Genomic DNA, 144,179 nt, shown 5'->3' with positions numbered 1-144,179 from the left:
TGAGTCTGATACTGCTTCATAGGGCTTTGATTATGAGGCGTGTCTTAACCGAACCAGGAAAAAAAAACTCTGCACTCAATTGGATAGACCTACAACCAGAGGCGGACAGAGTACAGAGCTTTGTTACTTGAGTAAAAGTACAGATACCCCTTGCTAAATTTTACTCAAGTACAAGTAAAAGTACTACATTCAGATGTCTACTTAAGTAAAAGTACTAAAGTACTTGTTTTTAAAAGTACTTGAGTATCAAGAGTACAAGAGTAGATTTTCTAAATATTGCATTACTAATCTACTGCCACAGTGCTTACATTTATGCACAGAAACGTCCTACATGGAGTTATGAAAAATGTTAATGTTAATACATTGGAGAATGTAAAAGGAATTGAAAGTAAAATCAAGTCATTTTCATCTTTTTACCATGTTGCTTTATTTAATTTAATTACATTTTTGGGGGGTCCCATCTTTAAATGCGGGGACAACACACACACACACACACACACACACCACATGTAAGGGTGGCGCTGCCAATAAAGCACCTAAAAGCTGTCACAAAGAACCGGCAAAAGGAATGATTATGAATATGTAAAATATAGCAAGGAGATATTTTAATTGTTTATTAATAAACACTTGTTAATAAACAAGTGTTTTCTTTGTCAGTGTCGGCTAGATGAAGTTGACGATGCTGACTTGCGATCTTCAGTAGTGAACGCGTCAGAGAGAAATGCACATTTCATACGGATTACATAAGCAGTCTGTAGTCTGTTTTCTTTCGTTTTGATTTTTTCTGTTTAAAAGTAGACATGTCTGTGAGAGGCAAGTAGGCTACCTTATACACTCAGTTTTGGTTCATTTATGAGACGAGATCCAGTTCACAGGCCGGCGCCTCCGTTTCTTATCTATCGTCTGCTATTTACTTCTTATTTATTAAACCCAGGAAATTGGTTGATGAAACATTGATTAAAATTAAGATACAATTAATGCAAAACGAAATTCAGGTTAAAGAAAGGTTTTGTGTTTTCTGTTTGAGGTCTCTGTGAAAGTTTTAAAGCATTTTTTATGCCGCTTTCAGAGCGCTCACGTCCGTAACGGAGAACACGTCCATAACATTGTTTTTTCCTCATAAATGCAAACCGGAAAAATAAAATAAAACAAAAGGAATATTTTATGTACTGTGGAGACTGAGCGCCAACCCTTCTTCATTCGCTGGGTAGTAGCCTACTTTGGTTTGCGCAGTGTAATTCACATAATCAGTAAAAATATATTTTGCCTCCTAAAGTTTTTTTTTTAAGAAATCAGAAATCCCTCGTGGCTACGCCACTGCCACATTTGAACCTGACTGTGTTTAACACACCACATACTCAAGAACATCAAACCAAATGCTTGGCTTACCTTAATGTGTAATATAAAATCTGACCATGGAGTTGACTTTGGCGGAAAGCTGAAAGTGATTGCTGATAGGCTGTCCCAATCAGTGGCGCCTGCACAATCCAATCACGTTTGAGAGGGAAACAACAAATTGAGGGTTTCCGAGATTTTTTTTATTTTTATTTTACTCGTGTACTCACGGTTATGGATAGAAATGTATTGGAGTAAAGAGTACAATATTTGCCTCTCAAATGTACTTGAGTAAAGTCATGAGTACTCCCCAAAAATGATACTTGAGTAAAGTACAGATCCCTCAAAATTGTACTTAAGTACTGTACTCAAGTAAATGTACTCCGTTACTGTCCGGCTCTGCCTACAACCAATGAGAGCAACGCAGTAAGTCAACTACTTTGCATAGCACAGTTGTCAACTACAGAACTCAAATGCACGCACGCTGGAAGAAGTAAAATAAGAGTGTTGCTTCTTTTACTTGGCCCCTGAGTGCGACCAAAGGAGAAACCACAACGACCACAGGGTTTTCATTGCGTCCCATCTTCTTAGTTACCATCGGAGCCAGCTGATAAATCAAACTTTTGCCGAATCCCATAGGAAGGACGGCAAACACATCTTTCCGATCGACAAATGCCTTGATTGCAGTTCTATGTTCGTCTTTTAAAATGAATGCGCTGTCGATTTCTTTTACAACGGACGCGATAGCGGAATCTCTACATCTCAGTTCTCCAGCGGCAGTCATCTCTGAGGGAAACCAGTTCAACCCAAGCGCTCTTTGATAACGTGAGGATTACGTCCCTGCAGATCATCTGTCCATCATCGTATAAAGCCCGCCCTGGCAATTTGATTGGCCCGACGATTTCTGAACCGATCATAATAACTCCTCAATAGAGCGAGTCCAGACCGAACTTCCCGATCAAAAAATGTTGTGGGCGGGGTTCGGGCTGGCATCCAGGCTAACAGCCAGGAGCAATACAGTATGAACCCCCCCTAGACCTGTTGGTTTCTGTTTCCCCAGCCATGTCAGCTAGCCTAAACTATTTACATGCTATGGCTGCTCTGCTGGTGTTGGTTGGCAACGGAGTAGCCTACCATGCCAGTGACGTAGCCGAATGTTGAAATCCAACATGGCGGCACCCGTGTAACAAAAACAACATTTTCAATGTACAGTTTTATCCCTTTTAACAAATTCTGCCATTTTAATAATTGTACCAATGATAATAAATAAAATAGATCTGTTATATCACCGTTTTTCAAATTTCAGTTCAGTTCATCTTTAAAGAGTTTATTTCTTTGACGATTGATGTTCCCTGCTCAATCGCTCGATTATTTGATTGCTTTTCCCTTTGCTGCTCAATCGCTCGATTATTTGATTGCTTTTCCCTTTGGGAGTGTTCGCCTACTGGGGGAGGGGGCGTGCGCCGCCGCTGCTCAAACACAGACTCTCATGATTGATGCAGCAGCAGCTCTGTGTCCTGTGTGTATTTAATACAGATTTCTCCTAGTGTGACCCCCTGTCCCGCATTTTGCGGGACAGTCCCGAAATTCGAAGCTTTGTCCCGCGTCCCGCAAGTCATAAGCAGTGTCCCACATTTGAATTTTGTCTGCATAATTTGATTTCATCGTCCTTTAAATTAAAATTCTACAATAAAAAAAAATGTTAATAAGAAAACACTGAACATACGCGGCGCAGCCATTATTATTGGTTCTAACCAGAGCGGGAAAACAAACACTGAGAAAAAAACACACACACACACACACACACACACAAACTCCCTATGGAGGATCCCTTTCCCACTCTACAGATAAGCGTTGTTGAAAACCCGGTTTGCGTACCTCGAAGTGATAAAATAAAATTCTGTATCAAATTTATAGGCAAGACAAGTAGTTTGTTTAGGCATGGTTTGTTGGGAAATTACAAACCTGCGCACACATATTCAAACGAATATAACTATAGAATCAATTTTTAATGCGCATGTGAACGCCATCACAGGTTCGCGTTTAAAGTCTGTTTAGACTTTACGCCGCCGTCGTCTTAGTGGCCCCTAATGTAATAACAAATGATAATTTTGCTGGAAGTGAATCAATCAAAACCAACTTTAGCTGGAAATAACAGAGAGAGGTATAAGGGCACAAGCCATCACTTTGAGTGATTTATTGCCCAATAAAATGTTTCCCACGCTCAAGCCACGCCCCCTTCTACCCCACCCACCCACTTCCGGTCTGAACACCTGGACCGTGGGAATTTTCCCACGGCCCCCCCTCCTCTTTCCACCTCCCTCACCCCCTCCGGCCACCCCTCCCCTCAGGGTTGTGAGGATTTGAAGTGTGTCAGTGAGAGTTTTATGATTTAAAAATGTAAAACGTTAAAAAATGTTGAAAAACATTAAAACAATGTTGAAAAACATTAAAACAATGTGTTTTCAAATCTTTTTTTATTTTATTTTTTATTTATTTTTAAGAAGGTTGACCGTAAGGTTGACGAGGTAAGTTCAGTGTTTTATCAAAGTCTGTTGTACATTCAAAACCAGTTTTAAAACAGTGTATAAATGTTAAAAGTATAAATTGTATTTCTTATAAGTGTTAGTGTTAAAATGTCATCAGACAAATAATCGTTTGTGCAAAACGTTGAAAGAGGAAGATAAGTTTAACCAGTTTTGTGTTTAAACATGTGTGAAAGAGCACAGAGTGTAATCTCCGGGATGCACGATAAAAAAAACACATCTGATCGTACAGGAGGTCTGACAGCAATGATGACAGCAAAGTCTGTACACCACCCTACACCCTGACTCCTCCCACGGCACACCCCACACGTGACGTGTGTGGGAAAACACCGCACAGGGAGGACCCTAGCGTCATACACAAACCACACCCTCATGGTGTGATGTCACATGAGATTTAAAAACGAGCGCGAGCTCAGAGCGTAATACTTGTGATTTTTTTTTTTATTCAAGTAGAAAACTATGGCCACTGCAGCCCCCAAGACTCCTGAAAGAAGGATTGATGAGGTTATGGAGGATCTGACTTTGGCACCGCGGAAAAAACACGGTCCTTCATTAACGAGGTTTCTCCACGAGCCAGCGGAGCGTGTGGAATATGTATTCCACCTGTCAGGTGGCCGTGCGTGCATGTACAATTTTGATAAAAACAATCGAGAAGTTAGACTGAGCAACGTGGACGGTGATGAGAAATTTACAACGAATATGACGGAAGACCCCGATTTGATGTTCACGGAGCGAGATTGGATTTTATTTTATACAAAAGTCTGGAGAGACTTGAAAGACGGAGGAGACGAGCCTCTTTTCATTGCTGAGTGGAGCGGGTTAACAATGGGGACACGATACAGACTACTCGCTGATCATGTCCACAAATATGCAGAGGATTACATATACATACTCTGCAGTGATTTCGGAAAGGATGCATCCGTGTGTTCATGGCCCATTACCGAGAGTGAGCATTTAGAATACTACGATTTAAAATTTATGTTTCAATGGAAGGATTTACCCGTACTGGAAGACATTTTTTCTAAAATACATAAGCTTTTTCAATGGTCCGATGCTTATGAGAGGTACAAAAACATCAAAGTCAAACTGTTTCACCCTGAATGGTGCACGCCCAGCAGGAGGGGTGTTCATATAGCTCCTCCCACACTCTACAAACATTAAATACCTCCCCATACTGACAGTCTGGCTCACACTCACAACAATGTCTCAGGAAGATGTCACCTCATCATACTCACCTCTTGGAACTATTGATGGATACCCACCAATAGGATTATCACCGGTTTTGGGGGTGTCAGATGCATCGAATGGATGTACACAGAGAAACATCGACTGGCTGAATAAATTTTGTACAGATTTTGGATACCACAACCTTGCATTCCTCACAAGTCATGGTTCTGGTGCATCCTCTGCGGCTCCACCCCCAGCAGTCTACGAGAGCCCTGGCGTCACGACCGGTGACGAACCGGATGCGTGTATAGGGGATGCCGGTCATAGGATTATTAAGGCGGTTGTAGCCATCATTTTGGAATTTTTAATAGACAAGCGGATGAAGCAAACATGCGACGGTTGCACTGTGGATCATCCGTCCCAGACAAGACATTCCTGTTTATTTGAGCCGTGTCCCTATTACTTCTATGGATGTTTTGACGAGATCAGACAGGAGGTCCTCAGCCATGGGTTAAAAAATATCCTGGCGCATGCTCTGACTCTGTATGGAACTACTCCGCACCTGCAAAGAATCCAGGGGTCTATCGAGACGATTTTGTTCGAACTCCGGGATGAGATGTACATCGTGGAACACCTAGGATCTATCAGACAGAAACTTGTGGATGAAAGTTGCGAGGAGATTATCTACTCTGCTGTCGATAAGTGGAAACTCGTCGCAGTCGAAAAACCTGAGTCTACCGCTGTGTGAAAATGTGGAATCTCTGCACATTCTGGATCACCAAGTATTTCTTTAAATCGCATGTTAAACACGGGGTATCAAGTCTGCTCTACAAGATTATCGATGATAATCATGCAACAAATACCCACGCGACTATGGATGATACAGGTCTAGCGAAGTTAATGAGTCATATGAACACTGCACGCGAGTCATCGAGCGACTGGAATAACATGGTGAACATATCCGTCAGCCATAACCCCGATCCGTACACGACTGTCAAAAACATCCTCGAACTAATGCCTGAATGTCAGAACTCTCTTAGAATAGGAAACATTGTATGTCTTTGTACGTATGTAACTGATGTCTGCAGATTGTTAAGAAAGAGGGGGGCGGATGCCCCCCAAATTATTGACCTGTTACTTGAACACATTCTGGAGAGAAATTTTGAAATGTGTGTGAGGTTTATTTTACTGTTTGGATGATCGACATTTAATTCATTATGTATGCTTGTAAATCCTGAAAAAAAAAAAAAAAAAAAAATGTGTGTTTTTGTAAAAAATTAATTGATATTCCTGAAATAAATAAATGTACACGGAAAAATAAATGTACATGAAAAAAAAAAAAAAAAAAAAAAAGCCTTTGTTGTTTGATGATATCGTCGCTGTCGGGCGGAAACCTCGTATGTCCAAATTTGGTCAATTTAATATTTTTTCACAAATCGATGCTATTGGTCAGTCTCCACGTGGGTCTGTTATTTTTACAAATTATTAACCAATCGAAAGTGTTGAAAATAGCTTGTGAGCAAACCTCTTAACTCCATTGGACACTTCAACTGTCTGAGAAACCTCGTAACTCCACCCCTTCTTCACTTGGCGCCGCCGCGCTGGAGCTTCGCGGCATTTTTTCTCCTCAAGATTGGAAGTCGCAATCCTCGTTGAGCAACACGTCCTCTGAGGTAAATGTCCTTATTCATGATTTAGTTATATAAATTATATAATAATAACAGTTTATATATTATATATAACAGTTTTATCTCGATCGAAGTAATGGTAGTGCTAGTTTAGTGTAATGTATCATTTCTGAGGATGCTAGATTTTTCTTTCTGCTATGTCTTGCATTGGACGGTAAGTTAGCTAAGTTAACTTATCATGTTGATTGAAATCTTCCATGGTTTTGTTTCTGACGAGGACATTTTATTTAAACCGCAAAAATTGCCTGTCGTTGACTTAGTTAGCCGCTATGTAACGTTATTGGTTTTGTCATCATGTTAGGTGAGATAGGTAGCTAACGTGATTTTCGTGGGGCTTAAATAAAAACCTCTCGACCCCCGCTAACGCTAGTTCTGGCACTCATCTGAGGAACAACATAATAATTTAATGTACTATGTCAGTATTGTAGCTTACAATGTCAAGGCATTCCGTCATGTTCAACAAGTAGCTACCTTTTACGTCATGTTCATCACTTTAAGCAAGCTAGCTGGCTTCTTGCCTTGTTATCATACGTAAACATGTCGTATAACTTAGTGAAACGATCATTTGACCTTTATTTATTTTATTTTTTGCAGCAACCATGTCTGTGTCCTTAAAGGAACTCTGTCAGATGGTCAATGTGCCATATGATCAGGCAAGGGCCCTATTAGACAGTGAGAGCTCTGATGGAGAGAGTGTAACGTTAGAGAGAGAGGAAGCAACAGTGGTGGAGGATACAGTGGTGGAGGATACAGTGGTGCATGCTGGTAGAGTGAATTTCTGAGAGATAATCATGATTTCACATGCCAAAATGAATGAGTTTTAATGCAGATGTATTTCACAACAATAGAAATAATAAAAAAATCACACTATTTGTATGATGTGTTTGAAAAGATTTCTCTGGTGGTCTGGAGGAAGAGGAGGCCTCACTGCTGGCTCCAGAGCAGGTGCAGTTTGACACGGGTAAGTTTGATGCTTTTCTACATTTTCTCATTAAATTGGATAAGGTCCTTCAACTATAGCCCTCACTGTTGACAGTTTATAAAGATGTAACTCATTCATGCACGTTTGGTTTGTGTGTGTATTTTGAAGTTTTCCATGGTGGAGGCGATGAGGACTCGGATGCAGAGCATTCATGCTCAGATGCTGAGGAAGACGCACCTCCAAGGAAAAGACTGAGAGCTGAGAACACCTGGAAGAAAGTCATCAACAAGAAAAGAAGAATGGTTGGAAAGTCATACATTGGAAAACAGAAGCAGAAGGAAACAATGAGGGAGCCACGGGCTATGGGGCCTAGATGTTCATCAGCAGCATGTGCCAGGTCAGGTAAACATCACTGCAGTGCAATCGGCGAGCCTGAGAGGAATACGATTTTCAATTACTTTTGGCAACATGTGACCTGGGAGGAGAAGAGAGTGTATGTGCGTGGTCTAATTGATGTGGTCCCCGTGCAAAGGAGAAGGGGGGCTGAAAATTCCCGAAGATCAAATTCGCTGTTGTTTTTTTTACGGGTCAGCGGGCAGAGAAGACGCGTCTGCAAAAGTATGTTTTTGTCTACCCTAGGAATAGGCGAGTGGTCTGCTCTTAACTGGGCAAAGGAGGGACACACGCAAGCAGAGACAGAGGGACAAACACACAGCAATGCACGTCGTTCAGTGGCAGGCCATGAATTCATTTGCAGTTTTTTGCACGACCTCCCAAAGGTGCCCTCACACTATTGCAGATCCACAACATCCAAACAGTATCTGGAACCTGTGTTTCAATCGATGGCTGATCTGTATGCAGTGTATTGTCGTGCTGCTGCAGAGAAGAATGTAACACCTTTGTCAAGGCAAGTGTTCACAAATGAGTTCAAGCGTCTCAACCTAGGCCTTTACCACCCAAAAAAGGACCAGTGCAACATCTGTTGTGCTTTCAAGACCGGCAACTTACCTGATGACGAGTGGCAGCACCATCTCCTTCAAAAAGAAGAGGCCCGCGCCGAAAAGTTGTCCGACAAAAGCAAGGCCAGCAACAACACTATGGTCTTATGTATGGACTTACAAGCCCTCCTTTTGTGCCCAAAGCTAAAAGCCTCTGCCTTGTATTACAAAACAAAGCTTGCTGTTCACAATTTTACCATGTACAACATGCTGACACACAGTGCCACATGTTATGTCTGGCATGAAGGCGAGGGATCCCTGTCTGCCAGTGAGTTTGTTTCATGCATTGTCGACTACCTCTCTGCACACACTGAGCCTGACACATTTATTCTGTGGAGTGACGGCTGCGGGTATCAGAACCGGAATGCAGTTCTAAGCAATGCACTTCTTCTGTTCTCCATGAAGAATAACAAAGTCGTCATTCAGAAGTACCTTGAGAAAGGGCATACTCAGATGGAATGCGACTCCGTTCACAGCGTCATCGAGAGGCGTCTGAGGGACCAGGATGTTTATCTCCCAGCAGAGTATGTTAACCTGATGAAGAGGGCCCGTGTAAAGCCTCATCCATATGAAGTCAAGTACATCGACCACACCTTCTTCCAGGACTTCACCAAGCTGAGGCTCTGCAAGTCTCTGCGCCCTGGAGAAAGACCTGGTGACCCAACTGTCCATGATATCAGAGCCATCAGGTAATTACCAATGCAAATCTTATGTCTTACCAATATACTCATGACATTATGATGTTGCATATTGTTTTATGAAATCTTACAGTGATTATGTTGTTGTGTTATATTTTGTGCTATTAGGTACAACAACAATGGAACGATGGACTTCAAAATCAACCACTCTGATGACTGGCATTCACATCCAAGTCACCAACTCCGAAACTCCACCTCAGACAGCCACACAGTCACCCCACTCTATTCAGACCGCCTGAAGATCAAAGAGCTGAAATTCAAACACCTCCAAGACCTGAAGGAAGTCATCCCAAAGGACTTTCACAGCTTTTACGACAATTTACTTCACTAGCTTAATATAGGATGCAGTATTAAAGGAGAACTCCTGCACAAAATGAACCTGGGGTGTAATAACACATTGGTACCGAGTCGACCGTTCTCTGGGATTTGTTTTCATGATAATCGAATGTAAAGAGTTCTATCTCTAAAAACGGTTTAGATTATAATGCTAGTATATGTTGGCATATAATAAGTAAAAAGAAATTGCTAGTTAATACCACTAACAATGCTCAAAATAGCCCCACACTAACACGGTAGCATAATGAGGGTCCAAACCGAAGCACTGAGAACTTTGTAAGTGTACAGACAGTATAAAGTATACAGACTTTATAAAGACAGTACCATCGCGGAGCCATCTTTGGGAAACAGCCTCGACCAGTCGAACCACTAACGCCATGCTAAGTGAGCTGAACTTTGAGATTCCAAGTCACAGTTCAGCTTGTAGCACGGCGTTCGTGGTTCGACTGGTCGAGACTGTTTTCCAAAGATGACTCCGGGATGGTACTGTCTTTATAAAGTATATTATTATTAAACTGTCTGTACACTTAAAAAGTTCTCAGTGCTTCGGTTTGTATGTAGGGACCCTCATTAAGCTACCGTGTTAGTGTGGGGCTATTTTGAGCATTGTTAGTGGTATTAACTAGCGATTTCTTTTTACTTATTAAATTATTTTACTCTTTACACTCGATTATCATGAAAACAAATCCCAGAGAACAGTCGACTCGGTACCAATGTGTTATTGGTGTGTTAATGAACCCCAGGTTCATTTTGCGCCGGAGTTCTCCTGTAAAGGAGAACTCCGGCGCAAAATGAACCTTTGGTCTAATTACACATTGTTACCTAGTCAACCGTTATCTGAGATTTGTTTTCATGATTATCGAATGTAAATAGTTTTATCTCTAAAAACAGTTTAGCCTATAAAGCTAGTATAACGCTAGTATATTGGGCATAGATCAATGACAAATAAAAATCGCTTGTTAATACCACTAACAAGGCTGAAAATAGACCCACACTAACACGGTAGCATAATGAGGGTCCCTACCTTCAAACCGAAGCATTGAGAACTTTGTCAGTGTCCAGACAGTTTAATAAGAAGATATTTTAAACATACAGTCAACTTCGCGTATACAGGCAGAATCCATCTTTGAAATACAGTCTTTACCAGTCGATCTACGAACGCCGATCCAAGCCTGCTGTTCGCGCTCACCTTATCACAACTTATAGCTCGTTCACATCTCACCAGCGCACTTGGATCGGCGTTCGTAGATCGACTGGTAAAGGCTGTATTTCAAAGATGGATTCTGCCTGTATACGCGAAGTTGACTGTATGTTTAAAATATCTTCTTATTAAACTGTCTGGACACTGACAAAGTTCTCAATGCTTCGGTTTGAAGGTAGGGACCCTCATTATGCTACCGTGTTAGTGTGGGGCTATTTTCAGCCTTGTTAGTGGTATTAACAAGCGATTTTTATTTGTCATTACACTATGCCCAATATACTAGCGTTATACTAGCTTTATAGGCTAAACTGTTTTTAGAGATAAAACTATTTACATTCGATAATCATGAAAACAAATCTCAGATAACGGTTGACTAGGTAACAATGTGTAATTAGACCAAAGGTTCATTTTGCGCCGGAGTTCTCCTTTAATACTGGTATGGCAGTAAAATATGATGGCAATGTAACAACACACACAGAGCCTCACAGATACATGCACACAGACAAGGGCTAACCATACTCACAAACACAAATACACAAGCCTTAACTGTGATTTTATTATATTATAAATATTATTTTATATTAATATTATATTTTTTTTATTGTTAAACTATGATATTAGTTATTGATGTATTTTAAATGTCTACTTATTACTAGGCTTATTATAAATGTGCATTGAAGTTTTAAAATGTATATAATATAATACTTGAATTGAATGTTTTGGATACCACCATTAAATTATTGTTTTTATTATCATTTTACTGACTCAAAGTTCCCTCTCTTGGCACTGTGCATGTAAAATACCCCAATTAGTGTTTTTATGGGAGAAAAAAACGGCTGTCTACTGGCGTCGAGTAAGCCTATCTTTGGATAACTCTGTCTGTTTTTTAGGTTATAACGAGTGAAAATAGTTAGGTTAGATACATTTGAGTAGGCCTGTTTTGTTAAAGATCGAAAGCTGTAATCGAAAGCAGAAGGAAGCCCGTGAGCCACAAAGGTAAGTTTGCGTGCAGATTAGGCTAATTTCCGCCTATTAGACAGCCTAGTCAGCTCGTTTTTTTTGTTGTTGTATTGCATCACTTATAGCTCATAAACTTTTAAAATAGAGTTTAGGAAGATATATGTAACCACAACCATAAGCTTTGATTAGCTCTTAAAGCCTTGTCTCGTCAAAAGGCTCAACGCGACCGCGGACTTTAATGAACAATGCTGGCAGCAGCGAAGTCTGCGTCCGTTCCATTCTTATCAATGACAGCGTAAACTCGTATCTCCCTGCTCCCAAGTCATAAACCTCGTATCTCCGATTAAACATGATTTTGGGGAAATGTTGTGTTAATGTTGGTGCACAACAGTATATAATTGCAATATAATGTATAATACCAACTTTAACGATACAATGTTTAATAACTAAAAAAATATGCAGTTTTTTTTATTTCCTGAAAAATAATGGTTTTGGAGATACGAGGATTCCGCCCGACAGCGACGATATATACGTGTGATTGCAAAAAAAAAAAAAAAAAAAAAAATCTTGACAACTTTCGCCATCTGACTCATTATTCTCTGAAAACCCACAGTGACGACATGGCTAATCAGGATCTTATGAAAAAGATTTACTATGACCCTGCAAATTCCGGTGCTTTGGGGGGTAAAAACAGATTAAAACAGGCTGTTTTACAGGAATACGGTGTAAAATTATCTGATAAAGAGGTGACCGAATGGCTTTCAAGTCAGGACACATACACGCTCCATCGAACTGCACCAATAAAATATAAACGGAACCGTGTAGTGGTGTATGGGAAAAGCCAACAGTTTCAGATGGATTTAGTCGATATGTCTTCTTTTTCTAAACACAATCAGGGTATTAAATATATAATTACGGTTATAGATGTTTTCAGTAAATACAGTTGGACCAGACCTTTGAAAAATAAGACCGGACCGGAAGTGGTTAAAGCTTTTACGTCTATTTTGAGAGAGGGGCAGATACCTGTCAAGTTACAGACAGATAAGGGTACAGAATTTTTCAATAAACATTTTCAGCAATTGATGAAAAAATATAACATACATCATTTTGCAACAGCCAGCGATTTAAAAGCGAGTGTGGTCGAAAGATTTAATAGAACTTTAAAAGGACGAATGTGGCGTTATTTGACAGCTATAAATTCCAAACGCTACTGTGACATATTGCAAGACCTGACAGATGGGTATAATTCAAGCTACCACAAGTCAATTAAAATGAGACCAGTGGATGTGGATAAGGAAAATGAAAATGTGGTGTTTAATAATTTATATGGGGAAAAACGTAAAGAGACACCCAAGTTTAAATTCTCGATTGGAGACGTTGTACGAGTATCTAAAACCCGTAATATTTTTGCAAAGGGGTACGAACAGAATTATACTGAAGAATACTTCACCATAACGGCGTGTATACCCCGAAATCCGGTCGTGTATCGGATACAGGACTATGACGGGGACTTGATTGAAGGTTGTTTTTATGAACAAGAATTACAGAGGATTATAGTTAGTAATAATTCGGCTTTCAAAGTTGAAAAAATACTGGACAAGCAACGTCGTGTACGTTCTCGTCAAGTGGCTTGGCTGGCCTACAAAATTCAACAGCTGGGTCCCCGAAAAGCAGGTGATGGATCTACAAACCGTCTTAAAGCCGTAGTGAATTCGTGACAGGTGTCATTTATGTGAATTATGTCTGAGGAGGGGTTCTATGTCACGCTCCCGTGCAATGCCTCGAGTGGCATCTATCCTGAGAATTGTATATCCAATTACAGAACTAGACTGGCCAGAAGTATAATTTTAAAAGGCCTGTGGGAGGTGGCATTGGTCGAATTTGAATACCCGTTGACGTGGTATGCATTTAATGAGGATGACGCATTTTTTGTTATTGTTTGTGATCAATGTCTGCTGCAGGATAACCACGAGCTCCCTGTTAGGGGTGATGCGTTTCAGAAACCTCTAAAATTATCAACAAATCGGTATACGTTGAAATGTGGGTATTTTGAGGATGTACCTATCTTACTCAGGGATATAAACATCTTTCTCCCCCCGGCGGTACGACTCGTCTACGACCGTATAAAGAATAAGGTATTTCTGAAAGCACCTCACGGGACGTCGCTGACATTTTATGGCAAGCTGGCTATCATCCTGGGTTTAAAACCAGGGGTTTCTATAGAAACTGTAAACAGTTCGGATGAACATCGAGACACACACATCGCATATGCTCCGTTCCAGGCTGATATAAGCGGGGGTTTTTACACATTGTATGTATACACTGATATAATCGAGTGCCAGACAGTTGGAGATGTCCATGTACCTTTACTAGGCACAGTACACATCGAAGGTGAGACTAACAAAGTTGTCAGTGTCAGGTACGACAAGTCACACTACGTGCGCCTTAATAAAAACAGTATTAACGAGATTACTATAGAGATTAAAGACGACTTAAACAGAGACGTCCCATTCACCTACGGGAAGGTTGTATCTAAACTACACTTTAGACCCGTGAAGCAACACCTGTTTTAAAAAATGGCTTATCTAGCACCATACCAGCCGGATCCCGAGCGTTACGTCTCGTACTACCAAGCGCAAACCGGAAATGGTATCCCCGGATACACCGGCGGCGGTGTTATGTACGGCGGGGGTTTTTTATCAGGTATCGGTGGTTTGTTTAGAGGGTTGTATAGATTGGCTGTGCCGCTTATTAGGAGAGGGTTCAGTATAGCAAAACCACACATGAAAACCGCAGCAAAAAATATAGTGAGTGACGTCGTTAGCACAGCCCTAGCAAAGTCATATAACAACGATGACGGTCAGAGCGGGCATGGTCTGATGGTGATGGGGCGTAGACGATTAAAGCCGCCTGGGGCCCGTATGAGAAAGGGGCGTGGTCATGGCATAAAGAAAAGCAGGAGCGTCACCAAAAAACGCTCAGTCGCAAAAATCAAAAGAAGAACTCGTGTGAAGCGTGTGAAAAGAACCACAAAATTAAAAAGACGAGTCAATACTATATTCTAAAAAATAAAAATAAAAATAAAAAACATGTCTCTGCTACATTGCATGTCTGACGAATGTGTTAAATCCGAGCTGGACCTGTTTACCGTCCCTTTGACACAAACAGCTATTGAGAAGAACACCTACATCGAATACCCACCGATTTCGGCTATTTCTGATTTATCTCCGATTGAATTCTTCATAGCGGGGACGGGTGAAGATTACACAGATTTGAATAACACATTATTATTTACCCGTGTCAAAATAACTATGCCGGACGGGTCCGATTGTCCTGAGGGAGCTCCAGTGACGGTTCTCAATTACCCGGCGGCGACAATCTTCTCACAGGTTGATGTGTCTTTGGGGGACCGTCTAGTTTCACAACCGTCCAGCACTTACCCTTATAGATGTATTATCGAAACGCTCATTAATTATGGGAGAGACACGTTAGAAAGCAACTTTTCAGCAGGTCTTTTTTTTAAGGATACGGCCGGGAGTATGGATTCGACTATCCCTGGAGCCGGCAACGAAGGTTTGACAAAAAGAGCAGCGTTCACCAATCCCAGTAATGTGGTGGAGTTATTAGCACCGATACACTGTGATATGTTCTTTCAACCGAAACTATTATTGAACGGGGTTGATATCCGTATTCGCCTAACCAGAGCAAAAGACGCATTCTGCTTGATGAGTGGCGACGCCATCGATTACAAGCTAAAAATTCTCTCAGCTTCACTCTTTGTCAAGAGAGTGAGCGTGTCACCGGCTGTGCGTTTGGGGCACGCACAAGCGCTTCTCTCGGCGACAGCCAAATACCCCATAGACCGTGTCTGTGTGAAAAATTTCTCCATACCAGCAGGGGCGCGCGTCTCAAACCACGAGAATCTCTTCCTCGGCACTCTTCCAAAATCTATCATTTTAGCTATGACTGATAACTCGGCGTTCACAGGGGCTTATGACAAAAACCCTTTTGCTTTTAAGCACTTTAATTTAGAGTATCTCAATCTCACCGCAGATGGAGTCTCGAATCCTAATAGGCCTCTTCAACCCCAATATAATTTAGGTAACGCCGTTAGGGAATTTTACCAGCTGGTGTCTGCGACCGGTAGACATTTGAAGAATCAGCCGCTGGCCATAGACAGGGAGGATTTTCTAAATGGATACACACTCTACGCTTTCAATCTCACGCCCGATGACGAATGTGGGCAACACATGTCACTAATTAGATCGGGAAATATTAGATTAGAAGTGCGTTTTAGAGAGCCGCTTGAACACACCGTCAATCTTTTAATTTATGCAACCTACGATTCTCTTCTCGAAATATCAAACCGGAGACAGGTGCTCGCTGAACACCACTGACGTGGGGGCTTGAAATGAATACTGTACAGTTGACGGAAATCATGGATAACTTCTGTGACATCAATTTTCTAGGTGTGTTTCCTAGCGATTACCTCCCCAAAGCACCATTGGTAGATACACCGGCCCTGTTAATCTCTAATACAGACGCATCGGGTGATCCGGGGCAACATTGGGTGGCGATGCACGTAGGTCGAAATGGTGTCGCGTGTTTCTTTGACAGCTTCGGCAACCCTCCGAATGCAGACTGTTTTCCTAGGTCTATTCAAGATTTTCTAAAAAATAATTCTACACAAGTTCATTATTCTACCAGACAAGTGCAAGATTATACTTCTGTTACCTGTGGACAGCATTGTGTTTTTTTTCTGTATCATATTTCTCGAGGTTTTGAGTATGAGGATATAATGAAATTTTACCATAATGATAATCTGTTAAAAAATGACTCTATGGTATCTCTTTTTGTAAAAAAATTTAAACCCCGTGTCTGTGATAGGAAATCATTCAAGTGTATACAGTTTGTACAGACTGGTAACACATATCAGACGTATTAACTCATGGTGTATGTGCATATGTATCGAATAAAATGACACGTAAACGAATGATGTGTTTCTCCCCTTTTATTTGACATCACAAAAGCAACAACACAATATACATCTTTTAAAAATAAAAAATATGAAATTCATAGACTTATGAAATAGGATAAGTCACACACATTGGGTAAAATAGATAAAATCATTTGTTAAAAATCCAACCATTGTTTACTGTCTAATTTAGAAGAATTAAATACAGCTGCATCAGGGGTGTGCGGTGGTGTTTTACGATGTCCTCGTTTTTTCAATGATTTCGACGGTACATCTCCAAAGCTATCATCTGTTGTTTTTCTTTTAAGCGATTCGATCATGTGCCTAACATGATGGTTGGCTACAGTCGAATAAGGTATGTGCAGATTGGCAAAAGCCTCCAGAAACGCATGCCACCCCACTGGGCGCCTGTTATCGCGTATCATCTGTGGTGACGTCACACTTTTCACCAGATCAAACACATGGGATCCGGGGATGATTGCCCCTTTATAAACAAATTCCCCGTTATCTGTCCATGAAGACAAGTGTTTGGCTTTGGACATTTTATCCATAATATATTTCACATTTTTTAAACTTCTCTGTGGTACATTGTTTAATACTTCAGATACGATTACATCATCAGGGGCTTCCTCAGATCTATCTGATGCATGAGCGATCTCACTGGTCTCGGTCTCAACGGGTGGGTGTGTGAAGGTCAGTGTGCTACTTTCCATATCGTTGTGTTTCACCACACTAAGATATCGCTGTAAAGCATTGGTGTAAAGTTTTGCCTTCTCGTACGTGTTCAAATCATGTTTCTGCAATATCTTTCTAATAGCTGAATCCAGATGGTCCTCCACAAAAGTGTGTATGTTTTCGCGAGGTGTTTGTGCAGACCTTAGTCTGTCCAATTGATGCTTTGGCACTAGATACATTTTATCAGTATGATCCATTCTCTTCAGATTTAGCTTCTAGTTATCAGACTAGATATGAAAGGCAGAGCTACTGATAATAAAGGCAAGATAAACCCTCCTTTTTGATTAATCATGCGCCTCTTTCTGGTTATGTTGATCTTTTTATTAGCGACGTACTTTATTTCAGTCTTTCTCCTTTTTAAAGATCCGTGTTGTTTCGCTGTTAGAGGGATCTTACCATGAAGAATATTGAGTGCGACTTCGCAGAGAGCCAGTATAAGCTCGTCAGGTGCTGAATGGAGAATAGCGTTTCGTTGTCTGGGTGAGCTCTTGTATAATAACTTCAAAAGGTACAGATTTCTGGAAAGTCTCGAACTCATGTTAAACACCCTTTCTGGACGTAGACCGCCGGATAGTCTGACAGTAAATCTGTTCTGAGACGAAATCTTTCAGGTGTTTGCGGTTTATAATCTATCAGTAAATAGCTGTAAGGCCTCTCGGTTGCATCCTGGTACGCTTCGATGAAAAATTTTGTATTACCAGGAAACATCTGACGACCCAAAACACCTATCTGTTGCTTATCTCGGGGGTTTTTAAATATTATTAAATAATTTGCGTTAAGCCCTATAGTTCTGGTAGATTTACCCTGGAAAAAAAGATTCTGCACCAATAATAAGCAACTAATCCCATTGTGATGGGTGTACTGTGTAAAAACCCTCTCGACTTCAGAACTGCATGCTGCTTGAGACATGACATCATCTAAAATTAAAAGGGATCTTTTATCGCGAGGAAATAAAGATTCATCATCCAGTTTCTTGGGGATATTCTCAATGAATTTAATATCAAAAGCATGCAACAGTTCGTCGTATAAAGGTTGCCAGGATGTATATATGTAAACAAAATTATCAAACTTCACAGAACACATTCTGTCTGAGTTATACATTAGAGTCTTCACAAAAAAAGTCTTCCCGCTATTGCTTGGACCGCTAACAACCCCGGAAAAAGGATGTCTGAGTCTATAGTCAAAAACATCTGTTTCACACATATTCACAGATATTGTTAAAACCCGTAAGGTAATGTTGTGTAGTCAGGTAGAAGGACACGCTTGTCATACACGATTCTGAACGTCTTCACAACTGTTTTATTATGCAGCGTGAAGCGCGACTTATTGCGTGTGATGGTGTCCGTGCTAGCGAGCAGGTGCGTACTGACACCTGTCTCAACATATGAGCGCACAAGACCTATCAGACTCTGCAGCGTGACTATTTGTGCGTTCTTAGCGTGAAGCGTTATCCCTTTAGCTTTGAGACACGTATGCCCATTTTTAGTGGCAAAACCATAAGATTTAGGCCCTGATGCTGAAAATAAAACCAGATAGTCTGACGGTTCTAATTCGCTCGTGAGCTGACCGAGATAAGGTCCTGTCTCAGGAATCCAATCGCCGTTTTTCGATACAAAGTTAACAGAATCTGTATCGGCATAAAGGACTCTCTTATCTAATTTATCCAAAAGATTATAGAGCTCGAGTCGCGCGTAAGCAGTGGTGAAAGCCCCAATAAACACGTTAACATCACGAGTCGGAGAGGGGTCTTGTTGCGCGTAAGACCATTGGATTAAAGCCACGGAGTCAGATACAAAAGAGAAATGTTTGATCACATACGCATTGCTAAAAAGACGCTGTGTGAACTCTTCAGGTTCTGTCAGAAGCTCGGCGCTGGGGAGATGACTGCGAAGAGAGAAGCGACCCCAAAGCGTATTCATGATTAGCTTCGTTATGGATCTTTTTGCCGGATTGTGTGAAATATTAGAAATGTCCAGTTGAACCCCTTGGTTTTCAAGATAATCGTCGACATAAGACTGCTTATCTGCGTCTGTCACCACGTGTGAGGGAAAGCCAGAGGCTTCCTGCTTGAATTTTAGAAATGTATTTACATAATCACTGAACAAGCTGTCAGATGTTTGTTCAAAATGCCAGATTTCATCTATTTTCAACACCTCATATCCGTGTTGAATAGCTCGCTGTAATTCGATGGAAACCCACGAGCCTGTCATACACCTGTCCTCATCCGGGTGACAGCATTGAGGGGTCTGAATCCGGCTCTCAGCACAAGTCCTACACAAAGGAAATAATAGCTTGCCACCGCTTCTGTAAGGCAGAACAGGGTGATAGAGCTTGCGAGGGGGGAGGACGGTGGCTTTGACAAGCCCAAAATAATTCTCTATAGGTTCGAAATCCTTAAAAATTATTTTAGGGTGGCCAATAGGATAAGTTTTACATGATTGTACGTACGGATACAAGGATGTAAAATCATAATAATCCACCCTCTCATCCTCGGCTGTTTCGTGGTATAGTTTGTACGAATTTGTACGTCCTCCATAAAGTGCTTCACGAGGCGTCATTCTCTCGGGCGCTTCGTAAGATTTCATAAATTGTATCACTGTCGGATCTGTTTGTTTCGCATCCTCCCACTCACACCCCCACATAGAAATAACGCGCAAGGAATACACTTTACGAAGGGCTTCTAGTTTATCATCCGATTGTCTCCTGAGTGCCCCGAAAGACACTCTTGATAAGGGATTAATTTCTTCATCCTTAAATCTGCAACAATGTCCGTGAAAAAAGCACCCTAAATACTCTAAAGCTGTCTTGACACCCTCTTCACTCACGTAATACCCGTCAACATGATAGGGTCCGAAGCTGGCTTCGCCGCTGTTCAATGCGTGTTGGACATCCACGTTCTGTTTCTTCGCGTAAAACTCCAGCCATTGTATAGACACGTTTGAGAAAGCTTTATACTGATTAATGTATGCGTGACTGTGTGTGAGAGCCAGGGTGTCACGCGCAAGGAAATTAGTTTTGAACACCTTCATACACGTTCCAGCAAGTGTCACTGATTTAAACGGATCAATGTTTGTACATTCGATGAATTCTTCGCGATATTTTATACACGCTAGGCGTAAAATAATCACGTCATTCCGACAGTAAAAAGCGAGCTCCTTTTTGAAGTCAAAGACCCCTGATACACCTGTGTACCATTGATCAAATCTAGAGCGCTCGGTTTGACTGAGAGTGTCATAACCGTAAAACTCTTTTGCCGGGTAGGGCCCCACGTAATTTGCATTCTCCAGTCTATTGAAGTGGTGGGGGAAAAAACCCTTAACACACACACCCAGGTTTAACGCCGAGGGTATTTTTCCCAGAGACATTGGGATAAACTGGAAAGAATCGACAAAACGTTGTCTAAACACAGTATCGTACATGTATAATATACGACATCCTTGCATAATAATTTTTGGTGTTAACCCCTCCTTTGCAAGGTGTTCCGCCAGTATAAAATTGTCAAAGCCCGATGAATTATGTCCTATGAATGTAAAGCCTGCGTATTTCGTACGTCTAAAGTGTTTAACCAGAAGCTCTACACATTCTGTACCACCTGCTTCAAACGTCTCGCCGTCGTGTGTCGCTGCACATACATAATTAGCTGTATGCCTGCCATTTTCAAACATAGTTTCAAAATCGTAATAAATGTATTTTTTGTCATGTGTTTCAGGCTTAAGAGGTTGAATATAGCACTCGTGGCTGCCATCATCTGGCAAGACCTCTTTGCAATGTACGCAACGCTTTGGAGAACAGGTGTGGGGTTTCAACTTATCGCCGTTTCTCGCAACCCTATAAATAGAGTGACATTTCGGGCAGAAACGCAGGGTATCACACTGCGATCTTTCACCAGGTACTCGTGATTTTTTATGCGTATTGTAGCAGAAGGTATTGCTACAATATCTGAGGCAATCTGGACATTGTCTAGAGTTTGTAGCATGTGATCGGCATTCGGCCGTATTGCACACTTTACATACATATTTACATCTATGCGTGCGTATATCGTTGTGCCCTCTGTTGCAGAATTGGCAGACATAGCTATTCCCTATAAAACCTTTCAAATTTTTTATTAGATGATAATGCCCCTCGTGATTATACAAATGCACAGTCTTTGGATGAATTTCATCCATGTTCTTGTACACTTGTAGCCTCCCTGAGCAGTCTCGATGAAATACCACAATTTTTAGATCATATTTTCTCTCGAAAACAGCCAAATTGTGATACCCTATTTTATCATGTGGTGTAAAACCACAACTTGTATGGATTTCGTACGCCGGTCTATGTAACTGCTGATCAGTAAGCGACGGGTTAAGGAAATAGGCTAGACAAAAACTCAAACACATATTATTTTCGAAATTTGTAGGGCTGAACAAATGCATTTTATTCCTCTCTACACTCTCGCTGATCGCATGACTTGTAATTCTTCTGCGACCCCCTCCAGGCCTGTCCATAGCTACTGAAATCTGTAACGATAGTGATGTATCAGTGCAAATCTCACTGTTGCTCTGTGTTGCTTGTTCAAGCTGTTCGATAAATAATGAGGGATCATGATTATTCTCGGGTGTTAAAACGGTGTTTATGGACGTGGGTAAACTTTCTCCAGACAACGCAATGTTGATATATCCCGTTTCACCGGCCATCAGTTGAGAAAAATCTACAATCTCATTTAAAATGTTATGCAGATGAATATTAAAAGCGGCTAAATCGTTCGTGTCTATTTCTCTGAGATTAAGCGTTCTATTAATTTCTACTCCGTTGAAACGCGGTCTTGGAATAATTGTGAAATCACCCACGCGACCACCCTCGGTAGCAAGACTGCGTATTTCTGCCTGGCTCAAACTCATCTCAGGGGGCTGGGGGTTCGTTCGATCAGGCACCCCCGTGCCTGTCTGTGTGCTTTCATTATCGTCATGTACGGGTATTTCCCCCAAATTTTCTTGCTCTGCTATTATATTTCGCAATAGCTCGGTTGCGGTTAGACCATTTGTGTTTATCATTCGTAACTGCTCATTTATTAAAAGACGTAAACTGTTAGTGTGACGTCTAGATCTTTCGGCTTCTTCGGCTTCAGAGTCTGAGTCTGTGCGCGCTCTTTTAGAAAGCATTTTGATATGTTTTATTTAAATCGTGTAAAACAAAAGCATGTGTAGGACTACCACATAAACAATAATACCACATCAATAACTAGTCACTACTAGTTTTTTAAAACAGATACAAATAATAACCACCAAATTAAACAAAATAACATCACTCGTTTGAAATAAAAAAATAAGGAAATGATCACCTTCTCATGAAGACCTCATGTAATTCCCGCAATAGTCTTTGAAGAATATTTAGTCTCTCTGAGAATAGCGACAATGCAATTGTCTGTAGCTGCAGGTCTTCCCGTGCCTGCGTAATTTCCCCGAGCACTGCCAAAACCTCACTACGTAATTGCCTGTTTTCGTTCAAAGTTTGCTCATGACAAACTCCAAAAAAATCAACAGCGCTCCTTAAATCAGTCGTATGGCGATTCTGCTGGTCTATCACTCTGTGTAGAAGTGTGACAACATCGCTTTGGGACTCGTACACAATGGCCTCGGTTTGTTGAAACGATAAAGGTTGGTTAGCAACTTCTAAAATCCGTAAAAAATTCCGGTTGGTGCTGCGAAGCATGTCATGGCTCAGGTTCTGGACATCACAACATCTGTATGGGGGCCTGAAACATCCTGCAGAGTCCTCAGAACTGCCGTCATCTGATGAATCCTGGTCAGAATCGAAGGCGTCCAACACCGCTTCCTGGGATTGTAAGAAAAACTCTAAACCCCTCTCGTCGTATTCATGTGCTAGATGAAACATAATAATAGGTTATTATATGAAATATTTGTTAGATGAAATATGTAAAAAAAAAAAAAATGCAACTCACAATTGTCATTTGGAGAGTTCACAGTCGATTCGGTTCCGTGATATACCTCATCGTAAAATTGTGCTAGATGAAAACATAATAATAGGTTATTATATGAAATATTTGTTAGAAGAAAATATGTAAAAATTTGCAACTCACAATTGTCATTTGGAGAGTTCACAGCCGATTCGGTTCCGTGATATACCTCATCGTAAAATTGTGCTAGATGAAAACATAATAATAGGTTATTATATGAAATATTTGTTAGAAGAAAATATGTAAAAATTTGCAACTCACAATTGTCATTTGGAGAGTTCACAGCCGATTCGGTTCCGTGATATAAGTCTGAAAACCGTTTCCTACACGGTGTTGAAGTGGACGTGCATTGTGCCTCAAAGTTTTGCTCTGGAGAATAAAAAAAAAAAAAAAAAAAAAAAAATTCAATTATTATTTTAGAAATCTAGGAAAATATAAAATATGATAAGGTAAAAAAAAAAAAAAACATCGTCGCTCACCTTCGCATGGATATTCTAACTCTTCCCCGTTGTCAGAATTATAGTCCCCATAAACCTCCCGAAGACGCTTAATCCCACGTCCGGAGCCTCTGAGACCGCCCGGAGCAATAGGTTGTGTTGCCCCGTCGCTGGATGAAGGCTCCTGATGCGTATCCTCGTCCGAAGTCGTATCGCTTTCGTGGGATCTGTGTGATGACCCGTAGCTCGACGACCCTGGCGTCCCCCAAGGTGTGACGTTGTCGTACGACCTACTGGTCTCATCCAATGGATCGGTCGCTACACTCGCCAATACATCCCCTGAGCATCCTAGCACGTGACTGGGGGAGCGTGATAATATGTTTTCGAAGTTATTCACTTCTGACGAATTTTCATTATAAACATGTAAAAAATCATCAGGTGAAACACCGTCTGGAAAGGACTCCACATCTAAAATCAGACAGATGTATATTAACAACAGTAATATTTTCAATGAAATGTATAACGGTTGGAAAATTTACTCACAAAGCTCGTTCAAAATTTCCATCAAATCTTCGTCAAAATATACACCCTCGGCTCCCTCTGCTGTTTCATGTTTAAAAATGAGAGAAGAAAATTAAACACTCATTTGTTATAATATTTTTGTAAAAAAAAAAAATAAGAAATAGACTACACCCTACCGTATTGATCTTCGGCCATGTTTTGTAGGATATCGAATCTGTAGACGATCTCGCTCAGTGTATATCGATCGAATGAGCTGGTCTCTTGTCTTCGTAAGACCCCCCCCAAATTCAAAAAACACATTTTTCCTCTCAACCCCTAAGTAAAACGATCCTCCGTCGGAAAACACATCTTTCTCGAAGAATAGTTCTTTCAACTCCGCATGGGATCTGATAGCTGACTTTACAACTAGAAAAACATATGGTGAATCTCCCGATAGAACCGGGCCAAACATCGCTGATAAAAACCATGCAATAAAATAAAATAACCCATGCAATAAAATAAAATCACGCTTCACCAAAACTTCACAACTCCGCATGGGATCTGATAGTTGATTTTACAACTAGAAAAAAGACACGTGGTGAATCTCACGATAGAACCGGCCAAACATCACTGATAAGCCATGCAATAAAATAAAACCACTCTTCACCAAAACTTCAAAAGAGAAAAAATAAAAACAGACCCCCTCATGTTTTCAAACACATCAAGGGGGGTCAGACATTACGGAGCCAATAGTATGTGATAGTGTGTGTGTGTGTGTGTGTGTGTGTGTGTGCGTGTGTGTGTGTGTGTGTGTGTGTGTGTGCGTGTGTGTGTGTGTGTGTGTGTGTGTGTGTGTGTGTGTGTGTGTGTGTGTGTGTGTGTGTGTGTGTGTGTGTGTGTGTGTGTGTGTGTGTGTGTGTGTGTGTGTGTGTGTGTGTTGGTGTCTAGCGGTGAGACTTAAATTCTTTGGTCTAAACATTTAATTATGCATTCATCTGTAGGGTAGTCATTGTTATGCTTAACAACTTATAGGCTCCTACAAGGAGTATCCATGTACGGAGTATCCAAAACCTATTTGCATAGAGAGATATACAAATAATTATAGAATAAAAACCCCGTATTAAACAAATATAAAAGATTAATAAAAAAAAAAAAGTGTTTTCCCACACACGTCACGTGTGGGGTGTGCCGTGGGAGGAGTCAGGGTGTGGGGTGGTGTACAGACTTTGCTGTCATCATTGCTGTCAGACCTCCTGTACGATCAGATGTGTTTTTTTTTTTTATCGTGCATCCCGGAGATTACACTCTGTGCTCTTTCACACATGTTTAAACACAAAACTGGTTAAACTTATCTTCCTCTTTCAACGTTTTGCACAAACGATTATTTGTCTGATGACATTTTAACACTAACACTTATAAGAAATACAATTTATACTTTTAACATTTATACACTGTTTTAAAACTGGTTTTGAATGTACAACAGACTTTGATAAAACACTGAACTTACCTCGTCAACCTTACGGTCAACCTTCTTAAAAATAAATAAAAAATAAAATAAAAAAAGATTTGAAAACACATTGTTTTAATGTTTTTCAACATTGTTTTAATGTTTTTCAACATTTTTTAACGTTTTACATTTTTAAATCATAAAACTCTCACTGACACACTTCAAATCCTCACAACCCTGAGGGGAGGGGTGGCCGGAGGGGGTGAGGGAGGTGGAAAGAGGAGGGGGGGCCGTGGGAAAATTCCCACGGTCCAGGTGTTCAGACCGGAAGTGGGTGGGTGGGGTAGAAGGGGGCGTGGCTTGAGCGTGGGAAACATTTTATTGGGCAATAAATCACTCAAAGTGATGGCTTGTGCCCTTATACCTCTCTCTAATAACACTATTCAAAAATCGCTATAAAGCCAAAACAATCTATGTTACCGTAAATTGTATGTTTATCTCTGTAAAGCTGCTTTGAAACAATCTCCATTGTTAAAAGCGCTATATAAATGAAGATGACTTGACTTGACAAACGAGAAAAAAAAACCCGGAAAAGACGGCAACAGAAAAATTGATCTATCCGGAGCTCCCGAGAAGAAAAAGCGTCTTTGTTCGTATAATAAGGAATGGGAGAAAAAATATACATGGTTAAAACCAGTTACAGGTGACCCTAAAAAAGGAGATTGCAGTGTATGCCACCGAAGCTGCCAGATCAGACAAAAAATATAAATTCAAGATGCACTCAATCCGGTAAGAACGCATTTAATCTTTACTCTTTCCTAAAGGAATTTATGTATTTAGAAATTTTGTTTTTAGCGATTGGATTATTATTGTCACTTAATTATTTAGATTGAATGATAGACAGTCAGTCAGTCAGTCAGTTTAGTCAGTCGTGCTGTTAAAATTTGTTTTATATTATTAGTGACGTTCACAGCGCCGGTCAGCGTCGTAATATTAGCAATTTAAAGCATGTTAGTGCAAAAATACATCTAATATAAAATCAATATTTATTAATAGTAGGCTAAGTTCTCTCCCTCGTGTCCCGCATTGTCCCGCAAAATCAGGTCTGCTGACCTGCAACAGAGCAATAACCAGGTGGTCACCCTAATTTCTCCCCTCATCAGGTATGGAACACATTGATGCAATGAGAGTATGTTTTTGACATGTCAAAAGTTTGAGTTTTGATAAATGTAAACTACATTGTTTAAAGTGTTTAATAAGCAGTGTTGGGGAAGTTACTTTTAAAAAGTAGTGTAACTCGTTACTCGTTACTTCTTTAAAAAAGTAATCCGTTACTTTACTTAGTTACCCCATATGGAAAGTAACTTTTTACGTTACTCGTTACTTTTACGTTACTTTTATGTTACTTGACTTTGGGCAAAACCCAATATCTGTTCCTAAATGTGTAGGCCTACATAAAGTTCTACTATGCATAATGCCATATATAATGCCATAAATGCATAATGCATTTATCAACATTTTTAATATTTATGAAGAAATGCCCGTTAATGGATAGGCATATGCATGGGCGGCACTAGGGAGGGGCTAGAAAGAAAGCCCCCAAGAAAGACCAAAGCACCCCCAAAAATAATTTCTGGAAGCAATTATATTCAGGCTGTATTCTATGGAAGTCCTGAACCGCATGGTGAAGAAGAAAAAAATGAAAACTTATCTTGTTATTTCGACATAATAAGGGGACATTCTAATCTGCATTAAGACAAATTAAGCATTCTTCTTATAATGGTTTTCTATGGGAGGAAAATGCTTAACGTGTAATTAAATGCGTTGCGTTCATATTCTGGGCTCATCTGATTTTTTTTGTACATAGTATAGCCTATACTTTATTATGATTTTAGTATCATAATGATTAATAAATGCACGCACAATTATCCGTGAACTTGATAAATGTTGCAGATATGTTTTACTATGCACGTAAACAAATGCCTTTCAACTTATGTGTGCAAAATTCTGAATTAAAAGAATGTGCAGCAATTTGTACAAGAGAGTCTAGGCCTAGGCCTACTGTGTTGTAGCCATTAAATAAGCGCATTTAGTTTCATATTTGTTAAAATATTATAATGTTATTTTTTTTCCATCTATGTTGATTATGAAAAGTGAACAGCATGAGTAAGATAGATGCGCAATATATCGGGAGACGTTGAGTGGGTCAGACATGATTTGACCACTTCATTAAGTTTTGTTTTGAAGAAAGCATTTCTTTAAAGTGAATTTCGTTTTAAATTGAATCTTAAAGTAACAACAGGTAACTTTTCAACCTTCATAATATATTTCCAAGTCTCTTGTGATGGTACATCGACTTACAATAGGTTGAATGACACGTCTGCCATAGCCTGACGGGGTCTGTAGCGTTTTTAATCGTACTTTTAAACTTCGGGTTTCGGGTAGTAACCGGCAAACAGTGAGAACTACAAAATTCGACTGCTTTACGGCATATATGTCACTTCCACCACCACCCCCACTTCCTTAAAATCGGACTTGCGAGCCAAATGTTATAGTCATGGCCGAAGCAGCACAGAAAAACAAGAAAGCAAAGGTTTTATCGGAGCAAAGCAAAAAGAGAAAAAGAGAAAGTGATCGCGTTAAAGGCAGAACGAGGATCAACATTGCAGAGCTGCCAACTCTCACGCATTGGCCGTGAGACACCCGCATTTGATTGGTTTTACACGCTCACACGTACGCCACACCCCCGGTTTCTCACGCTAAATTGTCAACCCGGTCGGTCAAATCCCTGAAAGATGAGTTTATCTATAGATCTACCTGTTGAGCCACTAGTGATCGACAAGTTATACCGCAAATTAGTTCAAATCTCCCGGAATCTAGAGCGAGCGCGCACGCGAGACAGAGACTGTGCTCCAACGCGCGCGGACGGCAGAGAGAGAAAGCGAGCGAGAGACCTTGCGTGTGCAGGGAGCATCGAACCCCCCATCGAAAAAAGAATGCCTCTCTCTAACCTCTCTAATTCGCTAGAGTAGTAGCGAATTATCAATCTGGTAGCTAGTAAACGATATTCTAGTTTTTGATGGTTAGCTATCGCTAGTATTCTCGTTATTATTAATAAATATTATTATAATATAATATTATTAATAAAATCATATTTTAGGATACCTAACATGTCTGTGATATTTGTTTATTTGTCTTGCCTCAAGCTATAATGCAAATCGATTTGTAAAATTTGCAGATTCATTTATGGTAGCTTGATATTATAATATTGACGATATATGGTTATTATCAACCACTCAAACATTGCATTGAAGTATCATATAGATCCAGTAAAACGGTAACCAATAGACTAGGCTACTATAATGACGCTGGCTTGTAAACGTGAGCATCGCGATCATTTGTCGTTAGAAAAAAAATAAAACCCATGAAATTATATTCATATGACATGCTGAAATATATGCCACTGTACCTGGGATGAAGACATTTCACAAGCGACGCAAGCAGAACACCTGCATGTGACCTCCTCTTACAGTGTTCAGGGCTATCCTGGTTGTCAACAATTGCACGTGCATGTAGGATGACAGAGTTTACGACAGTAGTAGAGGACAATACTGTTTCCCAATTGTAGGGGGAGCCCGAGAGCAAAAAACTACCTGTTGTTACTTTAAAGGGGTCATATAATGGTACATGCACTTTTTCAAGTTGATTGTACTGAAATGTGTGTTGGCAGTGCCTGTACACAACCATCATATAATGATAAAAATCCATCCAGTGTAGGGTTGGGTATCGTTTGGGTTTTATCCGATTCCAGTACCTACTCGGTATTTTTTAAACGGTTCCGGTGCTTAAACGGTTCTTAAATCGGTACTTAAGAAAATGAAACCGCACACACTTTATCAAAAAATAATACCCTTTAATTTACAGGGCCAAACTGGACACAATATTAACTTAAATCTTTAAACAATATAAATACAAGTAACATATGGTAATAATAAAACCAATATAAAATAAAAATTCATATTTACATAATATCAAATGAAACAATATTGTATCAAACAATGTAATAATACTGGAGATTAATAGAGATTACTAGCAGGCAGAGCTGCCAACTCTCACGCATTGACCGTGAGACTCACGCAAATGACCCTTTTCACACAGAAAAATCGCGGACAAAGAGGACACTGACAGACAAGACAGAGAAGGTTACTTTTGATATGGAACAAATCCACAGCTGTCAGATTCTGTCAATATTTTTACGAGATTCACACAACAAATAACGTTTTGGCTCTTTGAAATGTGACAGATCGCTGTAGCGCGTCAGTTCAAACGGCACGTGATACAGCAGCCTACAAATCCACTGCTTCTAAGCTACGCAGCGTTGAGTGAACCTATGAAAGAGAACATCTCTGGTTGGTGTAACATATCTCTCAATAGGGAACGGGACGCTGCCAAGCTCCTCGCGCTGCCGACCAGCTTCCTTTTTCGGCAGAGAAATCTGAGGAGCAGATGGCGCCCGCGCGCCAACATAGTATGACGACGTAAGTGCGTCGATGCGGCGCCCGCGCCATCAGCCAATGAATTGGCTTGATTCTATATGGGATTCAGACTATCGGCACACCCAGAGGGCGTTCTGACACGTAATTTTACACGTGAAATGCAGCCAAACCTTGCGAGAAACAGCGCGCATCCGAGACAGAAGAAACTGTGCTCCAAACTGTGTAGCACACGCACGGCGGAGAGAGAGAGAGCGAGAGACCTTGTGTGTGTGTGTGTGTGTGTGTGTGTGTGCGCGTGTGTGCCTAATGAAGTTAGGCACCGAAATCAGGCACCGAAATTTTCGTTCTTATTCGGTCTGGTTACTACCGTTTACGTCGGAACCGGTTCCCTATTGGCACCGAGTTTCGGTACCCAACCCTAATCCAGTGTTTTTGTTTTAATCTCCTTATATGTTTTCCCCTGCCTCAAATCGAGCCGTTCGACCGTGTGACGTCACACGGTCGGACGCCCCTCCCGCGATTGTTGATTGACAGGCGCGTTTCAACACAGACCCGCCCTCGCTCGTGAGCCAGCTGTCAATCATAGTCTGCGCGGACCGGCGCGGTCATTGTTGATATGCTGGAGCACTGTCTATGAGCAGAATGGCGTCTAAGCGATTGTGGTGTTCTGTTCTTGGGTGCAATAAGGAACCCAGCAGTCATTTTGATGTTCCTAAATCCGAACCGCTGAAGACGCAGTGGCTGAGTTTTGTTTTCGAAGGGAATATTCCCCACGAGCAACGTCAATGCTTTCATGTTTGCGCGAATCATTTCTCACCAGACTGCTTTATAAACGAGGGTCAGTATAAAGCTGGTTTTGCTAAGCAGCTGCTCCTGAATAAAGGATCGGTACCAGCTATTTGTGTTCCTGCTGAACCTCTAGAACAACTGAAGTGAGTGTAACGTTTTATTAACCTTTATATTAATATTTATCTCTTTGCAAATCGCTTCACGATGAATGAGTCTAAGGTTTACACTCAGAGTACATTACTGCATGTTTTCTATGTACGACGTTCTCCATATAATTCATAATCCCACGTTTATAATGAACAATGCGTTATGGTTATTGTGTTACAAACGTGTACGCACAGAACAGAGGGGCGGAGTGAGCAAAGCTCATGATCATTTAAAGGCATATGCACTGAAACGGCGTGCTGAAAACAGAGCTGTTTTTGACCAGGTAAAATAAGTGTTTTCTTACAATACTAATGAGAATTTTTAATTAAAGTATTTTACAAACTTTTAATTTAGACCCTAAAGAATCATATTAGCTTGTACAAAAATGGCATTATATGACCCCTTTAATTTTAATAAAAAAATGTATCAACCAATAGCCTGGATTTAATAAATAAGAAGCAAATATAGCAGACAATATAATCATGACATGGAGGCGCCGGCGCGGTCACTTGTTGCGCGTGAACTGGAGTGCACCTCATCATAAATTAACCGAAACTCAGCGTATGCCTTACAGGAATGAATAAATATATCTATATATAGAAAGCTTGAAATGTCTTTAAACGAAACAATTCAAAACGAAAAGAAATAGGCTACTCTCTGATTATGTAATCCATTATGTGCACTTCTCTCTGTAGGCGTTCACGGAGATGGCGATCGCTGTCAAATCTGTCAAATGACGGAGATCGCTGTCAAATCTGTCCCTGGGAAAAGTAACGTTTCGCCGAATTGAAAAAGGAACTACGTTTCGTTACCAAATTTTCAGTAGTAGCGCGTTACACTACTTTTTACAAGAAAAAGTAGTTACGATACTGTAACGCGTTACACACAACACTGTTAATAAGTTAGTTATTACTGAAATGTAAAAGTTCGCTTCAAGTTCACGTCTGTGTGTCGTGTGTGCTAGTTGCGCATTTCATGCTAGTGATGGAGACCATGCGGTCTCAGAGAGATGGCGCAAGATTAGAGTAAATCCACAAATATAGTGTATTTTGGTTGGATTATGCAATGATTGCAGGTTGTGAGTTTGCATGTGACTGAACATGACGTGTGAGTATATGTATATTATATGTTATAATTGGATATTATTTTATAGTATATGTTTAATTTGTGGATACAGTAGTCAGTGAAAGACTGTATGTATGTACTTTTTGTTTTGTGACTTCCCTTGAAGGGATGCTTTGTCATTTATTGACGTGTGAAATTGAGTTTAAACCGTTTTGAATGGTTGTAAAAAAAAAACAAAAAAAAAAACACACTCTCATGATTGATGCAGCAGCAGCTCCGTGTCCTGTGTGTATTTAATACAGATTTCTCCCCTCATCAGGCGGTGAGGGTACTACACATACAGATCATATTCTAACATTTCATCATATTGAACTAAATAACATTGATTAGTTTTATAATAATAATAATAATAATTGAATAGCTCACCTGTCTAATAAAGTACATGCAACACTCGAGTCTCTGTCAAGTCGAAGTTAGTCGTGGACGTGGAGCTCTCAGCATCTCGAAAGATGTTGATCTTCGTTCTACTCCTCTTTTTGTCTCAAAGTCTGCTTGCCATGTTCCAAAATGTTTAAACAAAACAACAACAGCGTGAGCGTCCTGCTAAGCATAACCCAGTTGTCCACGTCTGTCGCCATGGTTACTATGGCAGTACGAGCGGAAACCAAGGGTAACGCGGATATGACGCCATTGACTAGCGACTCCTCACCCCTGCTGACACGTCCCGTTTCCTTGGTTAAAATAGCAATTTTCTCACGATTTACAAATAGTTGGAAACATTGGGGATATTGTAAGTAATCAACTAAACAAAATATATAACATTGCAGACTGATCTCATGAAATGGCGTATGTATGACACGCCAATTCGTATTTCCATTTTTGGCATGCTATCAACACGCATAATCGCTTTTCAGCGTGTTTATCAACGCCTTTGACTTAACGTTACATTACTGTATATATGACCTACCCCAAACCCGTCCCTAAACCTACCCGTCACTGGGGTTAATACCATTTATGAGTCTTCCCCAACCATCCGAGGAAAAAAAATATCGCTCCCCAGATGTAGATCTACATTTTGCTTCGTTTCGCTCGGACAGTTAACGGCGTGTACATAAACGCGGAATCACTCGGACATTTAACGGCGTAGACAATACATACACGCAAAAGATGACGGTTCGTTTCGGCGTGGACATACACGCGGATAGCTCAAAATGCGTATAAATAACACTCCACTTGACTTGAAAGTGGCGTGTATGTTTACGCAAAGTCATGATGCCATGTTGAACATTGGCCTAGTGGTTTTTGGATATTTTACTGCAAAAAATCCTACATATTTTACCTTTAAGTTCCATTGTAAAGTGTTCATTTCAGAAAATGTGTTCATTTCATAAAGCAGTTCTGCAGAAAACAGTGATGTCATAGTCCAGCTCAGTTCAGTTTTCATCCAATAGTGTTAGTGCAGTCAAATCAATAATATTGTTGATTATTAGGTGTCCCCAACTAAGCCAGAGGCAAAAGTGACAAGGAACCCAAACTCCATCAGGTGAAAGTCTCAGACTCAGCCTGGGGGCCAGTTCTCCTCTGGCCAACAAACGAACAGTTTCAGTTTAGTTCCTGTCTCCTTGGTTACTAATTCCTCCCTGTTTTTAGGGGTTCAAGTGTGTAGCACTGAAACCCTATTGTAATTGTTAAAAGTTCCAAAGATCAGCATTCTCACCTAAAACGTATCGGGCAGACCAAACCGTAAGTCGTAGGGACTTGAAACTTTGAGGGCTGGTACCGTCTACAACGTCACCAACATGATAATTTCTAAACCATTAGGCGTATGCTCAAGTGTCTTATATCGTTGGAATCCTTGGCTTAAGATGCCACAGATTTGATCGTTGCCCAATTATCTGTTATTTTTGATTTTTTGTTGTTGTTTGTTTGGATTTTTTGACAAACCTACTTTTGTGAACTAGTCGGTTTTTGGGCCGATTAGAACCAAACCAGTGCAGCAAGATTCTCTGGAGTCTGATTGTCAATAATTATCAAAAAAAGTTTACATTTTTTCCCACCAAAACGTTCAAAGTGGGAGGAACCACTTTTACTAAAATGTCTATAACTCGTTAACAGAATGAGATATTTTCACCAAACTCGACACACCTATGTAAGAGCTCATTCTGTGGTCGTGTGAAAAAGCACGAGGCGACTGGCCACTTGGTGGCACTATAACATGGATAAAACTTAAAAATGGCTATAACTCTGCAACCAGTGCCAAGCAAGTGTGTGTTGCTAGTTTCAGCCCGACGCAATGCATAATTTTCACGTCCTGCGCCACGTTGTTTAAATAGCAAATGCATTTGCGCCCATTTGTGCGCCCTTGGTGGTCTGGTGCTGGTCTGAAAACGAGGTGTGTTAAGGCGCATTGTTGGTGCGTTGCTATTTTGAGGCAACTGAAATAGACTGCACCATGGACCAACAAAAACCTGGTCTAAAGTCAATTTCACAATATTTTTTTTGTTATTTAAAGAGCGCGTTTGTAATGTGTGCCTATAGGCGGGTCCACAACACGTGTACACTCTGTTTATTACACACACAGGGTCGTGCAGCAGCATACAAACTAGCCAAATATTAAAAATAAAAGGATTACATTGTAAAAGATTAATATTGTGTACATAAAGATATGGTTGAATCCGGCTTGTCCCTAAAGTGCGCAAGCAGATCCGTTTGCGCTCTGGAGATGCGTTCAGTCTTTCCGCTTGCAAATTCCGTCATGTAAATAGCAATCCGCCATGTCGCGAGCGCAACTGGCTTTTAAAGGGAATGGGAGATGAGACTCTGGTTGGTTTATTTCACATTATGCCCCAAAACACACCCATTACTCATTAAGAGAATAGGGCAACCCTTTTAGACCATGCGGTGGGGCACCGACCATTTTTCCCGTTGTTAAACTAGCAAAAGTGGATTCGGACATGCCCTAAGTGCACTTGCGCCCTGCGCTTTAGACCATGCGCTTAGATCAGTAAAATAGGGCCAATTGTCTGATTGACTTGAAAATTGGCATGCAGTGCATGGCAATGCGTTTTAATGTGCGTAAAGGATTGTATACCCCGTGATTTTTGACACACGCCCACGACATTCATACCGCATGATAGAACTCCTCATTCTGAGCAACTTTGCCTCTAGGACCGCCACTGTCAATCAAATTGTTCGTTAAATATTGGAGATTATTTAAAAAAAACAACTTTCACATACTAGTCCTAGGTTTTTGGCTCAACCTCAATAAAAGACATTATTCTCGGGACTCTCAAGGTCAATAATTATCAAACATTTTTTGAACTTTGGCCTTTGGATAACTATAGCTGGGTCATTTAGAAAATAGGCGTGGCCAAGTCCAGCCAAATGCCTATTATTCCTAAACGAAAACTTAACGAAAATAGGTGAGAACATGCAACATGATTCTGAACAAGCATGCAAACTTTTATGGAGATCGGCCCATAGGTGGGGCTATAACTGTTAAAAAGGTGTAAAAATGCTGCATTTCTATGGCAAATCCCATGAAATAGTTGAAAATGGCCCTCTTCCTGCCTGATTTGCGTAGAACTGCACGCACATTATTCTAATGAAGCATGGAAACTTTTATGGACATCGGGCCATAGGTGGCACTTTAATTGTTACAAATGTGAAAAAAGTTTTAAAAACCATTATGTCCTTACTAAACTGCCTGTAAACGGTCTTTTCCATCTATGATCTAAGTGATTATACGTGCTTGCTAATAATACCTTTTTACACATGTTCTTAAAGGCCTTAAAATGATTGAACCCCGTTAATTGCTGCTCGCAGCAATATTAAACCAAGATCACCGATTACCCCCCCTCAGCGTCGCCTGCATCGTTAGCCGCTTTTCCACTGTCGGGCTGACGGTTTTCATTGCGTAACCGTTCCATTCTGTGCCGATCCAGGCCAGCTGGCACTGTTACGATTTCATTTTCCACCTCTGTCTCTGTCTTAGAAAACCATGCGGAGAATTCCGTGCCGAAAACAGTTTGTAATAATGCCGTGCCGTGCCAGGCTCAAGTTGGAACACAACTGGAACTTTTACTTGACATTCTACGAACCATTCGGCCCGACGGTGGAAAAGCAGCTGTTGACTCCATCCAGCTCATCGGCTCCAACTTGGGCCTTCAGGCCCATTGCTCCACCACGGCCTGTCAGCCCTTCGGCCCCACCGGGCTCCCTGCAGGACTGGGCCGTTCTATGAAGTATGAAGCTGGTCTGTCAAGGAGCCCCTATGGAACAAAAATATATGGGAATTAACTGCAAAATATTATGCGATATATTACATAATACATTTCAATATATGGTTAACTAGTGTTTATATTTTTCAATATACTGCAATATATGCATTGACCATGTATGGCTATATATTAATACATATCAAATATTTATAAATGAAGAAAAAAAATTGCATTACATGTAATATTCACAAAGGTTTATCCTTTATTGTGTTGCTACAGATTTCTAGTTCCCAGCATGCTTTGCTTCTGACTGTTAAAGTAGAGCAAATGTTAAATGTGTTATTTGATGTGTTTTGCTATTAATATAGGCCAATCTGTTAGTGTTTAATGTTCTATTTATTTTCTATGTTCTATTGGAAATTCTATTATTTTTAAAAGGTGTTCTGGTATGTCTTGAGTTTTTGGGGTTACCATTGTGCTGAAGAATAGAGCCTGTGGTTCGGTTGACGTTTGGCCAAACATCATTATGACTATATTTACTATAATTAAAAGTAGTGACTGTGCACTCCTCAACACAGTGATAGTCTCTTGGCTAAGTACTTTAGTTCATGCAGGTGTGCTTGTGCTTTTGTGGATTAGCTTGAAAATATGGAACATATATAATGTATATAATTATAAAATATAAGAACTATATTACATTACACATTTTTCTACATAAGTGTTTATAATGCATGAGTAAATACATTGCAATACATTACACATGCAATACCATATCTGATCACATATACTGTAAACCCGGATTTCATATCTAATCAAACATTTAAAGTATAATGTACTTACATGACTCAAATCGATTAAGTTTTGATTGCATTACTAGCAAATATAAGTATGTTAAACTAATTTCTAGACCTAGTTGAGTTTGTGAATAACTTTAAGTGAAATAGCTTAAAATTCCCAAGTTTTAGTCATGCAATGCACGATGGGAACGTGAAAGCCGTCACTTTGCCGCCGTGTCTATGCTTTTTTCTGAGAAGACGACGTCATTTTCCTGCCGCACACCGGACAGTCCAGTTGCTGCTAAAACTCGCCAGAGACGGTAAGTAGCTTTGGTCTCGTCCTCCCGATGTCCATTGTTTAGCTAACGTTACTGCTGAGGAGTCAGTCAACTTAATGGCTGCGTCCGAAATCGCGTACTTCCATACTATATAGTATGCGAAAAACAGTACGCGAGCAGAGTAGTATGTCCGAAATCATAGAATTCGAAAAACAGTATGCGAAAAGTACCCGGATGACCTACTACTTCCGGCGAGATTCTGAAGTGCGCATACGATGGACACTTTGCTATCCCATGATGCCACGGGAGAGGAGTTGTCGCCGTTATATTTGAAAATGCCGGAAACCGGAGACGCGGGAGTTTTCAAGTGTAAGTACTATATAAAACACTTTTTGTTTATTTGTGGTTAAATTGTGTTTGTTTAACATCATATAAGTAAACGATTGACGTGTTAAACGTTTAAATAATGTAAATCGCGGGTACAATTTTCTGAATTGGCTGCAAAATGACACTTTTTATCATTATCATTATTACCGAACAGAACGAGCTAATGCCTGTCAGCTAGCTAACTCTGTTTTCTTTAAACAAAGACGTTCGTTGTTTCGCAGTTTAATGAGATCGTTACACAACTTTTATTTTTTTTATTTTAAAACGATTTTACTTCTCCTTTACCAGTGTTGTTATTATGAAATATGTGTTGGCTACATAGCAAACTACTGTTAACAAGTGTAACTTACCTCAACTTGTCAATGTAACATTATAGATTGACCATAGTTCATCACATGTTAAATCCTGTGTTGATTTTGCAGGGGCAAAATGGTAAGATTAAGAATATGTAGATTGATCAATGGTAAGTTATTTGTAACTTAGATGTAAACATTTCTACTCAAGCTCTTACTGCATTTCTTTTATGCTTGATTTCTGTGAATTTATTGCAGAGGGTTTATCACAGAGCAGAGCCAAGAGGGCAAAACCATAAACAAAAATATAAAGTAAGTTATTTTGGTAACACTTTACTTGAAGGGGTGTGCATAAGACTGACATGACACCTTTATAATCATGACATGACACATGTCATTAATATTAAGGTGGTTTTATGCATGTTTATGACAACTGTCACTAAGTGTCATTCGCTCAATTTTGACATTTTTTAATGCAAATATGACAGTTTGAAATGTCTTTGTCATGACAACTTGACAAACCAATAGGCCTACATCATAACCTGTCAGTGTCAAGTTTGTCTCAAAAAATGTCATATTTATTTGCATTAAAAATTTAATAATTGAGCAAATGACACTTAATGAGTTGTCATGTCATTATTATGAAGGTGTCATGCCAGTCTTATGCACACCCCTTCAAGTAAAGTGTTACCATTATTTTTTATTATTTTTATAGTTCACCCCAAAATAAGAATTCTGTCATGGTTGAATCATGCTCATGTTTGGCCCTGTAATGCAATCTTTTAACGAATTATATGTTTTACAAGCAAATTCCAGGTATATCTGAAAAATATATTGTCTGACTATGAATGCCGCTCTGTAGAGAAATACCCACACACTTCAGACACCTTTAAAATGTATTTGCTTTATTTTTGTGTATTAACTTTTAAATGGATACAGAATACAAAGCTTAAAACAAAATCACATAACTTAGGCATAAAGTAGTATAATAGAGCTTAAAGCACCACCAAAAGGAAAAGTATTAAAACATTTTTATTATTGCCATCATGAGGAAAGACAATTAACTTTAGCAGCTTCAGTAAGGTAACTTTCACAGGTTTCTAAAAAGATCTAAAGGGACTTTGATAATAGCAATCTCATTTGTAGGGCATCACTTTAAAATGATTCAATATGTTTTTTTTTCAACGCATGTGTACAAGACGAGGCAAGGATACCCACCATCTCCAAGGATGCACTTTTTCTGCAGGTGGAAACAGCCGGCCAGTGTACACAGGGCTGTTCTTTAGCACCCTGGCATCGTGCACCGACCCAGGATACCCAACAAAAATGTCGAGGAACTTCCCCTGGTGGTCAGTGATGGCCTGCAGCTGGATAGAATTAAACAGCTTTCCGGTTGAAGTAGCACTGGACGTCACTTTCTAGTGGTTTGATGCGGATGTGATACACCAGCTACTACACTGAAAGCTGGAGACCCTGCCAGCTGGGTAAAACCTGCTCCCACTGCCTCCAGGTCATCTACGCTGGGGAAAGTGATAACCTGTCTCAAAATGCTGATGACCACCTTGCTCATTCTGTGCACAATGTCGTGCACAGTAGACTTCGGGATGTCAAAGGCGAGTGGCACGACCCGGTACGATGCTGCATGGGCCAGCCAGTAAAGGAACGCCAGCACCTCAACGTCCTTTTCCCACCCATGGTCGCAATCTGGTTTCACTGCAGCAATCAGGGACTGGATGGACTGCCGTGAAAGTCGGAGGCTGCTGTGCCAATTCTTTGGCTGTATTTTGAAGATGGAGCTGACCTCCGCCCCGGTCAGCTCCATCTTCAAAATACAGCCAAAGAATTGGCACAGCAGCATTCAGGTGGCAGTAGGTTGTAGGGCTCACAATCTGTAAACATTTATATAGTTTTAATATAAAATACAATTTGAATCAACAAGACACTTGTTTCCTGTGTTGGCTTATTTATAAATATAATATGTATGTATTTATATGTATATGATCCATTTCTTATGCATGATGTATTTGAATATATTTCTGTGTGTGTGTATATATATATATATATATATAGATAGATAGATAGATATCATAATATACAAGCTTGATAAAAACTATAATTCTAGAAGAAATTTTAAGATGTCACTTTACATCTGAAGTCAAATGTGTGTGTATATATATATATATAACATTATATATTTGACTTCAGATGTAGTAGTTTAAATGAATTATAATTTTTAACAACCTTGTATATTTGTGTTCAGTAATTTCACTGTAATGGCAATGAAAAGAACCTATTGCCATAAAATCTAACATACATACACATATATATATATATATATATATATATATATATATATATACACACACATACATACACAAGCAAACAGGCACACTGCTTGTGCTATTAGCCTACCATCAATGAATGAATCGATAGAGGTAACAGGTACACACAGACACACATGCATGTATCTATTGATTCATTCATGTTTATTCATCGATGGTAATATCACAAGCAAATAAATTTGGTTTTTCCTTGCCAAAAATCAACATCTGTCAATGTTCATAGGTTTGTGTGTGTGTGTTTTCTGAAGTAAAATTTATTGGGTAAATAAATGTTACTTACGTTATTTGAGAAACTCCGCAAAAGCTCTCGATGAAGGCGTGATCTGCGAGCAGCTGACCGACGCCGATGAAAACAGAAAGCAGAACTAAAAACAGCGCGAAGTTGGTGCAGTCAGTGGAATGGGCTCTTTAAATACACGCGCTGTTATGACAGCGTATGTCACGTGACAATTCCAACATGGCGCATGTAGTACGTCCGGACTCCATTCATACTACCCGCATTCATACTATATAGAACGTACTTTTTTAACGGTCGCGAAGTACGTTCTTATTTAAATGTAGTACCTACTCGCATAGTACGCGATTTCGGACGCAGCCAATGTGTTTGCGTGTGGATATAAGGGGATGTTGGTGACTTTAACTAACGTTAGGTCGGCAGCCATTTTCACCTGCTAGCTAACGTTACAGTTTGAAAGTTTTCTTTCACTTGGTGCGCCGTTTGTGAGAAGTCCAAGTGAAGCAGTTTGACGTCGATGGACATTAACGTTATCACCCGTTAAGGTACCTATCTTGCTAGCTAAAAGTTAATTAAGTTACTTTTATCACTGGAGGGACTTTTTGTGACGGTCCTTGACCGGACAGACGTTTTCAACGTCAAGGTCAACGGACATCACCTGTAGCCACTGGTTTGATGGCTTAGCTAGCCAAATTGCCTTTCTCGCTTGACGCGCTGTTTGTTGAACTTGGAAAACTGTCGTTTTAACCAGTTCAACGGGACATTTTTCACCTGTAAGGGTATTGGCGGGCGCCGCCCCGCTTTGAACCGCCTCTCGGCAGATTAACGCGCATTCATGGCGGGGAAGGGAGCGCAACGACGTTGTAACGTTGCTAACTTTTTTCCTTACTGGAGGGGCTTTTTTGAGCAGTGTAAAACCGTTGTTGTAACCAGTTGAACTGGACGTTTTTAACCTGTAACTTTAGCGTCTTGATGACACCGCCCGATCCACGCTGAACGAGGGATACGCACTCTTTTTGCCCTAGTATTAAATGTGAATGACAACTTTGACCATTCATTTAATTATTGTCTTATGCATGACATAGGCTCCGCTTTAGTGATTATTTTACCTTCAAGCACTTAAAGCTCCAGTCCGTAACTTTTTTAAGTTAAAAATAATCCAAAATAATTATATTTAAAAAAACTTATTCTGCCAGTGGTCAAAACTATCTGCTTGCCATAGCTAGATTCAAAACGGTTAGCTTGTAATAATGATTTTAATTCCAGTGGTACTGGTGGGTTTCCGCGGGAAATTCGAGCATGTCTTTGCGTCATGACGTCACACCCGTACACATAAAGAAGGAGTTTCGGCTAGCCGGCTATACTGCGCGTGACGAGATGTTTAGATGTATAGGCTTTTCTCGCAGCACTTTACATGATTTAACTCAAAAGACTTCGTACTTCGGATTTAAGGTGGCTAGAGAAGAGAAAGAAACCGTCTCATGCGAACACAAGGATTTAAACATCGGCGGGGCTTTTGAAAAGTGCGTGAACTCCGTGTTTTGAAGGGGTTCGAAACGGAAGAAGAGACGGCTTTTTTCTGCTGAACAAGTAAGACATTTCAATAGTTCAATCGTGTAACAGTACGTTTTCTTAATTCACACAGTTATGGAGTTTCCTTTGTTGTGCCTTTCTCGTTTTGCTATTATGGAGAATATGAATTCTGAACTACACAGGTAACCATAAAACACATTAAATTTAACATTAGTCACGCTATGCTGATGTGATGTTGTTAACATGAATTTGAGAACAAAGTAGGCTATAATTTGCACGGTTGCTGTAAATCGCGTTGATTAAATCTAACGAAGCTTATCATGTCGAATGCTTTTTCCCCCTTAGTTGGTCAGAACAAAAATGGATGTTACTTACTTGTTCAGAAGACATTTTCTTATGAAAATTCTTATGTTGGTCAAACTTTCAAAAAGTGAATCTGTGATTCTGTATGACAGTATCCACACAGCGCGGTGACTGACAGCAGCACTCGCCTCAAAGCACTGTGTTCATCCGCGCTGTTTCATGCCGATTTACAACCCACGTATAGATAATAATTCCGCGAATCACTGCAGTTACAGATTTCGAACAGAGAGATGGCGACAAAGAGGAAAAGTTACGGACTGGAGCTTTAAGTGAAAGTGAATTGCAACCGGTTTATGCAAACTAAACTGAGTATATTAGCAATACACACCCCTAATAATGACATTATGGCTTTAATGTTAGCTTATTTTAAAAAAATACAGGTATATTGTTTCAATAGAATAACGTTACTGTAGCTTATAAGTTCCCTTGTCTCTTATTTTCTTTGTTTTATTGTGTTGCAGGTCATGGGAAGAGATTCTTTTGAACCCAATATCCTGAGATTAGCAACAAACTGAATATCAATCTCTGAAAAATATGCTTTGGAAGTGTAAGTATTGCGCTCTTAGCTGTGAAAAGAGAGCACAGCTATTTAAGCATTATAGGCTAAAACATGGAAGTTATGCAAGAACAGAGCCTTTTCCTATGATAAATACATGTGCAGTGTTTCCCACAGAATTAGATTCTATTTGCGGTGGTGTGGTGTTTGATTAAGGCACAACAAAAGGGTTAAATATATCATATATTACACATTTCCATTGCCAACACTTAGTGTCAGATAACTTAAAGACATTGCTATTGCTACATTGCTATTCCATTGCTACACTTTCTATGACTGCTCCACAGACTTCTTGTTGCAAATTTTGCTCATACACACACACCAACCTGGAGGTGGACACAGACACAGACACAGACACACACACACACACACACACACACACACACACACACACACACACACACACACACACACACACACACACACACACACACACAAACAAACCTGGAGATGGAGGTGGACACACTCACACCAAAAAGGACATGGAGGTGGACACACACACACACTAAAACTTACTGACACACTCAAACACAGGCTCACACACACTCACACATTCAAAAAGACTCGCGTACACAGATTCAAACACTGACTCAGACTCACACAGGCTCTCTCACACACACACACACACACACACACACACCGACCTGGAGGTGGACACACACACACACACACACACACACACACTGATATTGATATTGTGGCGGGCCACCACAAATTAATGATTGTATGGGAAATCCTGATGTGATTATCCTTAGCAAGATATGTTTTAACTCTTGTGTCATCTATCTTGCAGACCACTGAGCCAACAGACATCAGGTGCCTATGTCTTCGGGGACTGCCTGTCATCTTGGCGGATGATTCTTCTGCCTTCTTCAAGACATGCTCTGTAAGTTAATTTGTTTTGTAAATGTTGGAGGTGCATGCTCCTTTGGTCTAATTTTTAGCTGTTAATGAACACTTCCATTCATTTTCAGAATTATTTGATCAGCATCAGTGTCTCCATTAATTCTCTATTTAATGGCCGAACAAAGATAGTTTACCCACTTTCAGTCCCAGTCCTATTGAAAAAGTAGAAAATTTCTCCCAATAACTAAGGTTGTATGAATCCTTTTACAATTGCCCAATTAGTTTTTGACTTTACTGTCACCGGTTGGAACTTGTGAAATTGTTTTTGGGTCTAAAACTCAAATGGGAAGTTCTGATTGCACTTGTTAGATTCTGGTTGCTCCAGTCATCAAATATCTTATTTGTGTTTTTAAAGTAAAAAAAAAAAGCAATTAAGGTGAAAGGTACTGAGAGTCATAAAAAAATGTTTCAGCACGACTGTGACTGAAAGTGGGTAAACTCCATATGTTGGGCAAAGTGTTGCAAACTCTACAGATCCGAATATGGCATTTGATAAAAATTCAAGACTGGTATCGTCCTTTTAATATAAATTACTTTCAGTGTGGTTCATATTGTACAATGCTTTTCATTATAAACAGTCACAGGTTATTTTTGGTGGACAAAACACCATGGTCTAACTGGCATGTTTATGTTCTCTCCTTGTCTGAACGTTTGTTTCACTGTTAGGATGTAACTGACAAGGACTCGTACATTGAAACTCCAGTGGGTATTCTCTGCCTTGGTCAAGAAAATACCCAGCTCAACCCATCCAGAGTAGGGATCATCTTGGAAGGGTCTGTGGTAATGGATGAACTGGCCAACCTGCCTCAGGCCTTCTGTGTCCTTTTTGGACTGATCTATGCCCTGCACCTGGACTACCCCAAATGCATGAAAAACACTTTCAACTTTATTCAGCAAGTAATGCTCAAACTGGGTAGAAGTGAGCTGGTACCCAAAATTCAAACTTTGAAAAATCAGCTGGAAGCATAAAACGGGGTTCGAAGTGGCTCTACTACTGTTCCAGATTTGTTTGCCACAGTTTGTGATGTTGGAATTTTATGAAAATATGTTTACCGTTGTGTATGGTTTGAGGTACATGTGTCCTGTGGTATTTGCACTGATTTTTTGCACAAGATTCCATGACACAGGCTTTGATAAAATTTAATTTCAAATTAGTTGGGTATTTTAGTTACATTACCAACTAAAAGGCAGATGTCTTGGTGCATTTTGGATTTTCAAGATATATAGTGTAGATATTTTAGTCATGTTTAGTCATATAAATGAGAATGTTATATAAATTACATATATATATATATATATATATATATATATATATATATATATATATATATATATATATATATATATATATATATATATATAGTAACTATATAAAAAAATTCCCTTACAGGAGTGTAAGCTATAATACAGTTTTAATGTGATTTGTTGTGATGATGTACACATGCTTGAGCACGATAAGTGTTTTTGTTGGCATGATGGTGCTTTGTTTTATGCAATGTTCATGGCATGAATGACACATTTTGCCACTGTTTCAGTCTTATGATTCAAGGTTGTTCAGGGGGCAACAACCTGTAAGTTAATGCTGTTTTCTAATAAAACGGTAAAAGAAATTACTTTTGTATTGCGTATTTGTCTTAATTTAAATGTTCTAGTTTAGTAAATTCAATGAATACAAAGGTCTAGTTATTTTAACTTAAAATAGTAAGTGGAGTTCATGTGACAAGACAATTAATATTACAAGAGATTGTAAGTTAAATCAACTTGGCATTCAGTGTTTTGAACTTAAAATAATAAGTCCACCCTTTCATTCATTTAAGTTAAATGCACTCAAGTTTTCATAACCCATTACTTAAAGTTTTTAAGGCAACCGGTTTCCTCAAATTTTTTAAGTGAATTCAACTTATCCGGGCTTACAGTACATCTATATATATTATGAAGTGTATTACTGAATCTAAAATTACATTATGCTATATTAGTAAATATTTTGTCACATATTTCAATATATGAAAAGCAAAAATTCCTTATGTATTATTCAACATATTGTAATATATTAACACGATACATTATTCTGTATATTTTCAATATGTTATATCATTTAATATATTGATCATTCACATATCGGGAAATGTATTTTCTTTTCGTAAGGGTTAACTGATCATCAATCACAACTCCGAGGTTCCTGGCTGATGGTGAACCTGAATGGAGAAGTGTTGGGTTGGTTGAGATCATAAGCAGTTCTGTCTTTGCAAGGTTGAGTTGAAGGTGGTGGTCATTCATCAAGTCTGAAATGTCTGTCAGGCAGCCAGAGGCTGAGATGCAAGCAGCTACATTTGGATCATCTAGCTGAAATGAGAGGTAGAGTTGTGTGTCATCAGCAAATCAGTGATAGGAAAAACAATGCTTCTGAATGGCAGATCATAGTATTGACATAAACTTTTTGTTGGGGAAGTCAGGGGACCAGAGAGGAATGGTGGCATGTGGGAATTACATTAGCAAAAAGCCTCTAAAGGAAATTGTAAGTCCAATCATGAGTCAGCTGCAAAATTCACATATAGAAAAATATAGAAAAAGAAAGGTCCAAGTGTGAGAATATTATTGTTTTAAACAATCTCTAAGTATAACTGGGCGGCCCTTTTGCAACCTGTTGATGTTCAGTTCAAAGGTTCTGGAGGTGTCCTCTAGAAACTGTGCTCACTTGAGTATTATACATTAGATCTGTCTTTAGAAGAACAACAACAACAACACGAGATAGTAGCATACTTCAGCCTTGTGTCAAATACATTTTAGAGTCCAGAGTTGGGTCATAATTCATTCAAATAATGAATGAATGGAATAATTCAAATAAATAGGTACCTGGCTGTAAATGTACATTGTAAATAGGCTATGCCAATCTGTAACCAGATGAGAAATTCATAAATAGCATATAAAATAAATATCTGAAAACTAAATACAGATTAATTATTTTAAGTAGCCTAGGTTATTTAAATATTTAAAGACCTGTCAATTGTTTATTCTAAACAAGTTTCTTTTAAACTTAGATAAACTCCGTAATAAAGTATAATTGTTCACAAATGTCTCCTGCTCTGTTCGAGATCACAGATTCAGAAAAAGATTTGTCCATTAATGCAATTTGCTGAGGGGGACTTAGCCTACTGGGACTTAAAAATGGCACTTCATGACAGAAAGGTTGCCGACCCCTGGTTTATTTAAATAACGGTAAAATGATTCTTTAAAAAGTATAAAACACATCGATTTTACTAGCAAACAGTGTCCTCTTGTGTACATTTGAAGAACATGATAGCTGTACCTTCACGCAAAATATGTATTAATAATAAATAAATAAACAAACATTCTGCACAGAGACAGCATTAAAACAAATGTTCATGCTATCCCCCAAATCGTATTAGAACAACATCTGAATGTAGCAGTCTGGTAATGGCATAATTTATCGTGATGGATGTCCGCTTCTTAAACGAATCGTTCTTTTGAACCGGTTCTTTTTAGTGAACTGGTCGAAACAGTTCGTCGAATCTGAATCGTCGAGTCAGCGCTGATCCTCAACTCAAAAGTTACTCACTTTCGGACGTGCCCGACAGAATAGCGCCTCCAACTCGAACTAAATCAATATCCCGGAGTATATGTTACTCTAACATGACATTCTACTCTATACACTGACATTTTGTGCTGAGAGAACTGATGAGCACGAACTGATACTGAGCATGCGTGTATGCTTTGCACTGACAACAAGGCACATAAGTTTCGTTTCTCCGCTGCCACCGCCCACTAAGTCAGTTGTTTGTCGTCAGTGATCGCGGCTCCCTCGACGTCTCACAATGGCGGAAAATATGTCTCTACTTGGTCTCGAAGACGAGTTGACATGCAGCATTTGTTTATGTCTTTTCGAGAACCCGGTGAGTTTAATTTGTGGACACAGTTTCTGCGCCAGCTGTCTCGAAGCGACATGGAAAGACAGGATATCACCACTGTCCTGCCCTCATTGCCGAATGGCTTTCAGCAGTAAACCAGAACTCAAGAAGAACACCGTCCTCAGCGCGGTGCTGGATGCCTATAGAATAAAAGCGGGCGTCCCTGAACCTCTTAAGGAACCATTTGAGGTGAAAAAGAACGATCCAGATGAAATAAAATGTGACAGCTGCATGGAAGCCAAAGCGGTCAAAACTTGTTTGACTTGTATGGCGTCGTATTGTGAGGATCATGTCAGGCCTCACCGGGAGAATGCTATTTTCCGGGCGCATCAGCTGTCTGACCCGCTGCCGGATCTGATGGAGCGTCTCTGTTCCGATCATGGCAAACTGATGGAGTTCTACTGCGTTCAGCACCAGAGCTGCATCTGCAGCAACTGTCTGCAGTGCGTTCATAAAGGCTGTGAGTTCATCACCGCAGATGACCGGCGCTTTAAACAAAAGGTTGGGTCTATATATTTATTTGGAAAGTATAAATGTGAAGAGAAAAAAATATGATAGATAAACATGAAAAGTGACCTTACAGAGTAATCTATTAAAGTAATGTTAGAGCTGTTGTAACTACGTTTACATGGATACCTTTGGTTTCATTCTATATGAAATCATAACGATTGATGAATCCGAACCTAGTGTTTGTGTCAAGTCAAGTCAAGTCACCTTTATTTATATAGCGCTTTTTACAATACAAATTGTATCAAAGCAGCTTCACAGTGATAACATGAAAATAATACAACAAAGTTTGAGTAAGGCAGATCAATAATATTGTTGAACATTAAATGTCCCCAACTAAGCAAGCCAAAAGCCAAGGCAACAGTGGCAAGGAATCAAAACTCGATCAGGTCTCTGCATCAGGTGACAGAATGGAGAAAAAAACCTTGTGAGAAACCAGGCTCCGTAGGGGGCCAGTTCTCCTCTGGCCAAGGAACGAACAGTGTATGTTTATGATTCAGCCAACATTACTGGTCAAAAGTTAGATTGGATCAGAACATTCACAATATTTATCCAGTTCCATCTTGTTGGAGGTCGGAGTCTTCACGTCGGTATGGAGACGAGTTTGTTGAGGTGTCGTTGAGGTGTCCATGAGGCCTTCACAGGGCTGATGAGGCTGGCACTTCAGGGATGCGTTGTGGTTGTGTCCAGGTGCAGGTCCACCATCTGATTTGGATCCGGCCCAGATCCGGCTGACTTCAGTAAACCTAAACGGAAAGACTAACATTAGCGTAGATGCCATTCTTCTTCTTATGATGTAACGAGTACATCAGGTGTTATAGGAAGTGTCCTTGGTTCCGGCTGACCTAATCTATGCAGCCTAATAATCATTTAACTGATTTGAATAATAGAAATGTACAATGTTCTATGTGAATGCCAGGGTAAAAGAGATGTGTTTGTTTATGTCACAAGCATCTGTAAGGCCTGCCTAATCGGTCCATCGATAAGCAGGTGAAGGCCTCTGCGTGTTACTCTTTTCCGCGTGGCAAAGTAATTTGATTCCATTTAAACTTTTATCACGACCTCGAATTTAGGTTGGAATGCCAATTTGTTATTGGTCATTTATATAATAGTTTAGCAATACATTTGATTGTTCTTTTTAACTCTTTACTCTTATTAATCGTTCATTCTGGTGCCAAAGTCGCACATGGTCCTCGCACCGACCGTTAATATATTATGCGGGCCCACGATAACAAACTCGCCAGCTTCGGCTCACTAAACAGAGGTATTTGACTAATACCTAGATGGTCGCATTCAAACTATCAAACCGAGTTCACTTGAATTAGTGCCAAATATTAGCCGGAACTCTAAAATCGCAGTTGGTGTGCCCCATGCTCCTCTCAAAACTGGAATATAGTCCATTACTAATCTGATGCAGATTTGCGGTAACAATGGATACAACGTAATCTACTAAAGTAAATAATTTCAGAGTAGCCTAATTCAGAACAAATTCAAACTTAACAATTTATTATGTCAGGTAAATGTATCATGCTAATTTTATAATCAGTTCAAAGATAATCAATACAATAACATCAAATGCTCAGAGATAAAGAGTAAAAGATGTACCTGACTCTAGAAATACATATTGCTGAGTGTCTGGAAGACACTCCGCATTATGGGTCGATCTCATTACTTATCGCCCTGAGCCTCTTGATGCATTTCTTTAAATACCCAGACCGAGACAGAAACTTCTTTCACATGGAAACATTTGTTAACAATGGGAATTTGCATTCAGAGTTTACACCTTTTGAGAGCAGGATGCAATTTGCCTGGAAAACACACCCTCCTCTGTGTGCAAGTTATCTCTGAACTCTTAAAAACTTTATTACCTTTTGGTTTACTTCTGTGGAGAATGAGACATCTGTACCAGTCGCACTACAATAGAGACATTACAAATGATACCAAACATGTATAATATATGATAAATTATTATCCACATTAAACCATATAGATTTTTGGGTGAATTTCAGGTGATCTCAGCATGAGAGAGAGAAGAAACGGGGGAATGGGGGGTCAAGGGAAAGAGATGTAGATTAGGATGACTTGCGTCTCAAATGGTGATGCTAATTTCACAAGAGAGAGTTCAAATGTTAATTTCCAAAAAGGTCCTTTGTCTTCTCAGGGAGTGGTTGTTCCTCTACTAGTCCGGCATTTTCTAATTTCTCAAGTCTTACACTTCAAATCGGAATTGTTTTTTTTTTTTTTTTACATGCTGCACGCATATACAAAGTTCACCGCTCTTTTCGTATATATCTATCTCCTAAATTAATATTTATCTATTAAATTACTCCTTAGCAGACTTAATATTTATCTATTTCTGGTCCTAATTAGGAGACGACGTGCACATGAACCTTGTGTCGTGCTGTTTATTTATCAAGCAGTAAAAACGCCCCACCCCGCAAGCAGTGTCTGCCTGCAGGCACTTGCACGCTCACCTGCGCGCACTTCCTCTGCAAGTGAGGTCACTTGCAATTTCTTTATATTGTGTATTTACTTTACTCAGTAATAAAAAAATTATAATAAATGTAATTGACATATTTGCAATAAAACAAAAAAATCTGCATCAGCTTAATTGTTTTTTAAATTGTGTAAACCTTATAATTCCCTTGATGAACAGCTTTGCTGTTATATTAAAAGTCTTTGCCTACTTGAATGCTAAATAAATATAGCATAATATTTCGATGAACACAAGCTGCAAAAATAACTTTGGGGAAACTTTTCGGTGGCGTTATAGCACGCAAGTACACAAATACTTGTGTACACAAATACGTGTACTTGCGTTATAGCATGCAAGTACACGATTGCAAGTACATCACTTGCAATCGACACAAATAAACCGGAAATACGTTTCCAGCAGTTAATTTGCATTATTGACGCTGTCGCGTTTAACAGCGCCAATAATGCGAATTAACTGCTGGAAACGTATTTCCGGTTTATTTGTGTCGATTGCAAGTGATGTCACTTGCAAGAGGACGCTATTGGACACCGCACCCAAAACAAGGTGTCTGTGTGGATGAAAGTCCGAAACAGGGACTGGACGTTGTGTGGCTCCACTTCACAGACGATGAGTGGAAGGAGAATTACTAGAATGACATGACACTTCATTCAGCAGCAACAACAGATCACTTCACACGTCATTGCGCCATTGTCATCGCACATGCGCAGTACTACTTTCCAATTTTGGTTTTCAATTCGATCAAATGTTTACATGTCCTCTCGAAATTTAGAAAAGGCTTAAACTTTTCCCTTACACTGCGTTTACATGGACTCTAATAATCCAATTGTGATCAGACTACTAGCACAGTCGGAATAAAAAAGTCACATGTAACCACGTCAATTGGAATGAATTGCCCAAATCCAATTCATATTTTATTCTGATTATCTACGTTTACATGGACACTTTTTGTTTCAGTTGGAATGAAATCATTCCGATTGATGAATCTGAACGTAGGGTTACATGAACGCTAAATAAAGTTTTCGGGTTGATGTGCGGTAAATATGACAAGCTTCAAATTGGAATTGATTTTTAGACATGCACACAGTGCATGAATATAGGCTACAGAGTTTCCCGCTGTTTGTGCATAGTATTCTCCTAAATTGCTTATTTTCTTTGTTTTAAAGGGCAGACTGGTTACCTGGTTTCTGGTCGACGATTTCCAGCCCAAAAGCTCACTAAAACCCGCCCACTCAAAGAAAAACCCGCCCAAAACTTTAACTGCCAAATAATGTGATAGGATTAATGCCATTTCAATCATGTCACCATTATGTTCTGTTTGTTTTCGTTAGTCACGTGTTCCTTTGTTCTAGTTTCCCGCCACTCATCAGTTACCATGGACACTTATAATGTTGTGTATATGACAGTTCCAATCATAGTTATTAATGTTTTGCATTGCTGCGTGCGAGCTGAAGCTATCACCGGTACAATAAAGCACTTAACTGCATTGTTAATTACCTCAACCAAATACATACTATATGAGATTAATCAGATATTTATACTACATAAACTTAATATTACGACTATATCTGCACAAAATTACGCAAATGCACAAGCGAACTAGGCTGTGCTGCATGGACATCATGTGTAACTCCTGTTGTGGATGTGCTGTCCCTGCAACAATGTGCTGAAACACAACGACAAAACCCAGAGAAGTCACAACGTTTTATTACAATAGTGTTCTCATTATAATGTTATGTATATAGTCCCAGTAGTTATTAATGTTGTGCATTGCTGTTTGAATTGCGCTCGCTGAAGCTTAAGATGATCACTGGTACAATAAAGCGCTTCACTGCATTGATAATTAACTCAACCAAACGCATCCTATATGAGATAAATCATATATATATATATATATATATATACACAAAATAAACATAATATTACAACTCACAATGGCACAAAAGGCTGCGAATACACAAGCGAACTTGTCATGAGGGCTTAACTCAGTGGACGTGCTCTTTCCGCAACAAGTGCTGCAACGGAACGGAAATACTCAATATAATTCATAATCCCACGTTTATACTGAACAACGCGTTATGGTTATTGTGTTATTGTGTTACAAACGGTGTACGCACAGAACAGAGAGGCGGAGTGAGCAAAGCTCATTATCATTTAAAGTCATATGCACTGAAACGGCGTGCTGAAAACAGCTGTTTTTGACCAAGTAAAATAAGTGTTTTCTTACAACACTAATGAGAATTTTTAATTAAAGTATATTACAAACTTTTAATTTAGACCCTAAAGAATCATACTAGCTTGTACAAAAATGCCATTATATGACCCCTTTAACAAAAATGTTATTTGTACCACGGGGGTAAAATGCCCTCAATTTGACAAAGCAATTTGCTTGATACATTTTCAGCAAAATCAGAGTACAAGCAGTTTTAGCTTAAAATTAAAAAGACAAGCCAAAATAACAGTAGATAAATATGAATATTTATTAATGAACCTGTCATGCACGGTTGTAGAACAGATTATGAAGAAGAACAATAAGTTCAGAAAGTAGGGATGCACCGATCCACATTTTTTCACTTCCGATCCGATTCCGATACCTGAATTTGGATATCGGCCGATACCGATACTTTTCCGATACCAGAGCTGTGTTTGCTTTAATATTATTATTATCATTATTGTTGATTTTATATGATGCTGAAATAAACTCCTCTCTACAGGCAAGTATGATATGTACGTATGTATGCATGTATGTCAATATATATATATACACTCACCGGCCACTTTATTAGGTACCCCATGCTAGTAACGGGTTGGACCCCCTTTTGCCTTCAGAACTGCCTCAATTCTTCGTGGCATAGATTCAACAAGGTGCTGGAAGCATTCCTCAGGGAGTTTGGTCCATATTGACATGATGGCATCACACAGTTGCCGCAGATTTGTCGGCTGCACATCCATGATGCGAATCTCCCGTTCCACCACATCCCAAAGATGTTCTATTGGGTTGAGATCTGGTGACTGTGGAGGCCATTTTAGTACAGTGAACTCATTGTCATGTTCAAGAAACCAATTTGAAATGATTAGAGCTTTGTGACATGGTGGAAGTAGCCATCAGAGGATGGGTACATGGTGGCCATAAAGGGATGGACATGGTCAGAAACAATGCTCAGGTAGGCCGTGGCATTTAAACGATGCCCAATTGGCACTAAGGGGCCTAAAGTGTGCCAGGAAAACATCCCCCACACCATTACACCACCACCACCAGCCTGCACAGTGGTAACAAGGCATGATGGTTCCATGTTCTCATTCTGTTTACGCCAAATTCTGACTCTACCATCTGAATGTCTCAACAGAAATCGAGACTCATCAGACCAGGCAACATTTTTCCAGTCTTCAACTGTTCAATTTTGGTGAGCTCTTGCAAATTGTAGCCTCTTTTTCCTATTTGTAGTGGAGATGAGTGGTACCCGGTGGAGTCTTCTGCTGTTGTAGCCCATCCGCCTCAAGGTTGTGCGTGTTGTGGCTTCACAAATGCTTTGCTGCATACCTCGGTTGTAACGAGTGGTTATTTCAGTCACTGTTGCCCTTCTATCAGCTCGAACCAGTCTGGCCATTCTCCTCTGACCTCTGGCATCAACAAGGCATTTCCGCCCACAGAACTGCCGCTCACTGGATGTTTTTTCTTTTTCGGACCATTCTCTGTAAACCCTAGAGATGGTTGTGCGTGAAAATCCCAGTAGATTAGCAGTTTCTGAAATACTCAGACCAGCCCTTCTGGCACCAACAATCATGCCACGTTCAAAGTCACTCAAATCAACTTTCTTCCCCATACTGATGCTCGGTTTGAACTGCAGGAGATTGTCTTGACCATGTCTACATGCCTAAATGCACTGAGTTGCCGCCATGTAATTGGCTGCTTAGAAATTAAGTGTTAACGAGCAGTTGGACAGGTGTACCTAATAAAGTGGCCGGTGAGTGTATATATATATATATATATATATATTAAACAATAGATAAACAAAAGATAGACAATTAAACAAAGATACACATTATACAGGCCTACACAGTGCTTTAATTTCAGGAAGGTCTACTAACATTATTCAGGTATGGTCTAAAAATAATTATAATAAAGTAATCAAAAGTAAAATAGCACTGCAAAGTTTATCATAGATAGATTTATGCTTATTAAAGCTAAAGTTATTCATTCAAGAGCTGTGAGTGATTTTCTCTTTGCCTTTTGTTGTTTGATTCTCAGTAATGGAGCAATCGTCAGCATGTTTATTAGACTGCTTCCCCTTTAAGAACGAGTGCACCATATTTTCTCCCAACTATTTCCATAACTACGTCCATTTTAGACAAACTGTTTAAGTGAATCTCCAAGCCGGTCATTTTGACATTTTTGTGTAGGCTACATTTGATCGTTTAGACGTGCATATGAAACCCAGAGTATAATGTGCTTGTCTCGTTGCGGTCTGTTTCGGAGCGCGCGGCGCGGGAACAGCTTCTCTTGCGCAGATTTTTGTGCTTTTAATAGCTTTTTTTATTATTAAAAGCGTCCCGCAATTTAGCAACAGTAGAGACTGCATTTTACAACAATCACCGATCATGCTGATGGGCTGTCGTGTTGTGCGCGCTGTGGCACCGCGTGAGAGATCTCTCTCTTTCTCTTCTGGACTGCGAATAGCAAACATGCATCACAGACAAATGGTTTAATTAATACGGCTTTGCAAACATTGCATTTTGCTGTCTTGCTCTGCTGTGGTGTTTCCAGTGTGAAGTATTTCCACCATAGGATTTCCACACAGCGAACATGTTGGCAGCTCAATGCTATCCTGCTAGCTGGCTGCAAACTGCGGAATGGATTTCCTGAGGGGGGGTCTCTGTCTCATTGAGCCGCACCTTCGTTCAGGATATCCATTCCACAGTTTGCAGCCAGCTAGCAGACTAGCCGGCGGGCCGCGGGAATCACTTTTGGAGTCGTTTCAGCAGACTACGTTAAAGCGCAGACATGGCTCATGGATATCGGATATCTCCGCAGGTTGGATCGGGAAAATCCGATACGTGAATTACGCTGTTATCGGTGGTCCCGATACCGATACTGGATCGGATTGGCCCCATCCCTATCAGAAAGTCTTTAATGATCCACACGAGTCAACTCAAATACAGGCAGGCAAACAAATACAACAAGACCGGACAAAGAACACTGAAAACTCAGGAATTTACTGGTGATGATAAGGATTAACTAAGATTAATAAATCCTGTTGAAATTATTGTTCGTTCATTGTTAGTTCATGTTAACTAATGCTGACAAAATGAAACCTTATTGTAAAATGTTACACCTTTTTTTTGTTTGGGACATGGCTTTTAATGGTGAGCCTTTTGATTTTGTAATCAGGCTCTCAAAGTATATCAAAATTTGGATTTAGGGTGCTTTCACACCTAGATCGATTTGTTTTGTTCCGGAACAGATCCGAAACAGAATACTTTGTTCCGAATCAATTTAATAGTCACTCTGTTCACACCACACTGTTGTAAAGCGGTCCAAATCGCGCACCCTTCCAGGGCTTTCCTTACGCCATTACGTCACTACCTCATGCGTGCAGGTCGCGCATTCCATTGTGGGACATCGCCATGACAACAATAGCCTAACACAAAACGAATCGCGGGTTGACTTGGTGCTACGAATAGGTGAAATGCCTCATAGATATTTGGTCGGAAGAACACATCTCCCGGATGTTGGACACTACACACAAGAACACCGAAGTGTACAAGAAGATCAGCTATAAAATGAAAGAGAGGGGCTATGAACGGTCCTTCGAGCAGTGCCGCGCAAAGGCGAAAAAACTCCGACAGCAGTACATAAAGGTATGAGACCACCTTGCCAAAAGTTGATTTGTTCCGGTTCGTGGGTCGGTTGTGTTCTCACTACAAACGAACCGCTCCAGGGTTCGTATGGAATCGAGCCGAGACCACCTCTTCTAGGCGGTCTCGGCTCGGTTGTTTTGTTCCGATTCAGAGTGCGATTGTTGTGTTCACATATGACCAAACGAACCGGGCCAAAAGGGAAACGCCCCTTTGTTTCGGAACAACGTCTCCAATCGATCCAGGTGTGAAAGCACCCTTAGATTTATCGGCCGATATATCGGTTATCAAATTTTCATATCGGTGCATTCCTAAAACTTATTTCAAAGTTTGTGTTCTTAGGCCATCAAAACACCGGTGTTGTGTAAATGAACGGTCAGAATGCATAAAAAGCTTTCTGTTTTCAGTTGAAAACGATGTTGTGTAAACAGCCCCTAAATTAATAATTAATAATTTTTACAACAGAAATGAATCAATGCTGAACTTCCTTAAAAAGGACAATGACTTGCTTCTAGATCTGCTGTACAGACAAAACAATCTTTGTTACATTAATTTCCTGTTATCACTGTAAAGCTGCTTTGAAACAATCTGTATTCTAAAAAGCACTTTATAAATAAAGGTGACTTGACATCAACCCGATAACTTTATTTGGCATTCATGTAAACACTACATTCGGATTCATCAATCGGAATGATTTCATTGCGATTGAAACAAAAGTGTCCATGTAAACGTAGCTTTTGGCCAGTTCATTCCGATTGACGTGGTTGCATGTGACTTTTTTATTCAGACAGTGCTAGTAGTCGGATTATAATCGGATTATTAGGGTCCATGCAAGCACAGTTGGCGCACCTGCGTACACTGACATAAGCATTTCAATATGAATTCTGTAACTTCATTTCTAAGTCATGTCACTAATCATGTATGTAAGTAATTGCAGCGCTGTAAAACAATGTATGTCATTGCAGTGGTGTTAAAGGCTACTAAATAATAGGAATTAGAAAATAGAAATAGAATATATAAATAGAAAAACTTGGAATGCTGCTCAGGCAATTTAATTTGATGACCAAAAAAACTTTTGTAAAGCTTTTTATGTAAACTTCACAATAACTGATTTTGACAGTGTTTTTTTTTAATCGTTGTAATACTGAAATAAATTGACCCTAAGCAAAATACAGAATCAATGAACTATCTAGTCACAACAAATATGTTGTGACGTCAAACGCAGGTGGTGTAATAGCATCTGTTAATTAATCAGTTCAAGAAAGCAATTAATGTCAAATTAATATAGTTAATTTGCACGAACAACAGAAATACATTTTTGATCATGTTTATCATGTTACACTTTTACACCTGTATATGCAGTTAATTTAGTCAGCAGCTTTTTTCACAACGTAATTTCTCTGTAATGAACATAGCTTTTTAGGTCTAGTTCACCATCACAGGTCGGGAGCTATAGTTCCAACCACACAAGTTTTCCACACATTGTTCGTTGAAAACCAGGTTTCAGGAAATGCCAAATCATTGAACTATGGTACAGGGGAAAATTGCAATCATATTTAGGCTAATAATGCTGTTGGGAAATGCATTAAGGATTGGTTGGATTTGTTACATTAATGCAAGAATAAAATGAGCAAACCTTTAATGCCCCTTGGAGTCGATTAGTTATAGGGATTCTCTAAAATACTTTGTGTCCTTTTTATTCTTGAAAATATTTTAGACTGACCTGACTGACAAGCTCAACATCCTTGAAGACAAAACTGACAAGAATCAGCAGGTTATCACACAGATGAAGGAGCAACAAACCAAATTAAAAGTTAGTAAATGTTCATTTTTATTTGGGTATTAGCAGAATCAGACAGATTGATTCTGATGTAAGATGATAGGATTCAAGATGTGCATGTCCCTTTACCTGCCTTCATGAATTACACTCCATCCATGCATCTCAAAATGTCAGGAGCTCCATAAGATGGAGTTTTAGACTTTGGGCTTACCTTTTCTTTGGTGTTGCTTTCCCAGGAATTAGCTACAACCCGCAAACGTATTCTTGAGGTAGAATACAGGCAGATCAGAGAAGCGATCGACCGTGATGAGAAAGAGGCAATGTTTGCTATTGATAAGGAACAGGAGAAAGGTCAGAGCAAACTGGTCTCCTTGATGAAGAAATTTAATGAGAACATCGAGAAGATGAATAGGACCAAATCTGAGATCAACATACTGTTGGACCAGTCGCAATCCCTCACATTCTTAAAGGTGATCCATAGTATGATTTTAAATGAAAACTTGTCTGCTTTATAACTCTTATTTGTACCTTAGATATACATTTGCAATCGAAATTATTCAACCCCTGCAAATCAGTTTTATTGGCAAAATTGTACAGACTTTCAGCTGTTTGCAATGAACAAATCAAACAAAAGTAATTGAAATAGCTCAACACAACAAATGCTTGGTTTCCAAATTCAACTGAAAATGCAACTTCAGGGAACTACACTAACATTTTCCACTGGTGGCACTTGCGCTACTAACTTTTTCAGTTACTAGCGCAAAACATGATTTGGTCGCACAAATTATTTATATAGTAAGCCGCTCTGGATAATAATGACCAATAGTGAAACTGTATTGCATACAGATGTGCTTTTTATTTTACTCTCCATCTTTTAAAACACATGCCTTCTTGTTTTCTTTAAAAATGGTTGGGATAGATTTACTGCAATAGAAAATACAGTAGCCTACACAATAAAGTGCTAAATTAATTTCTTTTGGATTTCACCATGCTATGGTTGGCACAGATGGGCAGACTTCTGAACTCTTAAGGAAAAGTAAAATAAATATAATATGTCATTGTGAAGCTTCAATGATTCGTGTTTGAATTGTTTTGACGCAGTTACAAATTTGGACAGTCCTGCAATTGAAGGTCCACAGAATTTACAGTAGGGCTGCACGATATTGGTAAAAAAAATGACATTGCGATATTTGATTTTTCTGCGATATATATTGCGATATAAAAACAATTTCACCAGATGACTTGAATAGCTCTACTTGGAAAGAATGAATCATTCTAGAATGACTCTTGAGTTCAGTGTTGGACAGATCAGTTGTTATTTTAACCATTCATTAAAGTGAATCGGTTCAAAGGAGTCAGTTCGCGAATCGGACGTGTCATTAACGGACCACGGCACACGTTGTGTGATTATCCAGGCAGTTTAGGACATCGCACAAGATTTGTCTCAACACAGAAAACATTTCATCACCAGATAGATTTTTTGTTTTGTTTATTGAAAGAGTGGTTTATGCCATCTGAATGTGTGGAAAGCTTTTCAGAGAAGATGAGGCAACGTTATTTTAGCACAATTCACAACCAGTGGTAGTTCAGAAAAAAAAAAACTTCGGTCTTCCGACCTTTTACCATCGTGTATTCTCAAAGATATTCAGTCAACTCAATTCATTATTATGAGCGAGGGAGGGAGAGAGAGCGCGCGCGCGACTGGGGCTTTCACTCTCTCTGCTCGTTCTCTCAGTTAAACAAGCGCGAATCCGCGAAGCCAACTTGATGTGTTGAATGCTCAGAGCGCGTTATAAAACGTAGGCCTATTCTTAAAATACACATTTCTGTTTTAATAAATGCTCATAGTAAATCATAGCATATTGCCTAAAACATTAGGTAGGTACAAAAATAATCAAACGGTGATACATTTGCGACCCATTAAAAATTAGGGTCGCAATGGCATTTCAAAAGGTCGCATATGCGACCATTTTGGTCGCAGTGTAGTTCCCTGAACTTTTAATAACTTCAGCAATCTCAAAATTATTCAACCTCTTCATGGCAAGCATCTTTAGTACTTAGTAGAACACCCTTTTGCTGTTATGACCTGCTGCAAATGAGATGTATAACCAGACACTAGCTTCTGGCAGCATTTCTGAGGAATCTTAGCCTATTCCTCATGAGCAATGGCCTCCAGTTCAGTAATATTCTTGGGTTTGCGTGCTACAACTGCCTTCTTCAAATCCCACCAGAGATTTTATATGGAGTTCAAGTCAGTGATGGCCACTGTAGAATCTTCCAGGACTTCTTCTGCAACCAAGCCTTGGTGGAATTTGAGGTGTGCTTGGGATCATTGTCCTGTTGGAAGGTCCATAGATGCCCAAGCTTTAGCTTCCTCACTGACGGCATGGCGTTTTCTCCTAGGATTTCCTGATACTTCAATGAATCCATCTTGCTTTCCACACTCTGCAGGTTTCCAGTGCCAGAGGATGCAAAGCAGCCCCAGAGCATCACCGAGCCATCACCATGCTTAACTGTAGGCAGAGTGTTCTTTTCAGCATATGCTTCATTCCTCTTTTTCTAGACATACCACTGATCCATAGGGCTGAAAGGTTCCGGTTTCTGTTTCATCGCTTCACAGAATCTCAAAACTTCTATGGCTTATTTATATGATTTTGAGAAAGTTGGAGCTGACTTTTGTTGTGCTTTTGGTGTACGTCTTGGAGTTCTGAAATGGAAACCACATGCGTTTAGTACGCGCCTTACTGTGCAAGCTGAAACCTCAGTGCCTGTTGCAACTAAGTGTTGCTGCAGGTCTTTTGCAGTCACTTGAGGGTTTTTCTGAACCTGCCTTCTCAGAAATCTGGTTGCAGCAGTTGATCCTTTTTCTGCCCCGGAACTTCCAGGTTAGTGTAATCACTGTTCCTTGTAACTTTGAACTCGCAAACTATGCTTCTAACGGTGTCTCCAGGAACATACATATTTTTACATGCAGTCAAACGTGACACTCAACAAACCTAGCCTGTTCAGATATTTAATGTGTTCTAGTTTAAGCACAGTTATTGCAACTAATGAAGCCCTTGATTAGTTGCATCAGCTGTGCTTGAGACAACCCCTGTTTTGCAGATTTGTGTTGTTGTGATGGATTCAATTCACGGGGTTGAATCATTTTGAGACTGCAGAAGTCATTAAAAGTTGCATTTTCAGTTGAATTTGGGGAAAACACTTGAAATGTTTGTTGTGTTGAGCTATTTCAATTATTTTTGTTTGATTTGTTCATCGCAAACCGCTGAAAGTAAAACATTGTTTCCAATAAACCTGATTTGCAATGGGGATTTAATCATTTCAATTACAACTGTATATAATCAAATTTTGGGTGGTGGGGCATATGTGTGAAGCCCAGTGTAAGACCCTACTTGTTAATTCAAGAAAATTAAGCATGAGCTCTCACACTTGATCAGTTTTATACCTAACCTGAATGTTGTTCGATGCCGCTTGTATATTTGGATTCTTGAATTTTCCATTCTCTGTCACAGGCCTCTGTGGATTTGCCCTCAGTGGTAAATTTTGAGCCCTATAACCCTCGCATGACTGTGGAAAGTAAAGAGGTGATAGCTTACCATTCCTCTGCAGTTGCACTGAAGGAATGGATCACCAAATTAATGGAGCAGCCAACAGAGAACAGAATCTTTGTACTTAAACCAGGTGTGTTAGTGTGGGAGCTTGTATAAAATGTGCAGCTTGTTTTAATGTCTGCAGTAAGTTCAAGAATACAGCAACATCATAGTGCATGCTTAGAGTTCTGACATACATATTTTTACAGAGTTTGAAAAATCTGTTCTTGGTTCAGGTGAGATTGTCTTTTGAAATGATTGGTGTGGAAATCTGGGACATAATCACATAAAAACATGTTTATACAAATTATTATGTTGCCTGATTGTATGTTGTTGAGGTTATCCTTAGTAAAGCTGCTGGCAGAAGATGTGAACTAGTCCTCTAATCCTCTAGGTCTAGGAAACCAATTCCCTCCACTCCTGCAAAATCCACTCCTGCCACATCCAAGAGAGTATCCAAGAGATCTTGCTGTGAGCCAAGAGATGTGTAAGTTGTTACTCCTTTACAAGTGAATGGGCTGTTTTTCCTGATTCAGTACATCCATCCATCACTATTCTTTCATTATTCTCTTGATATATTTCAGCACGTATGAGTTCTCCCAGCCCAGCCTGCACTCCCAAAACCAAGGCTCTAGGAGCTAAACAGAAAAGTAAGTCAAGTGCATATATATATATATATATATATATATATATATATACACATATATATAGTATATATATATTTACACCTTTCTCTCATTGTTCCTTTTTCCTAATAGACAAGATTCCTAATAAAGAGCTTAAAGATCACAAAGAACGTAAAGACCAGAAGTCAAACAGTAAGCTCTGACCTCCATATGTTCATTGTTTTACAACTGTCTATTACTGTTCGTCTGATTAGCGTTATGTGTGTAGAACATATTCATACCTAGTGATTGGACTGGAAAAGGAGTGGCCTTTGTTAGTATCTTATAGTTCACAGAGATATTCTCATATTTTTTTCTGAAAAGGAATGTGGATCAAATTATTATTTCTTTGAAATGTTTCTAACATTACATATATCTTCTTTGCCAGGATCCAGGAATCCCCCTAAAGGAATAAATCCTGGTTTCTCCAAAAGCATGGAGAACTTGCTTGACTTCACACCTAAAACTGTAGACATACTTGACATATGTATGTGGGAAAAGTTCATGTTAAATTTTCCCCTTCTAAATGTAATCTTTTCTCTAAGGAGTCTGTGCTCCTCATTTTAATTCTGGAATAGACTTTAGATTCTACTCTAAAAGCAATCAATCAATCAATCAATTAATTAATCAATAGAAATATATCAGACCATTATTCAATTTATATGTATTATTTTATTGAATCTCCCAGGGGTTCGTTTCCTGTACAAAGACATAACTCACTATTAGGAATGCATTATTGGAGAAATGAATTAGCTAGTCACAAAAAAACTGTGGTAACTTGATCACACCTCCATCATTTAAACCAAAAATATAGGACTGTCGTTGATGATGTCAAGCGCAGGTGGTGTAATAAGTTAACTTCTGCTAACTAATCAGTTTGAGAAAGCAATTAGTCAAATTAATTTAGTTAATTTGCCTGAACAATATTTTTTTTTATATATATATGCAGTTTATTTAATCAGCAGCTTTTTCCACAATGTAATTTCTCTATAACGAACATGGCTCCTTAGGACTACTTCACTATCACAGGTCGAGAGCTGTAGCTCTAACTGCACAAGTTTGCAATGCTGTTTTCAAATGTTCATTGAAAATCTGGTTTCAGGAAATTGAAACCGAAAATTACAATCATATTTGGCTAAAAATGCTTGGTTTGTTATACTAATGCATGTATAAAATGAGCAAACCTTTTATTTTGGAGTCAATTCTTTAGTTGTTGCTGAAAGGTTTTTATTTCTTCTTTCTCTCTTTACAGCTCAACCTCTTAGTTCACCAGCTGCGCAAAACTTTGTTAAAAGGAGTGAACTTCTGAAATGTGAGTAGATAGTTTCTCCCTGTTTCACAGACAAGACTTAAGCCTAGTCCCAGACTAAAATGCATGTTTGAACTGAAAGCAACTTTCCCTGACATATCTTAAAATATATTAGTGCCATTGTTTTGGCTCAAGATGCACACCAGTAATGTTTTTTTTTTCTAAGGCATAGATATTTATAAAATCTACTTTAATGCCCTAATTGAACTAAGGCATAATCATGGCTTAATCTAAGCCCTGTCTGTGAAACCAGGCCTTAATATTTTATCCAATTGTCCATCTTCATCACCTTATGTGATAATCACATTTATGTGCTTGTGTGTTTCTCTTGTCTAGATGGCACTATCCTCAATTTTGATGTCAGAACAGCTCACAAGCGAATTTCCCTGTCTGAAAACAACACCAAAGCGACAGTCTCGGATGACCCTGCTAACTATCCAGATATTCCCCTTCGCTTTTCTGTCTGTTCCCAGGTGCTCTGCACAAAGGGTTTCTCTCAGGGCCGTCATTACTGGGAGATCAAAATGAGCAGTAACAACTTCTGTGGATTGGGCCTTGCATACGGAAGAATTGACCGCAAGGGTCCTGCTAGCCGCCTGGGGCGTAATGCAGAATCCTGGTGTGTGGAGTGGTTTAACGTGAAGCTTTCCGCATGGCACAACAGCATCGAGACGGTGTTGGCAAATCCCAACCCAAGCCGTGTGGGTGTCCTGCTGGACTGCGATCAGGGAAGCGCAACTCTCTATAATGTGCAGGACCGGTCCTTCCCCTTCCACACCTTCGTCTTCCCTTTCACTGAGGCTGTTTATCCAGCTTTCTGGATCTTCTCAAATGGTTCTTCTGTGTCTCTGTGCAAGCTCAGCAACTGAAACTGTATGAGGTGAACTGTTATACATTGTTATTAATTGATGTTTCGTCCATCTTTGGGACACAAAGGACATTTTGTCCATCCATTGAAAGTCCACACAAGCTTCAAGTTTATAAAAACATCCAGTGAGGATTGTTCTCACATCACAACCCTCAAAGCAAGCATGTTTGAACTAATGAGGCTTGTTCTTGTGCATCAAGCATGATTGAGCTGCTGTTGACCGTATTAGATGCTATGTGTGTGTTGGTTAATGTTATGTGAATAAAATCCTAAATTAAATCTGTTCAGCATATAAAGTGATAATTTCTCTTCAAAAGACTTGGATTAAATTGCTTGATTTATATGGATTACTTTTACGATGTCTTTTACGATGAAATGTTTTTGAAGCTTGCTTGAAGGTTGCTTTGACTTTAAATGGATGGACACAAATTATGTGAGTATATTATAAGTAAAAAATAAATCTTAATTTCTGTTGAATGAAAGGAAATCACAAGGGCAAGTAAATGAATACAGCACTTTCATTTATGGGGGAACTTTCCCTCTATTTTTTTATTACTATTATTATTAATTTGGTGTGTTTTATTATATGGTTACAATATGGGGTGTCTTTCAAAGGACCTTGGCAGACAATCAAGCCAGGGTTGTCATTACATTTTTAATTCAAAATTTTGTATGTTGGGATTGTACAGACTTCATAAAGCAGACTTTGTAGTCTATAAATGTTCATTAATATCTTTTAATATTGACCAAAAAAAAATTGATTGATGGATGGACTTCATAAAGCATACTCTGCAGTCCATAAATGTTCATTAATATCTTTCAATATTGACCAAAAAAATTGATGGATGGATGGGTATCTAAAGGCTAATACAATCAAACTGTCATTATTGCAAAGTGTCAACCAGAATCGAGTATTACAAAAAGCCATAATAGTCATACGTCATCGATCCATTAAGGGGTAAATTCAGTGTGCATATGTGGTTTGCAGATGTGACATTCATTGTTCTCTGAATTCTGTTGTTGCAGATTTTAGGTGCGAGTTGTTCGAAGTTTTTAACTTCATTAAAGGATTACTACTGCCGTCTGTTGGTTTTATCACATGGGCAAAGTCCATTGCTAGTGAGCTCCAGATAGAGTTGTCTTGGTTCCTGACCAAAGTATCCTGGCTTGCTCCAGTCAGAACTGTTTTTAAGTGTTTCATGTGAAGAATTAGTCCATTCACATAAATTCTGGCACATTTAAAGTGTGACATGTGGTCAGACAAAATAAAAACAGGTTTCACTTTGGAGTGATTTTTTTTCTAAGGAAATATGTCTGTCTATAAAAATATTATAGATGTTTTTCTATAAGAATATCTCTGTAAGTTCTATAGTGAAGCATATATTGTTTGATTTATGCAATATTAAAATTGTGGTTAATATGGCATGTAAAATAATTAAATATTATGATTCAGAATTATGCCAATAAAGGCATGAACATACCCATGTTGAGTACATATGAGTACATTTAATATTGTGTAGATGTATAATTCTTTCTCTCATTGTCTGTTGTATTTATCACACTTCTTGTGATATTAAGTTATGGGATGACTTGATCCTGCTTCTGAAATGGTGATTGTTCGTTTGTGCAGCTCATTTTGTTTTCAGTGCTGAACAATAAAATGTTCAATAATAATAATAAAAACCAAATCTTAAAAAAAAAAAAAGTGTTATGTTTTAATTAACTTTAAATAAATGATTTAGCTGAATCATCACCAACTTGTAATTTGATTCACAACAAACATACAAACAAGCCTACATTAAACACATTGGAGAAGCTACAGATCAAAACTATGCTTTATTTGCATTTGAAATACAAGCCATAAGCCATGGGTGTCAACCATGTCATGTTTCTAGCATATAGAAGTCGGTGCAAAATATCCCAGCTTTCAATATTCAATAATAATAATGAATCATTACATTTATATAACGCTTTTCTTGGCACACAAAGCGCTTTACATAGAAGGGGGAATCTCCTCAACCACCACCAATGTGCATCATCAACTTGGATGATGCGACGGCAGCCATATTGCGCCAGAACGCCCACCACACACCAGCTTATTTTTTAAGGGATATTTAATAACCAGAGACAGGACCTCGTTTAATGTCTCATTCAAAGGACTGTGCTTTTTGACAGTATAGTGTCCCCATCACTATACTGGGGCGTTAGGACCCACACAGACCACAGGGTGAGCACCCCCTGCTGGCCTCACTAACACCTCTTCCAGCAGCAACCTGGTTTTCCCAGGAGGTCTCCCATCCAGGTACTAACCAGGCTCAACCCTGCTTAGCTTCAGTGGGCAACCAGTCTTGGGCTACAGGGTGATATAGCAATACAGTGAATCCAAATTTAACACTCCCAAATGATTCAAATGATAAATCATTCATATTCCCACTGAGAATAATATTCCTGTTTAAAACTCCTTTGACACATTTAGAGCGCGTATAAACAGTGTCTAATTTTAGTAACATTACAGGCGTCTTCAGGAAACAAAACAACAATTAGAAAGTAAAAATATACAGTTCTAAAGAGGTTTGCATCACAACCACTGCTTAAACATGATGGAAAAAAGTAGTTACATTATGTAATTTCAAAATAAATTTTCCTTGACTAAATAATAAATATACACATTGCAATTTAGATTTTATTCTTTCCTAAGGTTTTCAGACATTACTGACCTTGTTTTAATAAGACTAATACAGCAGTCTACATGTCAATGCACAACTGAATGAACATAATTTAACAGGGAAAAATAATAAATCTTTACTGCAGAAAAAGGAAATATACCATATCTATAATATATTTGGTAACACTCTTGTAAACATTTCAGCTTCCAAAGTAACAAAATCTCAACAAAATCAAAATCTAAATCAATTATCTATGAAAAATGGCTGCCATTTTCATTTTCATTACTTTGAATATGAAATGAACTATGAAATGAAGTAAAATTATGAACCATTCAAATACATTACATCAGCAAAACCTCAGATGTATCAAGTTTACAGCAAAGTTTTCCTGAACGTCATGTGCTTGAGCGCTTATCAAAGTCGTAAATAGAGATAGATATAACTCATGATGACATTACATATTACCACTCCTACAGCTATTTTTCTTTTCCATACTTATTAGTTTCTCAAGAACATCACTGATACTAGAGCATGTAATCACTTGAGCATGACTCACACAAAAGCTGTTTGTCACAACCGTTCAAATCATTGTTGAGTCATCAAATGGGACTTGATGTCATGAAACTGAGCCTAAGTCAGCAAAAGATCAGGTGATGATTAGGTCATGAAGGGAGGGGAAGCTACTATTGTACTGAAACGAGAAAGACTTGGAAGAGAGGAATAAAATAATCCTATTAGGATGGTCATATTATTCTAGGCAAAGTTAATCTCTTTATGTGCCACCATAAAGTGATTTTTTTTCACACACAAACAAAAGATGCATAAAAACTAAGATATCTCTACAGAAAAGTGAGAGAACATTTAATAAAACATAAAACATCTGATAATCAGCATATGCAAAAAAAGAAAAAAAGAAAATAAAGAATGGTTTCTTAATCCAGTGCTTTGAAACATTGTACTGTCATTTCATAAACAAACCCAATAACACGTATGGAATACTTAAAATAATAAGATATCAATGGCACATTCTTCCACAATCTACTTTAGATTAAAGCAGTGCAAATTTGTTTCACAAAAGAAATAACAAAAAAGAAGAACCCAAGCAAAATTATTGCACAGCTTAACTTATACAACTCAAACACTCGACTTTCTGCAGCGAGTTGTATATTCACAGGCCTATGGCACTCACGATCAGTGAAAGACATTCATGTCTAAGCAGCTTTGGTTGCAACATTCTCCATTGGACTAAATTTTCCGATTGCCTGTGCTCTGCTTACAGCTAAATATGATTCCATGTTGGACTAATAACGGCTAAAACCTTAGCCACTTCCGGGTAACACTCCCTGTGAGTAAAAATGTACAACAAAAAGATTTTTCAACAGAGACAGACCTCTTGTGAACAGTTTAAGTAGAGGGGGCTGCCTAATGCTTGAAAGAGAAAGAGGCTTTAAAACTCATGAATAACCACTGCAGATGTTATTACTAGAGTAGCACATGCACATTATGTACGTTTACGACTATGACATCATACACTTATCACATCAGGGTTTCTTCTGTTCATGCTGTGCTACTTTCTGGGGTAGAAATAGCACAGAAAGAGCGATTATATCCTTGCTAAGACTCTGACACGGTTTCCTGTGTGTTGCTAGCGGTGTCATTGTGATCGGCTGAGGGTTCTTCAGTCTCTGAGGTGCTGGAGTCGTCATCATCTGTTTGTTCTGCACTGTGGTACAGCATGAGAGCCTGGGTCTTATGGGTAATGGTGATGGTGCATGGACCCTGCGCCCACGGCTCTCCATCCACCTGCATTGGCATCCGAGAACTCTTCAATACCAGCTACCACAAAGAAGAAAAAGGATAATCATGTTTTCATCTTTCTGTTTGTTGTTGGACAGTATAGGTGTATATGACACAGAATGACTAACAGTGCGTGTGTCCACTGGCACAGAACGAGCAGAGCAGGTGTTTTCAATTAATTCCTATGGGTGTTAAGCAACACGTTTGTGCGGAGGCTTGTGGGATTGACAGCAGACCAGAGAAAGCATTGAGAGCTTCCGAGAGCATAAAAAAATAAGTTGAGAAAGGCTCAACTGCAAATGAGGAGTGGACAATGTCGGACGGCAGCAAATAGCTGTGAGGTTAAGGTAGTTATGTTGCAGTTTGCAGTTGTACATAAAGGGGTTGGACAATGAAACTGAAACACCTGGTTTTAGACCACAATCATTTATTAATATGGTGTAAATTAGTATGGTGTATGGTATTAGTAAATGGTTAGTATGGTCATATCCTTTTATGACCAATACAGCATAAATTCGTCTTGGGAATTACAGATAGAACAAGTCCTTCACAGTGGCCAGAGGGAGTTTAAGCCATTCTTCTTCCAGAACAGTATCAAGGTCACTATGTGATGCTGGTGGAGGAAAACGTTTTCCAACTTGCTCCTCCAAAATGGCTCAAAAATATTTAGATCTGGTGACTGTGCATGCCATGGGAGATGTTCAATTGCACTTTCATGTTCATAAAACCACAAGGCTTGCTGTGTGTATTGGTCCATAATCGTGCTGATACACGGCACCCCCTTCAGGGTATAATGTTTGAACCAAAGTGCACATGGTCCTCCAGAATGGTTTGGTAGTCCTTGGCAGTGGTGCCCATAAGGCACAGTAGGGAATGCCATGATATTGCAGCCCAAACCATCACTGATCATGCTTCAACCCCATGCTTCACTCTAGGCAGTAAGGCAGGTGTTAAGGCTCTTTGGGGCTTCTCCACACCGTCCCAAGGATTTGGGAAAGACAGTGAAGGTGGACTCATCAGACAACAATACATGTTTCACATTGTCCCAAGATTTGCACTGTTGGCACCAATGAAACATTTGGCATTGGCACAGGTGACTGACTCTCCTGTTTTGGTGGAAACAGAGTCGAGATACGCATTTAATTCTGCAGTCTGACACTCTGCTCTTATTGATGGAATATAAAATCAGTGAAGCTTGGCCACCAGACCAAGCATATATAGGCATGAAACTTCCAACAATATCTTGGCCAGTGTTTCTGTTTCATTGTCCAACCCCTGTATATGATACATTTTGAAGTTTGGATGCTTTCATTGTGAATAGACTGGCTGTTAACAAAAGTTTATTAAATTGACACCATTTGTTTTGTTTTTTTCAGGCAAACAAAACTTGTATCTTTCTAACTGTAATTGTGTGTATATATGATGGTTATATTTGCCATGTACTGAAACCAAACATAGATTAAACACACTTGCTACAGACTCCCCAAAGGCGTTGTAGCAGTTTGAGTGGCCCTGAGTGGAGTTTTGCCGTTGAAGTGTACACGTCCACTTAAGCAACATTAAGAGTATGCTGTATGAGTAAAGAACATTTTTATGGTCTCACCCGTACAGTATGTGCCTGTCCCAGCCTCACAGGATTGGCCAGTTTCACCTGGATCTGTGCACAGTGGAATGAGCCATATACCCCCACCACCTCCAATAAGCCATCATCCACACTGAAGAAAGAAAAATTAAGAAAATATTAAACCAGCAGTTTCAAATATCATCCTACTGTGATCCAGATCTATGAAGTTTCATTTAATTTTAGCCTATGTTCACAAAGTCAAACTATGAGTCTCTAAAGTGTACAATACAGTGACGTCTGGATTCTCACCGTGTTGGAGGATAAGGCTCATCTCCCATTCCCTCCCACAGTCTACATCCACCACCCCAGTAGCCGATATTACACACTATTATCCCCTCCAGATTGGGCAAAGTCACTTGCTCTCCATCCAGCTCCAGCTAAAGAGACACAATTAAGTTTTAACAAGCATTATAATTGTAATTATGCAGTACTATATGTAAAGATAAAACACAGTGTCATCTATTAGAAACACGATTTAGTTCAGTAAATGCAAGACTTCACCAATAATTTAGTTAAAGCCCTAAATGTTTTCTGTTTCACTTGGATGTACATCACAATATCGAGGAAAAGATATATGTTGCTACTTCTATTTCATTGCAACTTTAAAAATGCACTTTTGGTCTGAGATGTGGTCTAGTGGTTATAGCACATTAATGCAGAGTCACATATTCTCAACAATTGTATTTTGCTTTCACCTTCATAGCTGACAAACCACCCACCATGGATATTATTACAGTTGAAGCATGTAGTTTTTTCAGTATTAAAACAATTTCTCCTATTTCTGATCAATGTGCGGAGCAGATGTGGCTACAAGTAAGCCATTCATATATAAGAGTGTAAACACTGATGCTTTCAAAACTGTTTAGTCCACTCGTGTCAATTTCTGTCTAACGGCATTTAGGTAAGTAACTTAAGTAACTTTTTTTGTATGAACAATGGTAGATAGGGGAATGTTTGGAGAACCTGTTTAGAAAGTCATTATGTTTACAATCCCATTTGGTTCTGCTGTGGCACAGAAATAACCTGCAGCTTTAAAGAAAATTCTGTTCTCAAATAAGCACCAGGAATCAGTAACACATTAACAATATAGAGCTTGATAAAGTTTGCTAGAAATAGATTCTTAGTATTTGTAAAGAGTCTAATAATTATCCCAGTCTATTATCACACTTCAATAGAGTTTGTATCATGTTTTAATCGAGTTTGAAATGGTTATTCATCATTACAGCATTATTTAAGACACAACAGTGACCCAGTCCAAAATGGTACCCTAAAAACTTGCAGCCTTCCTACGAGTCCGCACTTTCGTGACGTAACGCTGCTTTGACTGTCGGGAAAGAAGTCTGCCTTGGAGCTTGCTTCAGTGCGGGCTCGGCAAAAGTGCGCATTGAGGGCGCATATCAACCGCAAAGGGGGGCGCTCGTGAGCACCCTTCTGAAACCTAAAATGACAAATGGGACACCCTATGGTCTTGTGGACTTAACGGACACGCACACGCAGCAGCCATTGTTAGTCCACAAGATCTTAAGTACATATGAAGTGTGCCATTTGGGACAGGGCCAGTAAGGTAGTAGGAAGTCAATGTCAAGGCTACAGTCTTCCAGAGAAAATGCTAATCATTATGATGACAATAATAAAGGCAACCATCAAATAACACTTTGCCTAAAAAACTTTTCTCTGCGAGCAAGTTAAAATGTTTACCTCAATCTTCTTATCCAGATCTTTACATTCTTGCACTAAACAATCTTTGGTACCATAGAGGAAGTACACTGCCTATGGGAAAAGACAATTGGTAGTCCTATTAGCCATAAATTTGCAAAGGAAATCTGATTTTAATGAAAATGGAGAACATGGCAGTGCATTAATACAGGATAAATTGTGTAGTAAGCCTACTAATAAGACATTAGTATTATTAACTAATATGTGTATGTTTAGCCCCTATTTATATTAGGTGTCTTTAACTACTATGTACTGGTGTTAAAACATCACAAATGTTTGGTATAATGCACTTACTGTGTTCATGTTATATTGCAAAGCACCTTTGCTGCTATTGAGGTGAGATATGGTTAATGTTAGGGACAGGTTTGGTGGTATGGTTTTGTTTAAGGCTAGGTTAAAGGGTAGGGGAAGGGTTTACATTATATGCATGTACACAAGTGCATTGTATCAAAAATTAATTTAAATGTTAGTACATAATAGTTTAAAACGGTTAATATAAATCATTATATAAAATCGTTTTTTTTTTATAATTGTGGATGTATAATCCAAATACAGAATCATAACATTTTCTCAGTTCCTTTTCTAAGTGGAACTTCAAAGCTGTGTCTTGGTGTTGATGCTAAGGGGAATGCCATCAGCGTGACCAGTGTCTGAGCATGTGTAAACAAACATCAATACATTTTTGGCAGATGGCAGTCTATGATGTCACACGTGGAAAGCCAGAGAGTATAAAAGGGTGCCTGGGTTACCAGCTTTTTTGTTCTCAAGAGCTGTTTGTTTGCAAGCGCGTGAAGTAAACAATAGAGAGCAGCGAGACAGTGTGTTCCTCCGTGCAGGCGTTATCCTACACCTGAGGACTTACATGAGCTCTGCGTCATCTGACTTGGAGCGGGGCACATGTGTTCAGCGCTGGGTGGGAGGTTGGGGGGGGGTACTCTGGGTTCGGGCTGAATTCCGAGCTCGAAGCCCTCCCCCCGGACAGCATGCCAAATACGCATTAAACTTTACTCCCTCTAATTGTATATAAGTGTGAACTCGTGAACTTCAGTAAAAGCTCCAACTTTACTATCAAATCTATGCCAGACCACCTTAAAGGGATAGTTCACTTTGAAATTAATTTTTGGTATGTTTTAGCTTACCTCAAGGGCATCCAAGATGTAGGTGTCTTTGTTTCCGCAGTAGTTTCAATTTTGATATTTTTAGGTCAAACCGTTCTTGTCTGTCAGTCATATAATGCAGGTCTATGGTCACCACCTCAAAGAGCATGCACAGAGAAGTCCAAATTAAACATGATTTAATGACTCGTAAATGTAAGTACACATTGATGGCCTAAGACACGAAACGAGCGGTTTGTGTGAGAAAACGAACAGTATTTATATCGTTTTTACCTCTTGTAACCACAGCCACGTCCAAGTGATCTGAGGGCGCGGGCGCTTCCGTCTGCGCAAGCGCCGGAAAGCGCCGGAAGTGATCTCTCGCGCGTGTACGAAAAAAATTCAACGTTGTCTGTTGATATATCAAAATCGTCTTCCATTGCGATTTCCTGTATATCTAAATATGTTTAGATCTTCACAGTGAAAGGTAACACTTCCGAAATCTGTGTAAACAATGAGTGACGTACACGCGCGAGAGATCACTTCCGGCGCTTGCGCAGACCGAAGCGCCCGCGTCCTCAGATCACTTGGACGTGGCTGTGGTTACAAGAGGTAAAAACGATATAAATACTGTTCGTTTTCTCAAACAAACCGCTCGTTTTGTGTCTTAGGCCATCAATGTGTACTTACATTTACGAGTCATTAAATCATGTTTAATTTGGACTTCTCTGTGCATGCTCTTTGAGGTGGTGACCATAGACCTGCATTATATGACTGACAGACAAAAACGGTTTGACCTAAAAATATCAAAATTGAAAACATACCAAAAATTAATTTCAAAGTGAACTATCCCTTTAAGGCTTGTAGGCAAAGCATATGCGGCAGCGGGTCAGGCTGGTGGTGTCCTACACACCATGGAGACGGTTTTAAATTTGTCTTCGTGTCAACGTCACAGGATGTAATGTTTTCTTGAACTATAATACATCGATGACTCATCTGTGTTTCATAATTATTCATGAGACTGCATGTCCTTATCCTATGAGAAGACGCCTGCTTAATTATTCATGACAGCACACATTGATTTCCTATTACAGGTGCTTCAAACAGTGAGATCGCAAACAGTAAGTGAGAGATGCATTAATCAATCAAAAACGAGTGTTTGCTTTTGCTTTGTAAGAGTTTCTGCATCCCATAAGTTCTCTTCAATAGATTCTGAGTCTTCAACACAAATGCAATTCATCAACAGTGTAACCGGACTTTACAGCCCTTTAAAAGATCAAATGGTTTATAAAAACGCAGCAAAATAAGTCTCAAAAGTTATCAAAGATGCAACAGGGTGTTCATATATATTTTCAAATGCAGAGAACAAATGCGAATGGCTGTGCATTTATTTGAGTATCAAATTACCATTGTCACATGCTATGTACTGTATGCATTATGGTTTTGTAAGCTCACTATAAATTACACTGTGTATATTGTGTTGATTCTAATGGTAATTTGCAGCGTGCATTAGTGGGAAACTTTGATACTTTTAATGAGAGTGAAATAAAACTGTCTGAATCAGATGCCGTTGCTATGTTGTCAGTCTTTCCCCTCCACTCCGCAGCTCACCACGCCCACTTTTGTAGCATTTTTCAAAACTGGTGAGAACTGACTGCTGCTATAATAGGGGGTTAATGACCCTTTAAAGTGCCGACATCAGGCTTTGTCTTGGACTGATGATTCAAGTGGTGCATGTCGCACCACTTGTAAACTTGATATGGTCATTGGAAAATGCTTGGTGTTAGCACTGCTGAGAGTAACTGCTTGAGAAAGACAGTTGCTGTGAGATGATGCAACCACTCTTTGATTTAAGTTGCCTTTGTCATGTTTACTGGAGGTTTCAGTAGTAATAATTATTGGATTATCAATCGGACATAATGATTAAGTAAAATAATGATTAAGTAATTTCTACTATCATCTCAGATAAGTAATGATAAAGAATAACCGAAGGGGTTGTAAGGTTCACCGTGACCACCTCCTATAAAATCACTATCAGATGCGTAGCGTTACGCATCTGATAGTGATTTTATAGGAGGTGGTCACGGTGAACCTTACAACCCCTTCGGTTATTCTTTATCATTACTTATCTGAGATGATAGTAGAAATTACTTAATCATTATTTTGATTCTCTCTCCAGTACTTCTAGAGGGCTATATTAGTCGACTGTGAACTAAAAAAAAGGTCCATATGCACTTTTGGGATGATGTGAACTATCTCACATCCTTCTAGGACTTGTGGTTGTTAACAACTGTTGCTAAGAAAGCACGGGAATAACGCAGATTGTTCAGTCTTTTTTTGGAAAAATAATAAGGAAAAGAGAGGTTGGTAGCTGATTCTCTCGGTCTCCTGTATCGCGCACTGATGTTCAGATTTTGTAAATATAGTGCAAATATTACTGTCATGCGATGCAGACTTTTTCACGGTGTTATTGGTAGGTTGCATGTCCGAGGACATCCCGTCCTCTTCACTTGGTAGGAGAGTGGACTGCCACAATGGAGATGAATCAGTCATCCCTCTGTTGCTGCCCAGGTCAACTATTCTGCTTAACTTTCTGGAGGCTCTTGCAAGGGCAGAGCAAATGACGAAGATAGTACCCTCTCTTTTTTTCCTCTTGCATAAGTCACATAGAATGTGCCCTTGGATGTTGACGCATTCTTCTGACTCCAGCTAGATCCTTAGTCACTTAAGTGCTATACTCGCTCTGTTTGTGCATACTCACACTGAGGCAGGCATTCTTCTGCATTGAGTAGCAGGTATTGCGTTCCCCATAGCGTCAACACCAAGACTATTGAAGTTCCACTTTGAAAGGGAACATCTCAGGTTGCGAATGCATCCCAGGTTCCCTGAGAAGGGGAATGAGATGCTGTGTATTGTTTCCATGCTTCAGGGCATGCCTGCATGTCTACTTCAGACAAAAGAGTTGATGACATGTAAACGTCATAGACTGCCATCTGCCAATGATTATTGCTGTTTGTTTACACATGCCCAGACACCAGTCACACAGACGTCGTTCCCCATTGCGTCAACACCAATACTTGTCTTGTTCCCCTTCTCATGGAACCCAGTTGCATTCGCAATCTAAGATATTATATAGAGGGAAGAAGAGCAACAAATTCTTACATATATAAACATATTTACACCGAAATATGTAGTTTATCTCAATAAACATATAAAAATACTCTTATACGCTATTTGGATTTCATTTTCCTGTGAAATGAGATGCCTCACACCTTATTGATGATTCGGCTGGAGAAAAAGGAGGGTGTTTTCTCTCTGTGTGCATGGAAGTTCAGCGCCATGAGAGCATCAGGACCCACTGAGAAATAATTATTCATGGCCAACACCTGGCGAGAAAACAGCCTTGAGCTAAAATCACAATCTCATTTCTTAAAGGGGTCATCGGATGCCCATTTTCCACAAGTTGGTATGATTCTTTAGGGTCTTCATGTAAAGTTTGTAACATACTTTGGTTAAAATTCCTCAAACAGCTGTTCACAGCGACCCATTTCGGTGTATGTCTCTTTAAATGATAATGAGCAACTGCTCACCACACCCATCTCTTCCATGGGGTGAGTTGACAAGACACAAAGTGCTGCCTTGGCAACCTGCCTTGGGGAACAGTATACAAATGGCTAAGGGCGGAAATATGCTAATACGGGACAGTCTGTCTGCGGTCGTGGGCGGAGCATGAGCAATATGACATCATATTGCTCAGAAAATCCAAACGGCTTGATTATTGAGAGTGTTTAGACTTTTTGAGGATTTAAAAAAAAAAGGAGTGAATGGATTTTTTTCATTGTAAGGTGGTTGTCTCCACACACTGTAAAGTGAATTTTGCATCCGATGACCCCTTTAACCACTTAATGAATCAAAAGCACCATGATTGATTTGACAAATACTATTAAATTAATACAGAGGTATTTCATGGAATTTTATGCTAATAAATTAGTTTTTATGTCAGTTTAAATTAGTTTAACATAATTTATTGCGCACTCTGAAGAACTATAATGTCCTGCTGGTTGTTCACAAACTGTATACTGACCTTTGGCTTACGAAAATAGTTTCCTTTGGAGGCAACTTGAACTTTCCACCTGAAACATTCAAAGCAGGAATGCAAAATAAATTGAAGAATAACTAAATCCAACCTTCATAATACAAGACTTTACAGCACAGCCAGGGTCTCACCTGTCCATCTTGACTACTTCAGCCTCTAGAACATTCCTGAGCACCTGTTCTACTGAGATCTCACCAGCGTATCCTGCTCCCCATCCCAAAGAGTTTGATAAATCATTGCCTGTGCCCAATGGCAGGATGGTCACAAAAGGGATAAACTGATCTTGACCCTATGTAGAATAAGAGAACAACAAACACAGGCAATATTTTAAACCCAAAAAACAACAAATGACTTCTTTTTTTAATGAAATAACACCACAAATTTGAAAATAATGCATATATAATGACATTACACATCCTACTAGCCAGGCCACATAAATATACAGTATTTATATATTACAGCACTAAAACACATGAAGAAATAAAAATGCGTAGCTTACATTCACAACTGATTTTAATCTAATGTATCCACTCAACTATTTAGCTTATACAGCTCTCACCTTCAGCTTCATGGTATCAATGGCATCCAGAACCCACCCCACTGTGCCGTCTCCCCCACACACCAGAACACGCACGCTGCCGGGGGGCAAAAGAGTACACAGCTGCAGGGCTTTAGAGGGGGGCAGCTCAGACAGATCAAACACCTAGGAGAAACAAATAAATTTGATTATCCTTCAAAAATATATATACATATAAAAAGAGACCGAATACATGGAAACAGGAAAACACTGGCCAAGTGTGTGAATGTGAGCACAGAGTCAACTTCTACCTGTACAGGGTTCAGAAGGGTACGAAATTCTCCCAGTAGAACCTCCCCCATGTTGTTGCCACTTCTTGTGTTTGCCAAGATCAATACCGGAGTCCAGCCACACCCGCACAATGCAGCAATCTACGTGCATACAAATAAACAATTAAACAGTCAATTAGGTTCATTTAATTACATTCATCCAGTGGACTGTGCATGAATTTATCATTTCACTACTGATGCTGAGGCGAATTTTCTTGCTTTGTGTGATGGCCCAAGCCACACAGGATGAATAACCAGCAAGGGTAATACAGCACACAAGCCATGTTTTAAGTACACAGGTTAAGTTATTTTTGCAGTTAGCCACACCCCAAACAATTCATGATTTATCACATTTCAGGTATAATATACGTTTATTTGCTTTAGCCATACACTGTTTAAATGGAGTGCATACATTTTCAAATTGTAGGGTTATGTAAACATTTTCTGTTCTATTAATCATTGTTTCCATGTTGGAGAGAGGTCTGTCCTGGGGGAAGAAAGGCATGGCCAAGGGTGGAGGAGAGATATCCTGTGACCTGCCAATTAAGCCATACCATGTGCTGCCATGTTGGAGGGGGATTTTGGGTTTAGTTTGTTTTACTTTGTAGTTGTTTGTATTTGTTGTCCATTTTGTTTTTCCTTTGTGTAAATTGGTTTGGCCAAGCCACTATATATGTTCCCTTGTGTCTCATTCATTTAGGTCAGTTTGTTCAGTTCATATCCTGTTTTGTTGTATGCTGTTTTGAATATAGTTATATTTTGTTGACCTCTTTAATAGGCCTAGTTGTTAACTTTTTGGTTTCTATTGTTTAGTATTTTTGGGGTAAATAAAAAAAAAAAATTCAACAAGAAACTCCTTTTTTCCTCATTGCCGGACTACTTGGTCCGTGACAATTGGTGGCAGCGGTTGGATTATCCAGTTGAGGAAGTTTTTTTTTTTTTTTTTTTTGCTGATCCCCCTACACTGAAGAAAGACGATAAAGGGAAAAGGTGGGAAAAGACTTGGTGGGTCTACAGTGGCCCAGGAGAAGCAAGCCAGTGAAGAGGAAGAAGGTGGAGCCTCAGGAGGGGCTGAGGACACAGAGGGTAAGGAGCCAACTCTGTCTGACTTGATGGCCATTTTTCAGGTGCATATGGGGCAGCAAGATGCTCGAGAGGCAAAGCAGAATGAGTTAACTGCAAGACAAGAACAACGTTTTAAAGCTCTTCAACACCAGTTTCAGCTTTTGCAGTTAGAAGTTCAGGCCCGAACATCTGTGGCGCCAAATTCTTATTTCAGAGGACTCTGATTCCTCAGAGAGGGAGGTTCAATGATCCACTATGCACCCTCTGCCAGACCAAGCTGAGCCCATGGTGATCACTCAAACAGGGGCCTCTGTAGGTCAGTCTTGCTCACAACATAAGCCCAGGTTGGACAAATTAACCGATAATGATGACATTGAACATTTCCTCATTACATTTGAACGCATTGCTGTAGCATGCAGGTGGCAGAAAGCTGATTGGATTTTTAGGTTAATTCCATTACTAACTGGCAAAGCTAGAAGTACATATGTGCATATGGACATTGATGACTCCCTTGACTATGATCAGGTAAAATCAGCCATTCTAGCTAAATATGACATTAACCCTGAGACCTACAGGCAGAGATTCCGGTCCCAAGAGGTGGACCTAGAGCCCCAAGGAGTTGTATGCAAGGCTCAAGGAGCTTTATGGAAAGTGGATCCAGCCTAAAGGTAAAACCATCCAGGAAATTGGTGAAGTGATAATACTAGAACAGTATCTGAGAATGTTGTCTCCTGAGCTGCAGGTCTGGGTCCGAGAGCACGACCCAGATTCAGCCATGGAGGCTGCTAAGACTGGCTGAGGTTTTTGTGGCTGCCCGAAAGAAGGGACAACCATGGAGCTACAACTCATGGAGAACTGCGAAGGACAATCGCAAACCAACGTCCCATCCAGGCACCGGGGTGGGTAAGTTTCCCATGATGGAAAGCCAGCCAGCTAACGGACCAGTTAAATCCTTAGGGAGGAAGCCAATCTGCTATCTTTGTGGAGTAGAAGGCCATACGAAACCTATGTGCCCAAAAAACTCGGTTAATATGACTCAGATGTGCTTTGTACCGCGAACTCAGGAGGAACCTGAGTTCAAGAAGGTCTATTAAAATGAAAAATATTGAAGTTAATGGGATAATGCTCAAGGCTCTGCTTGATTCCGGAAGTGATCAGACTCTTGTGCACAGGAGGTTTGTACCTCCCAATATAATTAGCATGGAAGACACCATACCTATCTGTTGTGTACATGGGGATGAAAAGAACTATTCAACAGCTGACATGTACATAAAGGTAGATGGGCAAACTTACCTGTTGAATATTGGGGTTGTCGATAGCTTACCTTTTCCTGCTGTGCTAGGGAGAGACCTTCCAGGGCTGTTTGATTTGATGGAGTCAGACCAACGCCGAAAATGTAATGCAGTTATTACCAGAGCACAGGCAACGAAATCCAATGACTACTCTGAGACTATGTACCCTGCCTTTCTACAATGAGGAGTTGGAGACAGCACCCGGGAAGTCTCGGAAAACTCGCAGACAGAGACGGCAGGAGAAGTTCCAACATACAGTGGTGAAACCACCAACCCATCCTGAACCTGAGTTACCCTTAGGATTTCAAATGCCAGAGAACCTAATCGAAATGCAGAAAGCTGATCCATCTTTAGTGTCTTTCTTTCAGAAAGCCGAGGGGAAGGAGCCAGGAGCTGGGCAAGACTCCAACAGAGATGAGTAAATTCTGCAAAATGGAATGCCATACCGTCAACAGGGGTCAGTGTTGCAGTTAGTGGCTCCCCAAGTGACTAGACATACCATACTCACCATGGGGCACTCTGTTCCCTGGGCTGGGGGGGGGGGGGGGGGGGGGGGGTGTGTGTGTGTGATGGCCCAAGCCACACATGGTTGAATAACCAGCAAGGGTAATACAGCACACAAGCCATGTTTTAAGTACACAGGTTAAGTTATTTTTGCAGTTAGCCACACCCCAAGCAATTCATGATTTATCACATAGTTTATCTCAGGTATACGTTTATTTGCTTTAGCCATACACTGTTTAAATGGAGTGCACACATTTTCACATTGTAGGGTTATGTAAACATTTTCTGTTCTATTAATCATTGTTTCTTTGTTACCATGTTGGAGAGAGGTCTGTCCTGGGGGAAGAAAGGTGTGGCCAAGGGTGGAGGACTGTGATATCCTGTGACCTGCCAATTAAGCCATACCATGTGCTGCCATGTTGGAGGGGGATTTTGGGTTTAGTTTGTTTTACTTTGTAGTTGTTTGTATTTGTTGTCCATTTTGTTTTTCCTTTGTGTAAATTGGTTTGGCCAAGCCACTATATATGTTCCCTTGTGTCTCATTCAGTTAGGTCAGTTTGTTCAGTTCATATCCTGTTTTGTTGTATGCTGTTTTGAGTATAGTTATATTTTGTTGACCTCTTTTATAGGCCTAGTTGTTAACTTTTTGGTTTCTATTGTTTAATATTTTTGTGGTAAAAAAAAAAAAAAACATTATTCTACAAGAAACTCCTGTTTTCCTCATTGCCGGACTACTTGGTCCGTGACACTTTGGTTCTCTTTTTCACAAATTGTAACTTTTCAAAAGACTTAGTACTCAGTTTGTAATTGAATCAAAAGTGTAGTTTTTAAAAAGTTTATGCATATTTTATTTTGGCATATAATAAGCGTTTCATATAAGAAATACTTTTCATGTCAAGTAAAAGCTTTTGTGGCTTTTTGCAAACGAGACGCTGCACTGAATATAGGAAGTGAATGCAGGGTCTTGTGATGCATTTTTTCAAAAGTAGAACTTCATTTAACTTGATGCAGCGATTATACACAATATGCTGAAAAAGCAACGAGACTGTACAAAACGTCAAAGACGTCCATCTTAAACATTCTTCCATAGAAAAGTACATAAGCCAGAAATTCATACTGCAATATACAGTATGCCTTTTTGAAATTCTCAGTATGAACACACTACTTCCACAACTTATGTGTTCTACTCTCAGAATCAGCTGAAAATTTCATAATTATCTGATTCTTATATTTTAATTAATCACACCTTTTGATTACACATTGAATGACATTATAGGAACAATGGAAGATTTTGAAAGAATGGGTGGCTGTTTTACAAGTACATTTTCATTAAATCTACCACTACATGTAAAATAGTACCAGAGATTATTAAAAAGAGTATAAATTTAAAAAAGTACCACTTTGGTCATTCAATCAGATTTATTTAGGGTGTAAAAATGAGAGAAGATCTGTGTTATAGGCAAGGCAAGGCAAGTTTATTTATATAGCACATTTCATACACAATGGTAATTCAAGTTATGCCAATTAAAAATGTTTAAATCTTAAAAGGGTCATGAAACTACATTTGAATTATTTTTGTATGACATATATGACTATGCGCCAGGGAAACAAGCACACAGCCGTCTTCAGAATTTTGTATTTGAACTTCTGTTTTTGCAGTAGCTCTGTATATTTCTATGGTATCGCTGCTGAAGAGTAATTAGCAGGTGAAGTGAATTTACTCATTATAGAGTTAGAAAACGTTATCATGAGCATTGTAATGTTTGAAGTGGAAGTCATAATAAATGTCAGTAGACCAGGAAGATTTTAAAACGAGCGGTTCATTCATAAATTCATAAGATCTTACCTTTAAGCTGTGGAAATACAAACCGGAAGACAGAACAGACTAACAAGGAAGTTTTGAGTTCTGAAACTTACAGTATGTTTTTATAGCACAATGATGTCTTGTATGTCAAAAGATCAAGGGAAATTTGATGAACCCTTTAAATACACACTAAACAATTGATTGGCAGAGAAACCAGCCTTTGTGCACAGCTAAAACCTTTGAAAAAAGAAAAGAATTTTTTTTCTGTATGACAGATGTTTGTGTTTGTGAATAGCTCCTCACCTTGCTGTACTCATCAGGGTGTCTTCGGCGGAGCTTGTTGACTTGATAGAGGTAATATGGAGGTATGATAACAGAGCGAAACTCTCCAAGATCACACAGATCATCACTCAGACTGGAAAGGCAGTCGTCATGCACTGTTGCCTGACACCATACACACCTATTCCCGAATAAAAGCAGCAAATTTGAGTGAGGGGGCACTTGTAGCTTGTTATAAAACACTGAAATGGATACTTTATTGACTGCAAACCCTCTGAAGAAACATCATAAGATTTCTTATCTTCAACAAGATACAACCTTAGTAAATAAAAAAATAATGGCACAAATTATTTCAAAGTGATTTTAAATTCACAAAAGCTGATCTGACACAAGTTTAGTGCTACTTTTGACACTGAGGATTAAGATGAAAGAAACTGGTCCTAGTTCGCACATTATTGGATTACAGGGATTACTGAATTTTTAATCAAATCGCGCTTTGGAAAGATTAAACACATAAAGAAGGACAGGCTTAAGTTCCAGTTTGTTCTGACAACAGTCAGTGATGCATTTTCAGGTGCTTCAACAAAAATAGATTTCTGTGTGCTCTCTTTTGCTATTGCTCTCCAGGTTATTGCCATCCTTGTTAAGTTAAGTTGCAAAAACACTTGACTTTCCTTCAAGATTTTTTTTGTAAATATTGATAAAACTATGGATGCTGCAGGAAGGTGGGCGTTAGTTCTAATCAAAATAGTTTTTTCTGTTTATGGTTAGAGAAATGTTTAGTTAAAACGTTCAAACCCCTATTAGAAAGCATTGTATTGTTTGCCATTTTGCCCTTGTTCTTCCTCAAGAATTGAGTTGCTTCCCATTTCTTTTCTTTTTTTTACAAAACTGATTTATTAATCCTTGGAAAGTTGCTGACCATCTGAAAGTGCCATGACAGAAAAGAGAACACCTGCAAATATTTACTCTTTCACTATAGTAGACGTGTAAATTTAAGAACTTTTTTTCCAGGTCTATGTTGATTAAATATGAGCCAAATTCTCTTTTACTTATTTATCTCCCATGAATATTCTCCAAAACAAGGTTAGCCAATTAGTTTTTGTCCAAAGTTGTGTTAGAATTTTTAATATCTCTGACACCATATAAGACCACTGTTTTGAATCCTGATGTAGCCTATTTTACACCAAGAGGATAATGTGTGCTTCTCTGTGACTTTAATTAAAATACTCAACTAAGTAGGCCTACCTATAGTCGCAGAGTTTAGGTTGAGTCCCGCACTGCTGTTTGCACTCGGCACAGTAGCTGGCGAGGGGCACATTTCCTCTGACCCACTGGTGGCAGAACCTCCCATCGGTCTTACTCTGGGTCATGATCTCCTTGCATGAGAGGATGCGATCTGCTCTGTGTATGCACTGCTCATCCGCACATATGCCGCAGCAGTCACAGAACGCCCCCTGCAGGATGGGCTGAGAGCACACGCAACAGTAGGTGGGCTTGTTGAAGAGGTCCGTGTAGTGCCAGCCGTGTTTGCCCTTTCGGAACAGATCTTTCAGCTGAACTTTGCGTTTGGGACGCTGGAAGCTGCACCACAGTGTGATGAACACTGGGACCAGAACAGCAACAACGGTCCAGAGGAGCAAAGTCCATTCCTCCCGTAGCTCCTTAGTGCTATCCTCCATAGCCACAATTCTAATTTTACAGGACCTTCGTCACGCACAAGTCAGGCCAGCTGAGAATGTTCAGTAAATTCCAGCGATCGTCATCAGTCATTGTACCGAAGCTATGAGATCCCACAACTATCTTCAATTTATAACCCCATCCGAACAGCACATCATCACATCGACAGGCAATGCAACAAACCTGAGTCACACTGATGTTACAGACCAGCCATCGTAAACATCCCTGCTGTCAAACACTTGGTACAGCAAGACACACTGTAAAGATAAATTACATCCACGTTTATATTCTACGTTTTGTTTTTTTCAAGGGGGGAGATGAGATCCCGTCGTCATCTTTGTTATCCACGCACTGCACTGAAACCAGTGGAAGAATACAAACAGCGGATAAAAATCCTTACTAGATTCATCTAGTTTAATATACGGAAACGGAAATGATGACGTAGGTCTATGACGGATCATTTTCAGTGACCAATAGGAACACACTACGTGAGACAAAAATCGAATTGTAACAGTCCGAAATTGTCTGCGTGACTGCGTCCCAGGATCATGACAGTTATAGGCTATTGTAAGAAAGAAAAATAATAAATTAACTCAACATAATGATATAGGTGAAAAAGTTACGAATTATAAACGTTACATTAAGATTGATAATAGTGAAAACCAGACATAATTATTTCTTTATTCTGCTTCTTCTTCCTTTTTTATGAATAGGCTATAATTAATTAACTAGATACAGGTCTACTGTAAACATGTTAGTAATTAGAAACAATGTGAAATGCAAAAAAAAAAAACCTGTTAGGCCTAATTATATTATTAGCCTATTATAATTAGGCCTATATTTGATTCTTCGGTGCAATATTCAGGGTAATTCACTGTAGAAATATGTTTTTAAAAAAGTATTTTAGCATGTTATTATTTATTTAGCCTATTTATTTATTACACTTAGCCTATCTTGTAATTTATGGTGAAAATACTGTATATGCCTATATTTAATAACAAGACAGTAGGCTGTATGTAGCCTACTTTTACAGCAAAATGAGCCCATCATAATTTACGTGAAAAGATAGGTTCGCAGAAGTCGCATTACATTTGATTCTATTTTATTTAATCAGTCATGTATCTTATTATTTTGTTAATGTTGTTTGTTATGTTGTTAGGTAGGCTAATTTTTAGTGTCTGTCTTGTGTTATTCTGAAGGTGTTTTGTATTTTTTTTGTTTTTTTTGGGGTGTTTTGTCTGGGTTTCTGTGCACTGTCAATTCCTGTTTATAATAATAATAATAAAAAAAAACATTTATAAAAATAGGCCTACCCTTTTTTATTTAATCGTTTTCCACCTGGGTGCTTGTCGGGTGCAAAGCAGATAGCTCGGGCAGGTATAGAAATACACCATAATGTCTGAAACATTGTCACCATATTTTTATCAATACATTTCTTGCACCCACAAGGCCACTTTTTTAACCGTATAATGTATCACGTTATCAAGAGTCATACGTTATAGTTTAAGTGAAGGCGACATCTTGTGGAATATGTCTGTAACTTCATCCAGATGTGCAGGCAGGAGTCGTCTATGGGATCTGTATCCAGTGGCCTTTGAGCCACTGTGTGCTGTTGGGGGCAACTTCTTCTAAATGACGTTGCCATGTATTTCATTCTCCTCCTCATAAGTTGGGGAGTGAAAAACTCAAGTGCAGTTATTTCGAGCCGAGGACGGACAGAAGTGACAATGAAGCTATTGGCATGCTTTTTTTGCGTTGTCTTATTGGCCTTCTCCACTGGTATGTTTTTTCCTGTGTATCTTATAACATGGATTCTATTTGCATAGCACTGTGTTTGTTTGTTTTTATTTAGCTTTTGTACTATGGCTTGTGACGTTTGTATGCAGGTATACCTGTTTTACCAAGTTTCATTTTCATGCAAAATAAGATTTTTTTTAACAATATTTCTATAATAAGGGCCTTTGAAAGTACCCTAAATAGCTTATCTTTTTTTAGTCTTCCTGCACTTCTAGCTACGACTGAAATAATTTAATATGAAGTTATGTGAGATTATTTTCAGCTATAGGCCTTCTTTTGTCATTGTTCATTATATGTAGGCTTTGCCTAGGCCTATGCAGCATATTGTTTTAGCTGCTGAAATTGTTACCTGAACACAATCGTCTTACAAATTATGTAATAATTTTACATGCACTTTCCGGCCCTCTAATAGCTAAATAATCTTATCTTATTATAAGATGGCAAAAACGTATAAAATGCTGCTCGGCTGTTTATCTGCCACGTTGGTGTTTACCGTAACGGGCTCATTTTCATACCCCTCGCGGGTCAGAGCTCCGGGTCACGCGCGGGCTAGGGCGCGCTCCCCGGGGAGACGCGATCATGAATGGGTACTTTGTGTTCTTCCATAGAGAAACGCCGCTGGGAGAGGGAGGGAGGGAGGGGTTGAAATGGGGAGGGAGGAGAGAAAGTGAGTGAAGTGTAGCCTATGTGTATGCGTGCGTGCGTGTCTGTGTGAAAGAGGGAGATAGATGAAGAAAGAGGGAAAGAGAAAGGCCAAAATTCATACAAATTACACCCCCAAAGGACTCGAGGAAATCTGAAAGAATAAAGGTTCAGAAGACAGAATGGCCGCCTGAGGAAGAATAGAGAAAAGAAAATTAGCATGTAGCTAATAAAAAGAAAGAAAGAAAGAAAGAAAGAAAGAAAGAAAGAAAGAAAGAAAGAAAGAAAGAAAGAAAGAAAGAAAGAAAGAAAGAAAGAAAGAAAGAAAGAAAGAAAGAAAGAAAGAAAGAAAGAAAGAAAGAAAGAAAGAAAGAAAGAAAGAAAGAAAGAAAGAAAGAAAGAAAGAAAGAAAGAAAGAAAGAAAGAAAGAAAGAAAGAAAGAAAGAAAGAAAGAAAGAAAGAAAGAAAGAAAGAAAGAAAGAAAGAAAGAAAGAAAGAAAGAAAGAAAGAAAGAAAGAAAGAAAGACTTTGATCATCTTATTTGCTTGCATAAAAATATACATGACTTTTTTTTACAGCATGTAGCGCCCCTTATTTAGAATAAAGTGTGAACCAATTTCTATCTAGGCCTATTCGTTAATTTTAGTCACATAAATAAATGATGCTGTCATGAAATTACAGTATGAAAAGGTGACCTTGATGCAGTTATGTCATTTTCCTAGATGCAAACCCCATCATTAAGGAGAGCTTTGCAAAGCAGCTACTCCGCACTAAGAGACAGAAGCCTGGACACCCCGACGAACCTATGAGGGTGGGGAGCCACCTCTCCACTCCTTTTATTCACATAATAAAGCTTATGCAAACATCTTGCATGAAAGCCTGCAATTTTTTTGTTTTTGTGAATATGCATCTGTGGTCACATTGTTGGTTTTAAGAACAAAATTCTTAAATCAATAAGTGAACTCAGCTCTCAATAGAATTCAGAGTCCATTGTGTGTATTTCAGGAACACATGCTACATATGCAGTGTCATGATCGCGGGATGAAAGACAGGAAGCAGATGCAAGTTACTCTTTTAATGATTATATATAAGATGAACACACAGTACAGCCGATGGTGAAGTGACGCAGGGGCTTCGGTGGCCAGGACTCGTGCAGACGTGCAGTGAAGACGTGACGACAACGAAAACCCCAATCCACTTGAACACGATGACGAACAGGAACACCAGGCTGGACAGGACACAGGAACACCGACACCGAGGACCAGAGACAACGTACTGACAAAGGATGTAGAAACAGAGGTAAGCATATATAGGGTTGAGAGATTGCGTGCAGCTGGTGAATTGATGATGATCAGCTGGAGCGGATCCGGAGTGCCAATCATTCACGCCCACACGCACGTGCACTCATACAACAACATAAACACGAGACAAGAAGAGAGCAGAGAATACGTATACCGTGACATGCAGAGGCTGGAGCAAAGGGCTCGAGAGACCAGTATGGAGAACTGGCTGAACCCTCACTGCTTCCCTCGTTGTGACCGCAGCTACCGGCTACCCTGTGTAACCGGCCCGCAGTGATCCATAGGTTCTTCTCATCTTAAGCTTTATATCTCTCACTGTAGACTGCAATGTTTGAGCTTACTAACATGGTTTCAGATAGGCTATTATGTAAATTGTGCCTTCCCTCTTTTCTTTATAAATAAAAAGAGAATTAGGTGAAGAAAGTCAGGTTTGCAACTCAAATGTGTCCAGACAACAACAATTTGGGTAAATGCAACAATAATATTTTACACACTTTACATCATCTGGGATTTTTTTTTTTTTTTTACAATGGAGCTGAAACAACAAAAACAAGATAAAGTCTTTATTCATCTTTATTCAGGGTTTAAATTATTAAAATGATTATTTATTTTTGTGTGTGGCGGGTATAGGAATATAGGCTATACTTACCATGGTTAAATCATACCTTTCCTTTTGACTTTTGTTGCGCTGTTTTGCCATGGATTTTAAAGGCGGCGTACGATTAAATGTAACTGCGACCTCATTGCTTTTTATCAAGGAAAGGGTTGACATTTAGGCTACTAAAAACTTAACTTAGTTGAGTGCAAAATCAATGCAAAGTGATTTTTTTTCAGGCTGAAGACAAGAATTCCGGCGACGACAATGCTGATCAAGACAACGAAATGGATTGCAATCAAAAAGAAAAGATCCAGAAATGCTGAGGAGGCCAAGGACACAAAAAACACGAAGACACCCACCCATCGATAGTTTAGGAGCATTGTAGATGTGCTATTTAGATGGAACATCTTAGAATCGGTGTTTTTTAAACGAAAGAAACCAATAATCAAAATTAAAAATGATTTGCTTTTTGATTGTGACTGTGGTTTATCATATTGCGTGCGGAGTATTTTAGTTGTATTATGATTGGAACGTAAACAACCCAGTTCAAACTAAAAAGATAATTTAGAAGATTCAAGGTGTCTATAAACATTGCCAAGAGCTTGACCTTTACACTGCAATATATGAAGGCCCAGTGACTGTTTGAAAGCACATTAAATGTTGTATAAACCTAAAAGTTTAGACTTTTGTCAACTGTCACTCATGAAACCATAAAGGCCAAATATATATATATATATATATAAGGCTATAAAAAGTAAGTAATTATAACTAAATTAAAGGTTTGGGAATTTTTCAAATAGCCTATAGCATTTAATGCTACTCTGCAAATAAACATTTAGGCATCAGGTTAAAAAATAAAAAAATAAATAATGTAGAGATAATATATAGGCTATTTCCTCTATATATTTGTAAATATGATTCAGTATGACTCGTTGAGTACGGACATTGTACGTGCGCTTTTCCATTTAAGATGCCATTAAATAACTTTTATTCGCACTTTTTATAGATCTTTAATACTTACAAAATCGCCCAACAAAATATGTAGAATAAATAAAAGTTAATTTAATTCATTACTAAATATGTATGAATACTAATTTGAGCTGAAGCAAAAAGAAACAAAATAAACATGTTCATTATTATTTTACTTTTTGAATTTGAGATGAAAAAAAAAACAGATTTTTATTTTACACTTTTATATCTGTAAATTGATATGGTTGTTGTACCGTGACACAAGTTTACAAGGTAACGGACAATATAAACTTACAACAAAAAAACAAAAAAAGTCCACGTAAATTACAAGATTTCAAAACGTAATGACAAGACACAATAATATGACGCTAAATGTGCAATATGTCAACTTTAAGGCTGTACATAAATGTTTGAGTTCGTGTGGGAGAACTAATAGACTTATATATATTTGTTACCAATTTGTAATTAAAATGTATTTACAGCAAATGATCTAAGAACTCTTGTATGCATTTGGACGCAGTTCTAGCATTGTTTAACATGTCATGCAAATCTCTTAAAGCAGCAATTTCACAATAAATACAGATTGCAGTGGGACAGAAAACTGAATAAGATTTTTTTATATATATAAAACACAATACAGAATATTTTTGATGATAAAAAGACTTCTGAAGAAGGGCATCTGGCTGCAAAATCATCTTTTGTCTTTGAAAAAGCCTTTATCTGTGCTGCTCTCTTTGATCGTTACAGTCAGGAAGTTTGTTGTCACATCGGTAACTAAAACTTTCTCCACATTGCTGAAGGAGGGTCTCCAAGGATCTCCCTCCTCAGGCTCTCCAAAAATGCGTGACACTGGGATTTTGGCGATAAGTGAAGGCTGTCTGCTGGTGGACTCACCATGTTCAAATGTCCTTCGTTTTGAATGATGCTTCAGGTGTTTGTGGTGAAAGAGGCTTGTTTGTGGATTAGTCCTGCTGGAATGCAAATTCCACTCTGGAGAAATGTGCTGGGTACTCCTGCTTGGAACAACTCTGTTTTGTTTGTGTGAATAGGTAGCATCCATGTGCTTGTGAGATATTTTAATTCTCCCAATCATTTCAGAGCATCTCTCTTCATCTTCACCCAAACCCAACTTTGCCATTTTGGAAGGAATGCTTGCCATGGTTTCATCTGCAGCTCTTTTTGCATGCCCTGGATGCAAGGAGCTTGTGTAGCCATCTGTGAACCGTAATTTGGGCTTCCGTCCTCTCTTTTTTGGGGCAAGGGTAAATGCATCAGTGCTGGCTCTTGGTGAGGATGGAGAACGATGCTCCCTTGGTTCTGGAGGTGAATGCCTTACACTCTCCCCTCGGTTGACTGTGCTGGGAGGGAAAATGGTGGGAACCACAGCACGCAGTCCCTCTCTCGCTCTAGGGGTTATCACAGGCTCTGGACTGGGATATGCAACATGAATGCCCCTGGATGTTTCATTCCTAAATTCATAACACTTTGCCTTTTCTTTAGCTTGGGCCTGCAAAAATATATGGTTTAAAAAAATAAATGCAAAAAACCCCCCCAAAAGTATGCCCTTTTTAAAAAAAAGTGTTATTTATTCATTTATAGCCTACTAACAAGGGCTTGAGTGCAAACCCAGTTACTTAAAAGTGAATATTATACACATATATTTCAACAAAAAAAAGATGTTCAAAAAACAATTTTAATAAATAAATGACAATACAATACAATACCTTTAGAAGAAAAGTCTTCAGCTTAGGTCCTCTTTTCTTGGGTCCAAATATTTCTCTCTCACGCTCCCTGAATGAAAATACAAAAGCATGTGTGAAAATGTCTGTATTTTTGACTGCCTAATATATATATATATATATATATATATATATATATATATATATATAATTCATCTTTATTTATTTATTTATTTATTTATTTTACCGCTCTTCAAAGGCAACGAAAAGGCGCGAGTCTAGGATATTTTCCTCTGGTTCCCAAGTACTGTACCTGTGAGAACAAAAAAAGTTTCAAGTGATAACTGTTAATCTCTAGCTGCATTTAAACCACTGCTTTATCGGCCACTAGCAGCAGGGCCAGCTAATGTTGCAGCATGCCATCTGCCAAAACCAGTCTGCAGTAATAGCATGTTAACCTGCCAGCTGATCTATGGCCTTCGCGATATTTAGCAGAGTTGACAGCCATCGCTGTCACTAAAACGATAGACAGGATGGACATGGGCATGCATGCATTACTCACTTGGGTGACCAGCCCTTCCATTTAACGAGATATTCCATTCGACCCTGTGCGTGCCATCAGACATACACACACACACACACACACACACACACACACACACACACACACACACACAAAGAATTCGTTAGCGTGAGCCGAAGACATGAGCACATATATGCAGAAAAATGTCGATATCACTCTCACTCAACACATACCCGTCGTATTCGTCTCTTGATGATCGACTCGGCCGCGAACACCCTCTCCCCGACAGCCGATAGCTCCATGTTTACCTTCGTCTACCGTTAGCTTGCAGCGAAGCTAGCTGACTGTGAGCGCGAGTCCAGTCCGCCTGCTCTAGCTTCAGAATTCCATACAGCCCATAATACTCTTCGTGCACAGCCAGACGTCATCACGTTCTTTAGCATGTTGCCTTAGCACCGTTTGTAGGTGGAAACGTTTTGAGGCCGTTCATTGGCTCCGCTGTTGCTAAGTGGTCGGGACTTGCTTCTTAGTGACATACAAGACAAAAAAATAAGATAAGATCTCGTCGGCTGAGCCTGCCCTGCTGAACACATATAGGCTACGTTAAAGTTTAATCGTCAAGACAAGAATACAGGAAACCGTCATCAATGAAACGTCAACTGATGCTAGGCTACAGGATATGTAGGCTAGGCTGCATGAACTCTAATTGTGTATTTTCTGAAACAAGCATAGGCCTATAATTCATACGATTTTTAATAAATCTTTTAAAGCTATTACTAATAGGCTAATATAATATAGGCTTCACCTGTTATGATAGGAAAATGTATGGCATCTTTTATATATATATATATATTCTACTATTCACAAAACAATTTGACTAATTCCGCTAAAATCTTAATAATAATTCCGCTAAAAAGTCTTCATCCATGACAAACGTCATGTCATTGCTGGGTTATTGATCTGAATGTCATGTGTGTCCTACTGCAGAGTAATAGCCTAAATGTGTAGGCTACAAACGGAATGATTCTTACAGCCTAAAAAGCCGGTAATTAAACAGAATCTGTGATATCGCCTAAACGAAGATCTGAGGCTATTCGTTACACATTATTTGCTCAAAATCTAGCCTATTAGATTTTGTTAGCATATATTCTTGATGAAGAAAAACATGATAAAGAATGATTAGGGGAAAGCAAAGCCTATTTATGTTTATCCCGTAGCCACACGTCTGCTCAAAATTATTCGAATATTTAGATTTGGTCTCCAACTGGCTCTTTCGAAAATAATAATAGGCTAATAATAATAATAATAATAATAGGCTAATAATAATAATAATAATATATAAATAAAAATAAATAAAAAAATTGTATGATGCTTTTGTGTAAGACTTACCACACCACATTTAGCTGCCAAATGAGAATCAAAAATCAAATAATTAATAGCTCATAAGATGACAACAAGTCAACAGTAACTTCTGGTAAAGACAACTTAAACAACGAAACATTTCATAATTATTATATCTTTATTAGGCCTCTAAGAGTTAGGCTACTATATGCACTTCTAAAAGTAACCTCTGTATATAGCCTAGTTTCCCTTATAACGATTACATGGGTCAGGTTTTAACGCTATTTTTAGCTCAAACTATCTCGAAACAACAGCAATGATGTTTTAAGAAAAATAAGATTTTAATTATGTTTTTTAATTGAAAACAGATTTTAATTTTAGAGAAAAATATGTAGATAATATAATATTAGGCTAGGCCTATATATATTATATAAATTATGTAGCTATATGGCCCATAGGCCTGCATAAAATAAATATAAAAATATGTATTTTTTGTAATTGGGTGTTCCATATAGCCTATAATTCAATTAAACAATCTCACATAATTATGTTGGTTTAACGGAAAAAAAGAGAAGATGAATAGCCTATATAGGCTAGGCTATAATAAATAGCTATAAAAATATGTAGCTAGATAATATAATAGGTTATAAATTATGTAGCTTAGAGGCCTATGGGCCTGCATAAAATAAATATAAAAATATGTAGGCTACTTTGTGTAATTGGGTGTTCCATATAGCCTATAATCCAATTAAACAATCTCACATAGCTAATTATGTTGGTTTAACGGGGAAAAAGAGATGAATATAAATAGGCTAGGCTATAATAAATATTACTACCTATATTATTATATTATTATAATTGTAAGCTATGTGAAGGAAAAACAGTCATTATTTTTTTTATTACCCACACATGACCATAAAAAGGGGAACTATGTTATCGAACATTTTCCGAAAATGTTTACCGATCTGATGCTATAGCTAAATAACGTTATTAATAAATAGGCTAATTTCCTGGGTGAATTACAGACATTTTCACACTGTATTTTAAGCGTTTAAATGTATTATTTAGAAATAAAATTTGGGCAAAGATATAGGCTTATCTTAATCAATAAAGATAATATTGATTGATAACTTGGTGCCCTGTAAAATTAAGCGTTGGCTAAGCAGTGGTTCATTCGGTGAGTGAAAATTATAGGCTAGGCATATCCGCTGCAAAACAATGAACAGTTTGAACAAGATAGACCTATTTTGACGATTGTAAAATAATTTTCTCCAAAATAAAATCAAGGCTTCAGTTTTCAGGTTTTTTTTTTTTTTTTTTTTTTTTGTCTTTATATGCATAAACAGGGCTTATGGTTGATTTTTTTTTTTTTTTTTTTTTTGCGGAAGATGATTGGTGGTTTGACTACTGCAGTGCAGTTGTTATATCCGTACGCGATTTTGATCGAGCTGGAAGAATATTATTGGTTCGCTCGTTTCTGGGCAACCAACATGAGAAATTGTGCACAATTTACAAAGCAATTACCTACTACTATTTTTGCTGCAGACTGTTTAAGAAAATGTTCGATAAAGTAAAAATAAATAAAAATAAAAACATTAAAAAACAGTAGGCCTATTCGATGTAAATTGTTTTTAACAAAATCATTAACTTGATTCCCTATTCCCGTTGGATTATTTAGGATCCACTAAGACTTCTTAGATATTTAATGGGACCATAGTTATATAGGCCAATTTTGGATTTTAAATCGAGCGCTTTCATATTAGTTTACCTAAATATAGGCTATATATATATATATATAGGGTAAATTCAGGTTGATTGGGACACTTTTTCCCAGTCATCTCAATGGCAAATATATATATATATATATATTTATATAATTATATCACATATATATGTGTGTATATATATATATATACATATATATGTGATATAATTATAAAATTGATATTAACCTTGGTGGATGACGGAAAAAGTCGTGCGTTAGCTACGGTTTACAAAATAGGCTATGTGCCAAATAAAATTAATCTAAGCCTCTCCAGTAAACATGTGGGATAACCTTATATTGACAATATTAATTTTTGATTTTAAAGTAAATAAAGAAGAAGAAGAAGAAGAAGAAGAAGAAGAAGAAGAAGAAGAAGAAGAAGAAGAAGAAGAAGAAGAAGAAGAAGAAGAAAAAAGTAGTCCAACATCAGTTATAACTTATTCTGCTGATTATTTTATGTTTACAAGCTTCCTAAAGACGACTTGTAACCTATTAGATTAGATCATAGGTTAGCCTATTATTTTAAAAAAGTGATTAACATAGGTAGGCTATTTTAAGCCAATCTTTCAATGACCACAAGCAGTTAAAGGATCCATACCACAGCTTAGAACGCTTCTTTTCTCATGATCAAATCACTTTATTTTAATAAAGCGATCTGTGGCAATTTCAACCACAGCTTTCAGAACGTTTATGTGTCCCCTCTCATTATCCAACGCTTTATTTTACGGATCTGTGCCCATAAATAGCCTAATGTTTAACTCAAATAAATTGTATTACTTTATTATTTCAAAAGAATATGCTCAAAGCATATTTTAAATAACCCTGCGAAATTAACAATCGACTAAATGCGCTGCTGTAAAGCTGAATTCATAAGCTGATCGCAAATAAGTGGATGGACAAGGAAGCCATTTTATAACCGCAGCGAAAGCAGCTTTATCTCAGACGGTGCAGCATGAGGAAATGGTTGATTCCGTTTCATTGCTTTTCCGAAGCCCATCTTTGACATAAATTTCACGGTTAACCAACCCCTGCCTAATTTTTGGATGGACAAATAGCCTACTAAGCAGTCTTGCCGTGTGAAAGAGACGTTTGCTGTCCGCCATGTTAGCGCTGACAAAAAAAAATGAGTCTGGTTTTAGTAGCCTACTACATCAGGCTGTTCAAAGCTGAACAGCTGATCCATGATAGTAGCAAGCGAAAGCTAAATCCTATCATAATTAATATTCTAATATTCTAGCCTACGGTGTGTTTTACCGATAAACCTTTGACGGTGCATAGGCTATTCTTGCCGGGGTTATAGGCTATGGACCGTCTTGCGCATAAAGAAAGTTGTCAAGTCTGAATGCTAGCATATTGTTCTATTTGGAGGACATAATAGTATAGAATAGCCATAGTCTATACTATTCTACCTGTAAAAGCGACATTCATTCACATTCTGGAATGCTTTATGGGGGTTACATATATGCTAAAGACTAGCTACTGCCTAAATGCCTGTTAAATGTTAATTGTTTAAATGTCAGCGCTGTTTTAGCGAACCCCCCCCCCCCCCCCCCCCCCCCCCCCTTTTTTTTTCTGAGAGCCGCGGTAGACCCATTTATTATAGGCTAATCCTTTTTGCGTCTTATCACTGTCCTCAAAATGTGTGCTGAATAGACTTACAGGAGCAAATAGGCTATTACACCTTACCGAGTTCAGGGAATTAAATTTTAAGCAACAGTGTCCGATCCGATGTTATTATTTTATTATCACTATTTTGACAACATGAGGTTCTCGCCACATGTCTTAAGTAAAATGCTGTGTAGGCTAATCATTCACTGGGCTCAACCGTAAACCTTATCTAAACAAAAATGGAAAATGCATTCGAAGGCGCGATGAAAGTTTCCCTCTTGCTTTCCCTGGTCTGCTTTTAGTGCCTGATAGCTGCAGGGAATTTCTTTTTATGGGTGTTCAGAGGCAATATCCAGCATGAAAACAGATTTCAGTTTTCTTAGATATCCCTGTTTATTTCTTGTAGCAAGTTGAAACATGACATCTCTTAAACAAAAATGAATCCAACGACAAAATTCTTGACAGCCCTATTGTTTTAAATTGGATAATTTACGATCTCGATAATATCCAAATGTAGGCTAGGGGTATAGGCGACAGTAGATAAGCTTAACGCATAATTATACACTAAAGTCATACTGTAGCCTACTTTTTTTTATGGAGAGGTTTTAAGTTAGGCTTTGACTATAACGTAGCTTCGAAATGCGAGACAAAACTGCTGCCAGCACTCCAAAAGACGTGCCTAATTTTCAGCGGATGATATATGCTCTGTTGTACTAACTGTATGCGGAATTGCCATGTTTCTTATTATTGAATCAATTAAATGTGACACTAGGCGAACCCCGTCAGCTAATAATAATAATAAAATAAAGTAAAAAAAAAAAACATGAGTTACACTTAAAACATGAGTTACTCCAAAACACATTACAGAAGTCTTAAGTGTCATTCACCTCCATCTGTGCTGTTCAAGGGTTGTGCAAAGTTCAGTCTGATATTGATATCTTATGCATTTACATAATAGTAATGATGCTTTGCTATCTCTCACATGGCCTATATGTTAGCTCGTCTCACATCAGTGCAAATGGAACTTCTCTATTCATCACACACCTTGCAGTACAAGCAAAGACTGAGATCTTACTCAAAAACATAAAATAAAACTTTTAATATGCTTAGACAAACCTTAATAACACATTTCAATTGACATTTTTTACAACAAGGACTATAAAATACAGATCAGTAGAAAACATTTCCCAGTATTACATGTGTAGTAAGTGCTCATCCTTATAGTTAAGCCTTCTGAAATAACGGCACTTCAAATAGCTTTGAGCTAATATGAAAGCTATTAACAGGAAAACCTGTTTAGTTTATTTTTTCTATCCCTAACATGGAATAGTTAAATGTGTGAATTTGAAAATCAATTCATTTTTTTGAATGCAGTCTGAAACTATCAAAACTTTACACTAGATTGTTTCAAAATAGTCAGCAAGTTTGAGGACTTGATGATTGATGATTAAACATGCTTTACATTTTTTTACAAATTCACAGTAAATAGTCAGTAGTCTTTATAGACTTTATATCCATCATATATTCCTAAACTTAACATACTCCTTGAATGTCACTGTGAGGCAGTTTGCTGTGACATCAGTGATTATTATATTCCCCAGAAAAGGTGTAAAGGTTGGAACAGATTTTTTCATTTCTATCTCTACTTGTCCTGGTGTGGACACCACTTCTTTCCCAGTTGCTATATAGTTTCCAATCTGAGAAGGTGTAGAAATGTTTCTCTCTTCTCTCGACCTTACACAGCTGAGGTCTATGGGTTCATCTTGGTTGAAGTCCAGGATTTCAAAGTCATGTCCGCCAGAGTGCTTATGGTTATTGAAGTCTGTGGTGCCATTGCAAGAGTGAGATAAGTCAGTATTTGGAGCACTTATACTCTGAGAACTTAAGAACATCTTAGCCTCCCCTCTACCACTGTCAGCCTCAGAGCAGCAACGCTTTTGAGGGAAGGTTTGGGGACCATTTTTGGTAGATTGGGTGCCTCTTTGATCATTCATCTCAAAAGGCAATGGAGTCAGACTGGTTTTGGTTGTCAGTTTCAAGGGTTGTTCATCAGATGCATGCTCTCCAGTGCTGCCAGCCTTCTTTGAGTTGTTTGGTTCAAATACTACGGAGCATGCTTTTTTAGGATTGTCCGCTCTACAAGATGATAGTCCATTGGAAATCCTCAAACAAGCAGACTCTGCTTTACTGTCCTTTTTTATCACTTTCACAAGACTTTGCTTCTTTGTGTGCTTTATCTTCTCTGTTCCACAGGACTTACAGTCCTGTGCTTGCCTTTTTTTCTCAGCATCAGCCATTCCCTTCTTAATTTTAGCGGTCTGTGTGCCATTTTCCATGTACTTGCTCATGACAATGACAATGCGCCCGTTTTTATTCTTGTTCTTCACAATCTTCAGTTTGCTGCTTATTCCATTGGCAGGTGCTGTGTCCTCCTTTGCATTGTTTGCAGTAACGTTTAAGTCATCGCTACCGTTTAGTTTAGAAAGGTTTTTCAACTCCATTGTAATATTCCTCACTTTACTGAGGCACCCAGAATCCTTTTCTTGAACCCATTTATGCTGTAGAGCTGGAGATAAATTCCATTCCTTGTCAGTCAACTCAGGAACTTTGGTCTCTCTGAACCTCTGATACAAGGAGTCATACATTTTAGGGTTTGGTTGATAGTGGTGGTGTTTCTTGCTGTTGAGCTGGTAGTAGTGCTTCTTTTTCCCATTTGTTCGTGCATTTCCCTGCTTGTCTTTTGGTTTGGGCTGGTAGGGATGGTGCTTCTTACTGTTAAGCTGGTATTGCTGGCTTTGGACCAGGTCTGAAGTTGCTTTGGGTTGGTTATCCTCATCCTGAGACACACCCTGAAGGTCTGTAAGAACACTGGATCTTCGGGCAAATGATGGAACCTTGGAAATTAGACAAGTATTGGCGTGACTTTCACATAAGTTAATTGGGTACATTGTGTTCATGACATGATTGTAAGTAGTAGGCCTATTACCTGCAGGAGAAGATGTTTTGGTTTTGGCCCTCGTTTGCGATAACCCATTAGCTGTTCTTGTCTTTCCCTGAATAGAAAAGAGTTTTAGATTATCCAAAGTCATGATAGAAAGAAACACATGACACAAATATATTTAACTTTTGATTTATTCAGACCATTGTCCCATTATGGGGCATGTCAATGACTGTTTTGTGTATTATTTAAATATGCACTTAATTTGCCCACCAGTGGCATTACTTAAATTTGATTACATAAAATAAAGAACATTCTGTGTTGCGTCAGACAGCACACACACCTTGTTTACTAATTTGGTGGACAATCCCAGTTAGAAAGAAAGGGTAAACAAAAAAGAAAACCAGAAAGATGACAAAACTCATGAATAAATTATTCTGTCCCATCAATATCAATAATACTGCAATTTGACGGGTTATTTGACAGGCTTTTCATGCTTAGGCTATATTATTTATTTGTTATCTCAAACTACGTCCATGAGCTGTAGAGAAATGGGCCATTAGCTCTTTTCCCATCAACCTTCTATAAAACAATATTGCAAAAACCTAATTAGACGACCTAGAACGATTTTATACTCAAGGGGCGCGTGCAATTACTCCAAACAGAATTCCTCGTCACGAGGGAGACCGCTAATGGTGCACGCAGATGCCAGTCAAAGGGGATGAATACCCGACAAAAATGTGTGCGGAATTTCGAGGAGGCGTGAATGCATGTGTAGCCACGAAAAACTGTCCATTTGTAATGCACAATCCAGATTTTAGAGTGTGTGTACAACTCGGCTGTAAGCTTTAAGGTTTATGGCATTTGGAGATGTCTTAAAGCGAAAACTGTCAGCCCCAGACGAAATGAATAATAGTATGAATATTGAAACAGCGGCACGTTTGTTTATGATAAATGGTTCCACAAGGATTGCAAGGCGTCTCATTTTCTGGCCAAGCCTATATGTAAACATCCTTTAATGGCTGTGCTCTGACCGTGGAATTGGTGTACCGCGCAATTAAATTCAGTCACACAATTCAGTCACATATCATGGCGCGCCTGCGCACAAGTTCTCTCTTGTGTGCTCCCCCTTCTGTCACTGAGAGAGAAAGTGAAAAAAAATGAGCACGAGCGCAGCGGTAGTGAAAGCATCTTCCCTCCTTTTCCCCTTTCGGCTGTGCAAGGTCAGAGCGCCAAGCCAAGGCTGCATCTATGTCTTACCGGTTTTGGAAAGCGACGAGAAGTCTCGGGTCCAGAATATTTTCCTCTGGCTCCCACGTGTTATATCTATAGAGAGAAGAAAGGAGGTGGAGAGCGAGGGAAGAGGGGGAGAGCAGAGAAGCATGAATATCACCAGCTCTCTCAACCGAACTAGTAGGCTATCTAACGTGGTGGCTGTCATCTGAACGACTAACTAGCAGGAGGCACTAACAAGGTCCTGTTGAACGATCCGATTAAAAAATATTAAGAAAAAAATACTGTTAACTGTTTGGTAGGCTACTGTTAACATCGTTTTAAAATATACGATCACTTTGCATTAAAAGAACCCCATTTAGCATTAAGCTTAAATACGAAACGATATTATTTACCATAAAATACATTATTATTAAAATACCCACATCTCCCCCCGCCCCTCTCTCTCTTACACACACACACACACACACACACACACACTGAAATAGCACAGCAAGCAAGTGACATCTTGAAGGGAAACTTACTTGGGAGACCAGCCTCTCCACTTGACTAGGTACTCAAACCTTCCCTGCAAATATCACAAAAACACAAGCAATTAGAAATTGCTGTAAAATAAATATTACTATTATTCCGAGTTTCAGAAACAAACCCATACGCTTGTGTTCTCGCTTTTAAAATACAAACATTACTTGAAAGTTTAATAGGCTACGCTTACAACGTGAACAATGTATGTGTTAAGAGAAAACCGCAGACCTTTCTAATGCGTTTCTTTTCGATGCTTTCCACCGCGAAGACGTGGTCACCCGCGGCGGGCAGCTCCATTTTCAGCGCTCGCTGTAATACTTCTCAGTGCCCGCGCAATCGCTTCTCAAGTGAGACTCAGTTTTAACTCAAATGAGCTGTACAACGTTCTTCATGCAAATAGCTATAGGATTGACGTCACAATCAGGATGGGCGGTGTAGAGGCTGGTCAGCCCTGTGCCGCGGGTTTACCGAACGAATGAAGAGTCGTTATAGCAGCCCTTCAGGTCCGGGGCGAGAATTCTTCCTTCGTGACGCAAAGTAGGGAACAATCGTGGCAATTAAACCATTTTTTAAATCAAGTTTGATACTTCGTCATTTGTCATTTAGCAGTTTCGGGTGTCTGACAGACTAAATCATTATCAGCATCAGAAATGTTTTTTTAATGTGTGATATTTACCCTCCATTCTAAGTTTATATCAGTGCAGGGACAACTTTGAAGGAGATAATATTATAAACGAATAGCTGCTCTCGATGATGGCCTAAAGTGAAGAGTTAAGCTAGCCTATGAACAAATGCTTGTTTGGTTATGTTGAACAAACACCCAAAAATCACCCATGTTACACTAAAACCTATAGCCTACATTGACACCATGACCATAAATTAGATTATAATATTATCATCTTTTGGTGTCCACGACTTGGCTTGACCAGGACGAAGACTTGACTAAATTTCATTTGGATATTAGGCTAAATTTGGTGCATTTTAAGTTTAAAACGTGATATTCTGTCTAGGTAGATATAGCGTAGGCTAGACTACTCATACTCATCCTAAACAAGCTATTTTATGTTCCGAGATCTGTCTTCGTTTGGGAAAATTGCATTAAGATAGGATACAAATTATTTCGTTGTTTTGATACAAGTTGCCTACATTAGACTTTAATCAACAAAAAGTAGTTGTTTAGACTCATTCAGCGCACGTTAGAGTTTACTGCAAATATAGGCTACAATATGTAGGTCACTGTGGTCTTCAAAGCCTCTAGCACTCAACTAGCTGATAGGCATTTTTCATCTGACATCTGCCTTCTGACGGCCAACGGCTGCTGTAGGACCTGTGAAAAAAAAAACTGCAGTGGCAAACGAACGTGTGAAAACCCTGGGCAATGCCTACTCATTCACTGCATTCACTGTATGTGCCACAAAGGCTGTGCGTACAATCTTAAGAGTGGGAAAGAAATCTCTCTCTCTCTCTCTCTCTCTCTCTCTCTCTCTCTCTCTCTCTCTCTCTCTCTCTCTCTCTCTCTCTCTCTCTCTCTCTCTCTCTCTCTCTCTCTCTCTCTCTCTCTCTCTCTCTCTCTCTCACACACACACACACACACACACACACACACACACACACACACACACACACACACACACACACACACACACACACACACACACACACACACACACACACACACACACACGACATACTCACTTAATAATGTGCACCCATACTTAACATATGCACTGATACACTTGCACACATAGACTTAATAAAATGCACAATCATACAAACATAATAATGTGACTTTGCGGCCACAAAACGGTACAAATCTTCAGAAAAATTCAGCATGATAAGGGTTAACTGCAGGCGGCAATTCTCAGCCTATTGCAGAGAGGCACGACTGCCTTTCCTTATAAGGCAATGACTGCTGAACAGCAGCGAAAATACTTGAATATATGCTATTAAATTAAACATTAGTAGCCCATGTATTCACTGACATTATGCAGTTAAAATGTACTTCTCAGAGATAAAAAGTTTATCTTCTATTGAATCTTGTGCAGAACGACGAATTGTAGCATTGCAAACATAGTTTAATCGCACGAACCCATCTGTGTCATTTTACCGGAGATTATGTAGTGTAAAATAAAGTTTAACCAATGCAATAGCTAATTTTAGCAATAGACATTCTTAAAATAGCCTACTTGTTTCATTAAAGAACAATATTTTAACATTTTAAACCTGCTGATCTCTGGTGCTCAAATGTGAGATGTTCGTGTTACTAGGCTAATTTAAATCATGTTAAATAAGAGTTGGGTCAAGTGTTTCTCATACTGTGCCTCAAGTACTAACATAGTTTAGGATGGGCTGCACTTAGCAAAATAAAATCCAAGTGCTGTAGGCTAAGTAACATCACCGCAAACCAAGAAGAACACAACTGTGGCTTCAGATTAAATTTCATAACAACTGACACATTCTCTCTCTTCTGACTAGGCTATACTGTATACAAAAAAATACTGTTAATAATCTGGAAAAACTACGTAAGAATCTGTTCAACTACTGAGAGGAGAAAGGATCGTTATACTCAAGAGAATTAGGCTACCTCTCTGATTATCCTTCAATGCCGGTGCGCATGAAACTTTGAATGCAACGACATATTTCGTTCTATCCTGTTCCCTGTCAGCGCACTGTTTAGATGTATGTCACGCTTAAAATGAGAACATTAAACATTGTTTAAAGACTTTGCAAAAAGAATAAGAACCTCTCTGGGTTCAATGATTTGATCAAAGGGATGTTTTCAAGAATTCATTGTCAGATCTTAAATCCTTGACAAAGTTTCTGCTGCCTTCGAATGTATAACGTTGAATATGCGAAACCTACTTGTCGCAGTTACTGAAAAAGGTTGTAATTAAGGTAACACTAAGTAGGCACATAGAGCCTGGCAGTTTTGAACTCGAGTTTGGGTGGTTGTTCTGTGGTTTTATGAAATGCATAACTGGACACCGCGCAGTCTTCGTCATCAACTCTTAGTCATTAAAATATCATGCAAACTCTTTAAAGAAATTGCCGGTGTTTGGCCAATTGAAACATGTTAATAAAGTCATCATCGTATTTAAAAGCCAATTTAAAATTTCCGTCGTATGTTCTCGAAAATGTTCTCTGGCACCCAGGGGTGCAATTTCGTTTGCGGGTAAAGCTGAGCTTCGGGTGCATCCATCGTTGTCTCCTTATGGTGGTTTTGGAACCAGAGTTGATGCTCTTGCAGCCTCATCTAACATCAAATCATGCTAGGACTTTTTCATGATTTTTTTTTTAACATACTGCCCTGCTGAGAAAATATTCTAGACAACGCAAAAAGACCCATAATTGGGGGACATGTTTAGCAGTTTGTCCTGCATTTTCCTGTTTCCTGTTTTTATTAAAAAACAATTATTTACTGATATCTCATGACAATAATGCCTAGGTGGTTTGAACTAAATTACACAATCCATTTCACCCCATTTCACCCAGTCTTACTGTCACTCAGAATTCATTGACCATTACAATTCTATGTTATGGGTGTCAGGTAATTTCTCTTCTCAGAACAGTTGTCAGGGGGACTATACCTGCTTAGCTATAGGCCTACCTATTTTCAACACCCAGTAATATTCAGCATGTTTCATTAAGCTATAGGGGAAACAAGATGAGATTTTGCAGTTGTTTGCTCCTTAAGAACAGTACAACCAACAAAAATATCTTTAAAAAATAAATAAAAGTAGAGCATCTCATAAACAGCCTCCATCAGACTTAGTTTGAAATTATTTCTTTGGTTGTAACTCATCCGTCAACACTAATTATATTACACCTCAGTGACTATAAAGTTCAGCATTGAGCGGAGTATGTGCATTGAACTTGAACACAGGGGCGTCACTAGGCCCTTTTTAGGGGGGGCTTCAGTCTATGGACTCGACGCGTACGGTCAAGTGCGAGATAAGATGTAAGTAGCTAAACTTAACATTTCATATTTTACTTTTTTTAGGTCATAAATGTTAAACGAATGACAAAAAATAATCAGGCAAACTAATATAGTTTTGTCTAATTTCGCCATTTTGAACTGAAAATAGGCCTATACACTCATGTAACTCATGTAATGTAATAATTAGTTTACAAGAAACATTAACAAAGCCGTTTTCATCACGTTAGGCACAAGATTAATAATGAATGTGTACATATTGAGAATATAATACAAATTGTAGCCTTTAGTAAATTAAAAAAGCTCAGCTTTAGGAGGGGAAGAGAAAGGGAGGAAGAGACTGAGAAAATGAAAAATGAAAAGCCTATATCAGTCAAAGCTCAGCTTTAGGAGGGGAAGAGACAGGGCAAGAGAAAAACAAAGAGAAAAAAAGTGATGCTGCTGATGAGGAGAGAAAAATTGTCAGCTGCCCACTATCCAAGTTTTTTGGCCTTCAGAACATCTTAAAATGCACATATGTAGATCAGAGAAATCAAAATTTTCTCGGGGAGACCCCGAACCCCCCTAATTGCCCTGCCTCACATTTGGGACCACAGTTATTATAAAACCGTGCCTTTGCATCGTAATGAAAATGGTTAATAGTGATCTTTAGATCCTAAACTAAAGTGTTACCTTTTTTTATAATTTGTTTAAAAATCATATTGGGGGCTTAGCCCCCCTAAAATGAAAATCCTAGTGACGCCCCTGCTTGAACAGATTCATTCAGCTTGGATGACTAATATCTGTCACAACAGTGCAAATGGAATGTTGATGACTTTAATGAAATTAAACTAAAGATAGAGGTGGGGTAGTGGATGAAAGAATTACAACAGAATGCGTAACTGATAGATGAACCTCTAAAACAGTTGTTTGGAACTCATTTGGCTTGCTTACAGATATACTTTTTTGGGGTAAAAAATGCATAGTACTTTGGTTTAACAATCAGCCATGCAGGTTGAACACAATCAAAGCTGTGGGAAAATGACAGTTTAGAATATTTTTAGAATTCATTTGATATCACCATCAGTCTGTCTACCAATGTTTAATTCATGAATAATCATTTAACACCTATCACACCTATCTATTTAAAAAAATCCAACATGAGTCATATATCATTATCTCTCTCTCAGCTAATATTAAACAAATGAAAACTTTGTTGTACAGGACCTACATGTGTTTTAGAAGTGTTTGTGCCTTTTATATAGAGTAGATAAAGCTTATATAAATAGAGTCAACAACAAATTTCAGTTAATATCCAGGAAGACTGGAGCTATAGTACAGTGGGCATCTGGGAAGCATAACCCTAACCTTCAGGTCATTTACATAATGTTGTGTTGCAAGTTTCATTAAAAATTTTCAACAAATTTTGGGAAGGGCCTTTGCTAGGTTTCTGGGCCCCTTGTACTGTGTATTGCTTTGGGGCCCCCTCAGCTAATATCCCTGCCCTCGGGAGGATCTTTGTGGTTCCCCATGGCTCTGGGCCAAGGACTCAGTCACTCAGTCCCACCTTTTTCCTCTTTAGTGCCGACCCCTGGGTAACTATATGCACCTTTTGAGTAATAAGTTGATATAATGTCTGCTTGATTTTAATATGAACCCTGCATTGCATCCTCCTGAACGATGACTTTAACCATTGTCAAAAAGCATGTGTAAAGTGCATGAGTTATAATTTTTTACAATGCTTGTTAGACATCCCTTTTCATGATTTATGTTCTGTAAGGATCAACTGGATTACATTAAGGGCTCTGCCGTAATAGAAATAGATAATGTAAAGAACTTTGTACTGGAATGAATACCAGGACTAAAATGTCATTATCAGAAAAAGTGCCGTTTTTAAAGGTACACTTTTGTACCTTATTTACCTTTAAAGGTTGCATACTAGTACCTTAAATGTACATATTACCTATAGTGTACGTATTATTACCTAAATGACACATATCAGTACCATTTGTAAGGGTATCACCCCAGTGACAGCTTTTTGTACCACCTGTTTATTTTATGTATTTGCCTATTACTGAAATAATATTGGAGATTATATTATTGGATATTTAGATGCCTGTATTATGGTACAATATACTGTATATATTTGACATTGGTAATATGATTTTATTCTGACTGTTCTATTTGTTCCATACATGTGGGATGGTTTGGGATTGTAACCCATCTAAAATAAAATAAAAATGAAATTATAAAAAAATACTATAATGAAAATTGTTTGTGCCACAACCTTAAAATGAAAAATGAATATAGGCTACTTATAGTGTATACACACCTGCAGACATAAACACACACAGTGTCTACAGCTGTCACAGTTATAACTTAAGTGCCTTATTGCCATTTTTCATATGAGAGTGTGAAAACAGACTGTCGTCACAGTGACTCATACAAGCCCTTTGAGTTAGGCACTGATTGGCTCAAAGTCCTGAGAGAGCAGTATATAAATAGCAAAGTGATGTTCATGATTATTGAACAATGACGACCAACCAGACTGACTCACTGTGGAACACTCAATTATTCTATGCGCACACATACAATCGCTTCCTGTCTCTTCCATTCTTTCTTTCTCTTGTGGCTCTGACGCACTTACTCTATGGTGGTAAAGGTTAATCTGTGGGCCTAATACACTCTCAGAAAAAAGGTACAAAAACACTGGGATGGTATCCTTTCAAAGGTTACAGCTTTGTTGCTGTTTGTTGTCAGCTAATTTGTGCATATTCATAACTAAAAGGCACATATTAATTCCATAAACGGTATTTTATTATTTTATTTTAAGGGATAAAGCCTGTGACACCTTTTTTTCCTGAGAGTGTATTTAGTCTGTATAGCTGAATACCACCCATTAGCTTGCCATTAGTAATATTCCTTAAAGGGATACTCCACCCAAAAATGAAAATTCTGTCATCATTTACTCACCCTCAAGTTGTTGCAAACCTGTATGAGTTTTCTTTCTTCTGCTGAACACAAAGGAAGATATTTTGAAGAACGATTGGAACCAAACAGTTGTGGGTCACCATTGACTTCCAAAGTATTGTTTTTTTCTACGATGGAAGTCAATGGTGGCAAACAACTGTTTGGTTCCAATAGTTCTTCAAAATATCTTCCTTTGTGTTCAGCAGCATTCGGCGTTCAGCATTCATTTTTGGGTGGAGTATACCTTTAATATTTCTGAATGGTATGGAAAGTGCATGTCATAACTGTAGTTAACTATATTTAATAGGGGTGAACGATACCCCCATGTCACGATACATATCATACTGAACTCACGATACAATATTATTGCGATACTCCAAGACATATGGTAAAAGGTTAACAAAAAATGTACTGTTGATTAAAATGCTAAATTTGGTATTACTTTGTGGGTGTAAATGAATAGGCTTGGACTTGGTGCTGCTGATGCACAGGACAATAGTGACAACAGAATAAAAATATTCATGATTCTGAAGCTGAAAATACAGAATTATTTTAGACGAATATGCTTGCAGTCTGTCACTGACTTGATATATTTAAAATAATGTAGGTATTCAACATTATATATAGTAGTTTAATGTAGTTCTGACACTAAAACTCTGACAACTTGAATTTTTTTCTCACAAAGTACTTTTTATTTTGGGTGAACTATGCACAATACCAACATGGTCACTATCCACTATATATATTGTTGCATTTTTGTATTGCGATATATTGTGACACAATATATTGTTACACCCCTAATATTTAATTAATCAGAATTTGTAAATTTGAAGCCAGAACATTTACAAGCTCAATTCACATTGCTTTTGATTGCTCTACATGTACATTTGATTAAAGCAGCTTTATATTAATAATAATAATAATAATTTTAAAAAAAGTATATTTCAAAATACGGTGGAAACTGAGAGAAAGGTTTGGAGTGGCCTCGAGCGTGGCAGTCAGAAATCAGTGGGGGGTGATTAGCTTCAGACACTCTCACCCTCACATTTCCACATTAACACGGAGCAGCATGATCAGCATCCGCCTCTATAACAAGCCTTTTATAATGACATACTCATTTCACAGGACTGCATCCCTCAGGCAGCCCCTCTGTGTCCTTCTGGCAGACTCATGCTACTGAGATCAAATCCAGTTGATATCTGCACAGCAGTCAAATACAGGATAGCACATTCTATATGATGTGCATATTTGAAAGCAATTATGTGCACCTCACGCCACATGCATTCTTATAGATTTTCTGAAGCTATTTTATCGAGAGAAAAATAGATTGACAGATTCGGATGGTTGTGTGTTTTTTCTGGATCAGGGCACTGAAATGGCTGTGCTGAAGTCATTGTTATCACGACTGCTAGAGTGACTGGTTCTTTAAAACACACTGCCTGCAGCCCCATGCAATGAGCCACCCCCACAACACACATGCATGATGCACATACACATCTGAAGTCATGACACACACACACACACACACACACACACACACACACACACACACACACACACACACACACACACACACACACACACACACACACACACACACACACACACACACACACACACACACACACACACTCTCTCCCTCTTTCAACCACACACACATTGAGTGTCACCACATCCCTGGAGCTGGAGATGGGGGGATGGGAGAAGTGATGGAGACAGAGCGAGCGATGGAGGGAGGGGTGGAGAGACAGAACACCAGGCTCGTGGAGGGGAGTCGGTGGAATTTTGCAGGTTGCCGTGGAGAACAAGTCAATACTGTATTGAGCACTTTGCAGGCAGGAGAAAAGAAAGTGAGCAAAATGAGCTCTGAAGCGAAGTGTGTGCATCAGAGTGTGTGGGGTCGTGCACATACCCATAATCTGCAGGTAACCCTCAAACAAAAGAACAATGGCACGATTTAAGTAAATTGTATGGTGTTTTCCACAAATATTTCAGGCTGCGGAATATACTTTAAATCTGTTTAGAGTCAATGAAAAACCAAATCTGGATCACCATCAAAGTGATTTTATTTTTTAATAATTTAAATGCACATGCAATCTCTGTTTCATCAAACACATCATGTGTACATCAGCATCTGGATTTGACATTCTATTAACGTTTTTTCTTAGTGTGATAGAATTCTACATGAAATATACACTGTGAAAATCACTGAAGAAATTATATTTCATTGATTTGAAGTCCCCTCAAGCCTGACTCATGCTGTTTCGTCTGTGTACAAACCTTGCTAAATGTTTAAAATGAGAATCAGTTTAGTCACATATACACTGAATAAAATGCTAAAGTAAAAATACAGTCTAAATTAACTGAAAATCAGGAATATAATTGAACTTCTCTGAATTAAGCTAAATATATTAGACTAACAAAAATAAGTTTAAGGGTTAGATAAGGTAAAGAAATAGTTATTTGCACGTTACCACTGTGTAAAGTGTATTGAAAGGACAGAACATAAAGGTTTTCAAATTAAATTTCAAGCATGTGATTGCAGCATATGCGAATAAGCAAATATTACTGTAAACCTTAGAACCTGCCATGACTTCATGTCTTTGGAACAATTCCATCTTAACCCACTGTAATCCACTTCGTGCACCAGTGCCCACTACCTCTGTCATGCAAATCCTTGTTTTCCTCTCTTGCCTGTGGAACAAGGCCATTGATTGGAGTACCTAACTTGGGCCTGGCCGCTCTCTCTCGCCTGCCCTCAAAGACTTCCTGTGGGGAGGCTACTTTGCCTGTTTGCATGTTAATGTAGTTGAGCTGGATAGAGAGAAAGAGGAACAGATTTACTTTCAGTCAAAACTCATCAGCAGCCTGCCACAAATAATGATCCATCAGCAAAGTCTTGACTGGAGACGAGCAATTTTCCTATCAATTACATGCTGGATTATCATATTTCAGGAAAATGACTAAACGTGAAATGCACAGTGGTTGCTTTTGGGTACTTGAAAAACAAAACATGGTTACAGAGTAATGTCATGATTAATGAGAAAGGTATTATTAACAAAACCAAATGATCAGAACCAAACTGTTCCTCTTTCTACAGTAACTGGAAGTAAAAAAAAAAAAAAAAAAAAAAAAAAGATTAAATATCAATGTATCAACCTGACTGTATTAGGTTACACCAACAAAACGTCTCAGGTTACGACTGTAACCATAGTTCCCTGAGAAAGGGAACGAGACGATGCGTCATCGACGCTTTGGGAACGCCCCCAGCGTGAATGCGTCTGAGCATCAATGTCAACTAGTCCAATGGAAAGAATGAGCGTCACGGGCGGGTGACGTCATGACCAGGAAGGGATAAAGCACATCCGGTGCAAACCGGCATTAGCTTCAAAAATGTCGAAGCAAGCCGATCACAGGGATGCAGGAAGTATGGCAGGGTGACGCATCGTCTCGTTCCCTTTCTCAGGGAACTATGGTTACAGTCGTAACCTGAGACATCCTTTCGAGGGAACTCGCGATGCGTCATCGACGCTTTGGGAACGAGAATACCCAAAACGCCAGAATTCCAAGTATCTGAGTGTCAGTCTGTTGAAACTAAGCACTAAGCACCTGAGAACCTGGGGCAGCATCCAGGTCCAAGCTGTAAAACCTAACGAATGTGAGCGGTGAGGACCAGCCTTCCGCATCACACACGTTTTGAAGAGAAACTCTACAATCTACAAACAATTTTGGAACACCTTAGCTCCACTTTTCACCAGAATGATTAATGAATCAAAGCAGAAAGGACGGCTTCCAACTAGTTCCACCGCAGCCTCAATCTCACTGCTCCTCAAGCCCAATAAGGACCCAACATTGCCAGCCAGCTACCGGCCAATCTCTCTCCTCAATGTGGACAATAAGATAATTGCAAAAATGCTAGCACACAGATTAGCAGAGGTCACCCCATCCATTATCCACCCAGACCAAACTGGCTTCATTAAAGGTCGATTTTCATCCACCAACACCCGTAGACTGTTTAATATAATGTATCACTCCACAAATTTTCAAGATAATACCATCATAGCAACTCTGGACGCAGAAAAAGCGTTTGATAGGGTGAACTGGAATTTCCTGTTTGCCACATTGGGGAGGTTTGGCTTCGGGGAGTCGTTCATTAACTGGATTAAACTTCTATACACCTCTCCTTCAGCCACAATAATCACCAATGGACTAATATCACAAAGTTTCACTCTTCACCGGGGAACTAGACAGGGGTGCCCACTCTCCCCCTCCCTATTTACAATCTTCATTGAACCCCTAGCAGCTGCCATCCGTCAGAACCCCCTCATCAAGGGTGTCCAGACCCCATATATGCACCATAAAATCAGCCTTTATGCCGACGACATTCTTCTCTTTCTTCAAGACCCCACAACATCAGTAAAAGAAACCATCAAACTTATTGACACATTCTCTAAAATTTCTGAATATTCAATTAATTGGAATAAATCTGCAGTTCTCCCACTACATCCCAACAGCTGGGATGTGACAGCCAACTCTTCACCTATCTCACTCTGCACTAACTATATCACTTACTTAGGGATAAAAGTCCCCCCCAGGATGTCAGACTTATTTAATCTAAATTATTCCCCTCTACTCACTTCAATAGAAGATGACCTTCAACGCTGGAAGAACCTCCCATTATCTATCATGGGCAGAATCTCAGTAATCAAAATGACAATACTGCCCAAAATAAACTATCTACTCTCTATGATCCCAACCCAGCCCCCCCCACTCTGGTTTAAGTCTCTAGATTCATTAATCACTAAATTCTACTGGAAAGATAAGACCCCAAGGATCAAACTCACTACTCTCCAAAAGCCGAAAGCAATGGGAGGACTAGAGGCCCCACACTTTCAACACTATGCTTTGGCCAACCAGCTCTACTTCATCTACAAATGGCTTCACCCCTCCCCCTCAGACAACACCTGGTTAGACCTAGAACAAACAATCTGTAAAGAAATTAAAATCTCAGATCTCCCTTTCTGCAGTCAGTCGGTTAAAAAACATCCATCCTTCAAAGCCCCAACAATTTCAGCTACTCTGACAGCCTGGTGGAGATTCTACTACATCACTGATTCACCTATAGCACCAACAATTCGCACCCCGATTTGGAATAACCCAGATTTCACTGTCAATAAAAGAACACTTAACTTTCACACATGGATGGGAAAGGGCATCACTCACCTTAAACACATTCTTCTAGACAGGAAACTGATCTCATTTTCCTGTTTGGTCCAGAAGCACGGCATCGAGAGTAAACACTTCTTACAATACCTGCAAATTAAATCATCTATCCTAGGAAAAATTAACATCCAGACAGCTAACCTTGATATTCCCCCACCAATCTTAGAGCTACTTAATATTCCCTCTTCCAGAAAAATACTTTCCCAAATTTACAAAATTATATCTCGTTCAGAAAAAACAATTGGTCTGCCTTATCACAAATGGGAATCAGACTTATCATTTACTCCCGGTGCCGACTTCTGGACCAAAATGTGCAAAAACATCTACCTCATGACAAAGAATAGTAACCTACAACTAATACAATACAAGGTTCTTCACAGATTCCACTTCACTGCACATAAATTAGCTAAAATGGGGTTTGGCTCGGATCTATGCACTCACTGCACACAAAATAACCCAGATACATACATTCATGCGGTTTGGCATTGCACCCCAATCAACCACTTCTGGGTGAGTGTCACAAAATCTCTCTCTTCCATCTTTGGCTGTCACATCCCAAAATCCCCTTCCCTTTGCATACTTGGTGATACATCCACAGTCAATTTAAGCAACTCCTGCAATAAAACACTGCTGGTAGCGCTGACTATCGCCAAGAAAACAATCCTCTTGAACTGGAAATCTAAGAACAAAGTGCACAGCACTCATTGGAAAAACTTGTTAACAGACTATATATCATTAGAAAACCTATCAACTACAAATTTAATCAATACTCAGGATACAACCTCTCCCTGGTACCCTTTTATCACATACCTACAGTCCTGACCCTCTTTGCCTGAGTTCCATCTCCACACCATCATAAAACACTTCATCAACAGACACACATATCATCGAACACTGGACAGGGGAGGGTAGCTGGAACTATTATTGCTATTATTATTATTTTTATTATTATTATTATAAATAACATCCCCTTCGTTCCCTCCCCCTTCTATTTTTATCTTTGATAACTTCATTGATTTTACACTCTCTCTCTGCCTCTCCCATCGTTATTCTGACCGGGCCCCATTGGATGGCTTGGGAGACTCGGTCCTGGCAGGTCGCTGTGTGGTTTTGGCATTGGGGGGGTTCGGTGGGGTATCTGTTGGCCCTGGGCCCCCGGTGTGCGCCCTCCTCATACCCTCATGCACACGCCTTGTCCTGAAGCACACAGCACGCTTCACTCTCTTTTATTTGTACTACATGTTAGCACTACATGCACTACATTAATTGCACCTCAAACATAAACAAAAACTACAAAACAGACTAGGGTTAAAAGTGGAGTGTGGGTAGATGCCTCAACAGGTGTCTATCTGCATGCCTTACTTATTTTAATGCACACATTACAGAGGAGGCATACATCTTACAAAGGGTAAGTGTGGTGTGCATGGGGAAATCCTGACAGATACTCACCATGCATGCCCACTTCTTTTAATGCTACACACTACATAGATCCCTTAACCTAGCTATTCACATACATACCTAGGTCAAGAGTGGCGTGTTGGGAGGAGGTCTGGTGCCGGGGTGTGGTTGGTCGTGGTAGTGGGATGTGTGCGTGCGCTGGGGGCCTGGGGGTGATGGGTGGCCCGCGGGTCCTCCCCTCTGTCGGCTCGTCGCAGTTTTACTGCGGGGGCTGGGTCGAACGGTGACCATCAATGGGTGCCCAGGTTGGCAATTAGTCAGGCAATCAGCTATTCCTATTATTACACTTATCTTTAATAGAATAATTACAACTCCTCTCCTCTGAATCACTCCCTCTCAGTGTTCCAGCTTCTCTCCGCCCGGCCCAACAGCAAGCCAGCTTTACTCATATGCACACACATACACACATACATCCTCACATACTCACCACCCCTCACCCCCACCCCCATCCCAACACCACCTCATTCAAATCATCCTTAGCCTTTCTGAGATCTATGTTGTGTTATGTGTGTCGAAGCCACGTCATTGTGATATCTTGTTAAGTTACAGTATGTGTTTGTGTAATGTACATCTGTCTGTTATATGTAGTATTCTTGTGCATGCCGTAGGGTTGCATTTTCTGTAATGTCAATGGTGTTTAATAAAAAATAAAAAATAAAAAATAAAAAAAAAATTGAAGAGAAACTCCAAATAGTAAGGCTTTAGAGGCCGCCATACCCCTCATATAGTGAGCTCTGACCGCCAAAGGACACGGCTGGTCAGCGTACTCGTATGCAAGTGAAATAGCCTCAACTATCCACTTACTAACCGTCTGTTTAAAAGCAGGAAGACCCTTCTTAGGTGATCCAAAGCAAATAAATAACTGGTCGGACTTCCTCATTGAAGATGTCCGATGAACATAAGTATCCAGTGCTCGCACTGGACACAAGAGGTTCAGCCTTTCCTGGTCCGCAGATGTAAAAGGAGGAGGACAGAAACCTGCAGCACAATAGGCCTCGGAATAATAGTAGGCACCTTTGGAACATATCCATGTTTCGGGTAAGATTGCCTTGGCCATCCCCGGTGCACTCAAGGCAGGTGGGGACCGAAAGGGCCTGAAGATCTGACTCTAATAGGGACGGAATAGCTAGCAGAAAATAGTCTTAAAAGAAAGGAACTTCTCTGAGACCAAATCTAAGGGCTCGAAGGGAGCCCCAGATAGGCCTTCTAGAACTATTGCAAGGTCCCAAGCCAGCACCCTAGTGCAAGTTGCAGGCCTCAGCCTCAAAGTGCCACGAAGGAAACGAGTGAATCTGAATCTGAATCTGAATCTGAATCTGAATCCATTTATTGTCACATCACTAACAACACATGTGCCGTAGCGAGTGAAATTCTTAAGAGCGTGCTCCAGACAGCGCAGAATACAATTAACATAAGACAATATACAATTACAATTAACATATATGAGCAATATGCAGATGGCAATGTACAATATGCAGTATAGCTTAATATAAATAGTCACAGAAAAACATACTTTACAATAAGTTAGAATTACCAAATACAGATATACACAGTGCAGTACGATGCGCATGATTGGTATCTCGGTGATATGGATTATTGTATTAATCAATTCAGTGCACTGTATGCTGTGTAGTGCTGCTGCAATAAGTGCAGTGTGTGCTGCTGTGAAGTCCAGTGTTGAAGGGAGGTATTGAGTAAAGTAAAGTGCATGTATGACAATGTATGCAGGGGATAAACGACGTGTGTAAGATGTATCAGTTCTGGCTGTTCATTAACCTGATAGCCTGTGGAAAGAAGCTGTCTCTCAGTCGGCTAGTACGGGATCGAATGCTGCGAAAACGTCTGCCTGATGGTAACAGAGAGAACAGTCTATGGGACGGGTGGCCACAGTCATTGACAATCTTCCGGGCTTTCCTCATACACCGCCTGGTGTAGATCTCCTGGAGGGAGGGAAGCTCACCTCCTACAATAAGGCTGGCAGTTCGCACAACCCTCTGCAGAGCTTTGCGATTGCCGGCAGTGCTGTTTCCGAACCAGGCAGTGATGCTGCCAGTCAGAATATTCTCCACGGTGCAGGTGTAGAATGATTTGAGGATATTGGAGGTCATTCCAAAGGTCATTGTTGGAGTGATCAGGGGGTCTCGACCCAAAAATGTACTACCCACCAGGGCGTGGAAAGCCGCAATGGCCGCCACGTATACCTTAAGCGTGGAAGGACATAGACCTGATACAAAGCGTTCTTGCAGAAACTCGAATACTGTGTTTACTGAACAGTTAACCGGATCCCACTGACGCTGGTAACACCAAGAAGTGAAAAACTCTCGAAATAGTGAATATAGTTTCCTCGTAGCGGGAGCTCTGGAGCTTAGAATGGTCTCAACAACCTCGGTTGAGAGACCACTCTCTATGGGCCCTATTTTAACGATCTGAAACGCAAGTGTCAAAGCGCAAAGCGCAAGTAACTTTGTGGGCGGATCCCGGCGCTGTTGCTATTTTCCCGGAGGGATAAATGCCTCTTGCGCCAGGCGCAAATCTAAAAGGGGTTGGTCTGAAGTAGCTTCATTATTCATAGGTGTGGTTTGGGCGTAACGTGAAATAAACCAATCAGAGCGTCATCTCACATTCCCTTTAAGAGCAGGCGCGCTTGTTCTAAAGCGGATTCCTATTACAACGTCGGATTTGCCAGGCGCGCGCCAGGAGCGGTTCACAGCCGAGGAGAGCAACGTTCTTGTCAGGGCCGTAAAACACAGAGAAGTGACATTGGGGATGGAGAAACCCACCCAAATTAACTTCTGCTAAACAGGCGTATAATTTGGGTAAATGTGTAAGCTACATGTATGCTTTTATAATAAATTGTCTATCTATCTATCTATCTATCTATCTATCTATCTATCTATCTATCTATCTATCTATCTATCTATCTATCTATCTATCTATCTATCTATCTATCTATCTATCTATCTATCTATCGTAATAATGTATGATTTGCAAAAATGAAAACTGCTGCTTAGATGAGAGAATCAAAGTGTATGCGCGTTGTGCACACGCTACATTGATTATGGTCAAGCATGCGCCCTTAAAATAGCATTAAGAACAACGCGCAACGCGCTACTGACTTTAGACTACTTTTTTTCTGGTCAGTGGCGCAATTGTTTTATAGAACAGCAAAATAGCATGAGGGAAAGTTTGCGCCGGAACACGCCTCCTCTTTGCGCTGAACCGCCCCGGGGAGCGCAAGTGTATTTCTTAGTTAACCGACGTGCGTCTGTGGAGGGAAAAGTCCGCTTTGCGCGGGTGCAAAATAGGAATGATACATGCGTCAGTGTACAAAGTCATTTGCGTCGGGTGCAAGATAGGGCCCTATGAGTTGGGCCCCCTCAGAGGCCAAACCCACAGTTTCCAAATCCCCTGCCGGGGGTGCAATATTGCATACTCTGCCTGAGACAGAAGGTCTCTCCTGATCGGGACCTCCAAGGGAGGTCCGTCGAGGAGAAAAATTAGGTCCGCAAACCAAATTCAGCTCGGCCAGGGTGGTGCTACTAAATAGGCTTATTCCATCCTGGCGGAATCACTCCAGAACTCCTGGGAGCAGAGCAACAGGGGGAAATGCGTACAGACGTAGCCTCGGCCACGTCTGCACCATAGCAACCAGCCCCGAGGGGACTGGTTGAGTGAGGGATAACCAGAGTGGACAGTGCGTCGTATGCTGAGACGAGAACAAATCCACTTCTGCCTGGCCATAAAACTCCCATATTTGCTCCACCGCCTCGGGGTGGAGTCCCCTGGCCTCAGCCCCTGCCTCGACAGGGTGTCTGCTCCAATATTCTGGCCCCCCTGGAATATACACTGCCCTCAGACAGCGTAATTTCCTGAGGGACCAAAATAATAGGCCACCAACGTGTTGTCTCTGGGTCAAGAACCAGAGTTTCCTCCATATAACCAAGGCGCGGGGATACTGCCGCGTGATCTTGATCGTACGGAGTGGGTTTCCCCTCAGGGAGAACCCTCTGGTCCTGAGCCACCACTGTAAAGGTCTCACGTACAGCAGGTCAAAGGGTATCACATTGAACGCTGCTGCCCTGAGGCCTAACAGTCACTGTTTCAGAACAACACATGATGGCCCCTCAGGTCTGGGAGGAGATGTCTCAACGCATTGAAGACGACCATCATCTCTAGGCAATTCATGTGCCAAGCGAGATGATGACTCCTCCCAAGCCCTGAGCTGAGCGGCCTTCCAATACCGCTCCCCAGCCGGTGAGGGAAGCATCTGTCGAGATCACAACTCGATGGCAAAGAGCTCCCAACACCGGACCCTGGGCTAAGAACCAGTGTTTCCTCCATATAACCAAGGCGCGGAGATACCGCCGCGTGATCTTGATCTTACGAAGTGGGTTTCCCCTCAGGGAGAACCCTCTGGTCCTGAGCCACCACTGTAAAGGTCTCATGTACAGCAGGCCAAAAGGTATCCCGTTGGACGCTGCTGCCACAAGACCCAACAGTCTCTCGAACTGTTTTACAGTGCGTGACTGGACTAGCCTCAGCTCTTTTGTGGCTGTAGGATAGCAGCTACACGAACGGGCGACAGAGTAGCCCGCATCGTCACTGAATCCCATACCACACCAAGGAAAGTGGTTCTCTGTACTGGAGAAAGCACACTCTTCTTGGCATTGAGCCTCAACCCCAACATCTGCATATGAGCGAGAACGACACCTCGGTGCCGAACCGCTAACTGTCCCCCTTATTTCTGCTGGCCATTAAATATTTAATTTATCTACAGCCTTAGTAAACACCTCCACCAGCTTATTATTATTTTTTATATATACATTCTTTATATATATTCACTTTATTTTATATATAATATATAAACTATCATATATATATATATATATAGGCTATATATTTATTTCTCATACGCTGGGGAAGAGATGACAAATCCACTTCCCCCATGATTGTGTCACTTTCAATGCCCAGCACATCTACCTCCTCGGAGGTAGAGCACTGAAGCATTGATTTCTCTCCCCGGGCGGAAGAGACCGCAGCGCGGGCTTCCGAGACCGGCGAGAGAGCACTGGATCCCTCGTGGAAAGGGAGGAGATAAGATCCGCGGACCCGTCTCCAACCCCGTAAAGAGATCCTATTCGCGATCCACAGGAATGCATTCTCCGCGCTGCCTCGGCAGACGCGGGTCCTGCACCCTGAAGATCGCGAGCCTGGCCACTTTCCTCGAAAAGCGGCAGGCGAGAGCGGAGCATGCGGAGTTTGAAGCACAGAGTTTGTAAAGTTGTTTCGCCATAACTCTTCCCAATAATATCGAACAGACAACAATAAATAGACAGAGACAGAGTAACACAGATCGCTTGCTGAGACACAGAAGCTAATGCCGGTTTGCACCGGATGTGCTTTATCCCTTCCTGGTCATGACGTCACCCGCCCGTGACGCTCATTCTTTCCATTGGACTAGTTGACATTGATGCTCAGACGCATTCACGCTGGGGGCGTTCCCAAAGCGTCGATGACGCATCGCGAGTTCCCTCGAAAGGGAACTAACTTTGGGTCAGGTCAGGTAATGACTTTGGGTAATGACTGCACATTTTCACTCTTTACAATGAATCGATCAGTTTTTCATTAAATTCCATTCGTGTTAAATGGCACTGTGGGTTTTGAATGCAAATGATTATTTATGAATGAAACTAATCTGATATGGACAACTAGTGCTGAATCAACAAAGATCCAATACACATCCAGATTTTGCTGAATGGCTAAATGTTCACCTTCCTGGGGGTTAAATTTCATTGAACCTTCATTCCCAAGTTTGACAGGGAACTGTTCCAACTTCAGCGATTTTGCCAAAAATGTGTTCAGCAGAATAGAAAGGTACACTTTATTTATTCCAGAGGGGATTAATACATCAGAATTTCCCCTGTGATGTTTACTGTAATTCAGAAAGAGAGAGAAGGAGAGGTCCAAATGTGGTCCTGGACTATATGACCCTGCCCTCCGGCTCTCTCACACACACTGCCACACACTTGGTTGAGACTCTATAAATAACCCACCCCCCATCTCAAACAAAGACATGAACAATCGCTACCGTCCAGATCACAGGACTCAAAACATCATTAAATCAGTCAATGACTCTAAAGTGTTCGTTGTTGGTTTCCGACCGTCTTAACGGTGTACAGCTGCTCCCCATGTGATTCTATACAAAAAGGTTCCAGAGGTGCAAACCAAAGACCTACGTCATAAATATGCGTGTTTAGTTATGTGACATTAATTGTATGCTCTGTGTTTCTCTGAGAAAAAGAAACAAACAGATGCTCTAGTTTACTCAAAAATATAAATTCTCATGTTTTTCCAAATCCATTTGCTGTTATTATTATTATTATTTTGGACGATTAACAATTAAACAATTAAACAGCAGCACTGGAGCACATTTTACATGAAAATACTATTTCAGTATTTCTACTTTAAATTTCACATTTAATTCAATGTGTAACTTGCCATTATTTGTAATTATTGGTGAAATTTTCTAGCAATTAAGTAAAAGAGTAAATCATGCACAATTTATTTTCAGTACATAGACTATCAAGCTTCAGAAAGGATACAACAAGCACTATACAAGCACCACAAAAGTACTCCATACAACTCGTGCACCACATTAAAGTAGGGGTGTCACAATAGACAGGTATAAATGACGACCTTCATTAAAGAGTCTGCTGATCAACAGTAAGTTCTTTTGTATATGCTTTTCTGAAGGTATGGTTACAAACTCTCTCTCCGCCTCCCCACACTTGTATTTTGAGTGTGACTCATTGTCCAAGAAAAAATAAAACACCAACATAAAGTTAAAGAAGTATTGGCTGTTAGCATTATTATTATTTATTATACAGATTACATAGGACTAGGACATAGGGTAGGACTTGATTTTGATTTGTCAATATTGATGTCATGGTGCGGCTTTAAATTTGATGTCTATGGTGAACATTGTATATGGTCTGTTCCAGTTTGAACAAATGATCAAACCAAATATCTGTGTTGAATAGACCTGCATAAATAATTATTCTTTTCTATTCCATGCATGGAAAAATAATTGGTTTGAAAATGGATTGCTACTGAGAATAAATAATTACAGAACGCGTCTGTTTGGAGTAAATTATTCTTTTAAATAGGAACTGAGAGTGCCTGCAGAGGCCTGAGAGGGGCTGAAAGGCCTCCCCTGGCTTCAGCTCAGATTCTGCAGAACTAACAGTGTGTAACCCAACCCTGATTTGGCACCGGTCAACACAGAAACTCACATAAGTTCTCTCTCTTTCACACACACACACACACACACACACACACACACACACACACACACACACACACACACACACACACACACACACACACACACACACACACACACACACACACACACACACACACACACACACACACACACACACACAAAGAGCTGTAACATCAATCTGAGCGCTTATGAAAGGCCCCGGAAACTGTCAGACGTGTGTATGTGTGTGTTTGAAGGACATTACTGTCTAAGGGTGTGTCTTTATTGTCATTTTCCCAGTACATCTGCAATTCCATAGACACGTGAAGTGTGAACAAGAGGAAGTGTTTGACACTGTCCAAGTGTGTGTTGTATTTCCAAATGTTTGTATTTTTTTTCCCCTGAAGGCACTCAAAACTCTCATGACTGGGTAAGCTGTTCCAGAGAACTCCCGTGTGTCGGGAAAAGAGGGGGGTATGAACTCCAGCGTAAATTATGGATTTTGAAGAATTTCCCACTACTGGTGGAGTTTGGATGTGCCAGAAAGAGGGAGGGTGGGTGGAAAAAAGAGGGCAGTATGTGAAGTTTACACAAGCCCACAAAAGGAAGTAGAATTGTGTTGTAGGTCTAGAAGGTGAATGTGTAGGACCGGGAAATTATAGATCAAGACCCACCACTTACTAGTTAACAACTGCATTAAAAGACACAGAGAGAAAGGAATAGCAATACATTTCTGTTGCTCTTCCTTAAAACAATTTTAAGAGAGGATGAGAGAATAGAAACATAATGACAACAATCCTGCAGTGTCCAGTTTGTAAGCTTTCACCTAGATAGAGGAAATACCACAATCACATGGTAATTTTACACTTACCATAAATTTAGCAATAAACGTATTAAATAGACATAAAAGGTAGCCTTGTCTGTCTCTCTCGGGCTCAATGTGCATGGGAATGAAGGCTTGCAGTGTAATAAGACTGTAAAACACAGTATAAAAAATAAACCTGTAAAATACTGGTAGCAGTTTCAGTACTGTTTTGCATTTTACAGCTGTACTGTAATTTTACAATAAAGTACTTGCAGCAACTTCTACAATATATATATTTTTTATAATACAAGTACTATTTTCTCTTTACTCTTTTTTACTCTGATGTCCATTAACATCTCAAGTATATGCAGTAATATAATGTATACAGGCATTTCAAAAAGATTGTTCACTAGATGGAAAGAAAATAAATAAAGTAGAAATAGATTATAGTATTGTTTTATTTTAGTTTTCATTGTGACCCAGTTTCCTAGTGCTTACCCATTTTCCCGCGTGTTCCTGAGTGAGGTTTATATCAAAGACTGTTTCCTGATCCCTTTGACTTCGTGCAATACTTACATATAACCACCTGTTACAGGTAAATCATTTGCCATTTATTAAAAAGCAGGCAAAAAAATTGGCATTGACAAATTGGCTGAAACGGACTCAAACTGAATCTCAGCATAACGTATGTACCATATTACGTATGGTAACCCTCGTTCCCCGAGGAGGGAACGGAGATGTGAGTCAGAAGTGATTCTGACGAATGGGGATCGCTTGCGAGAGCCCATCTACTTCGAGTGAAATAAAACGAGCCAATGCACATTGGCATGCGATAATTGCACCAGCTGCTGTGCATCGCGGCGTATAGCATATAACAAGCAGCAGGTGCGTTCGCATCTTTGTTTTTCCGCTGAGGAGCCGGACCTGTGACTCGGCCGTACAGCGGAAGCTCAGCGACTGTGGCGAGGAAAGCGTGGAAAACACTAGGAAAGCGTGCCCTTGGGGAAGGGAATGCTGCGGAAGCCACATCCTACCCCGGAGGGAGGCACTGTGACGGATACACATATGGACTAGCCAAGCAGGGTAGTACAACATATGGCAGTCTCTGTGGTGGTTCCAGCCTAATTATAGGGGGGGGAAAGAACACCAGCAGAGACGACAGAGCCCGGGAAACAGGGTTAGCCATTTCTGGCGAAAACTACTGGAGCAAAAACACGCACGTTTCCTGCCCATGGGGGCGAGAGGTGGATTCCAAGAGGGTATAGAGGGGGGTCGAGGTGGATTCAGTCTCCTAGCTCCCCTCAGGAACCTGACGATCAGGTCATGCATTCCCAACGACTTACCTTCAACTCCATCCAGGGACCAGACATGTAGTTTCCAGAGGTCTGGACGCGGGTGCCATATAGTGGCCCATCTCTGAGAAAGTAGGTCTTTCCTCAGAGGAATGGGCCAAGGAGGTGCTGTCTCGAGGAGCATGAGTTCTGGGAACCAGGTCCAGTTGGGCCAATACGGCGCAACTAACAAGACCTACTCCTCGTCTTCCCTGACTTTGCACAGTGTCTGTGCGAGAAGGCTCACTGGGGGAAACGCATACTTGCGCAGGCCCCAGGGCCAGCTGTGTGCCAGCGCATCCGTGCCGAGGCTTCCGTCGGACAGGGAGTAAAACAACTGGCAATGGGTCGAGTCCGGAGAGGCAAACAGATCTATCTGTGCGGCTCCTAAGAAGTCCCATATCAGCTGGACCGCCTGGGGATGGAGACGCCACTCTCCCGGAAGTGTAGGCTGTCGTGGGAGCTCGTCGGCTGCACGATTGAGCACGCCAGGGATGCGAATGGCACGAAGCGACCTCAGATGCTTCTGACTCCATAGGAGGAGATGGCAGGTGAGTTGCGACATGCGGTGGGAGCGTAGACCACCTTGGCGGTTGATGCACGCAACGGTCGCAGTGTTGTCCGTACGGACCAGTACGTGCTTGCCCTGTAGCGGCCCTTTGAGGTGGCCCAGCGCAAGGCGTACTGTGAGCAACTCGAGGCAATTGATGTGCCAATGCAGTTGAGGCCCCATCCACAGACCTGAAACTGCATGCCAGTTGTACGTGGCCCCCCAGCCGGTGGCAGAGGCATCCGTGAAGATCACAGCATGCCTGGACACATGTTCTAGGGGAACACCTGCCCGTAGAAACGAAGGGTCTGACCACGGGCTGAAGGTTTAGAGACAGTGTGGGGTGACATGCACCCAGTACGTGCCACTCTGCCACGCCCATCTCGGGACTCGGCCATGAAGCCAGTGCTGAAGCGGTCTCTTATGAAGCAACCCGAGCGCCGTTACTGCGGCTGCGGATGCCATATGCCCCAGGAGCCTCTGAAAAAGTTTCAGTGGGACCGCTGTTCTGCTCTTGATTGTACTCAAGCAGTTCAACACTGATCGGACGCGCTCCTCTGTGAGTCGCACTGTCTGGTTGACCGAGTCCAACTCCATACCGAGATAAGAGATCCTCTGCACAGGGGAGAGTTTGCTCTTGTCCCAGTTGACCCGAAGGCCCAACAGGCTGAGGTGACGGAGCACCATGTCCCTGTGTTCGCACAACTGATCCCGAGACTGAGCCAGAATCAGCCAGTCGTCGAGATAGTTGAGAATATGAACACAGCGTTCTCGGAGTGGAACAATGGCTGCCTCCGCGACTTTCGTGAAGACGCGGGGTGACAGGGACAGCCCGAAGGGCAGGACTTTGTACTGATATGCCCCGTCCCTCGAACGCAAACCGCAGGAACGGTCTGTGTTGACGAAAAATCGACACATCAAAGTACGCGTCCTTCAGGTCGATCGCTGCAAACCAATCTTGGGGACGGATGCACTCGAAAATGCGTTTCTGCGTGAGCATCTTGAACGGGAGCTTGTGCAGGGCCCGATTCAAGGTTCGCAGGTCCAAGATCGGCCGTAACCCACCGCCTTTCTTGGGTACAATGAAGTAGGGGCTGTAGAACCCTGTCCTCATATCGGCTGGAGGAACCGTCTCGATCGCGTCCTTCGCCAGTAGGAAATCGATCTCTGCCTGCAAGACAGGGGCATCGCAACTCCGCACAGAGGTGAAGTGGATGCCCCTGAACTTGGGAGGGCGCCGGGCGAACTGAATCGCATAGCCGAGTCTGATGGTACGGATGAGCCAGCGAAATGGGCTGGGAATCGCTAACCAGGCTCCCAGACACCGTACAAGCGGGACCAACGGGACCACAGACGTACCCGGGATGGGGCAGCGAGATGGAACACAGGGACTCGGCTCGGGAGGCACTGAGGCGGCCCGAAGCGGAGTCTGAGTGTGTTGTACCACACATACCTGGTTCCAGGGTGGGGCAGAGGGTGCATGGGAAGGCTTGGTGGCGTCCCCGAACCGCACACTGCTGCCCGCTGGCGATGAAAGAGGGGGAAAGGAGTGGCAAGTCACAGAAGCGTCACTCACTGCAATCCGCGCCCTCTTGTGACCCAGAGATGGAAGAATTTGCTCTTTTATTGAAAATGTGATTATCCACCCGGTCCTCCTCCGGGGGAGGGAGAGGTGCGGACACTCTCTCCCGAAGAGCAGCTTCCTCCATCGCTGAGTCGCCCGTCTCAGGGCCGCTTGCCCTTACGCTTGCCGCCTGATTTAGCGGGGGCCTGGACGGGCTGGGCGCTTCTCTTGCGACCGGCCACCTGCTGCCTGGGTGGAGGCTGCTGCTTAGGCTGAGCAGGGGCGGAGGCGGCGGCAGGGGGGTGCCCTCAGCGACGAGCAGACGGAGGCGCCGCCGACGACTGGGTGAGGCAGCAGCTGGTTGTCGGGGCAGGATGTGCTTAATCGCCTCCGTCTGCTTCTGTGCCGCGGAAAACTGCTGGGCAATGTTTTCTACAGTGTCGCCGAAGAGGCAGACAGGGGCGTTGAGGAACTGCACTTTGTCGGGCTCATGCATGTCTGCCAGGTTCAGCCACAGGTGTCGCTCCTGGACCACTAACGTGGACATCGTCCGACCCAGGGAGTGTGCAGTGACTTTCGTCGCGCAGAGGGCGAGGTCCGTCGCTGCACACAGTTCCTGCATTGTGGGAAAGACGGCACATATGAATTCTGTTAATTTATTGAAAGCTATGCAGAATTCCGAAAAGGTGAGAACTCATTTGGTAGTGGGGATGAAGTATTTAAGGTGCATGGTCAAGGCCGGGACCGCATTCGAAAGAGAGATAGGATTCGTTGGTAGAAACTTATGTAAGGAGAGATAGTAGATTTACATCAGCACCTGCTAGGATTAGAGGGCTGTGAAGATACTGGTGGAGGTTCCTGGGCTACTGCGTAAGGAAGAGGTGGAAGAAGTTCCGCTGATGCGAGGGTATGAGATGGCCAGCGAGCTGGGGCTGTAGACATGGAAGGCTGAGCTAGAGGCATCCTCGCTGATGCTTCTTGACTAGCAGGTTGGAGGTGGAAAAGAGTTGGGAAAAGGAGGAAAAGAAAAATCTGTGTTCTTGCTGAAGTGTCTGCTTTCTGACCAATAGGTTGCAGAGAGAAGAGAATGAGAAATAGGAAGAAATGAAAAAGGTGGAAAAATGAAATTCAGTGGAGGCAGCCTCACGCTGGATTATGCTTCTTTGTGAGAATTAAGATGAACAGAAACAAAAGGAAAAGAAATTGAGTGAGAAGGGATTTCTGTCTCCTGCCTGGACGATCTCGAGCCTTGAAAAGGAGTGTGAGGGTTATTCGGAGCGAGATCCGCTACAGTACTATGTTCGGCGGCCGTTGTTGCTGGCTGAGCATGCAGATTAAATTTGGTGGTGTTGTGTATTTACCTCGAATTTTGAGGTCACACATCAGTATCTACATACTCATACTGAAAATATCTGGTGTGAAAACTTTACATCTTTAAAGAAGCAGGGAAGATAACTGTGCAACGCTCACAGGAACACTGAGGCAAACTGATCTTTATCTTCACAGCATGAGCATGCTGAATTTAAATAGACACTCTGCTTCTTCTTTTTTTTTTGCAGTTACACACATTAGACCACAGGGGTAAGAGATCAGTGTAGATATGGCAAATTCTGCTTCAACACATACTATGTAGTTGAGCTGTAACACTCTTAAACAAGAACCATGTTGTTGAACCATGGATTGTCCTGTAAGATCATCTTTGATGTAGTACACACACTGTGCAAATAACACTATGCAAATAGAATAAAACATGTATCGGTCATTTTGAGCTGCAGCATTTATCTGTGACGTGCCGATCACAGGAGTAGCAACATTCCATAGTTTGATCCAACAGAATGTTGACACATGACATTCCATTTTTCTTTCTGTTATGATCTTTTTTCACAGGCACAATTACTTGTCAAAAGGATATGATCTCTTTCAAGTCTAAAATAGCAGGTACATTTCAACAAATAAACATGCATACTCCCATATGTGTATACTAAATGAGAAGATAAACATGCAGTTTCTGCTACATCTCAATTAAAAAAAAATTGTTTGACAGGTTGTAAGAAGTAAAAAAAAAAAAAAAAAAAAAAAAAAAATCTCCAGGTGTGAGTGACTCAGACTGGGTGAGTCACCCGTTGCCTATAGCTTCACTCCCACAGGCCTATTATAGTTCATCAGAAAGCATACCAGCCTCCTACAATCACGATACTAACCAAAACATTTTTATGGAAATACTATTGAAACTATTTCTCCACAGTCTTGGCTTTAGCATAATTAAAACTAGACAAGATGAAACTCAACTCATCCCAAAATTATGTCACACATCAACCCAGACTGTGGTCAGTTTATCTCTTGTAACCTTTCCCTCTATGAGAATTGTGTGCCTGTTTTAGGAAAACAGCATATAATGAAAACTACTTTTCTTTTCAAGACTTTCATTCTTTTACTGGACCTTTTTTCTCAATTATATCATAATGAGATTCTAATTTAGACATGTATTCAAGTAACTTATGAACTTCCTTTTAATATATTACATATATTACAAATAGCATTGAAAAATAAGCTCCTGCCCATTATTGATAGTGTACATGTCAGATGCTTAAATTGAAATTAGTTTAAATTATTTTTACTTTAGATTTTTACTATCATCAATATATTATATTAAAAATAATTAATGTTTTATGACAGAGAAAAGGCTTGTCCAAAAGCTTGTTATTGAAGCTCTGGAACTCAAGAATACTAAAAATGTGCCAGATAGGGGTTTTGGAAATCCTTTATGTATTCTACTGTGTATATACTTGGGATACTCCACCCAAAAATGAAAATTCTGTCATCATTTACTCACCCTCAAGTTGTTGCAAACCTGTATGAGTTTCTTTCTTCTGCTGAACACAAAGGAAGATATTTTGAAGAACGATTGGAACCAACCAGTTGTGTGGCACCATTGACTTCCATAGTAGAAAAAAAAAATACTATGGAAGTCAATGGTGCCAAAGTTCCAATCATTCTTCAAAATATCTTCTTTTGTGTTCATCAGAAGAAAGAAACTCATACAGGTTTGCAACAACTTGAGGGTGAGTAAATGATGACAGAATTTTCATTTTTGGGTGGAGTATCCCTTTAAGTGAGTCAGTTCTGTCCTGTCATTGAAGTGGTGTAGCACTGGATTAACTAGAGCCAGACAACAGTTTTCTCCAAAAATTATTTTTGTTTTTGTTACCCTTTCTAGTACTTTGGTTCCCACAAAGTAATATAAACCTTTGCACACGCACACACACACACCCTCTAGTTTTCACTCTTGTTTCCCCCCTCCCTCCCTCCCTCTCTCCCTCTCTCCCTCCCTCTCTCCCTCTCTCCCTCTCTCCCTCTCCCTCTCCCCTCCCCCTCTCCCTCTCCCTCTCCCCCTCTCTCTCCCCCTCCCTCTCCCCCTCTCTCCCCCTCCCTCTCCCCCTCTCTCTCCCCCTCCCTCTCCCCCTCTCTCTCCCCCTCTCTCCCCCCCTCTCTCCCTCTCTCCCCCCCTCTCTCCCCCTCTCCCTCTCTCCCCCTCCCTCTCCAGGAGGTCATGGGTGCAGGTAATTAAAATGGAGAGGGAGAGGTTTTCCAGCTCTCTCTGGCAGCTGCTATAGGCCAGTATTATACAGACTGCTGCTGACCCAGCGCCCTGACAGAAACACAGAGGCTATGAGAGAACACATACACATATAAAACCATTTCTGCCCAGTAGAGGACAAACACAGATTCACTCACACACAAATGTTGGGTTTTTGTGCTTTATGGGGACATTCAATTGACATGATTTTTACACAGTACAAACTGTATATTCTATCCCTAAACCTAGCCATCAAAGAAAACATTCTGCATATTTACATTTTTAAAAAAACAAACAAACTTAGTATGATTTAGAAGCTGTTTTCCTCATTGGGACCAAAAAATTTCCCCACAAGGATTTCAGATAGGCTATTGCAATCATTGTGGGTACATTTTGTCCCCATAACATTTACCAGGACAACACACACACACAGAGACATTGGAACTGTCACCCTTTCATATTATTACAGTGCTTACAAGACAGTACTGTGTATTGACATTTCCCCAAACATCTCTGGTCAGGGTTTTCGTTCCTTGTAAGAGATACAATATAATATTATAAGATAAGCACTAGTATTTTCTCATTCAGTTTCTATAGGTTTTTTTTGGGGGTTTTTTTTGCGTTTACTGTGTTTCTGTAGTGTGCATTGTTCTTGTGTCTTGTATGTGTAGTATTGTGGCTACTGTATTCATGAGTTCCATCTCATGGTTGTGGTTTTCTGTAAAAGCTTTGTCAAATTATTCAAAGCAATTTATAATTTATAAAAGCAAATTACAGTAAAAGCAGAATTTTCCACTGAAGGATTCACACACAGATGTACATGATTGCAATTTCAGACATATTCAGGCCTACATATACTTTTTTTTACAAAACTTTCTACATTTTTACATTTTCAAAAAAAACAATTGTTTATTAATGCCTTTTCCTCATTGGGACCGCTGTCTTTTCCCCATGTAGGTGATCTCAGGTTTTACTACGCTTGTGGGGACATTTGGTCCCCACAAAGTAATACAAACCTGCACACACACACAAACACACACATCTGAAAAAGAAACAGGATTCACCAAAAACCTGCTCCTCAACATGCAGCTTGATTATCTTTAAAAACATTCTTTTTAAGCTTGTCACATGCTTGTAGTTGAAGGATAGTAATTAAGAGAATGAATTACATCTCACGTAAAAAAAAAAAAAAAACTACCAGGGTCTAAATTCTTAAAATATTCCCAACCCCACACCGACTGCTCTTAGATTGTCTTTTCATTACAGTTTTCTTTTTTACAATTGCTTAAGCACCTTTTTAAAAATGAGCCACACTCACACCCGAGATCTATTGCAAAATGAAACACTACAATAATTTAACAAAACCCCATTTTGACACAATTTATAGCACACACATGGTTCTAACAATCTGATTCTGTTTGAACCACTTACACACTGCTTTGCTCAATCTTAAACACTTGTCACAATTCTAATGATGCAGTCTGGGTTTGATGTTTTCAGAAGTTCACGAGTTTACACTTACATATAATCAGATTAGTATGCGTATATGGCGTGCTGTCTGAGTTTGGAATTTGGCCCGAACCCAGAGTACTCCCCCCGTATTTCTGGTTAGGAAAGTAACCAGGCAAGTGTGATGAGACAGAGTGGTGGAGGGATGCTGAAAACTTTCGAGGAACATAGCTGAGTCGACTGTGTGAATATATAGGCCTCCAATCATTTGCTGATTGTGTAGACATGTTGATTAGCTACTGATTGTTGACAGCTGGTTGGAATGACGTGATGATTGGATAGATAATTTTAACTTGTTACTCCCGAACTTTGTTAATAAAATATAATTTAGAGTAAAGTACTTGTTTGGTATATGTTGTTGACCAAACAAAACAAGACCAGTACTGCACATTGATGAAAATATTTATTTGTCTCCACAGTGTAAAACCTTTCAATAAATCCATGCATTTCCAAAGGTTGCATTTTGCACTGAAAATCTGAATATATTCTAAATACAATATAGTACATGAACAAAAACATTTGTGGATACAAAACGAAAGCATAAATTACAGTTTTTTTGAATTGCTAAAACACTTTTCTTGAAACCATCGCCCACGTTCTGAAAACCTCAAACACAAAACCAAATCTTCAAACTACATTCAGAGAACATCGGACTCTTCTGGCAAAATCAAACAATTGCCTCAAAACGATTTTATCTGTGTAATACCTCTAAAATATAAACTCTACAGATCTTTACAAGACTACATCAAAAAAGAAAAAGAGAAAAAAGCATTCAAAAGAATCCAAAGCATGCAGTTAAAAAAAAAAGTATTTTGTAACTCAGTAAACTAATTTTTCAATAATGTAAAAAAAGTATAGTAAATCGCAACTTACAGTAGGAAGAGGATGAGGATGAGAAACAGCAAGGTGTGGACAGGGTTCCCTTTCAGTCGCTCACGTTCGACGTGACGACGACGTGACGACGTAATTGGGATCACTTCAGGGAGCCCTATATCAACTTCGAGTGTCTACAGAACGAGCCAATGAACGTTGGCGTGCGTGAGAAGCGTCACGTGACCCGCCCCGCAGCGCGGATATAAACAGGAAGCGGGCGCACGCACTCATTGTCTTTCACTTCGGAGCCGAGCTTTCGTTTTGATTCTGAGTTTCTGCAGACTGCTGCATCGTTGGAGACTTCAAAAAGAGAATACTCTGTTCCAGTGCTGGTGTGAAGGCGCGATCAGCGGTGGCCGCGAGCATTACAGCTCACAACTGCTGTTTTCACAGCATTGCTTGTGTGTGTGTGTGTGTGTCTGTGTGTGTCGGTCTCGGTGGGCGTTCCTCTCGTGAGTGTGTACCCCGATTACACCGCGGCTATCCCTGGGTGCTTCAGCACTGAGAGAGTTATTTTTTCTTTTTTATATTTTTTGTTTTCAACTAAAAGAGCAACACAAGTGTGACCCTGCGTCCTTTTCAGGATGTCATTCCGCTTGTGCGTTTCTGGATGCGGTCGTTCCCTGGTGCCAGCAGACGGCCACAATAGTTGCCTCTCGGGTTTGGGCATTCAGCACGCTGAGGCAGCTTTTGTGAATAGTTCATGTTCCCATTGTGGGAATATGACTATGACAGCGCTGAGATCGAGACTCGCTTACCTCAAGGGAGGTGCAGTCCCCTCGCCTTTGCCCCGATCAAGCATCTATTCTGGACCTCAGAATAGACCTACTTCTGTGCATGGTCAGGGTGATCTGAGGATTACCGTGAGGGCTTCCCCACCGAGGCAATCTCCGTGGGTCCCTCACGCCTCACAAGCGCTGCCGCCGTTGGAGCCTCCAAAGGACCGCGCTGGTCCTTCTCAAGGACGACCAGCCGTGTCCTTTGGAGCTCCACCTGACGACCAGATGTCTATCGCAGCATCGGAGGGGGAGCTTCAGTCCTCTGGAGATGAAGATTCGGCTGTGTTACCCTCTTCGGGGAGTGTAGCGTTGCCCGAATCTGATCCAGAATGATGGATCATGCTTTCCCGGGCCGCCGAGAAGGTCGGGCTTGTGTGGAACCCCCCACCACATCCCGAACCTTCTCGGTTGGACGATTGGTTTCTCGGAGCGGGCCACCCCGGTACCATTCTTTCCGGAAGTGCACGAGGAGCTTACTAGGACGTGGACGTGGCCGCTGTATAGTGCCAGAAGCCGTCCTAGTGGCTCCTCCCTCCTCACCACCCTCGACGGCAGAGCAGCTAAGGAGTATGTCGAGATTGCAACAGCTTCCTCCTCGCGGGGCAATCCACGCCTCCCGTCCAAGGCGTGTAAGTTTTCGTCCGGTCTCACGGCGAAGGCTTACAGAGCCTGTGGACAGGCTGCTTCCGCCCTCCATGCCATGGCGCTTCTGCAGGTCCACCAGGCCCAGGCGTTCATGGACATGAACGAGGGTTCCTCCGGGAGCTCCGTGTGGCAACTGACCTCGCACTCCGAGCGACGAAAGAAACCGCACGTTCAGTCGGTCAGGCGATGTCCACCTTGGTGGTCCAGGAGCGCCACCTTTGGCTCAACCTGGCGGACATGAGGGACACCGATAAATATCGGTTCCTGGATGCCCCTCTCTCCCAGGTTGGGTTATTCGGCGACGCAGTCGAGAGCTTCGCCCAATAGTTCTCGGCCGCCCAGAAGCAGACGGAGGCCATCTGACACATCCTGCCCCGGCGGACCGCTGCTGCTCCCACCCGTCCGCCGGCCGCAGACCCTCCGTCCGCTCGTCGCCGAGGTTGACCTCCTGGGGCGTCCTCCGCTCCCGCTAAGCCTCAGCAGCAGCAGCCACCATCCAGGCCTCAGCGTGGAGCAGGCCGCAGGAAGTCGACCACGCCCGTCCAGGCCGCTGCCAAACCAGGAGGCAAGCGCAGGTGCAAACGACCCTGAGACGGGCGAGCCAGAGGTGGACCAAGTTGCTCTTCAGGAGGTGGTGAAGGCACCGCTCCTTCCCCCGGTGGAGGGCCGGGCGGAGAATCTTTTGTTTCCTTTTCTTTCTGTTCCGCCACTGACCCATGGGCCAGTGGTACCCACATTTTCAAAAAAAGAGCAATTTCTGAAACCTCTGGGTCCCAAGAGGGCGCGCTTGGTGGTCGACGACCCTATGCCTTGTCACCCTCAAGCCCCTCTTTCATCGCTAGTGAGCAGCAGTGGCTGTGTTCCGGACGCACTGACGCCTCCGCACACTCACTCTGCCCTTCGACGGAAGCATGTACGTGTTGCACCACACACTCAGACCCCACTCCGGGCCGCTATGCCGTCCAAGTCGGGTCCCTGTATTCCGCCGCGCTGCCCCACCCCGGGTACGTCTGTGGTGCCGTTGGTCCCGCTTGCGCGGTGTCTGGGAGCCTGGCTAGCGCTTCCCAGCCCGTCGCAACTTACAGTATGAAGAGACTGAGGACGAGAAAGAGCAAGGTGTGGACAGTGTTGTCAAGGCTGGATCCGGGTCACTAGAGGGTTTTTACCTTTGCCTGACAAGAGACATCATTGCCTGTGATGTGGACAAAGTCCAAACACAAAGACATGATGACGAGGCAGAATGAATCTCTCGCTGACTTTGATTTTGCAGTTGCACAACTCTTTTGAGTGTACTGTAACATGCTTTTCATTTCGTTTTTTTTTTTACCTTTTTGGCATTAGTTGGACTTCTGTCATTTTACAGTATGCAAGTGCTGAATATACAGACATTTAGTAATATTCAGTAATACTATACTTGCAGTGTACAATTTATTCACCTTACTCCTCGTCCATCACTTGCACTCTTCTTTTCAGATTGTTTCCATCTATTGTTCGTATCAACATTTAGTGAACCTGTGTCACATGTGCAGTCTGAGCTGGCTTATTCTGTACAGTTGGTTTGATCACATCATTAGAAACAAGTGTGAATAATTTTGAGTCTTTGTGTGTAAACAATGACAACAGTGTTTTAGTTGTGTTTACCTTTTGCCTGCCTGTGGAGGAAGAGGATGTTGAAAGCATTTTGCAACACGAGTGGTTCACAGTGCGAAATGTGTTTTAGTCAGTGAGAACGTGCTTCGAATTTTGCAAAAAAGAGTGCATGAGATTTGCAAATGGTGCCTTAACTGCCTGAACGTGTTTAAAGCCCATCTTTCAAGTTGAAGATCCCTGTGAATAGATGTGTAGATAAATGGTGTAGGAACTCGATTTGCGTGAAGAAATTAATCATAAATGTGCATTAAAAAAGTTTTTTAAAAAAAATTGTGAGTAAAATTACTTCCGCTGTCAAAAACGCTCTGATCGGACGTGACGCAACGGCCGGTAAATCTCAGCTCTTCGTAATGGAGTCAGACATTGAAGAGGTTGCAGTAGGAGTTCATGTCAACTCTTCCGATGGGCCATTGCCGTATAATTATCAGCCACCTAGGCGAGAGAGGGGTCAGGCAGAGTCAAGGGGATGGGTAAATGGACAGAGGAGAGAGATAGAGTTGTGGTGTGAGGAGAATCGGTGGAGAATTGGGCAGGTGTCTTGGTGAGTGACCACAGGCTATAGCTAGCTAATTGTGGCTAACGTTGTCTCCATGTTTATCACATTGCAGTATCTTTAATAAATCATATTTAGCAATATTGCTGTCGACTTTGTTGTTTTTCAAGCATCCATGTATATGTCACCGGGTCGGGGGAGGAGTGGACGCCAGATGACCGGCCGTCCCAGCCCCCGACTCACGTACCACCGCGAGGAGCCAACACCACAGAGGACACAGAGGCAAAGTAATGTAGAAAAACACAGAATCTTTATTGAATAAATTAAGTAAAAACAACCTCAAGCCAACTGGAGGAAGGTGAGGTTTCAGCCGTATAACTGGTCCTTCTCAGGACTCGGGCAGGCAAGGGACAGGTAAGAATTATCAGCGGAACTGTTCCTCTCGGATTCACAGCAGAACTGTCTCTCTTGTTACAGGATTCGGATGACAAAGAGGAGTACAGAATCAGCCACAGAACTGGCCCTCTTCTCGGGGCTCAGACAGGCAGAGAACAGGTAAGAATTATCAGCGGAACTGTTTCTCTCGGAATTCACAGCAGAACTGTCTCTCTCTTCCCAGGATTCGGATGGACGGGGAAGAGTACGGAATCAGCCACAGAACTGGCTCTCTTCTCGGGGCTCAGACAGGCAGAGAACAGGTAAGAATTATCAGCGGAACTGTTTCTCTCGAATTCACAGCAGGCCTGTCTCTCTCTTCACAGGATTCGGATGACGAAGAGGAATACGGAATTAGCAACAGAGCTGGCTCCCTTCTCGGGGCTCAGACAGGTAGAGGACAGGTAAGAATTATCAGCAGAACTGTTTCGCTCGGATTCACAGCAGAACTGTCTCTCTCTTCACAGGATTCGGATGGACGGAGAGGAGTACGGAATCAGCAACAGAGCTGGCTCTCTTCTCAGGGCACAGGCAGGCAGAGAACCGGTAAGAGTTATCAGCGGAACTGTTTCTCTCGGATTCACAGCAGAACTGTTTCTCTCTTCACAGGATTCGGATGGACGGAGAGGAGTACGGAATCAGCAACAGAGCTGGCTCGCTTCCCAGGGCACCGGCGGACAGCGGACACAGGTGGGCGTGCAATAGTATAACGACTTTACTCACAGGATCCAGATGGATGGAAAGGAATAAGGATTCGACAGCAAGGCTGGCTCTCTTCACAAGGCCCGGGCAGACAGAGGGAAGATGAAGGTTCAACAGCAAAGTTGGCTCTATGCACAGGGCTCAGGCGGAGAGAGAGAGGATGAAGTTTCTACAGCGAAGCTGGCTCTATTCACAGGGCTCAGGCAAACAGAGAGAAGATGAGGTTTCCACAGCAAAGCTAGTTCCATTCACAGGGCTCAGACAGAGAGAAGATGAGGTTTCCACAGCAAAGCTAGTTCCATTCACAGGGCTCAGACAGAGAGAAGATGAGGTTTCCACAGCAAAGCTAGTTCCATTCACAGGGCTCAGAGAGAGAGAAGATGAGGATTCAACACCGAAGCTAGTTCTACTCACAAGGCTCCGGCAGACAGAGAGAGAAGATGAGGATTCCACAGCAAAGCTAGCTCCATTCACAGGGCTCAGACAGAGAGAAGATGAGGTTTCCACAGCAAAGCTAGTTCCATTCACAGGGCTCAGACAGAGAGAAGATGAGGATTCAACAGCGAAGCTGGTTCTATGCACAGGGCTCAGGCGGAGAGAGAGAGGATGAAGTTTCTACAGCGAAGCTGGCTCTATTCACAGGGCTCAGGCAAACAGAGAGAAGATAAGGTTTCCACAGCAAAGCTAGTTCCATTCACAGGGCTCAGACAGAGAGAAGATGAGGTTTCCACAGCAAAGCTAGTTCCATTCACAGGGCTCAGACAGAGAGAAGATGAGGATTCAACAGCGAAGCTGGTTCTACTCACAAGGCTCCGGCAGACAGAGAGAGAAGATGAGGATTCCACAGCAAAGCTAGCTCCATTCACAGGGCTCAGACAGAGAGAAGATGAGGTTTCCACAGCAAAGCTAGTTCCATTCACAGGGCTCAGACAGAGAAGATGAGGATTCAACAGCGAAGCTGGTTCTACTCACAAGGCTCCGGCAGACAGAGAGAGAAGATGAGGATTCCACAGCAAAGCTAGCTCCATTCACAGGGCTCAGACAGAGAGAAGATGAGGATTCCACAGCAAACTAACACTTCACAATGCCCCGTAACGATTAAAGAGGAGAAAAGGAGAATTTCACCACTAGATGACTTCTTCCAATGGTCTCCATCCGATGAGTCGCGGACGATGTCTCCACAGCCAGGACCGCTTCCCCAATGTCACTGCATTACACCTCCACTCGTGCTCAACTGCAACTCGCACAAATCTGCACACGTGTTTACATTAATGAACAACACTGCAAAGTCTCGTCACTCACAAACTAGGGCGGAGACAGGGGGTCTGGTCCACTGCACCTCTCACAATCTCTTGGACTTCTTCCAATGGAGCGTGGGACATTCAACTTCCTCCAAAAAGACAAAATTACACTTCATGCAGCCTCATCACATCCTCCAAACAGATTTCTCATATCACAGTCCAAACATCAACAGCACTTATCCTCTCATCACGTCCTCCACCAGATTTCTCATTTCTCAATCCAAACATCAACAGCACTTATCTCTTATCCACCACAGTTCTCCTCCCCGCATCTCCACATCTCCAGATTCACCCGAATATCTCCCGCCGCTATTCCTCTCTCCTTCCTCTCTGTTGAAGATGAAATGTCCTTTTATCCTTCCCAACTGACAACGCGTCCCAATCGCGATCGCAATCATCCTCTCCCGCACCTGTTTTGTATCAACTAATCATCCTCCGTCTCTGCTCGGAGTTTTCCGGAACTGGAGTCTTCCGGGTCCCACACCGGAAATCCCTCCCCTCGGAAACCCGGCCGTGATTAAAAGGTTCCGCCTGCCTTTGTCACCCCGGTGACATCCCCCCCTGCCATTCGGGACTAGTCCCTAGGACCGGGAAACTTCGGCCCACTCGCCGTATCGCTGGGGTGGCCTCCCCTGGTTGTCCCTCTGGGAACGTCGAGGTGGGGATAAGGGGACTGCTCTTGCCGCCTCGATTTCGGGGCCCCTTGGGACCACGGCCCATCCCACTGATGGAGCTACTGGGGTCATAGACCGTTCAGGGGCCTCTTCCATCGGGGCCAAATAATTTGGGCAAGGACGAAGCAAATTCCGGTGGAGTACCCGCTCAGGGCCTAGCCTTCCTTCAGGGCGAACGGTATACACAGGTAGATCAGGCTTTTGTTGGCGTTCCACCACATACGGTACAGTCTCCCAACGGTCGCTGAGTTTGCCCTTCCCTGGGCGTCGATTGTCTCGCACCAATACTCGCTCTCCGGGCAGTAGGGGGGCTTCTCGAGCTGTCCGATCATACAACCGTTTATTTTTGGCTGCTGCTGTGCTCAGATGGTCCGTAACCCGACGGTAGGCGTAATGGAGCTGCCGATGATGACGACCCACCCACTCCGTCGTACTCTGAACTCCCTCCGTAGGCTTAGTCCCCAGCAACAGATCAACCGGTAACCGCATGTGTCTCCCAAACATCAAGAATGCCGGGGCATAACCTGTGGTGCTGTGTACACTGTTATTATAGGCTTGTACTAGGGCAGGGAGGCATTCCTCCCACTGACTCTGTTGGTCGGCTTCCAAGGTCCCGAGTAACCCCAACAGGGTCTGGTTGAACCTCTCGCACCCCCCGTTACCTTGGGGGTGATACGAGGTAGTGCGAGTCTTCCGGCACCCATAAAGGCGGCTCAGTTCTTGTATGACCCTAGCTTCAAAGTTCGGGCCCTGATCCGAGTGAAGAGTCTCGGGGCACCCGAAGGGCTGGATAATAGCTCGCCAGAGTACACCGGCAGTGGTAACAGCTGTTTGGTCTGGAGTAGGAATAGCCCATGCGTATTTTGTAAATAGATCAGTTACTACCAAGATGTTCTGGTACCGATCCGTGGGCCGACCCAGTGTTAAAAAGTCCATCCCCACGATGTGCAGAGGTGCTCTAGGGCACATGGGGACCAAGGGAGCTCTTGCCTCTTTCCTGGTCTTAAAAAGTACACACCGGGGGCAGCTTTGAACGAACACCCTGACCGTCGCCTCCATCCCTGTCCAGTGAAAATACCTCCTTAACAGGGATAATGTCCTTTCTTGTCCTTTGTTGTCCTGCGTGCGTGTGGTAGGCTTCCAGCAGGGCCAAACGCTGTTCTTCTGGCACCACCACCTGGTATACCGCCTCCTGGGTTACTGGCTCTTGAATAAAACGACAGATCACCCCCTCTCTCAAACTGAGTCTCTTCCACTGCCCCATGAGTTTCCTTACTGCCACGGTTTGAGTCTGCCTCTCTTCTACCCCAGGCCTAGAACCTTGTTGCAGGTAAGCATGCACCCTTGCCAGGTCAACATCCCTCTGCTGTAACTCTTTCCACCGGCCTGGGTCCCATCCCCAGCCAGTGGGTACTCCCTCCAACCGGGTTCCGGGGGCTTCCACCACTCCCACTAACAGTCTTTCCTCCGGTTCAAAAGTAGGGGATACGGTTCGCCCACTCTCGTTAGGCACAGGGAGTCGGGACAGCGCATCCGCATTAGTATGCTCTCTACCTGGTCGATATTGAAGCTGGTAATCGTAATTGGCCAGCTGGGCCACCCAACGCTGCTCCACCGCTCCCAATCTGGCTGTCTGCAGATGAACCAGGGGGTTGTTATCGGTCACCACCATCACCTTCGCTCCCCATAAGTAGTCTTTAAATTTTTCCGTCATCGCCCACTTCATTGCCAGAAGTTATATCTTGAAAGAGCTATAGTTGGAGGCATTCCGCTCGGCTGGATGGAGACTCCGGCTGGCATATGCAATAACTCTCTCCTCTCCCTGCTGTCGTTGTGCGAGTACAGCTCCCAATCCTGCATTACTTGCGTCGGTGTATAGGATAAACGGCTGAGTAAAATCAGCATACGCCAGGATCAGGGCCTGAAGGAGTTCCCGCTTGAGTTTTTGGAAAGCCGATTCACACGCCGAGTCCCAGTCCACAGAGGGAGATCCCCGGGGTCGGGAGCGTCCGGTACCTTCGAGGAGTCGATTCAGGGGCTTGGCAATCCCCGAAAACCCCTTGATGAAACGTCGATAGTAGCCTACAAAGCCCAAGAAGGACCTTACTTGCCGGACAGTTTTTGGCACCTCCCAGCCCTGGACGGCAGACACTTTCTCCGGGTCAGGGGACACCCCTGCAGCGCTGACCCGATGGCCCAGAAACTGCACCTCACTCCTAAATAGCTGGCATTTATCCGGCCGCAACTTCAATCCATATTTTTCCATAGCCTGGAACACACGTTCCAGGTGGAGCAGATGGGAGGCGAAGTCTGGCGAGAATACTATGACGTCATCGAGGTAGACCAAGGTTGAATCAACTAACTGCCCTCCCAAGCATCGCTGCATTAGCCTCTGGAAAGTCGCAGGGGCATTGCACAGCCCAAACGGCATCCGCTCCCACTCAAAGAGCCCAAATGGAGTGGTAAAGGCAGTCTTCTCCCTATCCCTCTCGTCCACCTGCACCTGCCAGTACCCACTGGCCAGATCTAACGTGGAGTACCAAGCGGCCTGAGTCAGACTAGTGAGGGAATCCTCAATGCGTGGTAAGGGGAATGCGTCCTTCTTCGTCACGTCATTCAACTTCCGATAGTCAACACAAAATCTCCAGGCACCGGTCTTTTTCCGCACTAGCACAATTGGGGCCGCCCAAGGGCTACTACTCTCCCGTATGATTCCTCCATCCAGCATCCCCTTCAGCAGGGTGCGAACCTCTGAATAAAGCGTCGGGGGCACCGGCCGATACCGCTCTCTGCTTGGTGCCGCGTCGCCTGTAGGAATCTGATGTTTGACAATCCCCGTACACCCATAGTCTTCATCGTGGGTAGAGAACACATGTTGCCATTTCGCCAGAAAGTCTCGGAGTTGGAGTTGTTGTTCCTCTTCCAGGCCCTCTCCTTTTAAGGAATCTCCTGCCACATGATCCGGTATTCCACCTCTCTGGGGGTCATTCCTCGGCTCTACCGATCTAACAGCCACTTCCACTACCACAGAGCTCACTTGACGGAAGCAAACGTCTCTCTCTTCCCTCACCTGGTGGGAACGCACCGCGGTGACTCGGACCAGGCGTTGATGGCGGCGAAGGACGACAGGATACGGGTTAACGTTCCGTACCCGCACCGAGACCCGGCCCCGATGGACCACAGCCAGCCCTCGGGCCACTCCGATGGATTGGCAATCCCAATGTGGTTCGAGGAGGACCCAGTCATCCGCGCCATAAGACCTTGGAGGCAGCCGAGCCCATATCACTGCCTCGCTTCGTGCTGGCACTGTCAGGCCAAACCGGCAAATCACTCGCCCAATGCTTTCGCGATCCTCCTCGCGGTTAGCCGCCTGAATCCTACGGCAGTCAGCCAGAATACGCTCCCATTCCTGTCGCTCTGGGACCGAAGGGGCCTGGGCCGGCCGGTTTCGGAACAGCTCTTCCCAGCATTCCGAAATGACATTCATGCCAATCAATGCTCGATGTGAACCCAAGCAGCGGTCTCTAACGATAACAACTCCTTTTTGTCGTACGGGGACCCCTTGAACATGGAAGTCCACCATCACATAGCCGGTATAGGGAATATCTAGCCCGTTTGCTCCTCTCAACACAAGTTGTGAGGACTCCGCCTTCTGAAGTCGTCGGTTTCTAAAGAGTTCCCTGGACAGGCTCTCGGAGAATAACGTGACTTGGGAACCGGTATCGACTAAACCTTCAATCTCCACCCCATTAACCTGAATCTTCACGGTTGGACAACGTCCAACCCAGTCGTCTC

The 144,179-nt window shown here is 40.8% G+C and overlaps 5 protein-coding genes and 1 long non-coding RNA gene across 6 annotated transcripts; 3 read left to right on the top strand and 3 right to left on the bottom strand.

Annotated features, from left to right (window-relative positions):
• Nucleotides 1-48,041: 48,041 nt before the first annotated feature.
• Nucleotides 48,042-65,354, top strand: trim25 (tripartite motif containing 25). Its single transcript, XM_056246166.1, has 10 exons — nt 48,042-48,715; nt 58,789-58,884; nt 59,088-59,321; nt 62,367-62,535; nt 62,845-62,931; nt 63,029-63,094; nt 63,203-63,262; nt 63,498-63,596; nt 64,362-64,421; nt 64,755-65,354. The coding sequence occupies exons 1-10, from the start codon at nt 48,122-48,124 to the stop codon at nt 65,285-65,287; spliced, it is 1,998 nt and encodes a 665-aa protein (XP_056102141.1). The 5' UTR covers nt 48,042-48,121; the 3' UTR covers nt 65,288-65,354.
• A 2,920-nt stretch (nt 65,355-68,274) lies between these two features.
• Nucleotides 68,275-74,995, top strand: LOC130081196 (uncharacterized). Its single transcript, XR_008806703.1, has 2 exons — nt 68,275-68,346; nt 74,185-74,995. It is a non-coding gene; the product is annotated as an uncharacterized LOC130081196 (long non-coding RNA).
• Nucleotides 68,789-86,046, bottom strand: dgke (diacylglycerol kinase, epsilon). Its single transcript, XM_056246165.1, has 11 exons — nt 85,318-86,046; nt 84,094-84,250; nt 79,108-79,227; nt 78,839-78,982; nt 78,411-78,568; nt 78,268-78,316; nt 77,456-77,569; nt 73,072-73,143; nt 71,623-71,750; nt 71,353-71,464; nt 68,789-69,788 (listed from the first exon to the last, which is right to left on the bottom strand). Exons 1-11 carry the CDS (start codon nt 85,749-85,751, stop codon nt 69,567-69,569), a joined length of 1,710 nt encoding a protein of 569 aa, XP_056102140.1. The 5' UTR covers nt 85,752-86,046; the 3' UTR covers nt 68,789-69,566.
• Nucleotides 86,047-87,365: 1,319 nt separating this feature from the next.
• cunh17orf67 (chromosome unknown C17orf67 homolog) lies at nt 87,366-90,519 on the top strand. The gene is made up of 5 exons (XM_056246099.1): nt 87,366-87,528; nt 88,911-88,999; nt 89,194-89,208; nt 89,650-89,773; nt 90,324-90,519. Exons 1-4 carry the CDS (start codon nt 87,393-87,395, stop codon nt 89,764-89,766), a joined length of 357 nt encoding a protein of 118 aa, XP_056102074.1. The 5' UTR covers nt 87,366-87,392; the 3' UTR covers nt 89,767-89,773; nt 90,324-90,519.
• Nucleotides 90,520-91,659: 1,140 nt separating this feature from the next.
• On the bottom strand, nt 91,660-93,672 carry cbx8b (chromobox homolog 8b). The gene is made up of 5 exons (XM_056246163.1): nt 93,492-93,672; nt 93,298-93,341; nt 92,983-93,048; nt 92,781-92,847; nt 91,660-92,563 (listed from the first exon to the last, which is right to left on the bottom strand). The coding sequence occupies exons 1-5, from the start codon at nt 93,558-93,560 to the stop codon at nt 91,748-91,750; spliced, it is 1,062 nt and encodes a 353-aa protein (XP_056102138.1). The 5' UTR covers nt 93,561-93,672; the 3' UTR covers nt 91,660-91,747.
• A 5,449-nt stretch (nt 93,673-99,121) lies between these two features.
• Nucleotides 99,122-103,090, bottom strand: LOC130081194 (E3 SUMO-protein ligase CBX4-like). The gene is made up of 5 exons (XM_056246164.1): nt 102,897-103,090; nt 102,668-102,711; nt 102,171-102,236; nt 100,959-101,025; nt 99,122-100,866 (listed from the first exon to the last, which is right to left on the bottom strand). Exons 1-5 carry the CDS (start codon nt 102,963-102,965, stop codon nt 99,490-99,492), a joined length of 1,623 nt encoding a protein of 540 aa, XP_056102139.1. The 5' UTR covers nt 102,966-103,090; the 3' UTR covers nt 99,122-99,489.
• Nucleotides 103,091-144,179: the final 41,089 nt, after the last annotated feature.

The sequence above is a fragment of the Rhinichthys klamathensis genome, unplaced genomic scaffold, assembly GCF_029890125.1.
Source record: "Rhinichthys klamathensis goyatoka isolate OS25496 unplaced genomic scaffold, OSU_Roscu_1.1 h1tg000036l_1, whole genome shotgun sequence".
Taxonomy (NCBI): Eukaryota; Metazoa; Chordata; class Actinopteri; order Cypriniformes; family Leuciscidae; genus Rhinichthys; species Rhinichthys klamathensis.
This window is presented reverse-complemented; position numbering and strand designations above follow the sequence as displayed.

Coding starts and splice junctions, on each gene's coding strand:
- trim25 (XM_056246166.1), top strand. CDS start 48,122: ATGGCGGAAAATATGTCTCTACTTGGTCTCGAAGACGAGTTGACATGC. Junction 62,536..62,844: donor AATCTTTGTACTTAAACCAG/GTGTGTTAGTGT, acceptor CTCTAGGTCTAG/GAAACCAATTCCCTCCACTC. Junction 62,932..63,028: donor TGCTGTGAGCCAAGAGATGT/GTAAGTTGTTAC, acceptor GATATATTTCAG/CACGTATGAGTTCTCCCAGC.
- dgke (XM_056246165.1), bottom strand. CDS start 85,751: ATGGAGGATAGCACTAAGGAGCTACGGGAGGAATGGACTTTGCTCCTC. Junction 78,569..78,838: donor TTGATACCATGAAGCTGAAG/GTGAGAGCTGTA, acceptor TATTCTACATAG/GGTCAAGATCAGTTTATCCC. Junction 78,317..78,410: donor GAAGTAGTCAAGATGGACAG/GTGAGACCCTGG, acceptor TGAATGTTTCAG/GTGGAAAGTTCAAGTTGCCT.
- cunh17orf67 (XM_056246099.1), top strand. CDS start 87,393: ATGTATTTCATTCTCCTCCTCATAAGTTGGGGAGTGAAAAACTCAAGT. Junction 87,529..88,910: donor CTTATTGGCCTTCTCCACTG/GTATGTTTTTTC, acceptor TCATTTTCCTAG/ATGCAAACCCCATCATTAAG.
- cbx8b (XM_056246163.1), bottom strand. CDS start 93,560: ATGGAGCTATCGGCTGTCGGGGAGAGGGTGTTCGCGGCCGAGTCGATC. Junction 93,049..93,297: donor TGGAAGGGCTGGTCACCCAA/GTGAGTAATGCA, acceptor TTGTTCTCACAG/GTACAGTACTTGGGAACCAG. Junction 92,564..92,780: donor TGAAGACTTTTCTTCTAAAG/GTATTGTATTGT, acceptor ATATTTTTGCAG/GCCCAAGCTAAAGAAAAGGC.
- LOC130081194 (XM_056246164.1), bottom strand. CDS start 102,965: ATGGAGCTGCCCGCCGCGGGTGACCACGTCTTCGCGGTGGAAAGCATC. Junction 102,237..102,667: donor TGGAGAGGCTGGTCTCCCAA/GTAAGTTTCCCT, acceptor TTCTCTCTATAG/ATATAACACGTGGGAGCCAG. Junction 100,867..100,958: donor CAAAACATCTTCTCCTGCAG/GTAATAGGCCTA, acceptor CTAATTTCCAAG/GTTCCATCATTTGCCCGAAG.